General features: G+C 35.3%; 4 protein-coding genes and 1 long non-coding RNA gene across 33 annotated transcripts in view; 1 reads left to right on the top strand and 4 right to left on the bottom strand.

Annotated features, from left to right (window-relative positions):
- dlg5a (discs, large homolog 5a (Drosophila)) overlaps positions 1-10,730 on the bottom strand; it is a 155,188-nt gene extending 144,458 nt beyond the window's left edge. For 8 of the 9 annotated variants that reach the window (XM_087278377.1, XM_087278380.1, XM_087278384.1 and 5 more), the window contains exon 1: positions 10,001-10,730. In XM_087278377.1, the coding sequence (XP_087134503.1) occupies positions 10,001-10,301 (301 nt within the window). In that variant the 5' untranslated portion in view covers positions 10,302-10,730. The remainder of the gene's footprint in view (positions 1-10,000) is intronic. The other variant, NM_001145603.1, reaches the window with a different exon arrangement.
- Positions 10,731-13,856: 3,126 nt separating this feature from the next.
- LOC147834166 (uncharacterized) lies at positions 13,857-15,175 on the bottom strand. Its single transcript, XR_015505850.1, has 2 exons — positions 14,558-15,175; positions 13,857-14,517 (listed from the first exon to the last, which is right to left on the bottom strand). It is a non-coding gene; the product is annotated as an uncharacterized LOC147834166 (long non-coding RNA).
- An 11,542-nt stretch (positions 15,176-26,717) lies between these two features.
- Positions 26,718-73,421, bottom strand: anxa11a (annexin A11a). 6 transcript variants are annotated; one of them, NM_181765.2, is made up of 15 exons: positions 73,351-73,421; positions 64,251-64,478; positions 58,333-58,406; positions 52,441-52,770; positions 51,146-51,233; positions 46,489-46,583; positions 45,177-45,290; positions 42,024-42,114; positions 41,791-41,870; positions 39,981-40,037; positions 39,769-39,862; positions 32,011-32,106; positions 30,094-30,152; positions 27,527-27,649; positions 26,718-27,447 (listed from the first exon to the last, which is right to left on the bottom strand). In NM_181765.2, exons 2-15 carry the CDS (start codon positions 64,468-64,470, stop codon positions 27,388-27,390), a joined length of 1,581 nt encoding a protein of 526 aa, NP_861430.2. In that variant the 5' UTR covers positions 64,471-64,478; positions 73,351-73,421; the 3' UTR covers positions 26,718-27,387. The 6 variants fall into 6 exon arrangements, 4 of the variants coding, with proteins under 4 accessions (NP_861430.2, NP_899670.1, XP_087133766.1 ...); NM_183410.2 differs by having other exon boundaries at positions 52,441-52,641; XM_087277640.1 differs by having other exon boundaries at positions 26,836-27,447; positions 72,665-73,399.
- A 1,098-nt stretch (positions 73,422-74,519) lies between these two features.
- mocos (molybdenum cofactor sulfurase) lies at positions 74,520-92,167 on the bottom strand. Of its 3 annotated transcripts, XM_087277318.1 has the most exons (17): positions 92,123-92,167; positions 91,929-92,001; positions 91,541-91,630; positions 91,374-91,440; positions 90,328-90,378; positions 89,193-89,840; positions 86,360-86,436; positions 85,413-85,612; positions 85,086-85,202; positions 84,575-84,967; positions 84,310-84,472; positions 84,091-84,175; positions 83,756-83,880; positions 77,502-77,601; positions 77,141-77,282; positions 76,287-76,391; positions 74,520-76,181 (listed from the first exon to the last, which is right to left on the bottom strand). In XM_087277318.1, the coding sequence occupies exons 6-17, from the start codon at positions 89,732-89,734 to the stop codon at positions 76,068-76,070; spliced, it is 2,163 nt and encodes a 720-aa protein (XP_087133444.1). In that variant the 5' UTR covers positions 89,735-89,840; positions 90,328-90,378; positions 91,374-91,440; positions 91,541-91,630; positions 91,929-92,001; positions 92,123-92,167; the 3' UTR covers positions 74,520-76,067. The 3 variants fall into 3 exon arrangements, with proteins under 3 accessions (XP_087133444.1, XP_087133443.1, NP_001014388.2); XM_087277317.1 differs by lacking the exon at positions 92,123-92,167 and having other exon boundaries at positions 90,328-90,522; positions 91,929-92,079; NM_001014366.2 differs by lacking the exons at positions 90,328-90,378; positions 92,123-92,167 and having other exon boundaries at positions 75,693-76,181; positions 91,929-92,079.
- Positions 92,168-95,454: 3,287 nt separating this feature from the next.
- Positions 95,455-142,085, top strand: zgc:110045. Of its 14 annotated transcripts, none has more exons than XM_087278493.1 (15): positions 95,461-95,574; positions 97,796-97,883; positions 99,243-99,294; positions 102,418-102,538; positions 104,888-104,911; positions 105,049-105,081; positions 105,476-105,592; positions 114,384-114,515; positions 117,431-117,559; positions 117,895-117,984; positions 122,189-122,230; positions 126,996-127,071; positions 131,054-131,106; positions 131,761-131,930; positions 139,614-142,085. In XM_087278493.1, the coding sequence occupies exons 4-15, from the start codon at positions 102,455-102,457 to the stop codon at positions 139,648-139,650; spliced, it is 987 nt and encodes a 328-aa protein (XP_087134619.1). In that variant the 5' UTR covers positions 95,461-95,574; positions 97,796-97,883; positions 99,243-99,294; positions 102,418-102,454; the 3' UTR covers positions 139,651-142,085. The 14 variants fall into 14 exon arrangements, 9 of the variants coding, with proteins under 9 accessions (NP_001035073.2, XP_087134619.1, XP_087134615.1 ...); XM_087278489.1 differs by lacking the exon at positions 139,614-142,085 and adding an exon at positions 133,888-136,754; XR_015505410.1 differs by lacking the exon at positions 126,996-127,071.
- The last annotated feature ends 2,094 nt before the right edge of the window (positions 142,086-144,179 follow it).

Raw genomic sequence — 144,179 nt, 5'->3', positions numbered from 1 at the left:
CAATTTCTAGAGCTGGGGGAATCAAGAACTCTTTTTGATATACTGTCACATTGTAACTGCACTGATCAACTGGGATTGAAGTGGACGGCCCTCGTGGTCCGTAAACAGCACAAACTGCTGACCATGCAGTTTGGACCAGTTCATTTCAAACAAAAGGTCTGTTGTCTCTGTATTGGCCCTACGTTGGACTGCATGAAGGAGTTGCGGACAAGCCCTAGTCAATGTGAAACAACTGCACTGCTGCTCATTTGAAATGGATGACACCATAAAGCTGCAGTGTCGCATTCAACCACCTCCCATCCAAGGCAGTCCATAGGTCACAGCAATAACTTCAGATGGGGAAACCGTGAAGGCATCAGGCTGCATCTGCATCAGCATCAGCATCAATGCACACGCCACAGAGACTTCAGGCCAAGAGCAGTGAGAGAAACAGCTATTAAATGTAGAGCCCTATTATTTTGAGTTCACTTGAGAACTGAGAGTTCACTTCACCAGCATGTGATAATGTGATTAAGTTTCTATCCTTGAAATGACAAGACAGTGAGTTTTAAAGTCTGCATAAACCAAAAAACATTTTGTTTTTTTGTTTTGTTTTTTCATATTGTTATATGTTGACAAATCCCAAAATTTCAGACAGACATAATATGAGAATTTGACTAAAACAAACAAGTGCTTTCAGATTTAAATTTTAGATGACAGATTTTTGATTTTTTTTCCTTAATAATATGCATGAAATGAAAATTGTTTGCCACAAAATAATATTAATTGTTTGCCACAAAACCAGCAATGTGAGCTAACAAAGTCAATATGGTTATTAAGGGTTTCACAACAACTTGAACACACCTTAAAATAAATGCTGTACTAATGTGTGGTGGTTATATTTATTTCTTAAAGTAATAATACTGATACTGAACAACACATTTATGAAAACAATTTCACAACAATTTCTTTTCTTCCATTTTCACATTAAAACTCTATTGTGCAGCACATTCATTCATTCATTTTCTTGTCGGCTTAGTCCCTTTATTATTAATCCGGGGTCGCCACAGCAGAATGAACCACCAACTTATCCAGCACATTTTTACGCAGCGGATGCCGTTCCAGCCGCAACCTATCTCTGAGGAAACATCCACACACACACACACACACACACACACACACACACACACACACACACACACACACACATACACACATACACACACACACCCATACCCTACGGACAATTTAGCCTACCCAATTCACCTGTACGGTATGACTTTGGACTGTGAGGGAAACCGGAGCACCCAGAGGAAAACCACGCGAACGCAGGGAAAACATGCAAACTCCACACAGAAATGTCAACTGAGCCGAGATTCGAACCAGCGACCTTCTTGCTGTGAGGCGACAGCACTATCTACTGCGCCACTGCTTCGCCCTATTGTGCAGCACAGTGACGGCTAAATGGAAAAACATTACATTTGAAGATATCACAATGTTATATCATTGTTTCCTTTTATTTGATTATCACCCTTATTTAAATTCTGCTAAATTTGAATCCATTCCATACATAGAATATAAAATATTGTTTGAATGGGTTCAACTGATATCACACATGGTCCTAAACCTTTTCAAATATTAATTTTAATATTAAAACAGAATCCATAATAAAAAAAAAAAAAATTAAAAAAGAACTTAAGTGTTTTTAAAGAGCTCCAAAAACTCAAAGCAGAAAAATTATAATTTGGGAGGAAGAATATGAAATAATAAGTGGTAAAAAATAAAAAATAAAAAAAATTTTCAAAAAAAGATAAAAGATTTAAAATCTTTGTTAATTACACATGCTTCATTCATTTCAATTAATAAACTAGCACTGTCGCCTCACAGCAAGAATGTTGCTGGTTAGATTCCCGGTTGAACTATTTGTCACTTCTGTGTGGAGTTTGCATGTTTTCTCTGTGTTCTCGTGGGTTTCCACTGGTTGCACTCAAAAAGATAACTACATTTTATTGAGGGTAGGATTTTTCATTCAATAGATTTGTTTAGCACAAAAAAATATTTACACAATTAAATGCAATTGAGTTGGTCCAACATGATTTTAACAAATAAAAGTTTGAATACATTTGTATTTTTATTTAACAAACTCAAAGGTCTGATAACATATGTCTACTGTGTTGTACATTTCGAAGTCTATTCGTTTTATTTGAAGTTTTTCTAAATGAACTAAAAGAGCCGTTTTGAAGCATATTTCGTGAGTTACATAAACAGTTTTCGAAGAACCATCTCAGAACTAATTTATTGCTCACTGAGCAAAGCAACAAACTGCATTTTTGCTTATTAAGCTGCCAAAACCCAAAGCATGGGTGCTTTTGCAAGGTGGTAATCTCAAAACTAAAGTAAAGATTAAAATCCACTTTAAACACCTAAGATTACTTTTATTGTCAACATTTCCCTATCCTAATTCAATCCAATGCAAAGCATGCTCAGAACAACAATCCCCTAACCGGGTAGTTGGACCAACACAATTACTTCATGTTGTCCCAAAACAAAATGCTTAAGTTAACTTCATGGTTTACCAATTTAGGTGGAGTAAACATAAAACTAAGAAATTAGCAAAAGAAATTGCAATAATAGTGTTGTTTTAGCTCATTTCAAACAGGTAGTTTGAACAAGCAGCAGTAATAATTATTTGTTCCGGTTTCCCAAACAGTCCAAAGACATGCACTATTAATTAAAGAATTTGTACTCAGTTGTTGAAATGATATCTATAAAAATGAACACCAAACTTTATTTATTTCTATGAAAACTGATTTCATAGAGCCCTAAAACTGTTTTTAAAGTAAACAATAAAAAAAAAACCACCAAGTCAACAGAAATGATCATGGATGCGTTTACAGTAATCAATGCGTTTTGGCTCATGGAAATGTGCAAGTTTGCACTACCGCCATCGGAATTTTATGTACCGCACATAAATCTCACTCTTCCTGTCCTGTTAAGAGAGATTGATCTGCAACATTGATCTTTTGTCTACCTATTTTGCTTGATTTATGAGGCTGTGAACAGGAGAGTCTATCCATGCAGAGCCATGCTGTTTGCAGTTCCTTTAGCCAGTGTGCTGAACAGTTGGAGCTGCTGCAAAATGCTCTTTTCTGAACTCATCCAGCCCCTCCTCCACCACTGTGTGAGCGTTTGTGTATTGAGGAAGACCTGGCAATGAAAAGAGCCAACAGTGGCAGCTTGAGAGAATGAGTTCAGAGCAGGTTCATATTAGCGCTAGTAATCATACATGCAAACGGCAGAGTCATTTCAGGCCGTCTGGAGCCTGCAGGGAGAAAAGGCTCATCTTTAGCTCTTAATAACGTGACTAAATGTAATAATCACATCAACTAAAATAAACGATTCTTCTGAAATACCTTTTCAGCTCAAATCAGAATAAAAGGCAGGTTTTTTAGTGAGAGGCCTTGGAAAACATGAAACAACGTAATCTGGAGATATATAGTCATATGTGGATAGAATATATATATATATATATATATATATATATATATATATATATATATATATATATATATATATATATATATATATATATATACACATATATATATATATATATATATATATATATATATATACACATATATATATATATATATATATATATATATATATATATATATATATATACACACACATATATATATATATATATATATATATATATATATATATATATATATATATATATATATATATATATATATATATATATATATATATATATATATATATATATATACACACACATATATACACACACACATATATATATATATATATATATATATATATATATATATATATATATATATATATATATATATATATATATATATATATATATATATATATACATACAATTGCATGTTTATGAATTTGTTATAACTGGGTGTGAATACAAATAAAACCACATCAGACTGTGATGACAAGAACAAGCCCAGGGTGTGTGTTTGAGTGTGTACTTGTTTATGTGGTTTACAAGAAAATTTACATAATGACATTGGTATGGAAATATTAAAGGGGTTTATGAGGACATAACTTATGTGCTTGTAATTCAAAATGCTTTAATCATACTTCAACAGGGTCTTTTGACATTAAACATTTTTTGGTTTATTGATAAGGGTAGGGCAAGGCAAAATAAGAAAGTGTTTTTACAGTCTAAAATACATTATGCTTCGGTTGCATCCTTGTAAACCATGCATTCAAGTAGGTTTGTGTCTGTGTGTGTGTTTGTAAACTAACTAAATACAACAGAGAATCTTGATGGGTGAATCACAGATATGTCCTGATAAGCTTGTTAGCAGCAGGTCAAAAGTAAATCAAAATACAGCATAAAAGACAATACAATTACAAAAAACTCTCTAGCAATAACCAGTAAGAGATAGAAATAAACAACTATATTAAAGTTAAAAAAAAATCATACAATTAATCTTGCATACTGATTTACTGCTCAAAAACCATTTCCAAATACTAACAATGTTGCTTTATATTTTTGTGGAAACCACAAAAAAAAAACTAGAGTACTTTTCTTGCTTTATTGTTTGGGATTTACTGAAAATAAAATTATAATATATAAATATACAGTTTAAGTCAATATCAATATATCCTTACACCTTCATTTTCCAAAACTCCTCACAGTGGAGGTCTCTGAAAATCAGATTAATTACAATCATCTCAAAGCCTTGTCTGAGACTCTAGAGCCATTTTTACAGGTCTACAAACTCAGCACATGTATGTTCAAATCGATTTGCCATGGTATCCTGGCAAGCGTGTTTCCATGGAAACTAGTAAGCCCATAGGCTATTCCATAGACCTGCATCAGGGAAGCTCTTGGTTTGAACAAAATTAAAATGGAAATGACATGACCCGTGTCATGAGCGGTGAAATCTCCATAGGCTAATAATGCAGAAGAAAAAACAAAAAACCTTTATTTCAGTTATCCATGATTCCTCTCTCTGATCACTGGTGATAGCTTGAAGACGTGGAGCATTGAACGAGAAGCCCTAGTGTGATCTTTGCATACAGGGCCAATCGATAGTACTTTTTTAACAGCACGTTTCAACTTGCAGAAGATCCCTGTTCCACCCTGCTGTTCAACTACCTTCACTGGGAAAATCCTAACTATTTAGCATTGATCCATCAGGCAACACGTTCATTATGTCATAAAACAATTACGTCATTCATTGCTTTAAAGCATCCGCAGTAAACTACTGTTAATTTAAGAGACATCTTTCTCTTATGCAATAAAAGAACATATTTATCATGTGTGCAAATACATAGACATGTCATACTCGGGTATCTTGGTTTGTTTTTTCAAAGCAAAAAGAAAATGTTGCAAAATATATACAAAACGTCAGAAACCTATTGGCTCCAATAGTTTGGTGACCATCAGGGTTCAAATGCTAGCCTTAACAACGACTTTGTTTACATGGACATTAGTAATCTAATTATTTGCCTTAATTTGAATAAGACAATAAAATGATTAAGGTGTTTACACGAGTTGCTTTTTGAATGTTCCTTTCATGATTCCGTTTTACATGTTGTAGCACATACTGTAATTTGATTAAGGTAAAATTTTGCAGTTTGATATCTTCACTTTTATTCAAGAACATTTCATGTGTGCCCCCCGTGACAAACGAGACATTGGATGAGAGTTTAAACTGCTGAAAGACTGTTGTTTTAATGGAATTTGATATAGCCCGTCGTATGAGACAAAAAAAAAAAAACTTAGCGTTTCTTAATGTGCGTGTCTGTTGTCCTTCGCCGACTGGGTAGGTGCAGAGAATAGTATCAAACAGCCTTGTGTGTACAGACTATTCTTTCGCAAAATGCAGCAAAAATCCTACACGACGGTATAGTTTGATTAAGATGTTTACATGTCTGTACTAGGCATGGGCCATATAAGATTCTGACGGTATAATAACCTAGGATAAAAATAGCATGGTTTTACAGTATTCAGAATACTGCTCTAAAATAAGTTCTTTTTTTTTTAATATCTGGGTATAAACAACTTTTTCCCCACATTGAACACAATATATTTTATTTTAGGATATATTTACAACCAGTAGCTTTTTTCTTTTCTGCTGAAGATACTGTTGCCGTAAAAAAATAAATAGATAAAATGGTTGTGAAAAACATGTGTGTATATATATATATATATATATATATATATATATATATATATATATATATATATATATATATATATATATATATATATATATATATAAAACTTTACATATACCTTCGGAACAATAAAACACAAAACTTCGAAGGCTTTAAAATCAGATTACTGGTATATGTAAATGTACTTAATGACTGATATAAACACCATACTAAAGCAAAAAATAGGGTTCATACACATTTTTACTACTAAACTTTTCACAACTTTTCCATGATTTTTTCAAGCCTTTCAAGTAAATTTTCATGACCTAATGTTTCATGCAATGTTTACATATGCGTGGTAAAAGAAAAACAATGCATGTTCAATTTTATTACAGCATATCGTAAAACACGCAACAATCTATTTAGTTTCAGTGTAAATTTATTTCTATGTAAAACTGATTTAGATACTGCTTACACCGCACTAATAATGTGAGAGTATATGATTGGGCAAGGACAGAAAAGAAGCAAATAACCTATATTCAAGTATAGAGATATCTGTTTTCCATACCTTTTCCAAAACTTTGTGGGTTTTTCTGTTTTTTCCAAAACTTTTCCAGGCCTGGAAAATGCCATATTAAAATTCCATGACTTTTCCAGGTTTTTCCAACTTATGAACCCTGAAAAAGTTCATTTTAATTAAAAGTGTAAACAGACCCTTAAAACTAAAAGTCCAAATTCAGATAATTTTGGCTTCCACTAAAAAGTGACTTATTTTAAGGGTCATATAGATGCATTCAAGCAACCATTCAATTCAATTCAATTCAGCTTTATTTGTATAGCGCTTTTACAATGTAGATTGTGTCCAAGCAGCTTCACATAAATGGTCATAGTAACTGGAACAGTGTGGTTCAGGTTGTGGTTCAACCATACACACAAAAGTTCACTTCAGTCAAGTTTATCCACCAAAATAAAAGACTCCATCATCTGCTTCATCTTTACATTCATCTAAAAGAAATCAAACACAAGTTTTAAAGGGCGCACTGATCCACATCATGAATCAAGCATAAAGGGCATGTTCACCTCCCAATCCTCTATCCTTCTTGCCAGTGACTTCAGTCAATTCCAGCACTTGTCTATTGATCCAAAGCTAAAAATAACCGAAACCACCATGCAAACAATTTCATCACATAATCCTCTTATCATCCAACTTACAAAAAATGTTTTAATCACATTATCAATGCACATGCAAAAAAAAAAAATAATTATATCTGCATGCATACGTCTAAAAACATCTCGAACAACTGCTTCTACATTAGACATAACTCGCCAAACATCTATTTAAATGAGTACTGGATAATCAGCCCAAAAATGATACTTTAATAATAGGATTTTTTTTTTTTTTTACCATGTATTTCAATGACTGCTTTCAAACCAACATTATTTAGAAAATCTTGCTTTGTGTTTGTGTGAAGAAAATGTATTTTTGGTTTAACTATCCTTTTAACCTGGTTTACACCTGGATTGAATTTTCATCTGTAACTAAAATCACAAGCAGATGCTACAATAGTATAAATGGGGTCAAAATCTTCACCTGCCAAGAGGTTTCATCTGGTCAATGTTGCAATGTAAATACACAATATAAGGCAATCCACTCGCAAACAGTATGTATTAAAAATATGTCAATCTATTTCAGATGTCAAAGCATGTATAATCTGATTCTCATCACGTATCAAGGATGATGACATGTTTACCTCCCAGTCCTTTAACCTTATTCCCAGAGTGATCAATTCCAGTACTCTCCTATTGATCCAAAAGCTAATATAACTGAAACCATTGTGCTACACCATTGCATCACCAATATGACCTCATAAACAATGTAAATATAAAGACATGTTATGCACAAGATCACACACTTGATTCCTAATTTTTTTCCATCTAATGTCTGTGACTTCATGCATCCACTTGGACCTGACTAAAATCGATATATATTTAATATTGAAGTACGAGTGTAGATGAAGTTAATCTATAAAAACATACATTTCAGTAACAGAACTTACACATTTTCATTGTTTAACATTACTTATCAAATGTGATTAAATGCATGTGGAAATTAAATAAGTGGTTTTATATTTAAGCCCTTTGAATTATAAAGCAAAACATAACTTATTTAGTGTTTTGTAAAAAAAAATAAACAAACAAATATATTTTGCTTTTGGTAAACAAAATAATAATATCAATAATAATAATAATAATAATAATAATAATAATAATATTAATAAAATCCACTGAAATAAAACCATTTTAACACATTATTAAATAACGGAGTGTTGAAAGGAAAGTAATTTTACCTTACTGAACCCAGTCTTAATAGGTTTATTTTGTATAATTTAAATTTCTATTTCATGGTAACAAACACATACATCCATTTCTGGTGCTCAGAAAGCAGAAACTTGAATAAAAACATGCTATCGAGAGATTGTATGGTGGTTCGCGTGGAATAAAAAAAAATCAGCAGACAATCACTTTTTAATGGGATTGGATTTCTCAAAAGACCCCAAAGTTTGCCTTAAAAAAAGAGGAAATTTCCTCTGGAATTTTTACAAAGGTTGTCTGAGACATGACACAGAAATGGCTGATTCAGATGGGATTAAAATTTTAAAAGTACATATGTGAAACAGAAATTCCAATACCCTATAAAACTACTCTCGGCTGAACAGGGCTTATGTCTATACTGAACATATTCTAGAATGTTAAGCAAGTTTCAAAATGGGAGACCCCCAATGCAATGGCATGTTAATGCATTTTGCATATTTAATGCATGTTAATGCAAATAAAATGCATTAAACTCATTTAGAAATAATTAGATTTATAAATTAACATAATACTTAATTTTAAATGTTAAACACATTACCAACATAAACAAGACAATAACCACTTTAATTACTAAAATACAGGGCTTATGACAAAGACTTCAATTAACCATTTTGAACAAGACTCAATATCAAATATTGAAGTTATAAATACTTTTTTTACAAATACTATATTCCATATTTTTATATACAAGAGTTTAAATTAACAAAAACAATACACAGGTCTGTAGACTTTTTTATTTATTTTTATTCGTTCTTATTAGCAAACTTTTTCCATTTAAATAATAAAATCAAGAATTTATAATAAGAGTTTACAAATAATTATCAAGTGGACATCTGAACTTGATTTTCTGACTCCCAAACCTAACTAAACATGAATCAAATAAATAATTAAAAACATGACTGAAATACATATATAATATGTAGCCTATGAACTACATATTCCCTCTTTATACAAGAAACTATAGAGTTGCCTATAGTTAAGAATTTTAAGAGGTCCATTGCATGAGGACCACTATGTTTTGATGTGTAAAAAGTTTGAAAAACACAATGGTTTAGTGACTTGTAACTGTGATCTAACACACATCATGAAACAATGTGATCGACACGTTCACCTTTAAATCTAGAATAACCTCTTCCAACACTTTCAAATCGATCCAAAGCTAAAAATGTAACAGAAAGCACCATTAACTGTTGGCGCCATGAAGAAACAGTGTTGCATCTTGGCATTGAAGCATCCTCTGCACAAAAGCATGACCTCATCATCTATGCAAATACCTAATGATGCATGCAAGAGAGAATTCAGATCCCGCACTGTGCATATTACACACACGTAAATTATACTACAACTAATGTTTAGCATCTCCAAGGACTTTCAGATCCATCTCTAGAAGAAACAAGACCACCAAACATCCGTGTTGGTTCAAAACCTCCATCAAGCCTCATGCGTTCATAAGCACGTCTACTCATCCCTGTATCTTACTTACCAGAGTGATGATCGGCTGGTCCTCCACCGTTGGAGAAAAGGGCAGAGTACAGGTGAGGGTATGTCTTCTCCAGGGCCACACAGAGCTCCAGGAAATGGTCGCTCTGCTTGTTCATGAGCATCTTCAGGAGCTGCTCCACTTTCTCTGCGCTGGAGGAGCAGTTCTGGTCCAGCTCGAACGCTTCCTGCTCGCTGAGGCTTCCCGATTTACTCAGCAGCTCAATCAGCCGGTCAGCATCCGTGATGGACTCCAGCAAGTTCTGGTGGCACTGGTGGAGTAACTCTTTGTGCTTGGGCTCCATTGCAGTTCCTACAGTTCCTTAGCTAACTAGCTAGCTCAGTGCTATCGCCAATTCCGCCACACAATCCCGATGAACGCAGCAGGAACTTCACTCTATCCGCTCACTTGTAGGATTTGAGCCACGGCGCCATGAGACTCGATGGCTCAACGAAGCGGGTTTTTATTACAAACAGCAGAAAGGCACAGAAGCCATGTTTGTTGCCCGAGGCTGTTGACTGCACTAAACAGCGAGACATTTCTCCGGTTCACTTACGCGAAGCAACTTCGTCCATTTTCCCCCTGCGCTTCCGAGGAGAGCATGTTCGTCTGCGTTTATAGTTTCTTCTTGGCCATTTATTTTGCGCGGTGAGGACACAAGTGAGAGGGAAAGTAGCACAACTCTTCTTGCGAACCTACTCAAACTGTACGCTCCGCCATGTCTCGGTATCTCAGCAGCTGCTGCCCGCTGTCAATCAACTTCCCGTATTGTGCCCATATACGGTCAAGTGGGCGGGGATTTTTCCTGAGACACACCTGGTTTTCCCAAGTGGGCGTGCTCTGCTGTTTAATATTTCAGGCAAAAAAGGCTGCACAGTTGTGAAGATGATGCATCATGACATAACTAGTGGAAGGGGGATTTTACGCTGGAACATGTGCTCTGCTACACCACAGAATGTTTGCTGTGGATTTTTGGTAAATGTGACTGTGCAAGTCTGTGCTTTAATTATGTGATTTAGTTATACTTACATACATTTAATTTTATTTTCGTTGTAACTGTCACTGTGTTAAAACTAGTGCACGATAAGCGTTTTACAGTCAGAGAAAAAGAAGTCGTTTCTTCCTGTATTCATACATTATCTGTCAACGACGGTTGTTATTGAGCAATTCTAGCATTATGGATGTGACATTTGCAGTAAAAAAACTCAAAACCTAAATTCACAGAGAAATTTTATGGTAACATTATTTTGAAATACCTGTGGTGACGTGGTGGCGCAGTAGGTAGTGCTGTCGCCTCACAGCAAGAAGGACGCTGGTTGAGTGTGTATGGATGTTTCCCAGAGATAGGTTGCAGCTGGAAGGGCATCTGTGTAAAACAGAGTTAAGGGATCAGAAAAATATCAATATGTAAACATGTTTTGTACTTTAAATGAGAGAAATAAATATGTGATATGGATGTGTCCAAAAAAGTATGCAAGTTTACAGTATACAACATGCTTTGTAGAAATTCTGACTTAAACTGCACAATCCCAAAAAAAATAATGCTCATCAAAAGAATGGCTCACTATAGAACAAACATGATTGATTTTATTTTATTTAATATTTTTGCATTTATGAGGAGAAAGTAATGTGGATGTGTCATTACTTCGTTATGGATGTGACAGATGTGAAATTCCCACTTGTGTGACTTTGTTAAATCAAATATAATAGTTAAAACATTGACAGAGACATTTTTGAGTATTTCTAAAGTACTGTAAAATACTTGCTTAAACAAAATGCTTAGAAACAGTTTTTGTTTTTGGTGAAAGCGTGGAATTGCTCTATTGCAGTAAAATAGGCTTAGTTTTATCAAGTGAATACATTTGGTAAATAATTAAAAATTAATTCCTATCTAACAAGAAATAACTGTAAGTAAAATGACTTTCACATCAAGTTTCTAAAAAAGGTATAAAAAATTCATTAATTTTCCTTAGTCTCTATTTCAGAGGTAGCCTGAGCGGAATGAGCTGCCATATTCCAGTATATGTTTTATGCAGCTGATGACCTTCCAGCCGCAACCCAGTACTGAGAAACACCCATAGAAAGTTATTCACAAACACTTTGTTAATTTGTATATCTACAAACAAAAATCTTTACTTAAGCAAAATGACTTGCATATCAATATGTTTTCTGAAAAAGGTATAAGACAAGTTTATATTTAAATAAAGAAAATCTGTCAGTACGATTGGGCTGCATGGTGGTGCAGTGGGTAGCACGATCGCCTCACAGCAAAAAGGTCACTGGTTAGAGCCTCGGCTGGGTCAGTTGGCGTTTCTGTGTGGAGTTTGCATGGGTTTCCTCCGGGTGCTCCAGTTTCCCCCTCAAGTCCAAAGACACGTGGAATGGGTGAATTGGGTAAGCTAAATTGTCCGTAGTGTATGTGTGCGAATGAGTATGTATGAATGTTTTCCAGTGATGAGTTGCAGCTGAAAGGGCATCTGCTGCATAAAACATATGCTGGATAAGTTGGTGGTTCATTCTGCTGTGGCGACCCCAGATTAATAAAGGGCATAAGCCGAAAAGAAGTGAATGAATAATTGTTAGTATGTTAAAAAATATCAATTTAATTCACCAAACAAAAAACCTACCTGACAAAAGTCTTGTCGCCTATCCACGTTTTAGGAACACAAATGTCTTTACCTCAGGCTGTTGATGTTGCCTCCACTCTGCATATTTCTCGTACGCCATATTGAATGTAACCCCAAACCATGATTTTTCCTTCACCAAACTCGACTGATTTCTGTAAGAATCTTGGGTCCATGTGGGTTCCAATAGGTTTTCTGCATTATGGTTGGGATGCAGTTCAACAGATGATTCATCAGAAAAATCTACCTTCTGACACTGTTCCAAATGATCAACTAGAAGTTGAGTTATTATTTGCTGCTCTTACAAAAGGGATTGACAACAAGAGTTCTGTAGTGTATATAGGCAGCCTAAACTTTTAGTATAAATTAGATATTCACTTTTCTTCCATATATTTATAAATTATGGGTCCCATCTATCCTAACATCCTAAGGCCAGTGTCTACAGTGTGTACATACAATTAATTCTGAGTAATAATTACAATAGCTATTTGTAATCAGCCTATTCTTATCTTTAAGAATATCCTGTTATTTTTCTGAAAAAGTCTTTATTTAATAATATTTTAGACATTTTCATGTGCAGCAAGCATTCTCTGAGATTATGAGAGAATTGAGTTTAATTACATAATGATTCGAAGTGATTCTTTTATCTTCACTTCTAAGTTTCTTGTAAAAGCGTCTGCTAAACCCGTAAATGTACATGAACAAACCACAAGACCAACAATTTGAGGTTTTATTTTCCTTGGTTGGATAGCATGTGAAAACTAATTTCTTTGATTTATTCTCGATAGTCGCTGTTTATTTAAAATCAGCCACAAGCAGCATTTCATCTATGATCTATGGCTTTGTAGAACATCCATCCTTGATGCTCATATAGTTCACACGAAGTTGAAAGCCAGTAACAGTGGGAGTTGAAAGAGTGTTTACTTGTCTTCATTAGATGTCTTCCATCATTAGCTCTTGTTGGCTTTATGGATGAAGAACTAAGGTTATGCGGAGTTCAGTTCACAGCCTATCGGAGACCAGTTGAGTTTTTAACATGGTAACTAAAAAAAAGATTAGTCCAGTCAGTTATCAGTTACCTCAAACATACAAAGAGAGATAAACGTGGGATTATAACAGACTGAGTGATTTTATTGGACTACAGGAGTAGATAACATGAGGTGAAAAGGATGTATGTTTGTCAGATGCAAACATGATGAACTAATGATGAATTATCAGTTCTCATGGAAACTCACTTCGTATGCAATTGTATTTATTTCTGTAAAGGTTATGCTAGATTTAACAGTGTAAAACCGTTTTAAGGTGAAAGAAGAAAAAGTTTTCTCCTATTTGTAATACAAAATTAAAACTTGGCCCCTCCTTGTGGGCAGAACAGCAGTAAAAAATGCATGAATTGAACACACCTATATTCTCGCACAAAAATACCTCAGGAAGTCAGTCATGAAATCTTTCACAAATATGACCATAAAACCAGTCATAACTATGCTTTTTTTTTACATTAAGATATGACAGTATTTGATTCAACTATTTGAAAATCTGGTATTTGAAGGTTTAAAAAATGGTTCTTGGCAATAGCTATTATTGTCCAAAAAATTAAGTATTGATATGTTTACAGCACAATTTGCTCCAGGGTCACAAATATTTTGTTTATCATGAATATATTCAAATTTTTTTCTGTACCCACAAGAAGATTGCAGGAATTATGGCAATAACATCTGTTAAACTGCAAACAATAAGTAAAAATTGGTTGTTCTTTAACCTGGTAAAATTAGTCACTATTCTCCTCACTGATAATCTGTCTAGTATGGGGTACTGTACAGTTAGCCAGCCCCAGAACTTCATCCCATACAAAATTGCTGCATTTAAGACCTGACTTCTTTTAAAGAGCGTTCATCACTGCCTGGCTGAAATACGAAATGAAGTGGGTAAACAAAACCAAACAAGAAGCACTGCATTAAACTTTATCTTTAAGTTAAACTTTATCTTTAAGTATTTTCAACGCTAGCCTGATGGCGCCTGCGAAAAAAGTCTTTCATCTCTCGTCTTTCGTCCTTTCACTGGAAGTTTATTATTGGCTGAAAAACATAAAGCATATTAAAAGCCAGTTAACCACAATTAACAAATTACTTTCAACAGACACCAAAAAATTAAAAACAAGTCTTTCTGCTGCAAAACTACAGATATATAGTGAACAACGCTGCTGTAGGGAATACAAAAGTCAAATAATCTGGATGAATAAGTGTACTGATTAGAGCTTTAGCCACAGATATGCTTGTGTTACTTAAAAATGCCAAATGTAACATTATTATTTTATGACAAATAAAAAATAAAGCACAAAACCAAATATACAGTGCATTCAGAAATTCTATGCAGAGCTTCAGTTTTTCCACATTTTGTTGTTACAGCCTTATTCTAAAAATCTATAATGTTCCTCACAATTCGGAATCCTCAGAGCAAACAATACCACATGATGATAAAATGAAAGAAATGTAACATTTAAATACATAAAAATTTATGTAAGGTGGTGCGGTGGAGCAGTGGGTAGCACTGTTGCCTCACAGCAAGAAGGTAACTGGTTTAAGTGGAGTTTGCATGTTTTCCCTGTGTTCGCGTGGGTTTCCTCTGTGTGATATGAGCTATAGGTGAATTGGGTAAGCTAAATTGTCTATACATAAATTTACATACAGTGTATATATAGGGCAATGCACACAACTGTCTATATAAGGTCCCACACTTAACAGTGCATGTCAGAACATAAACCAATTCAAGTGCCAAGGAATTGTCCATAGTAGACCATCAATAAAGGACTGCATCATGGCACAAATTAGGGGAAGGGTACAGAAAAATGTCTGGACTTTGCAGTATTGAAGGTCCCAGTGAGCACAGTGGCCTCAATCATCTGTACATGGAAGAAGTTTGGAACCACCAGAACTCTCCTAGAGCAAGCCACCAGGTTATTTTTGAGGAAATTAATGAATTTAATTCATTTATAGGGCTGTAACATAACAAGTTTGATGGCATGATGGCTCAGTGATTAGCACTGTTACCTCACAGTAAGAAGGTTACTGGTCTGAGTCCCGGCTGGACCAGATGGCATTTCTGTGTGGAGTTTCCATGTTCTCCCTGAGTTTGCGTGGGTTTCCTCAGGGTGCTGGTTTCCCCCACAGTCCAAATACATGTGCTATAAGTAAAGTGGATAAGCTAAAGTGTTCGTAGTGTATAAGTGTGTGTGAATGGGTGAGTATGGGTGTTTTCCTATACTGGATTGCAGCTAGAAGGGCATCTACTGCGTAAAACATATGCTGGAATAGTTAGGAGTTCATTCTGCTGTGATAACTCAAAGTAGAGACTAAGCTGAAAGAAAATGAATAACAAATTGGAAAAAAAGAGGTGTTGTGATTTTGTTTTGCAGATTTCCTGTACAACTGTACACTCTATGGCTGGAAAATCATTATGAGCTGTGAGGGTCATGCTCATTAATTCCAGTGACACACCATGCCAGAAAATGGCACAAACAGCTGTCGTCCATCCATCTATTTTCTAAACTGCAGATCCAATTGTGGGCACAGTTATATCATATATGTAATTTGTTTATATATTTATAAATGTTCAATTTCTTGACAGAGTACATGTTCTGTCAGTTTCAAATGACAGAACACGCCAGTGCCAGTGCACTCAATTTCCGAATTTATTAACATGCTGTCATATACTTATTCAGGTGGAATATTAGCACTAATACAGTGAATAAGGGGTTAAGGGGCCATTTTAAACTAAACTCTATGGTCAGCCCACACATAAAGAACTTATATAAACATTTATGTTATATATGTGACATATATAAAATCGTTTTCTACACATATATTTAGGTTCTTTCCGTGTGGGAGAGTTTGTGAGTTGGAAGAGAGTAATAATAACAAACAGCTAACTTAGATCATATCTGCCTTTCATAACCCATGACAATACAGCCATGACAAACATCACATTTTTATTAGAGATGTGAGGGACTAGGTTAGTCACTGTTTGCTGAGACCATAGAAATGTGCTGTGCAATGTTTCCTACCTGTTGCAAAATTTTCTGTGACTTTAACAGTTTTTCACTCTAAAGAACAATCAGATAAAAATATCTCTTGAGACAGGAAGTGAGGCCAGATTAGGATATGTCGTGATGGCACTGCTTCCTATCTTAAAATGCACTCTTTAAAGGAAGCGCATTCATTATAAAACAACTCCTTAAAATGCACTCTTTAAAGGAAGCGTATTACTAAAAACAGCTCAAATAAGTTGGCAAATAAGACAACAGCAAAGTTAAACAGTAATCAAGTCTTATAAACAAATTTTACTTGCATTGCTATTGGCCTGCATGTGAATCAGGAAAACAGCTTATTCCAAACAATGAAAAAATGATTCAAAGATGATTCCTTGGATTTACAATATTTTTTGGTTTGGTTGTAAACTATTTATTTGGGCTGAATTTAAACAAACAAATTACTAGATTACTATATTTTTGTTTAAATTTAACACAAATAAATTGTTTGCAACAATTTTGCAGTTTTTTTTTTTTTTGCAGTGAATAGGCTGAATTTTATGAGTTATCATCAGTGCATTGATGTACCTGGATTTAGTCAGAGGCAGATTAAACAATAAGCAAGATAAGTGTCACTTAGGGCACCAGAAAATCTGAGGCCCCCAAATAAATATAGATACCTATAAATTATATAAAGCATTTTTTCCATATTTTGTATGATGAGTGTCTAAAAAAGATAAATGTTTAATGTTTATTACATCTGCACAAATGTATCCCCCACCCTCAATAGTTCAGCAGTCAAATTAGGTAAAGATTTCGTTTTTAAAAATGAAAGAGTTTATATATAATTTTTAGTTGTGAAATTAAAAATTTTTACAAGATGCTTTACATGTCGTTATTATTATTATGCATTAAGATAAAATGTAGAAAAGGAGTGATATAAGAGAAGTAAAAAGTAAAAAAAATAAATTAAAGTACAAAAGGTGTATTTTATAACTTTTAGGCCCAACGGCTGGAATTGCTAAGGGCCCTCCACTGAATCCGCCCCTGAATGTACTACTCATGGTAAAGCCCCATTGACATATTGATGTCAACTCTAAATACATAGCTCTGAAATCTGTTGGAAATATATTGAATAGCAGAATCCACATTACAACAATAACAATGGCACAAAATAATATTTTCTGACTTATTAATTCAATTTCCATCTTGCTTTAAAGTAGACCTAAAAATGACTTTTATAAGTTGTTTAAACACAGCTGTGCATCTCGATACATTTTTCCACAAAGATGACGTTAGTCTTGTTTTCAATCTGCTGTTATGCTGATGCATAATTGTTTGTAGGTCCTGTAGATCTCATTTGAATTTAAAGCGATAGTCACCAAAACAGCACATTTTGGATCAAACCCAAAAAGGGAGTTTTAAAGAATCATTAAACATTATTTGTGGGGTATTTTGAGGTGAAACTTCACGTACACACTCTAGAAACATTGGTCCCCTTTAAAACACTTGATCATTTAAATTGTCATCCATTTAAAAAGTCCATCAAATACACAACAATATCATCCACTGGCATATCTGTAAAACAAACATCATTGCACACTTGTGCATCATAAGTAATGACAGAGCTATTACTTTTGTTTGAGTGTATATATTTTGGATAATTCTGTGTTGTGCACCTTTAAAGGCATAGTTTACACAGATATTAAATTTATACCATCATTCACTAACCAATTCACACAAACCTGTTTGGGTTTGTATTTACTGAACAAGAAATACCCCAAAATAATATATTTTGAACAATATGGAAAACTGGTAGCCATTGACTTACATGGTATTTTACTATGGATTTCAGAGGTTACCAAAAACTTTCTTAACTGTAAAAAATGCTGGGTTCCACACAACCGATTTGTCTAGGGATAGCGTGAGGGAATTAAGTTAAGTTATTCCTTTTAACAAATTTAAGTGGATTTATTAATTCATTCATTTTCTTGTCGTCTTAGTTGCTTATTAATCCAGGGTCGCCACAGAGGAATGAACCGCCAACTTATCCAGCAAGTTTTTATGGAGCGGATGCCCTTCCAGCCGCAACCCATCTCTGGGAATAAGTGGATTTAATGTAAAACAATAATAAAAAAAAAAAAACAACCAAAGAATTGTGTTGTTTCAGCTAATTTTCAATAAGAAGTCTGAACAAAAAAAACATAATTTTTGAGTATTCACAACAAACAAACAAACAAAACAATACATCTCTCACTTAACAGTGATTTTCGATTTTGGGTGCACTATCCCTTTAAGGGCAGCTGACAGACATTAACAAGAGTAGAAGCACATGTCAGCAGAGCATAGTTACTCCCATGAGAAACCTTGTGACACTGAAAATTGGTTGTTTTAAAATTGAAGCTTATTTACACTGCACTCCCACATGAAGTTTAAATGAATGTTGTCAAGGCACTGACGCCAGTGCACTTAACTTGATACCCAGATATAATTAACAACCGCCAATTAGGCAACACAAGTGTCTGTATGTACAGTACTTTCCACTATTATGTTCGAATGGGATGGATAATGAACATTGGCTCTTTGTCTGCATTCTGTGAAATGTAGCTATAGAAGAACTCAATTAGTTGTTTATGGTGCCTTTTTCCCCAATAATGTGACTGAAATTATTACTGTGAGTGTGAACTATTTGTGGAGACGGACAAAGATCGTGGCAAGCCAGTTTAACATCTAACATGCATTATGTTTATGCACTTAATGCCGTCACACTTTATTTTGATGGTCTGTTTGTTGAATATAAGTTACATTGCATCTAATTCTCATTAGATTATAAGTAGACTGTTAAGCTGGGGTTAGGGTTGGGGTTAGTGTAAATTGACATATACTTGCTAAGTTTCTTAGAGTCAGTTAAATGTCTGTTGAAGGGGCAGTATCAACAGATATTAAGCAGACAGTCTACTACTCAAATGGACAATCAAAATAAAGTGTTACCCTTAATGCTTATTTTTTGGTACAAGTTAGTTTTTACAAGATTAAAATATATGCCTATAATGGGATAAATAAAAACTCATTCATCATTCACTCACCCCCACTTTTATAAACCTGTTTGAGATGCTTTCTTATGTTGAACACAAAACAATATATGTTAAAGAAAGCTGGGTTTCCTTCGGGTGCTCCGGTTTCCCCCACAGTCCAAAGACATGTGCTATAAGTGAACTGGGTAAGCTAAATTGGCTGTATTGTATGTGTGTGAATGTAAGAGTGTATGGGTGTTTCCTAGTACTGTATTGCAGCTGGAAGGGCATCCGCTCCCAGCTAGCAAAATTCATGTGGCTCAAATCCGGCCCAGACTTAGGCGGTCAGCTCCTGTTTGCCAGATCTGGGCCACAATTAAGCCATAGCAATATCACATATCAGCCTGAATTCAACCAAATGAAACTGAACTGACACTATTCTAGGCCACAGTTTACTTTTATTCTGGCCCACATCCAGCCCGCACCAGACACTTACATCTGGGCCACATAATGAATGGAATGATGGCTCTAGGGCGGTCCGCTCCTGTTTGTCAGATCTGGGCCACAAATAAGCCAAAGCAATGCCACATATTAGCCAAAATTCAACCAAATGAACCAGAACTGACCCTATTCTGGGCCACAGTTTGCTGTTATTCTGACCCAGACCTGGCCTACACCTTACACTTGCTGGGTGTGGAAAAGTACAAAAATCTCAGCATTCATTGTATGAATACATTCTATAGGTTATCGATGCTACAATTTTCATTATTTGCATTTGATTCTGCTGTTTATGTTGACGTTGTTGATTTTGTCACTTTTAGTATCATTTTTGTGATGTTTGTGAGTTTTGTTCATTTTATTAATTGTCACCATTGTTGAGGTTCATACAGTGATTATTGATGTCTCTGTCAGTAGAAGTTGAACCATATAATTTTTTTTTGCTTATAAACCTTCATAATTCTGTGGCACATGCAAGCATGTTATTATGTTACATTTAATAATAGATTAAACATTGGTTAACATCAGTGAATTATATTATTTCATCACAAGTTGTGCCTCACTTAATTTAATTTAATTTTTTACTTGGCTTGTTTGCTGTAATGAATAGACTTTTCAAGCAAAGGTCTTAAAAGTTACAGCAGCCCAAAAGAAAATTTATATTAAGCAGTTCAGGGCTATGAGCCTAACTAAAGCAAACACTTTTCTCCATGATGCTGACTTTAATCTATGTGGTCCACATTTGTGTTAATATAACTGGGCCACATTTTCCATATCTTCTCTGGGCCACTATAGGCTAACGGCTGCAATAGCCAGTGCTCACTGTGCCAAATATTTTCAAAAGTGGCACATCTTGGTCTTAAGATAACTGGGCCACATTTGCACTTACTCCTGTGAGCCAATTTAGGTTTAGACCCAGATTGCCCTTAAATGACTTTGCCACAATTTTTGCCAACTGTGGCCCACATTTGTACTCTATCCTTTGGGACAAATTGCTCATTTTACACATGGGTCACATTAGGCTCACATTCAGATCACATTTTTCCATGCACAAGTGCCAAATCTTTGCCTTAAATAGCCCAAATATGAATTTGAATCTTTGGCCACCCTTTGCTATTGTACGGGTGAGCCACTTCAGGCTCACATTCATTTTGTCTGAGCCGAAGGAATACCACCAATGCCGCATAACTGCCTAAAGTGGCCCACATTCGTATGCTATCTAGGCTGTGTAAAACATATGCTGGATAAGTTGGCAGTTCTTTCTGCTGTGGCTATTAATTTACATATAGTTGCTAGTTTGTACTCCTCGATAGTGAATTATTATTCTTTCAGTAACCAATTTGACATTTTAGCAGTTGTCTACTATTTTTATTCCAGTTGTACTAGACTACTTGTATTAATACACAGATAGAAATATTTTTTTTATCAAACACAATAAAGTGGCCATTTTGACTAGTCACAACAGAAGATCAGTAAAAAGAAAGCAGTTGCGAGCAGCATTATCAGAATTGTTTTCTAGCAATAACTACAAATGATCCTAGCGTCTAATATTGAAGTACTAATAGATAACTACTGTTTATAATGTGATATCAAATAATAAGGGCGAGGCAGTGGCGCAGTAGGTAGAGCTGTCGCCTCACAGCAAGAAGGTCGCTGGGTCGAACCTCGGCTCAGTTGGCGTTTCTGTGTGGAGTTTGCATGTTCTCCCTGCCTTCGCGTGGGTTTCCTCCGGGTGCTCCGGTTTCCCCCACAGTCCCAAGACATGCGGTACAGGTGAATTGGGTAGGCTAAGTGTGTGTGTGGATGTTTCCCAGAGATGGTTTCGGCTGGAAGAGCATCCGTTTCGTAAATACCCCGGACTAAGCCGACAAGAAAATGAATGAATGAATGAATATCAAATAATAAATAATAAGTGCTAATATTTAATGAACAAGCAGCATCAGAAATAATGAGTACAATAATAAGTACTATATGCATTTGTCATAGGTGAAATACAAACTATTCAAAACCAAACAATGGGGTGTTTTTCAGCCAATGATAAACATCCGGTGGAAGCTTAATGTGACTATTTTTATATCATAAAGTTCCTTTTACAGTATTGATGTTGTTAGGTAATTACAATACATTCAGTTCAATAGACTTAAGCATCAATTTGGTTGTTAAAGCGTAAAAAGAGACAAAAGACAGTGAAAACTCTAGCGCCATCATTAGCAGTAGGCTAGCGCAGAAACTCCATTAAAAAAACCGGGGTAAAATTAATGTATATTTAAAGACATGGTGCAGAAAAAAAGAATTTAATGCAGTGCTTTTTGTTTGGTCTAATACCCACTTTATATTATATCTCAGCCACGCAGTGAAGATTGCTGTTTTTTTTAAGAAATCAGATCTTAAACGCAACTATTTTGCATGAGGTGACAATTCACCGGAAGCTCTGGGGCTGGCTGACTGAAATTAAAAGTCTGTGTGCATATTCTCCAGTGATATTTCTGTGACAAATCACCATAGAATCCAATGGCAAAAACTATTGGCCTTAGTGCTTAAAATATGATAAACAGTCCTGCTATGCAAAAAAAATGTTCCTGTGAAGCAAACAGTGGTAAAATAAAATAAAAGATTATAAGGTTTTAAAACAGATTTATCGAACGTCTACACAGATGTTTGTATTTTATTTTTAGTGGTTGCTCTTAGTAGATATTGCTTTATGAATAATATTTTAAGCTCTGCATAATCAGGACTTTGGATTTTAATTTTGAATTGATTCTCATTATATTTATGATCTAAATGCTGAAAGGCTACAGTTTTGTTATTATTTATACGAACAATAATATTTTTTAGAAAAAGAGGCTCAAAGATAATTCACTTTAATATTATTTTAATAATACCTTAATAGAGTCCTGCTTAAAAAAAGGTAAAAAATATATAAATAAATGGAAAAAGCGAACCATTAGAGAAGATTCAAATGGTTTCCATTTGCATTCTGTCATGCAGTCATTTATAATGAACAAACCATAAAATCAACTATTAAAAACCAGCAAATTTGAATATATTCTATTGTGTTTTGGGTCATATTTCATGGGTCATATTGGTTTTAACAAGCCACCAATAGAATTAGTTAAGAGAGCCATAGGTAACCAATACATGGTCCATTAAAAATAATAACAAATAAATAATTCATGTAATGACATTAAATTATCATTATTGTTATTAAAGTAGGGAATGACATTTATTAAATGTCATTTACCGTTGCATTTGCAATCAACAGTGCAGTTCTGCCACCTGCTGGTGCACATAAAAATACAATCCTGGCTCATAATGTATGTATATCCAAATCTATACGCATTCGTCCAATATATTTGCTTTCAAAACTGTGAATCAACCTCTCGATTTATAAGTACTCTTTTATGAAGAAAACCTAACGCAAGTGATGTGCCTACAGAACCAGAGTCCTGGCGTTTCTCCAGTATATTTAAAACGTCTACTTACTCGGTGAACTTTACATGTCGAAGTAAATAACACTCTCGCAATTTGCGCTTCTCAGCAGTTTGTGCGTGATATGAAGAAACGAACAGGCTGTTGGAAGACATTAGATTTGAGCTGATCTGGAGGCAGTGACACTTAAGACTGACTCGCCCTGCGCTGCGGGAACTGTGAAGAGAGACGCGAATGATGGAAGCGTCCAGTGATTCAGTCACAGTAAGCAAACAACCGCATTAGCTAATAAACCTTTTATAAAACACGGCTAATTAGAAAGTATTTAGTTAACTTATATTTAAGTTAAACATAGTCTTATCATTTACTAGAAATGAAACAGACGATAACCTTAACTAAAATAAAATCAAAAAAGCGTCATTGCTAATTTCCATTTAATCTATCTATCTATCTATCTATCTATCTATCTATCTATCTATCTATCTATCTATCTATCTATCTATCTATCTATCTATCTATCTATCTATCTATCTATCTATCTATCTATCTATCTATCTATCTCAAATTATTGACTAGTGTGAAATTGTATTCCTTCATATATAATGCTGTTTAACACAATACAAACAATAATAATAATAATAAAAAGGTACTAGTAAGCCTATTAGATAGCCTACATCTGTCCAACTGCTCATTAACGCAAATTTCTAATTGGCCAATCACATGGCAGCAAATCAATGCATTTGGGCATAGATATCAAGATGATCTGCTGCAGTTCAAACCAAGCTTCAGAATGGGGTAGACAGTTGATTTAGGTGACTTTGAAGTGTCATGGGTATTTTAGAAACTGCTGATCTACTGGGATTTTCACACACAACCATCTCTAGGGTTTACAGAGAATGGTCCGAAAAAAGAAAACATACAGTGAGCGGCAGTTCTGTGGGAGCAAATGCCTTGTTGATGCCAGAGCTCAGAGAATGGTCAGACTGGTTTGAGCTGATAGAAAGGCAACAGCAACTCAAATAATCACTCAATTTGCACATTTGCTCACCAAAATTGGACAATAGGAGATTAGAAAAACGTGACTCTAATGAGTGTCGATTTCTGCTGTGACATTCGGATGGTAGGGTCAGAATTTGGCATCAACATAAAAAGCAAGGGTCCATTCTTGTATCAATGGTTCAGGCTGGTGCAGTTGGTGTAATAGTGTGGGGGATCTTGATTCTTGCCACACTTTGGGCCTAGTAGTACCAACTGAGCATTGTGTCAATGCCACAGCCTACTTAAGTATTGTTGCTGACCCTGTCCATCCCTTTATGACCACAGTCATAAAGGGATGGACATAACGGTAAGCAAACTAGTATTAATGGAGTGGGTGTTGAGAATGTTGATCAGTATAGGCATTTGGGAACTGTTTTAGATAATAAATTGTCATTTTCTGTTAATACTTATATGTTGTGTGAGAAGAGGCAACAACGACTATACCGTTTACAGAAATTAAGATCTATTAATATAGACAAATAACTCATGTGCATGTTTTACTATTCATACATTCAGTCACTGTTATCTTTTTCTTTGCTATGTTGGTTCAGTTCTTTAAGTGTGAAAAATAAGAGTTGTCTGGAGAAAATTGTGAACCTAGGAGGAAAAATAACAGGGAGAAAACAGATGACCATGGCTCAGTTATACCATTGACAAGTTTTGAGTAAAGCTCAGAGTATTCTGTCAGATGATTCCCATCCTATGCACCACAAGTTTTATCTTCTCAATTCTGGTATTCATTACAGAACACCTACTAGTAAAACAAATTGGTTTAAACTTTCATCCATTCCCTCAGCTGTAAAGTTTGTAAATTTAGGGTAGAATTTGTATTTTATAATGTGCTGTTGTGTATTATGTGTGACATGCTTGTATGCTGCAACCAAATTGCCTTCCGGAAATGAATAAAGACTGACTGACTGACTGTACCCATCTTCCAATGACTACTTCCAGCAAGATAACACGCCATGTCATAAACTGTGAATAATCTCAGACTGGTTTCTTAAACACGAGTTCACTGTACTCAAATGCCCTCCACAGTCACCAGATAAAATCTAATAGAGCACCTTTTGGATGTAGTGTAACGGGAGATTTGCATCATGGATGTGTTGTCAATATGGACCAAAATCTCTGAGAAATATTTTCAGTATATTGTTGAAAATATGCCAAGAAGGATTAAGGCAGTTCTGAAGACAAAATGGGGTCCAACCCCATACTAGTAAGGTGTACCAAATAAAGTAGTCAGTGACTGACATATTAAATTAAAATAATAATGGTAAATACAAAAATAAAAACTCGCATTTTCAATGAGATAATTGACAAACGCTAACAGGTTATACAAGATATTTAGTTTTCATTGTCATTAATAGAGGATTTACTTCATGTTAGTATCTCATAATGGCATGGTATTTTGATTTGACGCTGAACATTAAATATTACTGGAATTTATTTATATACATTATATAAACTGTTGGATATGCACTCCAATTCAAATACAATTATAATTTGCTACCCAATTTTTGATTCAGAAATATATTCCATATTTAAATGAATATTCCTAATTTGTGATATTATATTATTTATTTTGAAATACATATAGAAAAAAGTGTATTTGTATTTACTATATTGTACAACTAATGAAGGGTTTTTCATGGATAAAATTAATATATTGTCATTTTTTAGAACATTAAATTAGCACTGAGCATATATATATATATATATATATATATATATATATATATATATATATATATATATATATATATATATATATATATATATATATATATATATATATATATATATATAATTTGTTTTCCCCCCACCATGCTATTTTATTGAGGTTTGTGATTTGCAAATGTAATTACGATTATAATCACATTTTTTATTTTCCCCATGTATTGTTATATTAAATATGAAGCCTCCTATCTTTATTTTGTGGATTGTAATACTGTGAGTCATGCCTGATCTAGCAGGAATAATTATATGCATGTTGATATTAATATTTATCAGGGTGTTTTGAGGTCACAGTTGAATTAGCTTCAGCAGTCAGCGCTGGTAGTACCAAGGGGGCGATTCAAGAAATACCAACTTAATTTGAATTGAACGCTTGAGTTATAATCTCATTCAGCGAGGATTTACTTAACATTTGATATATGTGTGTTTGACTTTGTACAGAGTAAACAAATGAAAAAATACACGCATACAAAGACAGCACCATCATTACCTCTTTTTTTTGCTTCCAAGGGGAGGTGGTTGAAAATCATAATAGAAACGACAACAAACAGTGTGTACTATGCATTAGACGTAGTAAATAATATGTTTCTTTACTAAAAAATCTTCCTATAGCCAAACATAATGACTGAACCTAACATTTATGGCACATTATTCCCTGTTATGCTTATATAACCTAAAACACAATGTGTTAAAACTTTTGGCATTCAAATGTGTGTACAATACTTAATCCACTTTTTTTGTGTGAAGAACTTGCAAAAAGAGCAAACATCCAATACATACATGCACTTTTTCCTAATATGAACAATCACTTGCTAAGCACTGCTTTCAGCATAGAAGGCACATGTATATATTTATAGCTATAGTTTATATATATATATATAAATCAGTATGAAATGTAACGTGCCATATATATGCACACAAGTGCTGTTGCATTTAATATGGTCAACATGCAGGTATGAAATTAAGAGTGCAGGTGAAAGTAAGGCAAAAGAAGTGTGGAAAACGGTGCCCTGTGAACATCTGCAGGCTTTAATCACTTCCTCCGCAGAGTTTCAGCAGCAACTTCTTATAATCCCCTGAAGTGTCTCCCTGCAAATGCAATTAGTTTGATTATTATGATTAGCATTATAATTTCTGAAAAATAATAGGTAATTGTGTGTGTACTCACAGATATGGCTGTGTATAGAGATTTGCCGTAGTTCTTTGCGTACTCCTGACGGATGTCAAGCATGTCGACTTCAGAGCGGGTCACCATTATGCGGATCAACGTGCGGTCCTTGGTTCCTGCTCCCTGTGGAATTAAAACAGCTTCAGTTTTTCCGTAAATTCAGAGTTTTTATTTATTTTTTTTAAAGTATGTTCTAGTCTGAAATGGGTAGCATGGTGGCTCAGTGTTTGGCATCTGCTGCGTAAAACATATTCATTCTGCTGTGGCAACCTTTGAAATAGAGACTATGAAGGATCTGAAATGGCATAGAGACTAGTGCATTAGTGCTCAAACTTCTCAGGCCATATTTAAAACACAAGCCTTTCTCCAAATTAAGCAAGTTCTAGGAGTACAAAAGGGATTAAAGTGACATTCTATGTTAGTATTGCATAATATTGCTGTTCTTTGATAGTCAAGAATAAACAACCGTAGTAGTAATCAAATGCGATTGAACAAGATTTTTAATAATGTCTACGGACATTTGGAATTAAAAGACATAGATGTTTAAATACTTGATTTATTTTTATACATTTATTTTTATTTTATACATTTTATAAATGCTTCCAACCTTTATTTCAATTTACTTAACATTATTTTATTCACTCAAAATGTAGCGCAGTATTTGAGAAATTTGTACAAAACTTCAACATGTATTTCACACTTTCAAAGATTGGCTGTGCAACTGAAACAATTTTGGTAATTAAAAAAGAAATTCAAATAAAATCAGTTTTTTTCTTAATTATTACATAAAAAAATGTAATAATTATAAAATAATTTAAGAAAAAAAATCTAAATTACTTTATAAATTATGAATAATAAAAATATATTAATAGTATTGATAAATATATTATTATTTATTACTAATATATTATATATATATATATATCAGGGTATATTCTAAAGGCAGTTTCAACAGCTTTTTAAGACTTTTTAAAGACCTTTTCAGAATATTTTAAGACATCATCACCACTTTAATTTCTAATCAGTATCAAACCTTTAACTTAAAAACAGGAATGCAATGCAACAAAACTCAGATAAGTTCGGAAGAAAAACTTAATAAATTATAAGAATACATTATGCGGCTGTTTTCAGCGACAGGCTTCAGCCAATGTTTAAACTTGTCTTTCTCCAACCAGGAGTACTAAACTTACATTTTCCCATTTTGCTGTATGTTTTGCTCTATGGTTTTGCTACAAGTGGAGAGCACCACATCACCATCCCACTTTTGTCGCAAATTACGTGACATAACCCGGATGAGGAGCTTGACCGGATGTGCCCCAGCTCGCACCAATCACGTTTATCGTGCACGCCATTGTTAATATAATATATACAGTTGAAGTCAGAATTATTAGCCCCCATTTAATTTTTCCCACAATTTCTGTTTAATGTAGAGAAGATTTTCTAATAACTGATTTCTTATATCTTTGCCATGATGACAGTAAATAATATTTTACAATATATTTTTCAAGACACTTCCATACAGCTGAAAGTTACATTTAAAGGCTTAACTAGGCTAATTAGGTTAACTAGGCAGGTTGGGTTAATTAGGCAAATTATTGTATAACGATGGTTTGTTCTGTAGACTATCGAAAAAAATATAAAGCTTAAAGAGGCAAAAATGTTTGTCCTTAAAATGGCTTAAAAACTTTTTTAAAAACTGCTTTTATTCTTGCCAAAATAAAACAAATGAGACTTTCTCCAGCAGAAATATTATCAGACATACTGTGAAAATTTCCTGAAGCTGTTAAACTTAATTTAATATTTAAAATAAAAAACTAAAAAATTCAAAGGGGGGCTAATAATTCTGACATACACTGTATATAAGTAAAATTTTACTTTAATTAAAATAAATGACAAAACAACTATAATTGTTTATCTAAATATGTAAAAATAACTGAACAGAAATGAAAAAAATATAAACAATTACTACATTTTTCAAAATAAGTATATATATATATATAAGCGGGTGGCATGGTGGTGCAGTGGGTAGCACTGTCGCCTTACAGCAAGAAGGTCGCTGGTTCAAGCCCCGACTGGGTCCGTTGGTAGTTTTGTGTGGAGTTTGCATGTTTCTTACAGGTGCTCCTGTTTCCCCCACAAGTCCAAAGACATGCGGTAGAGGTGAATTTGGTAGGCTAAATTGTCTTTAGTGTATGTGTGTATGTCCTGGTCCTACAGGTTAGGGGTTGAGCATTGTGCTAATCACCCACCTCGTAACAAAACAATTGTTACAAAACGATGACAGCTAAATATCAACTTTGATATAAATGGCCCTGGATATATATATATATATATTACTTTGAATCCATTATTATTACGATTTTTCAGTTTAACTACATAAATGAAACATTCTATTCAAATACCACCTGGGGGCACTCTGATACCTTCAATACAGTTTGAGAACCTGTGCTCTACAATACAATATCTGAACAAAAAAGACTTTTAAAGCCAGGCTTGTTTGTTATGATTAATCATGATTAGTTATTCTGCAGTCAGTACCGCTCATTGCTGAGAAGAATGAGTCTTACCTTCATGGCCTTGTGGAGTCTCTCAGCAAAGTAGGCCGGTGTGTTCTTGATGCATTTCACTGCATGCAGAAAAACAAAAACATGTTTAGACTCACCGTATGCAAATCAGCCTGCTGTGAACAATAGAGCAAGCAAGAGGAATCTTGAAACTTCAATGAAAAAAATCAAACAGAATGAACACAGAGGAGGCATTCGTCTAAAGTGGAAGTCATTTAAAATTGAAAACCTGACTGAAATGAAATAACACATTAAACACACTTTATAAACACGTCAATGACTAAAATGAAGTCATGCAATAGGACACAACAAGCATGTACAGTATGTAAGCTACTTTGTTTATGACACACACACACACACACACACACACACACAGATATGGAAGTCTGGTTCCCGCCATGGTATAAAAACAATACATAAAGCTTTTGCGGTCATATATATTTACAATTCTGACTTTATTCTAGCTGCAATTCTGAAAAAGAAAACAAACAAGAAACAAACTCAGAATTTAGATACAAAACCAGGATTGTGAGATTAATGTAAATTCTAATGCTAAATTGGAAAATAAACTCAGAATAGAACTATAGAAACCTATAATTGTTTGATAGTTAAAAAATTGCAATATACAATTAGAATTATTAGCCCCCCTTAATTTTTTTCCCCAACATCGGTTTAATGGAGAGAAGTTTTTTTTTCAATACATTTCTAAACATAATAGTTTTAATAACTCATTTCTTAGAACGGATTTATTTTATCTTTGCCATGATGACAGTAAATAATATTTGACTAGATATTTTTCAAGACACATCTATACAGCTAAAAGGGACATTTAAAGGCTTAAAAAGGTTAATTAGGTTAACTAGTCAGGTTAGGGTAATTAGGCAAGTTATTGTATAATGATGGTTTGTTCTGTAGACTACCCAAAAACTTAAAATAATTTACTTTTTTTTTTGATTGGTCGGTTTGGTAGTGGTGACGACGGAGGGTGGCAGGAAGAGCAGTGTTTTTAGGCGATGTGTGTTTTAATATCAGTTGTTCAGGGTTGGCGTTCAATAAATAATCATAGCTAGTAGATAGTGTGTGTTTACTTCAATTATTTTAAAATTAAGTAATGAACCCTTCATTAAAAAAATCTCTCACTTGTAATATGTATATGCATATTTACTATTCAAAACTTTTCAGTGAACTATGAGGGCAAAAACATAAAATAAACAAATAAAACAATCGTTCATTAATCATATTAGATTTAAAATATTTAATTAATCGAGATTTTAGGCTAAATCACCCAGCCTTAATTCTGCTTTTTAATTAATTATTTTTTCAAATTCTATGATGAAATCTTGCAGTTCTGCCTTTTTCAGTATCCTCATTTTTTCTTTTTCGAATTTTCTGTTTATATATTGCAAATGTACTTAAAAATATATATAAAAAAAAAAAAAAAAAAAAATTCTAAAAAAAAAAAAAAAAAAAATATATATATATATATATATATATATATATATATATATATATATATATATATATATATATATATATATATATATATATATATTTCCCCAACTGCATTTTTAGAATTCCCCGCTCACATCTTGCAATTCTCCCTTTTATTTACTTTATTTCTCACAATGATGAGTTTATAACTGAAAATAAAACATTGAATTGTGAGAAATAAACTCGCAATTGTCTTTTAATTGCATGCAAATGTCATTATCCATTTTATTCCAGGGCGAAAACAGGCATCCACAGTTATGAACCTCCTTAACTCCACTGAGATAAAAATGTATTCCCATATAGTTACCCTACAACAGCTTTACCATTAAAGTGGCCAGCAGGATGGAGAGCAAGTTAAGAAACACAATTATGAGTGTGCAATGGCAAGATATAATAATACGATTATAAATGGCAGAGGAGAAAACTCACCGACAGCCAGCATGCCGCTCTCCAGATCTCCAGACATCTCCCTCTCAATGCTCTTTTCAATGTCTCTGCCACACATGTGCTGGTACTCATTAAACACTGCCAGAAATACAGACACAATAAGTCTTCATACAACTGGCATTTTAGCAAAAACTCACATCAGCAGCACTAGTGAACTCTAAACACAATCAATAGTTTTAATTACAAAGCAACAACGGTATAATGTTCATTAAACTGCTGCCGATGGCTACATGTTCAGAATAGAAAACTAGCCAACCATTTATTAATAAATACTGTGCTATTACAAAAAGGTTTAGACAGTTGAAGTCCCTTATTGGCCCTCCTGTGATTTTCTTTTCTTTTTCAAATATTTCCCAATTGATGTTTAACAGAGCAAGGAATTTTTCACAGTAATTCCTATTATATTTTTTCCTCCAGTAAAGTTTAGTTTGTTTTATTTTGGCTGGAATTTTTTATTTTTTTTTTATAAAAAACAATTCATTTAATATATTTTCTAAATGTCTTGGTTGTCTAGTTAAATAAAACAAAGGTAAAAACATATTTGTTGCTGAGGTACCAATAATGACAGATGCAGTAAAATACCAATACATAAATTACACATATTATACAACTAAACAATATTTGGCATAGAAGAGAATAAACCCTAACATGCACCTGGCGCAATAAGGTGCAAGACTTAATTGGTGTAATTTATTGCTATTTTCAGATCAGCACAACCCATTTTTTTTTACATTTCACACCACGTTGTTTAAATAGCAAATCCAGTTGCACCACTTTGTGGACTCATGGGTGTTCTAGTCTAAAAAGGAGGTCTGTTAAGGCACATTTGTTGGTGTGTTGCTATTTTGAGAAACTGAAATAGACTGCACCATTGACCAACTGAAAGCTGGTCTAAAGTCCTTACATATTGTCCTTAAAACAATGCTTACATATTGCTTAATACACACATGATGTTCAGCAGTACACACATATCTTTACATAATGAAAAAAATTAAAGGATTACAATGTTACAAAAATTATTATTTTCTTCATAAAAACCATTACCTCCATGTCTTCTTCATGTCAGGGGCTTTTTTTAGTTTATTTATGACAATTTACATTTGTTTAATGTTAATATTATAAGCAGTATTATTTATTATATGCATATTTAAATTTGTTTTAATGAAAACAAGTTTCAAATTGTCTACCTGTCGGGTTTTGGAGACGTATGCATCAACATGTGGAGCATAAGATCAGGACGCGTGTTTGAAAATAACCCAGTTTTGACCACACTTTATTATTCATTTATTCATTAGCTGGAAATTAGAACTGAATTTAGAAATAGTTTTGAAACGAATCTTTGCGCTTCACAAACTAAATTATATGTGTAGGCTAATGAATGTCTTCAATGGAGTGCATACAACACCATTTCCTAATCCATGAAGATAAAGGAGTAAAGTAAACTATAAAAATAAACTAAAGAGAAAGTAAAGAGGCCGAATGGAGGGGGCTCATTCTTTATATTCATGTTGCAGATGGTTTGTTTAACCGTTTTCTCGATAACAAAGCGTTCAGTTTTTCCACATACAAAGTCTGCCATCTAAATAACAATTGCACCATGGCACAACACAACTGACTCTTAAAGGAAATGAGAGATGATTCTGATTGGTTTAATGCACGTTATGCTCAAAACACACTCATACCTTATTAAGAGAATAAGCACAACCCTGTTAGATCAAGCGCGGTGCGCAAAGTGTATTTTTCCATCCTTAAAACAGTAAAAGTGGTTTCAGACATGTCCTTAATGCTTTTGCGTCATGCGCTTCAGCCTTTGCACCTAGATCATTAAAATAGAGCCCAATGACTGAATCTGGTTTTCTTCTTACACACAAGTAAGACTACAGTAGATGTGACTGTACAGTTTGTACTATAACAATGTACAAATTCATACTTTTTTTTTTTTGACAAAGATCATTTCATGCATGGCGTGTTAAGAATAACATGATAATATTACAAACATAGTTTAAAGAATTAAAAATACTATTTCATCAAGCAACTGAACAGCTCAATTGAGGAACTTCTCAACAGATCCGTTTGTTTCATTTTAACCCAACAAATAGCCATTTTCCAGCACATGAATGTCTCAAATGAAAGACCAGAAATTACTTATGTCTTTCCTATGGAAAATGACATAGTGAGTAAGCTGAAGGGAATATTCCAGTGTTTCCACTCAAAACACTGTGCAGTTATGAGTCATAATAAGTCAGTTGACTGCAAGGCAATACAAGGATTTCCCATTATTACGCTCTCTAAAGCTTCATTAACTAACTTGACAGTAAACAGAAGCTGTAGGTGAGCACTTGTAGAGAAACAAACATAGAATTCACTACATACAAGATGATGGATGGAAATTTCAATAATAATTTATCGTTTCCCCCTCCTCATTAGGTGGACCAGATTAAAAAATACACTACTTTAGACTAATTTTAGTCAAGGTGTGAAAATACATTATTATTTCTGATTCAGTATATGCTATAGTACAGTAATCCTGACAAACAGATTAGGAGATTTCAACCTTTAGAATTTACCCAGAAGTAAAAACTGCATTCGATTTCTTCAAAGCAGAACCGATTGTCACAATAACTTCAGTCTGCCGAATCATCTGTGAATGCTGAGGTTATAAATCAACGGCATATGCGTTTGTTAAAAATGGACTCAAATCTCGCAAATAAATATCGCAAATTCAGCACACAAAAAAGCTCAATGATGGTGCTCAACCCCAAAGATCAATCACAAGCAAAAGTTGGCACAGCAGAGATATTATTTAATGCTTGTTTTTATCAACAATGCATCTATTCTCATTACTTTAGCTTTATAATGGTGTCCTTTTCAATCATACCAAGCACCAGAGATTATGGATTTGAGTCTTGCTATGATGTTAGCACACTGCAAGAGACTTAAAATCTAATACTTATATTGATAAAATCTACAACTGGGTGGCACAGTGGCTTAGTGGTTAGCACTGTCACCTCACAGCAAGAAGGTTGCTGGTTTGAAACCCTGCTGGGTCAGTTGGCATTTTTGTGTGGAGTTTGCATGTCCATGTTCATGTGGGTTTCCTCTGGGTGCTCCGGTTCCCCCCGCAGTCCAAAGACATGCACTGGCTGTTTCTCAATATGCGTTCTTTAGCGGTCTTGCATCCTCGTGTTCTCGTGTAACATCATCATCAGCTGCCAAAGTTCAGTTCCAATACTCAAGACCGCAAGAACAGAGGACGCATGAAACTTCCCAGATGTGTTCTTGATATGAAGGATGCACCGATGCAGACTTGAGCACTGATCTCGCTCTAGAAGTCCCAGATGTCAATGCGACAGGAGATGGGAAGCGCTGCATTTTATTTAGATTTATTATTTAAGTTCAGAGATATAACTTATTAATCTCAGGAGTTCCCTAAATGAAACGGATGGTGAATATAAACATTACCATGAACATCTTAATAAAGGAATAAACACATTAAGGGTGTTTGCTGAAATTCGTATTAAAATCTGTTTTACTTATATTGTGCAACCTATATTTATAATATTTTTAAGCATAGTATATATTTTGAAAAGGGGAAAAACAGTAAATCGTTGTATGAATGCTGTAATGTTTAAATCATTTTCCATTTAAAACCCGTGAAGGTCATGCAGGCCCGGATTGGCTAATCGGGAGGACCGGGAGAATTCCCGGTGGGCCGGTCCGTTTTTTGGCCTCGAGGGCCGGTGTCCCTAGCTACAGAATCTGTTGCTCTCAGCAGTTACACTTTTTAAATTTATTTATGTACTTGACCACATCCTTTTTATTCATTATTTTACCGCAACTCTTCCCTTTTCATCTATTTTAATGATTATAAATTATCAGTTGTGTCTCCTTTCTGGACACAGCTATTGTGGTCCAGCGGTTAGCACGTTAGATTGTGACGCCGCGGACCCGGGTTCGATACTCGTTAGAGTAACTTATTGTTTTCATTTTTATTGTTCAGACATATAATACTGTTAGGGTTGTTGAACATTTAAAGTTCTAAAGCAGCTGTTTTCTCAAAAAAAGACGTGATAGTGTAATTAGAAACTGATTTGGAAATGACCTTATTTTAATATAGTCAGTCGTGAACTGAGGTGGGCCGGTCTGAGGCTTGAAACTCCAATGCTGAAAAGGTGTCCCACTCCGGCCCTGAGGTCATGTGACCATCAGGAAGAACGCAGCATCTCATTCCTCAGAGGGCGCATTCTCTGTTCTTGTGGTTTTCAGAGTTCGTCCTTTGAGGACACCTGGCAAGACCGGTCTCTAGAAGAACGCAAGTACGTTCTCTGCTTTCTTGGAATTGAGAAACAGCCACGCACTGTAAGTAAATTGGATGAACTAAATTGCCTGTGGTGTTTGAATGTGAGAGTATATGGTATATGGGTGTTTCTCAGTACTGTGTTGAGGCTGGAAGGGCATCCGCTGCATAAAACATATGCTAGATATGTCTGCGGTTCATTCTGCTGTGGTGACCCCTGACAAATCAGGGACTAAGCCAAATGAAAATGAATGAACTAATAATCTACAAATTAAAATGGGTAGTTGTATATAACTAATTGTTTGTAATTATGTCATTCATCAGAGAGTCCAACAGTTCTGAAGACAAAACTCCTTCCATTTGCTCAATAGGAAAACAGATTTTTAGCAATAGCTGATAAATCATTAAAAGCAAACTCTGTTATAAACTCTGGGGGTTGTTAACAGATTGTATGCTTTTGTTAAACCCATCTAATAATGTTGATTAAACTTATTTTTAACAGCATAATAGTGGACTTTCGGCATATTTTTATATACTTATCACTCCTGTCTCTGTCAGAAAGTGATGCATAAATGACAACACTAGTGTGCAAGGAGGTCATATCACTAACACAAAGCATGTCAGCAGAGAGTTGATTTATTTCTTTGATTTGTTTAACTCAAAACATTAGAAATTATGTTGAAGTCACTAATAAACAAAAACCAATTTTAGAGACCTAACAGCAGAACAAAATATTAACAAAACATTATGACATTTATAGAATATAAAGTCAGTCTTCATACTTTCAATGTAAAAGAAGACATCGCCAGACATTCTATTTAAGCCTTATAAACACTCATCTCACTCTCTTTACTAAAGTAGAGATAATGATAATCCCTCTACTAGGGTTCCCATTGAACCTTTCTGCAAGATGTCATTTAAGTCAAGTTGAGATTCATTGTCATTCTGCTACAAGTGTGGACTTAAAATGAAATGCAATGTCGTTTCTTGCAGAACCATGGTGCTACATAAATAAACATCATAAATATAAATAAACATAAATGTAAACATTGGACATAAGAGAAATTTTTAAACCTACACATAACTAAAATACTGGAGCAGTAACCTAACTATCCATCTACTATAAATAGTTAGCTATACTCATAACCTAAGACACACTATACAAGTACATTATGTAAAATAGAAACAACACCAACACACTAATGCATTTACAGAAAAAGCTCCTCATTTATACTGGCATTTTTATTGCATTTTATTAAAAGCTACACAATTATGCTCACTGGCAATGTATGTATTTTGCCGGGATTTATACATGTTAATGGTTGTCTAATAGTTATACAATCATTGACGAATTGGAAAAATAAGCAGCAGTCTAAGGCCCTGTTTACACTAAAACGTATTAGTTTTAAAACTGCGCTTTAGAATGAAAATGATCTGCGTCCACACTGATGTTTCAGTTAGCAGTTTTGAACAATTCTCCGTCTAAACTACACCGCTGTAAACGTGATATTTAATTCATTTCATTTCCTATATTGTGTAAACATATTGTACGTTGTACTTTTATATCGGCCATTATTTATTTTTAAAACTGTTATTCAGCAAAAGAGAGGGTATGTTTCATATTTTCAATGAAAATGAAAGGAAGCTGTTATTTTATAGGCCCTATTAGGTTATAAATACACATACAAGGAAGATGACACATTTATATAAATATGCAGCTACACAACGCCTTACCATTTTTGGTGTCTGTTAAGTTAATAAACTTAAATTAAGTTAATAAAGTGTAAATTAAAACTTGAGAAGTTCGGAACTTAAAAGGAGAGGATGCAAGACTGAACTGTGCATAGGCTACTTAATATTGAAAAAAAAGCTCCAATCAGGTTTTCAGATATCTCCGTTTTCCCCCATCCACACTGAGACGGAGCAGCAGCATTTTAAATGAAAAAACAGCCTCTCCAGCATTTTCAAAATGCTCCGTTTTGGGTGCTTGAAAACTCTGGCGTAGTGTGGACGAATGGCGTAACCGTAGCAAATCTTGTGCGTTTAAAAACTAAAATATATTAGTGTAAACGGCCTAAAAGACCAAACAGAGAGCTACTGTGAATAGCTAAACCTGCATTTTCAAAAGTTGTTTTTAGTACATCTATACTAAAAAATAACATCAACATTTCTAAGCTAATATGAGTCTATAGCTTTTCTAAACACTGTCGAAGACGCTGCAGCAATAAAAAATGTGCGCTAGGCGTAAATAATGCGTTTATAATTGAAAACGTGTATATGTAATTCCCTCACTTCTTTAGTGATAAAATCAATAATATCAGAAAAAATATCAATCAACTCATCCAATTAGCAAAGTTGTGCTGACATTTTTTTTTGTCTTCGCTTTAAATGTCTTCGCTTTAAATCAATATTGTGTTTCACCTTGTTCTGGCTGGTTGGGTTTATTGCTTATAATAATGCTTTACTGAAGAGTATTTTGGGGAAAAATGAATGGTACCAGCTTAAAAAGTGGACAGGCGGGCATTAATACGTAAATACACTCCACACAATTCCTTCGTATTGTCCCAACACAAATCGATTAAGTTTACTTAGGGCGTACTCACACTTTGCTATCTGAACCGTGCCCAGGCCCGTTTCCCGGATCGTTTGAGAAGTGTGAGTGCTTTGGCGCAGTACGCTTGTAGTGTTAGTGCAAAACGTGCCAAAGCCCGAAACTGAAAGTGAGACGTGACTTTTAAGGGACTGTTTTATATGAATTTATTAATCATTCTTACTGTTCAATGAACGCAAACTACCGTAGTTTATTAAATACGCAAACCCCTCACTGCACGACAGCTGCGCACCTTCAGCAAACCTCCTAACTCCTGCAGCATGAGGGCTTTATGATTGTTTATGTGGCTAAAATGTTCGGCGAAATAATTGACAGCCTGTCACCGAATCCCTAAGGACTGTTTGGCGAAATATTTGACTGCATGTCACTGCATATCAATCGACTGAAACCATATATCTAGAGAAGTCTCCACTGTGTTGAGCGAGAGTGCTTACTGTACAGCGCAGCATCGATGACGTAAGCGTGCCCAGGCCCAACTAAAATGTGAGTGTGGGCCGTCGGGGAGACGGGAGGAGGGACAAGCGTGCTTTGGCCCGGTTCGAGGCAACTGTACATACTGTGAGTACGGCCTTAATCGTTTTCACAAATTTAAGTGGATTGAACATAAAATAATTAAGTTTTACAAACAAAAACTCAAGAATAGTGTTGGTTCAATTCATATTAAACATGTATTTTGAACAAGCAGCTAAAGTAATTGTTTTACGTGTAGGAGTTCTACTTGCAATCTTCCTAGAAACACAAAATCTGTCTGGGTAGCTATTGAGTGAACTAGCCAATCAACAAGGAACTTTGACTTGATAAAAGAATAAGATAATTCCAGCAAATGATGTACCTGCTCTGAGGTGAGCTTTGCTCCGGGCACACAGGATGGCATTGAACTTCGACTCATCTGTGCCAAGTTTATTTTCCCCAGCTTGATACAGAGCCTGCAGAACACAAATACAGCTTAGAAAAGAGTCTTCAAAGAATAAAAATTACTGATTTAAAAAATAAAAAAATGAAATAAATAAATAAATAAATATATTAAATATATTGAATAATTACCTGAGCATCCGTTTTGGCTATTGATATGTCCACATTCTCACTCTCATCACGGTTACCCTTTAAGAAAGAAATACTAATATGACTTTGTCATTTCTCTCACTGATGATTGAAGCTTTCAGTTTTCGTTTATGAAGTTTTTATTTATTTTATTAATATTTAAAGCCCTAACTACAACATTGTCTATATTCATATCAAAAACAGTCATGCAAACAATAGAATTTTAATTAAAATAAAATATTTGGAAAACTTCACCAATTTTGCCTTAAAAATAGTAAGAATATAAAATATGCAGAACATTTACATAAAATAAATAAATAAATAAATAGTAATAATAACAATTACATAACATTTGCTTTGTACATTTTTTGCCCATTAACACACTTTCTGCCAGGTATCATTTTAAAAAAGGATATTCTATTAAAATAAACAAGTGATTTCATATTAATGCCATTACTGATTAATGTTACAATTTAATGGCTCCAGAGAAGGCCACCACTTTAGAGGGTTGGTTAAGAACAGTGAAGAAAATCTATGGGATGGAAAATACAATGCATACATGTAGGCTAAGAATGAGTGTGTTTGATGAGCAATGGGATCCTTTAACAAAATAACTATGTAGGATATGAAAAAGTTTATTAATGTCTCACTTTTGTTTTCTTTTTTTTTTACTTCATTCTCCCTGAAATGGTGGCAGGTTAATTCTGTCACCTTTTGTATTTTTTTATATTTCTTCTAAAGCTATTGTTTTAAGTTTAAGTGGTGTGGTGTTTAATTTCTTTATTTACTTTATTTACCATCTTTTGATTGTATTTACCATCTTAATACTCTTAGTGCCATGTATAATGCAATGGTGCTACTAATTTGAGTACTTGTAAAAAGTCTGTGTATTTGTGCACTGTGTAACATGTACATGTTTAATGACAACGACTACAATGAGAACTACGACAACAAAGACTTCTACTACTACTACTACCTCTACCATGACTACTACGCCGACGACTACTACTACGATGAGGACGATTACCACTACTACCAATACGACAACGACCACTAATGCTATTAGTAATACTACTACTATTACTGTCTCTACCACTATGACTACTACTACAATGACAACTACTACAACGGCTATCATGATAATGATTAACATGACTACGACAACTACTACTACTATGACAAAGACCATTACGAATACGACGGCTACTTTACTACCATAATGACGACCACTACTAGTTCGACTATGACTAAGACTATTACTACAACGACTCGAACGACAACGCCTACTACGACTAGTACTAGTATTACTACTACAACTACTACTAATACGACAACTACGACGACTAATGCTATTACTAATACTACTTTTATAACCTCTACCACTATGACTACTGCTATGATGACGACTACTACATCTATGACAACGACGACTACTACTACAACGACCAATACTAATACGATTACTACTATGACTACGACCATGACAACGACTGCTTTTAGTACTACTATGACTAAGACTACTACTACAACGGCTGTGACGACGACTACTACGACAACAACGGCGACTAAAAATAATACTAATACTACTACTACTGATAATAATAATTATAATAATAAAGCTATGTCAGAAACTGTAAAATAAATTTTAATAAATAATAATAAAAACAATCTAATCAAATACTCAAGAGATTTTTTTCATCCCCCTTCATCAAATAAATGACTACTTCAGATCTTGCATATAAAAGCCGGTCGTGTCTATGAGTTTGTTTTGATTTTTATTAAATCCATAAATTAAGAAATACAGCAACTGTACCTGAGCAAGAGAGACCAAAAGTCTGCGGAAATGTCCAGAGGTGTCTCCACTGATGGCATCTTCCAGTGACTTCTTATTCTCTAAAACAAAACACTGAGTGTTATCAATCACCACATTTTACTGTAGAGCTTCGTATTAAAGCAGGTTTGACATGTAGCAGACGCTTGATTGGGAAGTAATCAAATCTGTAATTGCAGAAGGAAGGAATTAAGCAATATGAGTCAAGTACGCACCAGCTTTGAAAACTTGATTGATTTCTCGGATCTCAGCATTAGAGCGCGAGGCCAAGATTTCAATCAGACAGGCCTCATCTGTCCCTGCTCCCTGTCAAATAATCAGCACATTATTAATGGGATATCAAAACATCTAATCAGAGATTCTATTATCTGTGCACCTTAAAGAAACGGTTCACTCTAAATGTTAATTGTTGCATGGCAAATAGCTGCAGGGACATTCTTCAAACATTCTCATTTTGTGCTTGTGTTTTGGTAAAGCATGTTTTTTATGTTATACAACTAATACTATTTGCTTTAATATGCATTCAACCTATTTACATTTTTTTATGAATTTACACCATTTAACCTCCATAATGCATTCGAAATTTGTCTTGTTTTATTTTGGGTCTATTTGTACAAACCAAATCGTCACACTATAAAGTCATATTTAAAAATATTTTATGATGCCACTTGTTGTTAATAAGTAAATCTGACAATTGTCAAAGTTTTGAAAGTTACTTTATATTCACAAAACAAAATGTAATAACATAATGCTTCAGTTATGCATTTAAGTTCAAGTGAATCACAGCGCATATACATATTCATAAACTAAATTCGATCTAAGAAATGTTTTGAGATAGGAAAATTTAAAAAAAGCACATTTTTAATAACTTCAGGAACTATTTTATAAAGGAATTTCTGACTAAAATGCTTCTTATGTCCCAATCCTGAAATGTTTAAATAGCTTTCAAATAAATTTGTAAAATATCTAAATAAATAAAATGTACTAGTACATTAGATACAGATATAGGTACAGTAGATGATCTGTCAAAATGCTATCCGTTAGCATAATATCTAAGAAAAAACAGCCCCCCCCGTCGTCCAAAGCCACGCCTCCTGAAATCACGAATGCGCACATTAAGTATGACAGTAGACAACCCACTAGATCATGTCATTCGCCAGTTAGAAAACTTTATAATACTTTATAATACTACAATTCGGAACAAAAAACAGTATTATTTCTAGCACGTTTTCATTTGTGAAGCAAGCAAAACTTGTCATAATGTGTAATATTCATGCATGCAAGGATCGCTGGTCTTACGCTCTCATGCGCTCTCTCATTTGTCCTAAAGCCACTACTGTATGCTTAGTGGTTGGGCAGCGAGGTGCAGGAATTACACTTATTACTTAGCCATACATATATTCTATTTCAGACTAAATATTCAAAGTAGCATGGTAAACAATAAAGGGAGTGCATCACAAGTTGTCATTGTTCAAAAATGAAACATTAATTAATTAATTCATTCATTCATTCATTTTCTTGTCGGCTTAGTCCCTTTAATAATCCGGGGTCGCCACAGCGGAATGAACCGCCAACCTATCCAGCACGTTTTTATGCAGCGGATGCCCTTTCACCTGCAACCAATCTCTGGGAAACATTCACACACCCATTCACACACACAGTCATATACTACGGACAATTTAGCCTACCCAATTCTCCTGTACTGCATGTCTTTGGACTGTAGGGGAAAACGGAGCACCCGGAGGAAACCCACGCGAACGCAGAAAGAACGTGCAAACTCCACACAGAAACGCCAACTGAGCCGAGGCTCGAACCAGCAACCTTCTTGCTGTGAGGCGACAGCACTACTTTCTGCACCACCCCAAAAATTAAACAATGTGAATATAAAACCAACTTCACCCTCAGTAAAGCAGGCTAGGTGGAATAACACTATTTGCCTACGTTTTGTGGTTAAACTAAATAAAAAATCTACATTATTAATCTACACTAAACCTAAAGTTTAACAGCCTCAAGGAGAGTATGTATATATTCACAATCACATTTACTTTAACATGTTTAAATCAGCCAGCAGTAAAACTTTACTAATGCACATTTTTTATACAAATCGTAATATATTTACACCACCATCATAACTTGTTAGCAACAATGAGATGTTTGTACAACAAAATGCAGGTGATATAAAACTGATTACAATCAAATGACCCTTGAAAATAAAAATAGAGCTTTAGTGAAAATAGAGCACTTAAGGACATATAGTTCAATGTTTAAATCAGTCCCTAGAAATAATCTGCATGTGCGTTACTCTCGTCTATGCATACTGAGAGAAACTGAAAGTAAAATAGCACAATACTTTAAATGTCCAGAAGGTGGGAGATCAAAACCACAAGTGGTTATATGTGACTGCACAACAATGATCGTGATTTAAAAATATATATTCTGGTGCGCCGAATATCGTTATATATTGAAGTCAGTTGCGGGCCAAAGGGAGGAAGAGCGAGGGCTGCAAATGGCCTTGGGCCGGCAGTTTGAGACCCCTGCTGTAAAAGGAACCTTATGAGATTGAAAATACTCACATTATTCTTTTGCAGAAAGATTTCAGTGGCTGAACACTCGTAAAACAACCAAATCTACATAAGCTTTGCATGATTAATATAATTTTAAAACAGAATATTACCTATCTAAAAGAAATACTTCAGCCATGGTGTGATCCTTCCTCTAGTGTGCAAAAGTAACTCCAAAATGGATTTAGAATTTTTAAAAGTTTTGATTCAGCATTTATTTTTCTCTCATGTGCACATGAATGCAGTGCACGTGCACGCACAAACGGCGGATCTGCATGAACGACTGCGCAGATGTACATATCTACAGTTTGTGCTGCTTATCAGAATTATGGGAATTGTTGGCACGACATATTTTAATTGGTTGAAATTTTTTTTGTCTTATTTCTTAGAATATAAAAATACATATAAATACATTTAAATCGTTTACTTTAATCATTACTATTGGAATGTAAAAAGACTTTTAACCAGCAAAATTAACAACAAAAATAGTTTCTAAAGACAAATCACCTACTGCACCTTTGATTATGTGTATTACTAATTAAAAGTAAAAGTTAAATAACAGTCTGATTTTACAAATGATTTTCATTTAAAACTGTTTTTAGTTCATCAAGAAATTATTTTGTTCAAGAAAGTTGTCACAGTTTAAAAAAACAACAACTCTATTTTGCATTCATAATAAATGTTTCTTGAGCAGCATATCAGCATATTTGAATAACTTATCAATGACTTATCTATGTGAGGGTGCCAAGTTGGACAATTATTAACCGAATACATAATCTTACATAACACATAAGCTCTTTGACAAACCTTGATGGCCTCTTTAAGCTCATATGCATCATACTGAGATGGAGTCTTCAACATGGCCAACACCAATTTCTCAAAGTTCCCTGAAAGCTCAGACTTTAGATCTTTAATCAAGTCCTGCAAAGAAGAGAAGGATTCTGGTCTTTAAAATCATGAACAATGTATTTATGAACATGAAAAACACATCTAATACAGTATTTGTTTACATTTGTTAATGTTATTGAAAATAAAGTCAATCATTGTTAGTTTGTAAGAACTTTTCGCCGTAGCTAGCTCTCTGCAATTCTCACATTGTCTCCCACTGAAGCTAAGCAGGGATGTGTGCGGTTAATACCTGGATGGGAGATCATATGGGAAAGCTAGGTTGCTGCCGGAAGTTGTGTTAGTAAGGCCAACAGGGGGCACCCAACCTGCGCCCCAGTATAGTGAAGGGGACAGGATGTCCTTCGAAAAAGAGTAGGGGTTTAACCGAGAACCCTGGCCAAATTTGCCCACTGGCACCTGTCCTTCATGGCCTCCTAACCATCCTCATATCATAATTGGCTTCATCACTCTGTCTCCTCTCCACCAATCAGCTGGTGTGACGCAATATGGCTGCCGTCGCGTCATCCTATTTAAGTGTCTAGAAAAGCGCTATATAAATGTAAGGAGTTAATAAACTAATTTTAACAAGCACAAGTTTGGATAATAGCGAAGCATTGGTACATGTTATAATTATACTATAATTAATACTCTACATCAGGGGTGTCCAAACTTGGTCCTGGAGGGCCGGTGTCCTGCATATTTTAGTTCCAACCCCAATTAAACACAACTGAACCAGCTAATCAAGCTCATTCTAAGTGTATAGAAACTTTCAGGGAGGTGTGTTGAAGCAAGTTGGAGCTAAACTTTGCAGGACACCGGCCCTCTAGGACCGAGTTTGGAGTCGACACCCCTGCTCTACACGTATTTTTCATTTTCAGTTCATAGTAGTAAATATATTAACTAATGAAGCCTTATTGTAAAGAGTGTGTGGTAAAAAAATAAAAATAAAACCAAGCTTAGCTGCATATTTATTATCTCTTAGTCGTCCTCTTTGGGGAAAATGAATCAAAAACGATGCCTCGTCTTGCACTTGGGTGCAAACATAAAAATGTGTTCAATCAATTGCTTTTATGAAAAGTCTCTTCCACTAAAACCACCTGTCTCTCATTACATAATAGTAAGTAGCATATCATGGTTCACATCTGTCAAAAAAGACTGTCCGCCATCTGAAATAAACCCTGGAGAGGTGTTGCATCTGTTGAATAGCAAATACCTAAAAGCGCTTAATTACCTTTCCATATGCAGTCTTGTATGACACCAAGAGAGGTACACGCTGCTTGTTGGAGCGACTTCCAAGCAAATTAATGATGGCTTGTTCATCAGTGCCTGTTGAAACATGTACATTAGCAGCCTGTTTAGAAGCAGCAGCACATATAGAAAGCCACCATTCGAGTCATTTTCTGGGAAAGCTCATATTGTATTCAATGTCATGATAAAAAAGCACTCAGAATCTAAACATCCATGAACAAAGAATCTAAGATGAATAATAGATAAACATCCAATGAAGATAGAATAGAAAACCTTTTACGCTCAAGGGTAAATGACTGAAACTACTTTCTAAGAAATGCAGTAAAGACTCAGTATAGAACTCGGGAAAAAAAATTATTTGACGCTTTATTTAAACAAATAAGTAGTAATTCTAACTGAAGACAACATTGTTTTTTGCATTTTAAACTGCTTGCTTTTAAGAAATCTGATGTGGCATGAGTCATGACCTAATGACCTAATGTTTTTTGTGACGCAATTTATAATATTTCTTGTTATTGCGCAATTTAAACGCCTTATTGATTCAACTGATTTTTTTTTTTGTCATCGCGCGCCTGTGTGGTGCAGTGCAGGCCTTTTTCAACCTCTGATCATTGGCCGTAAAGCTGGATTTATACTTTTGCCTGGCACCTCAGGAAACTGGGTGGTTTATCTTTTGGCCATTGGGTTTTCATTTTAGAAATGGATATTGCTGTTTTTTGATTTTCTTTTTCAAATTCAAAAACGAATATTGAAATACGAGGCGTTTTTCTTTTTCATGGTGAAAAACGAAAAAGCAAAATTCAAATATGATTTGATTTTCATTTTTTATTTCGAATAAAAAAAATAAAATCATCAGAAAAAAAGAAAAAAGGCTTGTTTTTTTATATTCCAAAACCAGATAGGCCAACTTATTTACGGTGATGCAATGCTGACCTGCTAGCCTACTATGAGCTATTATTTTTTTCCACTTAATATTTGATAAAAGGTATTTTTTTTGTTATAACAGGATTTTGTTAAGGCATATTTTCCTCATTAAGACAACATATTTCTCATATAAGAACCGGTTACAGGCTATATATTTATTTTTTGTAAGCATGTTTTAAATTAAACAACCTTTATTTTGACATAACATGCTAGCATTAGGTTGCTTTACTGAACACTTTTCTGAAAAGAAAGTTTTAATATTGTTAAAACCATAATACTTCCACTTCCCAAAGTTTGACCACAAATCACTTCAAGTGAGGGAGGCATTAATACAGTTGTTCGTTACGCACATTTCAAGTCATAGTATTTTAAAATAAAAATGAACAGTTACTGTTATCTGAAAGGAAGCATGCTGAACAAACACCCTGATAAGCATCCTGTGTCTTTTAAAAACAGACCATCACTAGAGATAGTTGTGTGTGTTGTGTGTGTGCGTCATCACCTCGCTACAGTGGGCTATCCATAATTTCAAAGTCATGTGCAAATATAGCAGCAGATTTTTAATGCATAAATTGAAACTATAAAAAAAATGCATACTGCTATATATATATATATATGATTATAGGTCATATTAGGCAATAGAATAGGTTGCATTTGAGGTGAAGATGCACACAACAGCAGTCTTTAAGCTCATTATCAACCATAGGAAAGTTTTTGTAATGTTATCTGACAGTTCACTTTGCAAGACATTGGGATGCGTATGACCGTTTTTGAAACATGCTAAGGGTCTTTCATATTAAAATAATTATGTTTATTTTGATTTTGAACTATAACATGGAGAGATGGCCGATGATTCCAAATGAATGTAGTGACAGGAGGACAATGTTACTGCCACTCCTGAAGTGGAAGTGATTTTAACAATAAACTTTATTTTCAGAAAACTGTTCAGCAATGCAAATAATGCATACATTTTCAATTATGTTGTTCCATATAACCAGCTTTAATGAGGAAAATATGTACAGCCTACAGTAAGCTAGTAGGCTATAGTAGCCTGTGTGTGGCACCATTGCGTCGCCATAAATAAGTTGCCCTATCTGGTTTCAGAATATATAAAACAAGCCTTTATTCGTTTTTGTTTTCTGGTGATTTATTTTTTGTTAAACGAAATAAAAAATGAAACTCAAATCAATTTAGAATTTTGCTTTTCCGTTTTTCATCATAAAAAAGAAAAGCAAGCTGTTTTTTACATTTTCAATTTAAAATTTAAAAACAAAAATAAAAAAACATTTTTTATTTGATTTTTAGTTTTTTAAATTAAAAAAAACAGCTCGTTTTTCAATAGCCGTTATTAAAATAAAAATCCAATGACCAAAAGATACACTGACCAAACGGACGAGGCTTGTATACTTGCTGCGTTTGCCGTTGTGATATTCTTTAAAACAACAGGGGGCGGTGCCAAAAGAAATTGACCCTAAAGTCAGACGAATAAACAGAGAAGTAGAAAGTTTCCAGAACTACATTATATCATTATTATCATTCAATATTTTTAACTAATTATTTTTAGAAATTACTTTAATGATTATAAAGATTTTTATAACCAATCAAGATTTTTCTTGGGCTAGTTTTTGTCCTCTTCTTATGCTAAAAAGTCAATAATGGTTCAACATTCCTGACCATTTTCACAAATAAATCCTAAAAAAACAGGGCATCGGTATATTGTAAACCGATAGGATCGAATATTTCTTTCCAGTTATCAAAGAAATTATTTGTTCCTTAATTTTAGTATTGTAAATGTTAAATTGTTTTATATTCAAAATTGTAATATATACATCAGTGTAAAACCTATGAACTATGAAAAAACATATTTCTGTAATTGTGTACCTAGGTCTCCACTTTTGACATGGCCTCTTTTGGCTTTAACAAACATATCCCTCAGATTTCATCAAACTTAATAACAAACAATTTCCTCTTTTCCCACGACCGCTGCAATATCTAACCAAGAATATTGATCATCTGGTTATCTCTATGATTACGGATCATAAAGTTCAGACAAAATCTCTTCAAAGTATTTTATAATCAACTCAAATCAAATGCGGTGTTATGCGAACTGTTCGCTCAAGTCTCCAAAAAAATCATGCACTCAGCCAGTCGAAATCATGTTGTGCACACCCAAAGCGAACCTTCGCAATCACAGCGATGCCGTTGCATTCGCCGCACACACTCAAGCAAACTAGCGGACGCATCGAGTATAAACCAGGCTTACGTGTAAGTAGGCTTGTTTAGTTAATCTTACCATGGAAAAAGCTAAGGTGGATGAGACAGAGGGAGTGCAAGATGTAAACATGACTGATGTCCTGTTTAGAGAGTAATAAGATGTGTTTTGGTCGATTGGATCACAGGTAAAACAAGAGACGCATTCCAGTTCAAATCTAGCATTTAAATAGGGTTTAAGTCTTTTGTCCACTTAAGACCATGTACTGTACTTCTCTGATCTTTTAGTTTAATACCGCGAAAAAACCTAACAATTGTGTTTTTGTCAACGTATGTCTTTTAGAACTAAAGCAATTAAATACTTTATGAATACATTAAGAAGTGAGGTTTATTTTCCTTGTTTTCAATGACATTTCCTAGTCATTGGAACATTTCCTTTGGCCATCTCTGTTGTTAACCATGTTTGCAAAGAGTATGGGCCAGGGTGATCTACAATGCTTAGGGTCACAGCAGTGCGTTATCGAGAATTATACCCAACTGTTGACCAATCGACATCAAGTAATGTAACCATTTTAATGCTTTAACTCTAGAACCACTGTGTGGTCGCTGTATACCTAAATCTACAAGTGCAGGTAAATTTTTTCCCATGCAAATTCTGTTTAGAAATGGCTTAAAATCATATTATTCCAATGTATTATACCACTCTGTTAACAAAGCAGCGTCTAGACTCATGAAACGGTTATTTCTAGTTATTAAATATATTTGTGTCGTTTACCTTGAAGCTTTTTTATGCTACAGTTTCACTTTCAGAATTGTAGACTACATAAGCTAAACAAGTCAGCACTTATAATGAGAATTAGATGTACATTTTTTGTTGACCCCGATTCACAACTTATTTCCCCACCAAAGGACTCTCTATCGATGGCATTTAATGCTTCTAATACCTCAACAAATCACTTTCTTTTATTCATTATGAACTTATTTATTTATTATTATACCACTAATGCAGTCAGTGAAAGTGAAAGTCATTGCCTAGCAAGTTTAAACATAAGCAGTGCATAAATACAGGCATTAAATAGTGGGGAAATTTGACCCACTCTGCCACTTCTAGGTATCAATTCTCAGGTTTTTGGAAAAAAATCTTTATCCAAACAATTTTTAACATCTGGGAATTGTAAATGAGCCAATTTTAATAAAAGCCAATGACTGGGAGGTATGGTGTGTACATTTGAGAAACAGTGATGTGTAAATTTTACCTTAAATTTCTGTGTTAAATTTCTGTTTTGTATGGATGTGTATAAATGACTTTGTAAAGCAGAATGTCTAAGCATTGTCAATTTACTGTATGTTTACCACAGACCTTAAACCCATAAACTAAAAATCCTCAAACCAATAAGAAAATCTTGAGGGAAGCAACAATGAATTAGTATTTGGGGTTTTAACATCACAGTCAAGTATTCTACATTAGGGTTTTCAGTAAAAAATAAACTTGCAAAATAACCCACCAAAACCCTTCATGGCCTTCCTGAGGACCTCCGCATCCCTAAGTGGATCAGCTCCAGGGAAGTCTTGAATGGATCCTCTGAATCCACGCTACAATTAAAAGAAATAATCCAACATTGATGTTAAAAAACTAATAAAGTCACACAAATGTTGCTGTTTGAATTAAAGTAAGTCAAGTCTATTATCTGAGTGGGAATATGTGATAATATTTTTGCATAACATGAAATACGTTACTTAGGGCAGTGTTTCTCAACCCCGTTCCTGGAGGACCACCAACACTGCATGTTTTGGATATCTCCTTACAGGCACATTACAGGTCTTTCAGTCTCTGCTAATGAGCTGATGATATTATTCAGGTGTGTTTGGTTAAGGAGACATAGAAAATGTACACAGCTGGTGGTCCTCCAGGAACGTGGTTGAGAAACACTGACTTAGGGTACACTTTGCTGTGTGTTTTAGAACCAGACCACGAGAAGGCAGAGATTGTTGTACAGGTCAAATAGCAAACCACTGACCTAAACCATACCCTAAACCCATCCAATAGTGTTTACAAAAGAAAACAAGAGTGAGTGCATGGTGACCACATAGTTTTCCTTCAATTTTACGTTTCCTTTTTTGTAGAACCACTCTTTAATGGACTCAATCTTGAGTTCTCTGCATTTCAAGTACAGCAACAATAATATATAAAATATAAAACTATATAACATCAACAAACCTCTGCCAGTCTGTTTTTCTGCCCCAAATTCAAACCTTTTACACTAAAAGTATATTTTATATTATAAAAATAATAATTTATTATACTTGTTATATTAAAACAGTTTGAAATTAGTGGAAGTGGTTTGAAGTGGTAACAAAACCCCAAACTAACATAATTTTTATACTGTATCAGGGATTGAGAAACCAATTAATCTGATTTTAACCAGTTTTAATCTGTTGGGTTTTGTTAACCTGAAAATTTTTTTGCATCATAGAGATTGTTTTTTTTTTTTGTGCAACAGGCCTCAGGACATCCCAAAAATGTCTAATTAATCTCTGGTCAGTTGATGGTCAATTTGTGTGCAGAAACTAAGGCGTGTATTTTACACAACTTGATTCTTGGCATTGCCAGTTCATAATATGGCCATTGGATACATCTTCCAACATGACTAAAATAAAATGAAAGCTGCAGAATGAATCGCAATCAGTTGGGGTTAAAAAAAAATGTTGCCAAATATTTGCCTGTTTAAATCCATTAAGATTTTTTAGCTAGCTAGTGTATAATTCAACAAACAAGCAACAAAGAAGAGAGTTTATTTACACTGATAGCTGGAACGGCAGGTGCACCTCCTCCATAACCTCCACCATATCCGGGCATGGACGGGTTGGGTGAGGGTGCTCTAGGATAGCTAGGCCCGGACGGAGTGGGTGCTGGGATGTTTGGGTAGCTCGGCATCTGTTGACCAGGGGGTGGCCCTCCAGGATATCCCATTCCTGGATTCTGAGGCATACCTCCTCCTGGCTGCAGGTACATGCCATAGGGCTGGTTAGGGGAGACAGCTGGTGGGCCCCCAGGTTGAGGACCAGGGTAGCCACCAGAGAACATGGATGGATTTGGTGCAAATCCACCATCGGCAGCAAACTGATTTGCCTGTGATGGAAGAAGTTGAAGGAACCAGAAAAAAACAGAAAAGCAAAGCAAGCAAGACAATTAGGACAGTAAAGCAGACATTGCAGGAAATATAACAGATATAGCCCTAAAATGACAATACTGGTAGACATAGACATGATTAGGTCCAGCACAGGGAGATTAGAAGGACTGTGAACAAGTGTGCATTCATGGAGAGGTCTGTTTAGATTGACTGTTGACTTAAACTTCTTGGATCACATTTCACATGGGCGTCACGGAGACACTGCTTAGTAACACTCAAGTGTGGGAAGAGTTTCCATATATACAGAGTTTCCCTTGCTGACACCAAATGCTGAAATACTGTGGTGGAATAAAGAAACTAGGTCTTGATAATGCTAATTCCATTAAAAGCAGTGGTTGACCAATGCCAATAATAACCAGTTTTAAATTATTGCTGCTGACACCAACACCAAAATCTAGAACGCAGTGTGTTCAGCTGCAGTGTGTTGACATTTCTTAACTTTTAACACGTATGTCCCAGAGGTTGAATTACACCTGTGAGCTTCACAATTTTTCAATTAGGACATTGGAAATGTCTTTCTATTATGTATTTGTAGAGATTTATAAATATTCCCATTTGGAAAAAAGAAGACTGCTCAATGTTTAGCCAATTATACACAAGGGTTGTAACAGTATATGAAAACAACATCTGTGCAAGGCTACTTTCTCTTTCTCGTTCTCAAATCTAAATATAAAATGTGTCTGAATATCAAAAGGGAAAGAGAATTCGATATAAATAATCTGCTCGTTTCAGAACATCTCTGAGTTATGTTGTTGTATAGACCTCAAGTAAGCAAGACGCTGGTGTTTTTAGCATCGAATGCAAACACAGCTGCTCTGACAGAATAATTTAATGAACATTTCTCTGAAAGTCAAAGACCTCTGTACAATGAAGTGTATATTAACAACAGTTTTAATATTTTGTTATGTTATTAGAATTAGGCGACACGGTGGCTCAGTAGTAAGAACAGTGGCATTTCTGTTTGGAGTTTGCATGTTCTTTCCTTGTTGGAAAGGGTTTTCTCTGAGTGCTCAGGTTTCCCCTACAGTCTAAATACATGCGCTATGGGTAAACTGAATAAACTTAATTGGCCATAGTGTATGGGCCCTATTAAACACCCAGCGCAATAAGGTGCAAGATGTGTTTGGTACGATTTGTTGCTATTTTCAGACCAGCACAACCCTATTTTTCACATTGTGCCCGATGTTGTTTAAATCCATTTGTGCCACTTTGTGGACTCATGGGTGTTCCAGTCTAAACAGGAGGTGTGTTAAGGTGCATTGTTGGCGCATTGCTATTTTAAGGAACTAAAATAGACTGCGCAATCGACCAACTGAAAGCTGGTCTAAAGTCCAGTGCAGTGCGTGGTAGTTGTGCACCTATGTGGCTCCAAATGATTACACATTGATTAATACACTCAGGTCAGGATGCACAAAAATACACGAATATCTTCACCAAAAACTTTTAAGGATTAAAATGTTACAAAAATTATTATTTCTACAGAAATATAAAAAACACTGCCTAAAATGCCTTCTTAATGTCAGGTGGATTTTTCAGTTTATTTATGACAATTTGCTTTTGTATAATGTTATTTTTATTATTAACCGTATTATTAATTACATGCATATTTATTATTTTTTTTTTATTAAAACAAGCTTAGACTGTGGGGCATAAAAATAGGGTTGTGTTTGGATATAACCAAGTTTTTGACCACACTTCCTTATTTTTGTTTATTTGTTCATTAGCTGGAAATTAGAACTTAAATTAGAAATAGTTTTGAAACAAATCTTTGCGCTTAGCAAAAAATTCAATATGTAGGCTAGTGGATGTTTTCAGTTAAATGCGCACAACACCGTTTCCTTATCAACGAAAGTAAATGAGTAAAGAGTAAAAGTAATGTAAAAAAAGTAAAGAGGGCGAATGGAAGAGGCTCATACTTTATCCTAACGCTGCAGATGGTCTGTTTAACTGTTTAAACTGAAGCATTCAGTATCTCCACTTATAAAATCCACCATGGCACAATACAACTGACTCTTATATTAAAGACCTATCTTTTTAGTAAAGCACACACTCAGTGCATCTCTTAGCTGTATGATACATGAATGTGCTCCACACAGGTTTCTGCATCTTGTTTATTTACACTATGAACAGCAGCTACGCTAATTATTCTCTTTATTCTCTATTTTCACCTGGGTATACTCTTCCCGAGACCCTCAGATCCCGCATCGCCACTGATTCGATCCAAAACCAGCAACGAGAGGATTTTAAGGTTTCCATATCCTGAACCAGGCCGTATCCTGAGCAGCTACTGTGGTGGTCATGGAGGAGTGGAAAGCATGAGACTGATTCCTGTGACGCTTGAGGGGCTGACACGTCTTTGCTGAGGTCCAGCTTCCTGCCTCCGGCACTTGGACTGCAGCTCTACACAAGACTTTGGCCAGTGGACAAATGACTGTGCCCATCTGAGCCTAGTTCTCTGGGTGGATTTTTTTTTCCTTCAATTTCGCCAGTTGTTGAAGTTTTTTTTTTTCCTCGCTGCTGTTGCCAATAGCTTGCACGGTTCAGGATCTGTGGAGCTGCGCATCGATGGATTTGACCTTCAGTGTTTGGACTCTCATTAGCGATTATTAAACCACACTGAACTGAGCTAAACTGAACTGAACTTAAACTTTGAAAAATGAACTACACTGTTTCAATCTACTATGATCTTTTATATGAAGCTGCTTTGACACAATCATTGTAAAGGTGAATTGAATTGAATCTTAGAAGGAATGTGAGATGATACTCTGATTGGTTTAATGCAAGTTATGCTCAAAACACACCTATAACTTAGGGATGCACCGATGTGGACTTTTTGGCCAATACCGATAACCGATAACCGATAACTCTTTAGACTTGGAGGCATATAGCCGATATGTATAGACCGATAATTATAAATATTTAAAAATTGTATATTTTTATACAGCAAGCTTCATAAAAGATTGAAGTGCTCTCATGAACTGAATAGTCTATACTCAAAGCAAAAAAGCTTTAATTTCAAAATTGCAAGGTGATTATATAGACCGATATTCATGATTTCACATATATCAGCATGCAAAAAAAAATTCATGTTCTTCATTGCAAATTAACATGCAACTGACTGTTGTATAAAATAATAGTTTAAGTAACAAAATGGGATTTAATCAACAAGCAAGTTAAATGTAATTTAAATAAGATGAAAATAAAAGAGCTAAGGACTGAAACCAGCTCAAATGTTCTTGAATAAAATGTGTTACAGTAATGTACATATGTACAAATATGTCATGTCCGAAAAAGCCTTTTTTAGAGGTGTTTTGACAGTTCTGAGCCACCGTACAAGCTAAAAGCTAGATACAGAATGTACTACTTTAGAAAATGCAGCATAAATTCATTCTATTTGGCATTTTAGATTTTTTTGAACACATATAGCTGCAGTGCTTGTCAATCAGAAAATGCTTCTGTGTTCGTTCTTGCTGTCAATTGCGGTGAAATTTTCAATGAAAAGTTTATGATAAACCGCTGTGTTTCACTCAACTGCAGGCCCAGATTTGCCCTCGGAGTCACATTTTGATTCAACACCTGATCATTGAGCTGAGATGACTTTATGACAAACACAGAGCATAATATAAAGACAAAATGTGCAGCGAGATGAGAGCCTGTATGCTGGATTCAGTGACCGGCGCACCTAGGCTCTCCCTTGTTGATCTGTGAAGGCTGTTAGATCAATGTGTGTGTGTGTGCATGCGTGGTGACAGCTCTCGCGCGTGCTCGTTATAATCAATATGAATATTCCAATTAAACTGAATACAATCTTGCATCAACAACACATGGCAAGCAACGCGTTGATAATAACAAATAATCATATTAGATTACAAACAGCCCGACAAGTTGTTGTTTAGCATGTGTGCAGGGGCTGCAGTTTGGTGTGCGCGTGTTTGTGTGTGAAACGGAGAGGGAGAGACCGAAAAAAAGGAACGTTTTTTTTCGCAAAAAGACTGTTTTCAGTGATGTTCCCTCTTTGGTAACTGATTTTGCTGTACCACACGGAGAGCGATAAATGATTGGGCCAAGTCACATGTGTCCTCGTTTATTCACCGGCTGCAAATAAAAGAAAAGGGAGTTAACCCCGAAACTAATATTATTCGGCCCTGGAGTAATAAGTGAATCTCCTCTGCTATCTCTAACACAAAAAAGAGACAGGTTTACACATGTAATATTTTTTCTCCTGAGGCGATTTGAAGCAAAATACACAATGACACTCAATCAAACATATCTACAGTGATAAGGAACATGGTTACTTACTAGGTTATTAATGCACAGCAATACCACGTGAAAAAAGGACGCACTTTGAAGGAATAAACATTGTGAGGAGAACTGCATTTTCTGTCCTTAAAATAGCAAAAGTGGATTCGGACGTGCTTTTAATGCTTTTGTCGCCATGCGCTTTAGACTTTGCACCCTAGATTGTTAAAAGTCTATGTGTCTGAATGAGTGTGTATAGATGATTCCCAGTACTGTGTTGCAGCTGGAAGGGCATTCGCTGTGTAAAACATTGCTGGATAAGTTGGTGGTTCATTCCACTGTGACAACCCCTAATGAATTAAGGTGAAGGAAAATGAACGAATGAATCAATAGAATTGGAATATTTTATGAATATTAGCTTTGATGATTACGTTTTTATTTGCTATTATTAAAATGTTAAAGGGTTACAAATTGATTTAATAACCTTTTGATTTTGATAATACATTTAAGAATTCATGAAAATGCAGAATTTATGAAGAAAATAAATGATTTTAAAATAAAAATGAATGAAAAAGAAAAGAGACAAAACAATTTATAGGGCTCGTTACAACATTTAAATTCTAAAGAAATGCCACTGGTTGCCACATTTAAATTATATTACATCCTTTTTGTCTGCTAAACGGTTATATGCTGTTTTATGTGAAGCATATCTTAATTTATTTATTTATAATTTTTTTATATAAAGGGAGACTTAATAACCTTCATTAAAATGATTTGTAATAACAAAGGACTCTGTAAGCTCAAAAATTTATAATTTTTTGGTTTTATACATACCATAATAGTGTAATATTTTCTGAGATATTTTCTCACATCATTAAAACCCCTACTACACACAATATTGATGTTTTTTGGGTGAATCTTTGCTATAAAAGTTTAGTCCACACTTGTTCACGTTTCCACTGATGTCTAAGTTTGATTACAGATCAAACTGTATATCAACTTATTCATCATTAAATTGAATAGGATTAAAGTTGTTGGGGGTCAAAGCAAATTCTGATGACAGATAAATTGCAAGACATCAATGTCATGGTCACAAGAGCTCAGGTTTGTAAAAGGCTGATAAAGGAAGCATCCGATTTGATTTTAGCCAAGGCTGTGCTTTTCATGCTCACTGGAATCAAATTACCTGCATTTGTTTGGAATGGAGACCAATGTCATTTTTGATTATGCATCATACACAGTCATTTCATTGCCCAACTTACCATTCCTTGGATATTTGATGCATTAAATCCAGGATTTGGCAAATTATCCAGGCCAATGGGGGCACCCCAACCTCCTACAGCCAAACAAAAAACAAAACAAAATAAAGATAAAAGCTCCCACAAATTTTGACATAACAATTTAAGTGCACTTCGCAGTTAACATGGACTCAAAAATGACACAGCTTACTCTATTAAAAGAAGTTCCTGGTAGTACATGATTCAATAGTGGATGTCATTCTAAAGTGAAAAATATAATCACTTGCTCTGCCTGTGAAATTACTTTTCTTTTCAGTCGATATCTCAGATTATTCTTACTTTTCAATGTCTTTTCTCCAACCCATTGCCTACATTGCATCTATAATAGCTCTGCCCTATTTTTCACAATTCACGCAATTACTGCAGAGCGTCTTGCTCATTGACTACCCTTTCTCACGTGTCAAATTACAGAAAAAATATAGACCGTGAGCATCATTTCTTTTTCATTTAGAAAATCAAGATACACTGTGTATCATACGTCAGGTTAATAATAATCTAGACATCAACTTTTGATCTTTTTTTCTGTGCAGTGCCCTGAAGGCCCTGCATTGTCTTGTAACTGTAAAAAAAAATCCTGTCTGTTCTGAGCCTGTTTTTATGTAATTTGACAATACAGAAACACTGCTAAAATTGGAGCAGCAGGTTTTCTTATGGTAATAAAACAAATGCCTGGTTTTCAATACTCTTTATTATTAAGTTTTTACTTTGATTTTATAAATTTTTACTTAGATTTACTTATATTTGATTAGATGACATTGAAATTGCTTGGTTGTGTTACACACTAAATTTTAATTAAAGTATTTTAAACATTATTTTGTTAGTTTATACCATTTTACTTCATGCTTGGTTTAAATTACAAACTTCAGTCACTTTTTGATTAATATTATTTTTTGAGAATGAGAATTTCATGTTGTTTTATGAACAATAATTGCTTGCTGTCTCTAGTGATATTCATGTTATTGAGAAGATGGAACTACCGACTTTACAACCTTAAACAAGATTATAAACAACATTGAATGCAAAGCAGGATTTCTTAAAGAGCCCATATTATGCATTAAAAAGATCATATTTTGGTTTTGGGGGTCTTAACAACAGGCTGATATGCATGCAAGGTAAAAAAACAACAACACTTTTATAGTCTTATAATATGCATTTTTTTTAACTAATTATCCCAACGACTCCCATATGGTTTGTTCAATGATTCATTTGTTCCCAAACTCCTCCTTAACACGGTGCAAATCTGCGCTGATTGGTCCGATGACCTAGACTGTTGCGATAGGTCGACTGCATTCAGCGCGAGACAGAGAGAAACGCCCCCCATGGCTCATTAACATTGACTACGTTTACATGGACATCAGTAATCAAATTATTTAATTAATTATTATTTTTATTAATAAGATTAAGGCATTTACATTAGTTGCTTTTGACATTTACATTAGTTGCTTTTCTGTTATGATTGTGTTTTACATGTTATAGCACATACTTAGATTAACCTCATTGTGTCACCGCGCTATCTGCATTTCCTCCGAAGTTTCATGTAATTTTGGGCGTTTAATTTTTTATTTTGTCAACTTTAACTGCGGCTTTTACTTTCATTCGGGCATGCCCCCCGTGACAAACGAGATATTGGATGCAACTATAAACTGCTGGAAGAGTTGTTTTAATGGAAGTTCATACCGCATGCTAAATGGAAGAAAAAAAAGCTCTGCATTTCACGAGGCAGGCATCTGTGGTCTGCACTGCACTGTGTTCTGCACATAAGAGTGTCAGACAGCCGTGTGTGTGTGTGTGTGTGTGTGTGTGTGTGTGTGTGTGTGTGTGTGTGTGTGTGTGTGGGTGTGTGTGTGTGTGTGTGTGTGGACTATCCTGTCGCAAAATGTGGCGAAAAGCCCTACATGACGGTAATAGTTCGATTAAGGTGTTTATATGTCTGTAATGCACTTTAACAATGCAACAAAAAAAAAAAATCGGCATACTCCAAACGTCTTAATTGGCTTTTTCTTTAGTTCGATTATGACCTTAATCTGATTAATCAAAAAAAATTATAAATAAAAAAAAATATTATTGGAATTATTGGTGTCCAAGTAAACGTAGTCAATGTGCAGAGTATGTGTGTGAACCCAGTGCAGGAGTGCATAAATCAATGCAGTTAAACACTGCATATTGCTCTATTCCTAATCATAAGTAAAAACAAAGACACACATTCAGTATTAATACACACAGTGGCAAAAGATGAACTATTTTGAAACTTGATTGCTGCATGTGTGTAGGAACAGCTAACAGTGTCCATAATAATGACAAACGGCAAGGATAGCAAGCTCACAAACACAGTTAAATCCGTAAAGAAAGCAGCACATGCCGCATTTTCAAAGTGGCTTTAGATGCGATATGTGAATATAAATAGTTGACCAGCGTGGAGCGATTACAAGTAACAAAACACAATTAAATACATAATTTGTGGTAGAGAAAAAGAGGTGGCAACTATTTTAAACTGCACTTACACTTGGGAAAAAGAGAAAGAAACTGATCCATGAACTGTGTACTGATAAAATTCCTGTCAAGCCCTGAAAAGGTCCCATACATTAAAAGTCTTTTCTGATCCTTCCTTTAACAAATGGCTGACAAATCCCCTGTTGCAGGGTAGATTATTGCATTAATCACCAGAACGTTCACTCAATGTTCACTCATCTTCAGTCATGATCAATCCCACACACACCCGCACTTTGCTAGTGTTTGAAGTGAAAGGCGCATTCAAGTTTTACTGGATCCGGCACTTCATATTTGGTATTGTTTGGTATTGTGGTATTGTTTGTTGACGTCAATAAAAACAGGCAAAAGATCCAGATGAATGACAAATCATTTAAATAACTCTTGAGTCTAATCTATATATATATATATATATATATATATATTTTTTTTTAAAACAAGGTGCACTTTCACATTTAAACCTCAGCTGGAGGTTTTCATTTATTTAGAGCTGTGTTGCACACATGATTTTCTAAACCCATAATAAAGGCTCTTTAAGTATGCATAGCATGCACAGATTGTTCTCTTGAGGCAGATTTTTTCCTGGAAAATAATGAAATGAGTGTTTACAAACATGTCAAAACACCATTACTATTTCCTTGGTAAATAAACATAATGTCTGATGTTTAAATAAATTATTCTAAATACCACTGCATCCAATCCAGGCTCATTGGAAATACACTTTTCAGACCATTTTTTAAATACGCTGCTCTGGGTATGTTTGTTAAACATTTCACATGATAAATATACTTGAGGGCACGTCTACATTTTTGCCAATCCCAAATGCATCACTTCGCTTTGTTGTACATTTTAAAAACACCTCCTTCTTGTACCTTCTCCACGAGAAGGTGGCACTTGTTGTACAAATCACCTAGCGAATCACTGATACAACCACTTCCATAATCCCAACAAGTGTTTACAGAAGCAAAAATAAGAGAAAACTACATATTGACCACATTGTTTTACCTTGAATTTACATTGCTTTTATTGTTACATTTTTTTTAATTTAATTCGCTTAAATTGTTAAATTTCCAATGACACTGTTGATTGCATCGCATATGCAAATATAGACTCAAATACGGTCATTTTATCAACCGTTTGGGGTTGTTGATGCTTTGATAGCATCAGAATATGCAAATTAACATGATCCCAAATCATGGGTCTCATGTAAAGGCTTTTAAAACAATTGCCTTGGAACTGATGCTCTGCTCTGGTCAGCGTCACATGATTAAACCTGTCATGAATGACAATAAAGCTTTAATATGCTGGTCATTTTATCATTATGTTCTGAAGTATCCTAGATGACAGACTGGTTGATGACAACTATGACAGGTTACATAAAATATAAATATGTATGGCCTGATTCCCATGGTTGTATGTAAGTCACCACAACACTCTACGTCTAGTTAATCAAGCCTAAAACAGGCTGATATTGTGTTGTCTGAACCTGACATCTGCTGGTGTTATGATCCATTTTATGAACTAATTTGTAATTAAGAAATTCCTTTATCCAAGTTCTGTTACATCTCAGAAGCATAGACTATTCGCAAGCTCTAAAATGATGCCACCAGAGGTAGAATTCCAAGGGAGGAAGTAGGGTTGGGACAATATGGTTGCATTGCAAATCAAGAAATAATTCCTATAAAACCTATAACTCCTATGTCCTATAAATTTCTGTTGTCTAGATGGGTGTCTTCTTCTGATCGAATTTCGAAAGCAGCACAGATGCATAAATGTAAAAACTATGTATTCTTTGACATCCCCAATCCTGTACCATGTCTGACAACAAAAAAATAATATGGCATCTTAAAGATCGGCTTGGGGGTCAATTTGTGTGTAAATTTATGTTTCTGAGCAGGATTTACACTGCTTTGATGGTAATTTTTAGTGAGAAGTTACTATTGTAGTAAGCAGAGGTGCTGCTAGACATAACACTCTACTGGGGTACAGCTCCCCCTCAAAAAAAAAAAAAAAAAATTCAAAATAATATATTTTATTCTTTAAATATTCTTTATTTAAAGGAATATATATATATATATATATATATATATATATATATATATATATATATATATATATATATATATATATATATATATATATATATAAATATATTTTGTGGGAATAACACTTTTAATAAATGAACTTGCAAATAAAGTAAATAGTATCGCAAAGCAATTACTGGGGCACTGCCGGTTTTACACTCCAGTAAATGGGGTCTATCAAGGCCCCTGGTAGTAAGGAAATATCACCTATGTTACCACCAATGCTAAATAGAGCATCAAAGAGCATTTGTTTACAATTATTCATTATTGCAACATTGTCTATTCTGCTTTTGTTTTCAAACACACACACGCATAGACAGACACAGACACACACAGCACACGCGCATGTGCATACGCACACACACCTAACTAAACCAATGTCTTTAGGATTGCTAGGAACTTACAGGAGAGTTATTTGCGGCTAAATTCCAGAAGCAGCATTGGACACCACTGCTTTACAACATGAGCATTTACAACACCTCTAGCGTATATGTTGTCTTGTGCTTCATGAGTTCAGCACTTCAGCGAGATCATGATAATAGACAGAAACTGAGGCAAAATTCTTAAACTGACATCTACTGTCAGATTTTGTATTGATGTAGATCCAACGGATGTTGGTTACCCGGTCAGAACAGATCAGCCTTCATCACTTTCAAACTGACAGTACTAAAGATCAGATCTGAAAACTAAATCAGACATAAAATCATTGTGACCAAATCCTAAGAGCTTTGAACATTTTTATGACTAAAGCAACACTGGTAAACAAAACAAAGCAAGGTCAAAAGTGCTAGCATGTATACACACAACAAACAAAGCATATTTTGGTATGGCAAAATGGATAAAGCAACCAGGTTATGGAAAATGTGTGACACTAGCCAACAAGCTAATGGACTCCTTCCAAAAGAACATTCATATGCGCTCATTCAATAACGTAATCCATGTGACCTCTGGCACAAAAACCCACACAATGACTAGGCCTCTCAAAAGATGAGCCTCCAAAGGAATGTCAGTCAGTGCAAGAAAATGCTAGAAGTTAGTTGGCTTTTCTAACTAACTGCACATTTAGTCACTCCATCACTTTTTGTTCCCACTGGCTCCACCTAAGAATTCCACATTACCATGTCAACATAACTATTCATCACCAGCGGCACTAAGCAAAGTTAGTTTGTCCATTGACTTTATGACTTGAACGTCCATAAAACCTCATTTCAAATACAAACAAGTTTGATATAAGGCAGTGTACACAAATGGAAATCATCTACCCAGCTAACACTCAGATAAGTGCAGTTTCCTTATTTTACAGCGGCTCACCTGAGGGAACAGAAGGATATTGCCCTGGCTGTCCTGGAAAAGCACCTGGCTGTGGTGGATAAGCACCAGGCTGAGGAGGGTATCCGCCTGCCTGTGGAGGGTACATCCCAGGTTGAGGTGGGTAACCTCCTGCTGCAGGAGGGTAAGCACCTGGTTGTGGTGGGTATCCACCACCCTGAGGAGGATAGCCGGACTGAGGAGGATAGCCTGGATAGCTCATTGTTGTGCCTGAAATTGAAAAAATTATTATAAAAAAATTAGATTGATGATGTATGTTCCATCATTCCAAAGCCAATGATTGAGTTTGCATATACATTCTTAAAATGATCTGCCACACAAAAATGTTAAATATAAATATTTAAAAAAATATTTAATAAATTACAATTTCTAAAAAAAAACTACTCAATAACAGTAGTTTGAGTATTTGTAATTTGTTACTTTACAACACTGCTCCAGAGCTGTGTACTGAGATTTTAGTGTGCATTTAAGGCACTGATCTTTGACATTTTTCACACCTGGATCAGTCTAGCTCACTTCCTGTCGAATACATGCATACATGTGTCAAGTGCTTAAAACCACAAGGGTGAGTAGTTGGAAGAGGTCTAAGTCGAACACATAGATGTAACACATTTTAATATTATTTTAAAATCTGGTTATTTCATAGCGATAAAGTCTTGTAACAGATTATTTCAATAAAATAAGTAAAAAGTTTTTAGTTAAATGCCTGAAATAAGGTTTTTAATGTTTTAACCAACAATATAAAATAAATTTCTTGAACAAGCAATTGGCTAATGGTACTAGAGAAAGAAAAAAAAATGTGTCTACTTGTCCACTTTTACACTTACAAACTATTCTAAACACTACCGACTTGAAATTTTGGAAATGAAAATGAAGAGTTGTTGAAAGCTTATGATGGTGACTATGATGGTAGTTTGTTTATAACCTAACCACTGTTGGTTCAGCTATTTTTAAATGTAGCTTAATAAGCTGCAAGCTAATACCAAACTACCTTTTAAAAAAGATAGTTAGCTACATAAATAATAGCAAAAAGTAGCAAGTTATACAAGTAAATTACTAAAACTGAATGTCAACTTGAATGTTAGCATTTAATTACACACTTTTCAAACTTCTCAAACAGACTGTTAAGAGTCAAAGTGCAAAACAGCACTAGTGCAACATTGCAATTGTTATAGCAATTGCATTTTCTTAAAAACAGGGCATGAATAGGTTTTGGTAAGAAATTATATTAAAGCCTCACACAAAGATCTAACTTTATGATGAATGTTAACTGTTAGAATGTATAAATTTAAATTGATGTTACTTGAAAAATATGATTTACAAAATAAAATGTATAATTATAAAATAATAATAAAATAATAATTGAATGTAAAACCATGAGATGTGCATTTTACCAAAAGATGGCTGTAATACTCTACTTTTGTATGTGAACTTAAGACGCTTCACTGCTTCACCATAGCATACTGCTTCAACATATGGCATAATGGCAATATAGAGTATTATTAACAAATGAAATGAGTAGCTCCTTTTGGAAAGAATTCATAATTTTAGATTGATTAGGATGATTTCAGCAGAGCATGAAATCTTTATCTGCATAAAATATAACAAACCAATCACAAACATAGATAAATGCAGTAAAGCAAAGTTACAAATGAAATAAATTCTTTATGGTCTTTTGGGAGTCTGGCAGCATCCATGCACCTAAACAGAATAATTAAATGTAAAATAACATACTGAACATAAATACACTGGACATAAATACTATTGATCTTTCTTAAAGTAAAAAAAACACATGCAAATTATAATTTTTTCCCTAATTTTATGGTTTAACTTTGCAATTACTCCACAATCATGCGTCTTATAACTGTGGCTCCTACTCGACTATAATCCTGATTCGAAATTGCAGATCCTGCGTTGTGACTATTGTAAATGTGCACCTTGTGATATCGATGGGGAAAAGATTGTGCAGCACTAAAATGGTGTAGCAATTGTCAAGGTGCAACACTATTTGCAGAGAAAAGTAGCTAGTAGCTACATTGTTTTACAAGTCGCTGAGCTACTGTTAAGCTACTAAAAAATGCAGTTACGCTAGCGGAGCTATTCGTAGCTAGCTAGTGCCCTTTCTGAGCCCAACTTTAACATTTTACTTTAGATTCCTACAAGTTCTAAAATCTTTCAAAAATCCTAAGATTGTTAATTTGTGATGATTTTTAAACAAACATGTACAAATCATAAACTTTGGTTATTTATAAAACTTAATTTCTGCAATATCATAAAAGATAATGTAAAATTGTGTTTAGTTTCTATCAAGAGAACCAGGGTGTGGATAACTTCTGCATTTGCCTACAAAAAAAAGCCATCCCTGAAGGACTCCCATAGAACTTACATGACCCATCAGGCCCAATTATTATATTCTTTACCACATCTGCTCTGTGTTACTTGAATGATGATCCCTAACCCAGGCTGATGTACAGTACATCTAAAAATGTAATTTAATCACTTGCATTAACAGCTGTTAACTGTGCTGAGCATTACAAAAATACAATTGAAGTCAGAAATATTAGCACTCCATTTAAATTCAAATTCTTTTCAAATATTTTCCAAGGGAGAGACCATTTTTTTAACACATTTTAAACATAACAGTTGTATTTGATATAACTAATTTGTTTTGTCTTTGTCATGGGGAAAATAAATTATATTTTCTAGTTATTTTGCAGTTTAAGGCTTGACTAGATTATTACATTAACTAGGCAAGTTCAGATAATTAGGCAAGTTGTTGGATAGCATTGGTTTGTTCTGGAGCCAATTGAAGTCCATTGGGCAACATTATTTTTAAAACTTTTTTCCAGAGTAACTAAAAGAAGTAAGACTTTCTCCAGAAGAAAAAAAAAATACTGTGAAAATTTTCTTGGTCTGTTAAACAATACTTGAAATTGGCAAGATTTGAAAAAGAATAAAAAACACAGGAGGGCTAATAATTTTGACTTTAACTTTTTTTATAAAAAGCTTTGATAATGTCCCATTTAAATCAAACTAAAGTAACAATGAGTTGCATGTATGTGGTCAGATACTGACTTTCTGAAGCATTTTCTGAGATACATTTAATAATCAAAACTGACACCTTCTGCTGTTTAACACTTGACTTAAGATGTGGACAGGGAGGTGAAAAAACAGCACGTTTAACTTTTCAGACAGGACTTGGACTTCTCACCCTTACATTTGAAATGCATCTATACATAAACACTAATAGTGTCTAAGCTCCTTAAAAATAAGATCCAAGCCCTCAGTTTTGCGCCAAACATTAACTAGCAGTCAGTTTGTCTGCCTAAAGAGTTCCCATGTGGTACAAACCATGGAATCAGATTACATAAACAAAAGTCACGACAGCTGAAGGTCTACTCTAGTGCTATATAAAACCCCTGTCATGACCAGGAAGTGAAACTCCCATCCATTTCTTAACATAATAAAATTTTTGTGATATCTTACTAACCCTCTAAAACTGACATATATATCGTAAGCTCTTCGGTTTACTAAAAAAGGATTCATTGGATTTATAATTTCTTTAAGGTAACTGGTTATAAACAATTTTTATGGAATGAATTTAAACAAACAAAACAAATATAGTATATTATTCAAATTAATTTGTTTAAATTCAGCTTATATAAACTGTTTGCAACAATTTGCGTACATTTTGATAGGTTCGCAGATGCTTAAATAGAAGCCAAAAAGTCTAAATGTCTGAAAAACTGTAGTACACTATCTACAATGCCGAAGAAAGCTTCATTATTCAAACATCATCATTTTATTGTGAAAACAGAAATTAATTCAATGACAGCCCACCATCAACATTGTTTTTATCATTCACTTGGGATTGAATGAATTATCATGTTGAATTAATGTTATAGCCTTGTGATCTAGAAATTAAAGGCTCATATGAAATTGTAGTTTAGTTCAGTCATTTAGTGCGATTTTGTTGTGTTGTGCAAAGAACTGCACAAAAACAATCCTTTATTTCTCAATTACATGCTGCTGTAAACATCATCAGTTACCTAATGCTAACAACTCTAATATAATAAAGTATTTCATGTATACATTCATGTATTTCTGCCACACATGCTCGAGTGTGTGTGTAATAAATAAAAACCACTCCTTCACTGGAGAAGCGGCAATTGACATTTTCAATGGTTTCACTTTCAGTTACTAATTGATTAGATGTAAACTTTTGATTTATTTATCAAAAATATGACACATTCTACAATTTCCACAGTTCAGTTCACAAAGTATAAACAGAACATAAACAGAATTGCAGGATAGAGTCTGGGAAAAAAAGAATTTAGCAATCCTGTCCATGTTTTCATGATCTGAACTGTGAAAATTGTAGAGTACTAATTTAATTAGCTTGTTTTAAAGTTCCCATGAACCGGAAGCTGCGATAGTTATTCTTTTTGTAATTCGACACAATTCATAGAGAAACAGAATTTTAAATGAGCAAACAGAAGGCCTGGCTTACTTTTTCTACTGCGGGCTGAAAGCACATAACAAGGTACACTCTCAGAAATAAAGGTACGCAAACTGTCATTGGGGTGGTACCTTTTCACAAGGTACACATCCTACCGGGTCCATATTGCTACTTCAAAGTATATATTAATATATTAATAACAAAATTAAGAGACACACTTTTGTACTTTTTAGGTATGTACCCTTGAGGTATTAAAATGGACCTTTTATAATTTGTATCTTTTGAAAAGGTACCATCCCAGTGACAGCTCGCACACCTTTATTTCTGAGAGTGTAGGCATTTCATTCAGAAAGATTGGGAAAGGGGTTTTAGAAGATTTATTACAACCTAACAGACTCCTCCTCACCATTTCTGTTTGTTGTCAAAACTGACAGTTAGCCACGCCCATTACCTCAAAATCACGTAATCTGATAAATTAACTGAAAACTAAGTGCAGTTTTAGATTTCAAGTAAAGATTAAAAGGGTAAAAATTTTCTTAATGACAGAAGAATTGTTCACCACAAAACTAGCAATGTGAGCTAACAAAATCATGTGGTTAGTTTTGATTTCTTGGGGACTTTAAACTTAACATTGAACAGTTCTTTTGAAATCTGTATAGGAAAAATGCCTGTAGCAACTGGTATTGTACACTTTTGCCTATATTAAATAACTAATTATTCGGGCAGTGGAGCAATGGTGCTATATGCTGGGGGGAAAAAAAAACAGTACAGGGATGGTACATGGGGCACTTATGAATAACATGATAGAAGCAGATAAGATACAAAATGTAGGCCTTTTATTATACTACTCATTGATATGAAGCATAAGCTTGTCCAAACCTCCAAATAACCAGTCAGGCCTACAGTATGCTCAGCCTATACTGTATATTCAAGCTCCATTTGAGGTTAATATGGAAACTATCTGGTCATATTTGAAAGTAAAATATACTCTGCATACAGTCTTATCACCTTTACTTAGTGGGAGTGGTTTGTCACACCGCCTCACCTGCCATAAAACTCTTTATAAGGGATAACATAGCCTGACTTTTAGCTGACACACCTTAACATACTGTATAATGTAAATCCTGTGCTGAAACTTTTTTATACCTATGTTATGTCTATAATGCATTGCCTATAATTTTTAGTACCATTTAGTTTGTCAACAGGCCTTGTGTTCACATTTAAAATCATAATATTACCAACTATCAATTTTTTTTCTGACTGTAGTATAAAATCTATTATTTTCTCAAATGTACATTCACGATGTTGTCTGATTAACTTAATGACAAAAATTATGTCAATAAATGAGCTTTTTTGCCATAATTTACACAGTTCATCCAATAAAATATGTCAGATTCCAAAAACTATTGTCAGGTATATCTAAATATTAATTTGACAACATGTTCAAATACACTTATGAGATATAAGACATATCAAACCACAAGGTTTTACCAATTTGTAGAGGTGTAACAGATCACCGCTGATCTGAACACATATGACCCATTTTTTTTTTTCCACTTGTAGATTAATCCTAAATTTGCACCGATCAGAGCGAGATCGCCTCTTGCGTGATTCAAATCAGATGCATAAAAGCACTTAGGCTTACCTGTAAAATATGATGAGGGAATTATTTGTGGTTGTTCGGAATGTGGTGTGTTTCTTAGGTTATTAAAGTGTTTTCTGTCCCTACTTTTTTAATCTGCATTAATGCATTCAGTGTAAACTGCACGATTAATCATTAAAAGCTCAGGATCTCAACAACCACGCAACATAAATTATAAATGATGGTGATTTGCATATGTTTATTAACCCTTCGAATCGCTGCATTCAAATATGTGTTTGGTAAACGTAAAAATCAAGAAATAGATTGAGTCTTTAGTCTTTTGAGTTACTTATGAAGTTACAAACAGTCAAGTAACACAGAAAAACTGGGATAAATGTTTATAGTTTAGATAAAACCGCTGATGTTTATGGTAAAGATTAAAATCACTGGCGTATGCAATTACATTATTTAACCAATAGGTGGTGACAACCAGCCATCAAAAATATGCTACTGAATAATTCAATAAATCATTAGTTTTTATGAGTGAATAACTGAATCATTTATTGAAAATGAGACTTAAAAATAAATATGGGCTGTAAAAATTATAATGCTAAATGTATAAATTTAACATAATCATTTATTATATGTTCTGTTAGTTAAAACCAAAAGTTTCTTGCAGTACTGTTTTTGTAATAAATCAAATTAAAAGCAAATTAAATTAATCTCCTCCCCTTTATGGATGATCCGAAAAAGGGTCCGATCCATGACAAAAAAAAATAATAATAGTAATAATGTGATCCATATCGTGAGATTTGTGATGCTTTCCACCACTACCAATTTTTAATCATTCAAATTATTATACAATTTAGTGCGTTCACTTAGCATTTTAGAGATTTTAACATGCATGACTCTAGACTATGTATTTGTTGTTTTTTACCCTAATTACTTCGTTGGGATTTGAGTAAAAGAAGCATTTTGAAAAGTTCACATATACAGTAGAATAGTTTTTTTTTACTTTTTAAAATGGTTAGTTGCAATCGGTTTCCTCAAATTGTTTGAGTTGACTTAACATATTGGGTTTTACAGTACTCAATTGGTTTGAGCTCAAGTTTTATTTTGCTCAAATTGCTTCTTTTACTCAAATGGATTAGGTTCACAGTACTCATTTGGATTAGTTTTTAAACTTAAATGGTTTGTTGCAATTGGTGTCTATACATATCTGACATAAAATATGAAATAAACAAATATATGGACACTCAAAAAGACTTTTGTGCTTGTTCAAACTACATACTTTAAATGAGCTGAAATAACACAATTCTTTAGATTTTTTTGGGACATCTAAAATGTTTTATGTTTAATTCACTTAAATGTCAACTTTATAGATTTGTGCAGGGACAACATGAATGAATTGTGTGGAACCTTGCTTTTTTTTTTTACAGTGCAGGTTGTTTTAAATTCTTGTCCGTTTGGTAAATATATAAGCCAAATAGGTTAAAGTTAATGTGATATGACCACACACAAGCATGTATGTGTTGTTTTAAGACATAAAAAAGGAATTACATTTGGTATCCTACATCTACAATAAAGAGGAAATACCTAACAGCCATTTACCCTTTTTTCTGTGATGGCAGAGTTTGATTACTTCAGTAAGAGCCATATAAAGCCATATTGCCTTCAGAAATCCTTTTTATATGCCGATTTACTTAAGCAACTTTTATTTTTAATACAGTTGAAAAAGATTGTGTTGCTTAATGAAGTGTGGAAAATATTATGCAGTGATCATTTTAAAAAGACTTAAATGAATATAAGTCAAAAAACACAAACACCTATTATTTAAGAAACATAAATGTGACATTTTAAATACATTTAGTGCTATTTATTAAATAAATAACTAAATTCTTCTGAAATAATTTACGAGTGATATTAAGTGGTATTATATTACATTTTAGGTCTTGTATTTTTTTTAACGAACTTGCTATCTTTTATCTTGTCTATATGGTACTTAAACTTCTGGAATATTATATATGACTAACAATATCCTCCATGCACTATATTTTCCTGGATTGTGAGCGCAAATAGCTATAGACCTTACATATTTGTTTTTAGAATTCCAGCTAATATTTTTTTTAACAAAAATAAAAACTAAATTTCACACCAACACATTATTGTACTCCACAAACAAATAGTTATCAAAAGCTAATCAAGGCCATAATCTGAGCTTAATATTTACATTTCCCGGAATCCCATAAATATTCATGTATGCTCTCCCCCATGAAACCAAATGTAACACCGGTCTTACACAACTGAATTTAAAGTATTAGTTCAAAATTTCACCTAACTTCAAAATTTACTCACCCTTTAGTTGTTCCTTTCTGAGTTTTTTTATTCACTGGACAAAATAAGATATTTTGAAGAATGTTAGAAATCAGTTTGATGGCATTCACAGTTCTCTGATTTAAAAAAACTCCATGAAATTCAATTCCAGGAAAGTTCCAACATGCCACAAAATATAATTTTTGTTTTAACAGCAGGTTTTGTAGTTTATTTACAACCCTGCACAACCACAAATATTTCTATTTTTCCCAAATAAGCCAGAATGACTTGACTAGCTTGATAGGGTGTGTTTAATTAGCTTCGAGTATAAGCTTTACTGGGCATTGGCCCACAGAAACTGAGTTTAACACCCCTTACAGGACTAGCAGTAGTTTTTCCTTTTTGGGTGAACTACCCCTTTAAGAAAAAATGTTTATATTAAGGTTTTCCTCCCACATCATAACCACGATTTTCTTTTTAATGGATCGTTAACTTTAAGAAGCCGAAGATCAACGCCGTCAAATGTGCGTTTAATGTATAGCTTATGGGTGGACCTCTGAAAAAGCTAGCTGGAAGAACAGCTTAAAATACCGCCGTCAAATGCTTGCAGAAGTTAACGATTTGAAAGCGCATAAAGGTCTACATAACAGCACTCTCCGAAAACGTGTAACTATTTTAATCGTATAAAACGTTATTAGCGTAAAACGGGAAGGTTTTATGTTACTTACAGTTTAAGCAGCGGGCAGTCACTTCCTAGGTACAGAGTACCCTCTCTGTGATCGTGCGGGAGACACGCAGTGTAATATTTAATGAGGTGGGCTGGACTCATACTTTCCATGACTGTACACAACAGTCTTTAACTAAACACAAAACATGTGACGCTTTCGTGCACCATGATGACTCATATTGTTTGGTTACAAAGGAATGACATTTGTATTCTTTCCATGAATACGTCGAATATGACATGATATATTGCGTAATATAGGTTAATTTACCGTTTAAAACAAGTGTATGAAACGCGTTAAGATTTTTACTTTCAGAATGTACTAGCGTGCCCATGGACCCGTTGCATATGTATTTGATTATGTTTTTAGAGAAGTTTAATTTCAAATGTCTCAGCACCATCTAGAGCAATTCTCACAAGAAAGGTTGGGTGCGTCTAAAATATGGACGTTTGCCAAGCAGAGCACGCCCTAAACTTTAGTCACGCCCAACACCATTTGAGTTCTTATTCAGTACTCAAATGGCTGTGCCTGTCCAATACAGTGGAATACTTGTATGCAACCCATATTAAACAAACTTTTTGTGTATTACTATTAAATTACTACTTATGAATGTAATATTAATGTTACTTTTATGTAATATATTGTTTTACCTTATAAGCAGCTTAGCCCCCTAAAATGAAAATCCTAAAATCGCCCCTGTGCTGAACCTAAACTCCTTTGGCTTTGAGGTCTGTCTTTACCAAGAGGTATAGGGTTGTGGGTTTAAGGCCCTGATGTATTGTCAAAAGCATATGATTTTTTAAATAAGGTTTAAATAATTGTTATCCAAGTTCTTAAAATTGCCACATACTGTGCATCACTAAAGCTGATGAGATAACATTACAACTGTGAAACTGAATAGTTCTTACTACTGAAGCTTAATATGTGTTTTTTCAGTATAAAATGTGTAGTTTTGGTGAAATAAATTAACTTTAATCAATAAAATGTGTAACATATTAATGTAAAGACATGCAAACAATTCAGAAAATGTAAATTGTACTAGCTTACTAGATATGAAATATAATTTATTTATTTATTTTTTATTTATTTATGGTTGGCTAAGGCCCTTATCCCTTTCGACCCTTGCAACCCCCCTGGTACTAAACAAGAGTTTTTTACCCTGAGCCTGAGTATATTGTAGCCAAGAATTTATTGTCTTTACAGCCAACAGCTAAAACACTGTTACTAACAACATGCAATAAAAACATAAACATCGACACACAAATGACATCATTCAACTTTGATGAGTTTAACTACAAATCAGGCATTGCTATCCCAAAAATAATTTAACTAAAAAGTATGACTTTGTTAGCTTAGATGTAGTTTCCATCTAACATCTGCTGTGTCAGTCACAGGATTTGGAATGTGGACTGATGTGTGAAGTCAATTAACTGATTAACTCATTTGTAACTAGATCCTGTTTGTAGGAATTGGAAGTCTTCAAACTGATGCCTTACAATCTCCAGTCTGCTCTACTGTAGGAAAATATATTTTATGATTTTAAAAATATGTTAAAATCAAAATACATTATGTAATTTCTGTAACTCTGTTTCTTTTTTTAATATATAGTATAATGTAACTACATGCTGTTCTACATGTGCATATTGTACATGCGTAGTATAAAATGATAATGCAGGAAACAAGAAAGACATGAGTATAAGAAAGAAACATTAAACATAAGTACAGGTATCTGGTGCACTTGTCTGTCTCAACAGAGGCAGTAGGGACTAAGTATACTTTTATATACATTTACTGGCCACTTTATTAGGAACAACTGCTTGTTAGCGCAAATTTCCTATCAGCTAATCACATGGCAGCAACTCATGGCATTTAGGCATGTAGACATGTCCAAAACGATCTGCTGCAGTTCAAACCAATCATCGGAATGGGGAAGAAAGGTGATTAAGTGACTTTGAACATGGCATGGTTGTTGGTGCCAGATGGGTTGGTATTTCAGAAACTGCTGATCTAATGGAATTTTAACACACAACCATATTCTAGAGTTTACAGAGAATGGTCAGAAAAAGAGAAAGTATCCAGTGAGTGGCCGTTCAGTAGGTGCAAATGTATGCCAGAGATCAGAGGAGAATGGCCAGACTGGTTCAAGCTGATAGAAAGGCAACAGTAACTTAAATAACCGCTAATAATAACCTAATAAAGTGACTGGTGAGTGTATAGTTTTCTTTAAAGTGTAAGTTAAAACTTCTATGAGCCACTGACAGCAGACTATCAATGCAATTCTTTGTGCCTGGATCTTTGAGACAAGAACTTTTATGTCTCTGCTTCATGTCATGCTTTTTTTTTTTTAAACTAGACAAAACCCACATGCATTTGTTCTAAATATGTAATCATCCTCTGCAAGGAGACTGCATGATAATCACTGAGGAAATGTTCTGCGCAGGAAACTTTCCGCATTTCCTCAAGCTAATAATCACAGCAGTTATGGAACTTTAATGATCAAAGTTTTAAACTGTTATAATGGGAATTTGTTTATTTATATTACACCTTTTTAAAATTCACAACTATTATATGCAAGTCATTATTCATGTTAAATGTTTAAAGTTTTTTTTTTAAATAGCAAATGATATGCAAACATATAACAAAATACTCTTATTAAAAATATATAAAATGAGGCTGTAAGCACCGATTAGATATGAAACTAACAAAACAAAAAAAAAACTCTAAAATTTATCTGTCGAATCAGATATCTTTGGAATAACATGACTGCCTATAGATAAAACAGGGTGAGTGGAGTTCCTTGCTGATTGGTGAGCCAAGTAAACTCCAAAAGTCACCTAAAAACAAGAAGAGAGGAGAATGAGAAGTACTGTTTAACAATAAAAACGAGAAGAACCAGATGAGGTAGTTTTATTTTACAGAATACATTTTCTTTGGCAAACCTTTCCACTTCTGCATTCAGAAAGAGACCTAAGGGGTTCTTGGGTCCTAGTGGCTGTTTTTTGATCAACTCCAATCATCTGACAGCGGCCACATTTCCCAATCACCTTAAAGTCACAATGAATTCACAAATTAATCCAACGTGTCACTTACATGAGATCCTCACCATTAATGATCCACAACCATTCAACAATGACCAATTCCTGAAGGCCAAAATTAGGTCCCATACATATTTTTCTCAATCGAGAACATGCATTTATTTAAATATACAGTATGCCATATAGGAAAAAAAGACAAGCAGGGCCAACAAAAGTGTTCAAATGAGTAATTGTTTTTGCCTGTATTACATACTGCATAATTGCAATACAGTAAAATTCAGTTCATATTACAGTTAAATAACCTACTGTGTAATTTATAAAAATCAGTGTAGTTACAATAGTAGCTTGGCTAGTTGTAAATAGCTAATCAACTCAACCACTGATGCCAATAACAAAAATTATTAAAATAATGTTTTTTTTTTTCAAGTAATTCGGGAGAAATTTATGATGTTTTCTTATATCACACTTTAAAAACCAGAAAAACACAATATACCTTAACTAGCTACCTTTGGATGCCAAAATTGGTCAGCAATTTTCATCAAACAAAATATAAAGGAAAAAACCTAAACTGATTTTAATTATTGCCTATTATGTCTGCTACCAGAGATGGGTTGCAGCTGGAAGGGCATTTGGTACATAAAAATATATGATGGAAACCACATGTGGCGACCCCAGATTAATAAAGGGACTAAGCCTGAATGAATTATGTCTGCATTATGAAATTAATGATTATTACTGCATGAAATATTTCCACTAACCTGAAACTGTGTGTTTCCTATTGTAAGGTGAGACCAGTTATCCTCTGCAAATGGTTCCTGTGCAGAGATGACAAGATTGGCCCTGAAACGCTGAACAAGCTGCTCTGTGTCTCTCCAAGTCTCTTCATTATCACTGTCATGTCTTTAATATGCCAATAAAACAAAAAAATCAAATAATAATGAAAGGAATGTACTTCTCATTGACAACATATTAACATTTAAGAAAACACAGTGGCAAATGAAAGGTTATTTAATAGCTATTTGGGCAGCCTCAAATGATACACTGCTAATTAACATTTAGCATTTGTATGATTGTATTGGCCATTTGTAGTTGTTGTAAGGGAATTAGATTTTACTATACCTGTTGGCAATGGCTTCTTGTAGAAAACACACACTGGCTCTGTTAATAAGCAGAAACTGAGCCTCATTCACCAGAGACAGAGGAGTAGGACAACAGTCACCTGGTGAGCAGGAAAACATTATTCAGCTGAAATTCCTTAGTACAGTGTGATTTTTCCTATGTAAATTGCTGCAAATACTCTGCATATGAGGTCTGTAACTACAAAAAGACAATGAAACTACAAAAAGATAAACAAGTGATTTATAATGTTTACTTTCTATAAAGTAAATTCTGAGAGGCAGAAGGCTTAAAGGTCACAAAACACCAAAACCGATTTTTTGAGATGCTGACAGTCATAGATGTTCCACATTGCTCAAAACATTAGCAGGACACATATATTTTTCACAAAAAAGTAAAACTTGGTTGTTTTTGTGTTATTTCGAGCAAATTTGTATTTCCAATTTTTTGTGACATTTTGAAGCAACATCACAACATTTAGATCCTTGTGTGAATTCCAGCGTGTAGACTGGCTGTCTGTTCCAGCCGGTACCACGTGACGTTTTTGAGCTTTCATCATTAATTCAAGAGATAGAGCGTGCTCTATTGTGAATGAGGTGCAACTTCACAACTTTCAATATGCATGATGTAGTTTCGAAGACCTGTTTTCACCTGTTACAATGTTCTGACGGTACAGAGACGCCATGCTGTTTTGCCAACCTTAATTAAAACAAGTGGAAAAAGAAAAAATCTTTTGGAGACATGGGTCATCAGTGTTGCTTTTATAAATGTGCTGCAACAAAGTTTTTAATTCCATTTCCATTTAAAATCAACATGATTTGTTTTTATGTTTTTAATATATTTGATATATACTGTATAGTTGTCAACATTCGATGTGAATCAAAAATGTTTTTCAAAATGGATGCTGTTCCATTGGTTTAGGACGACTTTAAGAAAAGGTGATGACCCACGTCAAATGTGGATTGAAATAAAAAAATAAATAAATAACAATATACTAAAATCTAAAGAAATATTGATACTAATTTGATACTATAAAATATGATGATAACGTCTGAAGAAAAAAGTGTATTGTATTAACATCCTGCTACTTGGCACTGCCTTTAGAATACAATGTTTGAACCACTGGGTTCACGTGGTCCTTCAGAATGCACAAGTATTGGGCCAAGGCAATGCAATAGTCTGGGTGGTACTCTTCTTTGGGGCTTTTCCACACTGTAACTCTCCCAGATACGAAAAAGACAGTTAAAGGTGGACTCATCAGAAAACAAAACATGTTTCAGATTGTCCACAGCCCAAGATTTTTCCTGCTGGCACTATTAAAATTGACGAGTGACCAACAAACTCCCAGCAAACAATTTTGGTGGAAACAAAAGAGTTGAGGTGCACATTTAATTCTGCTTGGTTTGGGGCGTGTGGAGGTGCGCATGGAGGGATTTGCTCTTCAGTGATTAGACATTCAGCAGTGAAAATTAAATCACACTGAACTTCAACTCTGAAAACTGGACTGACACAGTTTCAATTTACTAGAACTAAGCTGCTTTGACACAATTTACATTGAAAAAATTGCTGTATAAATAAACATGAACTGAATTGTATTGAATTATGTGTTTTGATACAGTTCATTTTAGCACCTGAACATCCCTTTCTGACAGCTACCTCTTGCATCCGCAGTTACTCCTGTTGGATGTGATTCATGCCTATTGGTGGTATGCTGACATTATCCTGGATACCTGGATACATCGTAACGACATTTGATATGCACAACAACAATTTGTCATTTTTTAAACTCCCATATTGTTCATTGCAATATTTTAAGCAAAACAGAGCTATAACTCTGCTAATTAAACCTTCACACTCTGCTCTTACTGATGGAATATGCAATCTATGAAGACTGGCCACCAAATTTAGTCGCGAAAAACTCCAACACTAAATTGGCCAGTGTTTCAGATTCATTGTCCAACCCCTGTATATACACTGTAAAAATATCTGTTAATTAAAGGTTCTGTATTTTGTGTTTCGCATTTATTTACGGTTGTGAATTGCATTATAGCATGATGATCTTTGCTCTGTTCACTTTGGATGCTGAAAATTCAACTCTGCAGTTTAACAAATTGACTTTTATTCACATTTTAGTAGTTTGAGACAAGATATTGTTTTGAAACAACTCTGTAAAGACACTTGAAGAATGTATCAGCAGCTTATTACCAGTTATTTTGCAGCATAATACACAACACCAGCCCAGACAATACTTCAAACTGTTAAAAATGTTAATAAAAGTTACATTTTTAAACTTTTTAAGGTTAAAAGTTGTTAAAGGAAAGACCAAGCTCTCATAATGCAATTCAAAAGCCAAAATAAGTGGGAAAAAAACATGAATCACAATCTATGGAAAAACTGTCAATTTACAGGTATTTTTTCAGTGTATAATGATGATGAGTCATTCAATATGACTGAAACCCTTCAGCAGCATGCAGGTCCAGATGAAGAAAACTCTTTTAGCGATTGCAAGACAAACTGGTCATTCTAAATCTGTAATTTCTAGAATATTGCGCTTTTACAATCTTACTAACTCATTCTAGCATCACAAAAAGGCTGGCCAACCCTAAATTTAGGCCATAAAACAAAAATGCACGAAAAAAAAAATGCATAATGCATTAATTCTCAATAGGCAATCGTTTCAACAATGCAGCTGAAATGTCTCGCCAGTTTGACTCAAAACAACCTAACAGATTTGTCTCATATAAAGTGTCCTGACATTTAAGATGATAGTGAACTGGTCCTAAGTTCACTTTAGTGATGAAACCTTCTTTGAAGTCTTTGAGAATTTGGCTGTGATAATACTTTGAGTTTTCTGAATGCTCCAGAGGCTTCCTTGATCCACTTGAGTTTAGTTTGTTTTCCCTAAGAAGTAATGCAAGGGAAGAAGCAACCAGCATGTAATTCTGGATGAATCTTCTAAGCGGGCAAAAAACACATAAACTGTTGCAAAACCTTTATTGCAGTTGGCTGGAACGACTTTGTGACAGCTTGGACCTTGAAGTCTTTGATGGCTGATGATCCCAGGAATGTGGTTTGTTTCATATAAAACTGACATTTTTCTGATTTTACATTGAGTTGTTTTAACAGGCAGAACAAAACTTGACATGGTTGATGTGTTCTTCCTCTAAGCTGGAGTATATCAGTATGTCAGCAATGCCAAGTGATGATGTGAAAAGAAGATCTCATTACTGAAAGAGGGATCTGAAAGACGCTGATTTGCAAGGGTTTTTGGACAATAAAGAATTAGATTGGAAATGCTGTTGGTGAGACTTGATGGTTAATGTGAGGAAAACAACTGGGTCTCTTTTTAAGTGTTTTTCTCAATAGGCTGTCAGTTTGAATAGACAGGTCACAAACGTGGAAAAAAGCAGATCCTTACTCTTGCATGCCATTTTATGCTTGGAGCGTGGTTAGACTCCATTAGTACTGTAAATAGCCTCGAGAGCAACATCATTTCATACACTTTGTGCAGAGAGAGTGTTAAACTCTGGCAAAATCAGCTGTGAGGTCGTTCTGCGAAAGACTTAACAGTTATGATAAAATATCATTGCCAGTTATTGCATGAAATAATCAAAGAATAAATGAAGCAAATAATTATTTTTCTCTAAACTGCTGCAGCTCAATCAATCAATCAATCAATCAATCAATCAATCAATCAATCAACCAACCAATCAATCAATCAATCAATCAATCAATCAATCAATCAATCAATCAATCAATCAATCAATCAATCAATCAATCAATCAATCAATCAATCAATCAATCAATCAATCAATAAATCAATCAATCAATCAATCAATCAAACAATCAATCAATCATAAGATACACAATTCTGGTATCAATGTATATGCTGACTTGAAAAAAGCTGACAATGATCTGCAGACCTATCAATTCTATCATGCAGTGATGCAGAAAGAAGCAATCAAATGTAGTGGGTAAGATGTTCGTTTGCCAACTTAATTTTGTTGAGCTGTTCTTGGTGACTCTTCAGTATTTTCTTTGATAAAGGAAAATGAAGTTTAGAAACTGGGTTCATCTGTGGCAAAGTATTCTGTAATAAGGATGCGGCAACAGCCAGAATCCATGTGCAGGTGTTTAATAAAACAGTTCAACAGTGCCAAAGCATAATCCAAAATCAGAGTCCATAAAACCGGCAGTAACAAAATAAATCTAACAAAAAACAAATCTTTTCAAAGCTTCAAAACAATTGAACCAATTACTTTGTAAAATGACTCACTGCTGCAAAGCATTTGAAAAACCACATGCCAGAGAAACCTGCATTAAAATTGGCTTTTTCCAACATATTGTGAACTTTAAATGTAAAGAATAACCTAAAATGCACTTTTCCTAGCATCTAATACCTAATATCATTAAATATTAAGTGTCTGCATAATATATGCTCTTTCATAATTTTTTTTATTAGGTACACTTTTCCAAATGCTCTTTAACGCCAATTTATAATCAGCCAATCACATGGCAGCAACCCCATGCATTTAGGCATGTAGAAATGGAGGCTACAATTCGCACAGGCTCACCAAAATTGGACAATAAAATAGTGAAAAAAAAGTTGCCTGGTCTGATGAGTGTTGATTTCTGATGCGACATTTGGATGGTAGGGTCTTGTATCAACGGTTCAGACTGGTGGTGGCGGCACACTTTTAGCTCATTAGTATCAACTGAGCATTGTGTCACAGCTACAGCCTACATGAGTATTGTTGCCGACCATGTCCATCCCTTTATGACCACAGTGTGCCCATCTTCTGATGGCTACTTCCAGCAGAATAACACTCCATGTTATAAAGTGCGAATCATCTCAAACTGGTTTCTTGAACATGACAATGAGTCCACTGTACTCAATGGCCTCCACAGTCACCAGAGCTAAATCCAATAGAGCACCTTTGGGATGTGGTGGAATGGGAGATTCGGATCATGGATGTGCAGCTGACAAATCTGTAGCAACTGGATGATGCTATCATGTCAATATGGACAAAAATCTCTGAGGAATATTACCAGTACCTTTTTGAATCTACGCCACGAAGGATTATGGCAGTTCTGAAATCTAAAGTGGGTCCAAACCCTTACTAGTAAGGAGTAATAACATGAGACAGTTACCTAGCATTAGCATTATTCCTTTTCAATTTACAAATGTCTCACTAAAATGTCTACAAACTTGTAAAACTGATCTAAGAACAGGTAAAAACTATGATACCATTTCAGCAATGTGCAAAAACGGTAATCCAAAAGGAAGAAGTTAAGAGAAACAGGTCATATGTACACATGACAGATATTATCAATGAAGAGAAAGTAAGGCAGCTAAATTGGCAATAGTTTGCAATGAGCATTTGGCATGGTCAGGTTAATATGACAGCAAATGACCACAGAAGCAGAGGGTGTGCTGACAGTGAGGGTGCTCTCTGTTGGTGCCCTTGCCAAATCTAAAGAGAGGAGTATAAACAGAGGTTGAAGCCAGCTTCAATTGGGTGGGACTTGAGCTTTAAGATCGCTGTACAAACCTCCTGGAGTTTTTATTTATTTAATGTCTTGTACATGACACAGAGTCAAACCTATTGTGTTTTATTAACATGTACACCAACCCGAAGCCTTATACCAAACTCACAGTAACTTGGTGTGTTTTATTAATGTCTACTACACCAGGGTGTCCAAACTCCAACTTGCCTCAATAGCCCTGTCAGGATGTTTCTAGAAACCTCGTAAGAACTTGATTAGCAAGCCTAGGTGCATGTGTGTGATTGGGGTTGGATCAAAACTATGCAGGACATCTGCCTTTCAAGACTGAGTTTGGACACCCATGCCCTACACCAACCCTAAACCCAGCCTATTTATCCCCTAAGACCCTCTCACTTGGAGATCACCTAACCTACTTAAAATGTGATACCTCCCACTTGGAGGTCTTTAAGCTTCAGCAATACATACCTGAATCTAAAAGCAACAAAGCTATTAGATCTGAAATTGAACATATTTATAAAAGCAGTAAACCTTTTTTAAACCTACATCTATAGACTATATTATTAACTGTTTATTATTCCATAGATACTGTATAAGACTAACAACCACTGCTAGTAGTATAGAACTACAACTACTACTGTGTATACTATGCTACTATAAGCATTATAGGAGATACTTCAACATATTAGGATATATTTCAGGATTTCATGACATTTAAAAATTAATAATTTAATACAAAGACATTCTTTTACCTTTTCCTTGTCCAAATTTCATATCACGCAAAAATTCTGGTCTTTGCCTTATAAGACGACAAGGTTTTCCAAGAAACTCAGAAAGCCAGGCTGAAACTTCCTCCCCACAGTCCACTGTCTGTACCCTACACCAAAGATTATTCAGGTTAATGTTTATTATTCAACTACAACAAAGTTTATATTGATTACAAACCATTGAATATGAGTTTTAAACATGCTTAACTGTTTATGAATGCAAATACTTTATATGTCTAAATGCATAATGTAATGGTATAATAATATAAGAGGACTGTTTTTGGTTGGCATTTTTGGTGGCACTGTGTTTCTCATCATACCTGTCACCACAAACTTTGCTTTGGGATGTTCTCAGATCTGACTTTTCTAGACTGGGATCCAAGGGAACAGTGATTGCTTCAGAGCCTTAGACAAGAGAGAACTTTTCATTTTAACTTATTATTCCATATATTACATGATAAATCTGCAGTTATTTAATTATTTTCAAAGAATCATTGATTCGCTTTGCATCTCACTAATGGAAACACCAAATCTCTGACCTGAGATCTGCAGCTTCAGTGTGTTAGCTGCCAGACAGACGACAGGTTGGATAAGACACAGTTTTGGCTCCCTTTTCTGGCTGAGACACACTCCATTCTCATTCACAACCATCCACAAACGATCATATAACAAACCCTGTGGTCCCAGTGGCCACTCTGTCACCTGTAGATCAATCACAACAACTTTGAATACCTACCATGATATCATTATATCAGCCTGCTTTTCACTGTCAGCCTAGAAAGATTACAAAACAGCTTTGTGTACCTCAAATGATGCGCATGATTTGACAGGAAAGATAAAAAGATTGGTTAGCGTACAGCTGCTGCCATCCTTCTTTCCATCTTTTGACATGGTGACTTCAGATACGGCCATCCTGTCAGGTGAAGGGGAGTTAATTTGGCCATTCGCATGTCTTTGTTGGTCACTGGGTATTGATGTCAGATGAAAAGACGATGACGGTTCTATTGGTGCAGCTGAATTCAGCTTGGCTAGCTTTGTTTGGTCCAGGATTAGGGGTTTGTCTACAAAACAGTTCACAACAAATCGAAGAAAGTTCTGACAGTCCTCAAAACTGGACATATACCCGAAAGACACACGGAGGGATCCTGTGGGACGTCCGTCAACCAGATCAATGTTGTCTCCACAGATGTGTCCGGCCTGGGAGAAAATAAATACTTTTTAAAGGTTAATTCCAACATTTTAATCTTATCTTATTCTGTCTGTCTGTCTTTCTGTCAACGAACATTAAAGTTTGCATTGGCTGCCATCGACTTACATGCAAATTACTCTTCACGTTTTGGTTGCTGATAGCCAGATAATGTTGGCAGGCTCCAGTGTTGCAGAAACAGCCTGTGCGGATATGAATGTTAAAGAGACTAGCCATTTTGTCCACCTGGCAACAATAGGCAAACAAACAAACGATAAGTAAAAACATATTCAACATTTCCTAAATCTCACATTTTAGATTTTCTTTATTATTGGAAAGAAAAAAAGAATCTGCTTTATTCTTACATATTACAGTATAAATGTACATGCAATATATGTAGATCATTTAAAAACACAGTAGATAAAATAAAGTAACATTTGGCAAGTTTTGTCTGACCTGAGAATATCCTACTGTTCGTCCATGACAGTCTAGCAGGCTAAAGTTGATGATTGCACCCTGTTCGGCAATACTCTGAAAGTCATTATCACAGTAAATCTGTGCCACATGTTTTCCATTGCTGTGACACAGGCACGAAAGGACAGTATATGTGTAGCGAGCTAAACCAAATGTGTGTAGCTGAATGTTCGTCATACTTCCTGCAAACAAAATACAGAATCTTTTTAATGAAATGCATTAGAATTTGAATCACATAAACATTTCCATTTATTCAATTAGCACCATTTAAATGAGGGCAATAGAAGCAGGCCAAATCTCCGGAAAATAAATAATATATGATAATGTGAGTGTCAGTTTGTCTAGCTATTTTAAACAAACAAAGAACAAACCAGCACACACACAACATCATAAGACGTTAATATCAGATTAGATTTAGGTCGTGAAAAAATTCAATGTCTAGCCAGCATCTAAGAACAACGTTTTTTTGACATCCAATAACGACATCAAATGACCTTGATATTTGGTTGAATTTTAGGTTGTGTTGAAAAGTTACCAAAATCCAACGTCAAGCCAACATCTTAAACCAATATCATATTGATGTCAAATATTAATATTTATTTGTCAGGTATATGGCAACCAAAACCCAATGTCTGATAGACGTAATAGTGGTTATGTTCACACAATGTCAAGCTGTAACATTATCATCATTAGTCATTGATATTGGGTTGATTTTAGCTTGGACGTTGGACATTGAAGTTGGCCTGACGTTGGGCTCTGATGTCAACCAGATTTTTGTTTCCAAGCAAAAGGCAACATCCCCACGACACTAGGGTACAACATACCTGCTGGCACAATTAGAGATATATTTAAGATAGAATATAATTGGACATGCTAGTATTAGAGGAACAAGTGTTGATGAAAACATTCATAATCAAAAACTTTTAAACCTGTTAGTTTTTGAAGAGTTTCAAAACCATGATGAAGAGAAATGATGTCCAAGAACGAGATTGTGCCATCTTCAAACCTTCAAATCATTAAAAAAAATATCATCAAATTATGAAAGCTATAATCATCAATGCCTGATAACAAATAAACGGATAGTGCACTTTAAAATGAAATGTATAAAAATTTAAAAAAATTGCAACACAAAAGACGATATTTTGAAGAATAATGGAACCAATAGCCATCAGCTTTCCATCCACCTATTTATAGTGTATTTTATTGTATAAAAAATGTTTAATCACAAAAATGTGAGTACATTAAAACATCTGAATGCATAAACAACTTATGGAAACTTAGGATAAACTTTTTATAAGAATAAATGCACATAAATTACAATGAAAATGTCACGATCGCCAGCTCTCAAAATTTTGCAGATCGTTGGAGAACTACACTTCTGTCAATGAACTGGACTACAAATACTATCATGCACCTCACACACACCAGTTCCTGATTCATCTGATTATTCACACACAGCTGGAAGCTCATGATTAACTGTTTACCAGGACTATATATGCCTCTGACTCACACTTACATCTTGCTTAGTCTTGTTCACTTTTAGCTAGTTGTGAGCAAAGCGAGGCTTCATGAAAAACTGAATTTGTGGTAGTGATGGTGAAATAAAGCTTTCTGAACCAGTGAAGCGCTCGACTCAATTGTATTGGAAAAAGGTTCGATACTCAAAGCTTTCTAAATAAGAGCTCGATGAGGACCTCTTCTGGTTAAAGTGTGGGAAAGCACTGTGTTGCCATAATCTCAAATGTTCACAACTGACCAACTCATTCATGTAGTAATACAACAACAACAATATAAACAAATTATTCAATTACTGTAGTTTTTACACATAAGATATATTACATTACACCACTGATGACTGTAGTAACATCCAAGATATTCAAAAGTTTATCATATTACAACTAGTCCTGTTCCAAACGTTGATCGAACCAGCAATTCGTGCATGGGAGGCGAATGCTCTAGAAGGAGGCTATGTGAGTGATGTGTTTGGGTGGTGCTCGCCAGCTGGTCTCTGTTAAACACTATACTACGATATGCAGTGGTTTTCTTTAAAGATAGTTGTAAAAAATACGCTTATACACTTTAGTATGGTTCAAAACCTTTTTAGTATAAATTACTATTGTATTTTAGTTTAATTACTGGTGTGTGAGACAGGTGCATTGCTTTGAAACAGTAGAAATGTATGTAATCGACGCTTAATTTCTCGCTATACACTTTACTAACCCATGAGGGTGTTTAAACCATTGAGTCAAAATTCGAAGCAGTCATGTGGGTATAGGCGAAAACGATGCTTCGGACGTCACTGATCACGTGATGATGGCATAACGAATCAAGCTCCGGTACACTGCTTCACTGCGAGATGTAGACGTTTTTCTTGATACATGCTTTGAAGCCTCGGCGCACAACGTCACATCACTAATTTGTGTTGAAACTTTGGAATGTTTCAAAACCAAAAAATGTTTCTACAGTGACCACCTAGTGGGCATTTTTATGTATTACTTTGGAACAGCTTCAGCAAAGAAACAATTAAGCAAATTGAGGTATTTAACCTCAAGTTGTAGAGGTTTCAAATGATTTAGTGAAGCGGTGAGAGTTCCAGACTATCATACAGAGACAATGGGTTTGAATCCAGGGTGATACAGCTATAGATGTTAGTTTTTAAATGCTTTGTTCTTGTAACGTTTTTTTTTTTTTAACATTAGTTTGACATCCGAATGAACACTTTTTGAATATATGTTTTGTTTTGGTCATAAAAAAGTAACATTATTAAAATACATCAAGTCATAATTACAGTGTATTTAAATAGGTCGGGATTCGAACTCAGGCCACACATGGTCCAATAGGCTACAGAAGTTTTTCTCCAACCATGTCAGTCAAATGCCGATTAGCCATATCTCGAAAGGCTTATGAAATGACAGATGCTTTGAACTTTAGTCAACTGACTTAGTGTTTCGAAACAATTTAGTCATGTGACCTGTGTGTTTCAAATCACTTTCTAGTGATCTAGTGTTTTGAAACACTTGCTCTGGGATCTCGACACTGTGTCGAAACGTCTGTTTCACATCAGCCATTCCTACTGCATTATAAAGTGTTTTCCTTCTCTTGCATTCCCGTGGTTTCTGACCTTTGTTTTATTGTTTATGCTGTTATGTTGCCTGCCTTGACCATTTGCCTGTTGTTTTGACCACGTTCTTTTGATTACCCTCATGCTCCAGTTTGTACCTGTTTGGCTATTGCCTGGCAGACTATTCTTGATTATTAAACTGCACGTAGATCCTCATCTTTATTTTCCAGACCAGTATGTAACAGAAAGCACATTTACTTTATAAATTCTAGCATGCACATCAAAAAAGTCATGTGGCCTCCAAAAGTCCGTTATGACTGTGTTCATTGCGTTTCACTTTTATTTTTATAATAAAAAAGCCCACAGTGGCTTCTCCTATTATCATGAATTGCATTTTTCTTTTCAAGATTTGCCACCAGTTTTCATTAAATGATGATTTTGTTTTGGATAAAATTTGTCATTGGATAAAATTTGTCATTGGATAAAAATTGCAAATGGTTTATGCAATGTTCCAGTTTTACACATAAGTTGCATTCACATCTTTGGATGGAGAGATAACTATTCACATCCGTAACATATTTGTACATTCTTCAAAATACCTTCTTTTGTGTTAGATAGAAGAAATAAACTCCGGTTTGCAATTAGAATTTTTTTTCATGTTTTGGTGAACAACCCTTTAAATTCTTTCTGTCACATCCTACCTGCTGGCCAAATTGGGCTTTGGTATGAAATAGTTCTCTTCCACAAGATACGCTGCTGCGGTTCCTCCTCCAAAATACGTTTTTCTCAATACCTCAGCAGCCTCATTCCTCACCAGCAAGGCTCCGAGTCCAGTCGGGAAACCAAACATTTTGTAGAAAGATATTGGCACAAAATCAGCAGGATACTGGCTTAAATCCAGAGGTGAGCAGCTTACAAAACAGGCAGCATCGAGGAGGACAAACCATTGACCGTGGTGTTCACATGCTGGATAGAGCTGTTGAGACTGAATTCCCTTCACATAACTCAGTGAATACTTCCTGCCAGAGAAGTTACTCTGGGCAGGATAACAGAAAAGATGAGGTGTAGAGCACTCCTCTTCTCCATTTGTTTGTGTCTTTTTTCTTGCTCTTGTTTCCACTTCGCGAGGTGAAACAGAAATTGTGCCAACTCCCTGAAGTGCGGTCGCACCACGGATGCCCACCACAGACGTGTGGTTGTCAGTGAGGTAGCAGAACTGGCTTCCTGGCTCTTTGTTTGACATGGGCTTCCAGGGAAAGGTGTCAGCCACTAATTTCAGTGCTGCAGTACATCCTGATGTGAAAATCACTGAGTAATCTTCAGGACTTGTATTAAAATGTGCCAGGATCCTGTAGGTATTTCAAATATTGGAGTATTATATCTTTATAACACACATTTCTAATGTGTCTTATCACATCATTTAAATATTATAAAATTATTGTTATATGAATCCTCAATTGAGTCAACCCAGCAAGCATTTTTTGTGTTTAAAAGAAGAGTAACAGACATCTAAACATAAATAACATCGCTAAATCAATGCTAAATTTGGACTGTCATCTATAGATGTCTAAGAATAGCGCAAAACTAGAATATTCATCAAATTTACAGGAATCAGTGACTTCAAGCCTATAGATATGTATAGATAAATAGGTAGATATATATTCATTCATTTTCTTTTCGGCTTAGTCCCTTTATTAATCTGGGGTCGCCACAACGGAATGAACTGCCAATTTGTCCAGCGTGTGTTTTACGCAGCCCTTCCAGCTGCAACCTATCACTGTGAAACACCCATACCCACTGATTCATACGTATACACTAAGGATAGTTTTAGCTTACCCAATTCACCTGTACCACATGTCTTCGGACTTGTGGGGGAAACAGGAGCACCTGGAGGAAATCCACATGAGGTGACCCAGATAGCAAATTACATCTGGCCCAGGTATGGCCCATATCCCAAATGTGGCCCAGAACTGTATGCTATCTGGGGAGTATATACACTCACCGGCCACTTTATTAGGTACACTTGGCCAACTGTTGAACACAAATGTCTTATCCACCAATCAGCATTTTTATAGAGTATATAGAGTATATAGTATAGCATATAACGCTTTATTTGCAGCATAGGACTTCCTTTATTTATTGACTTTATATATTGTTCGATTCATTTATATTTTTAAAATGCTCAGATAAATGCAAACGTGTCAAAACGCGGTGCTTATTGTAATTATGTGAAAGTGAAACAATAAATCGAAACTGTGCGGCTCTTAAAGCGACAGCGTGCTATATTCTGTTTTTTTAGCATTATAATAAAACAAAAAAGACAAGATCAAAATCATTCACTGCTCTTGACTAAAGGTCTTTTGTAGCTTTGATAATAAACCAATTATGTTTAATTCTCAGAGTGAAGATGCTACAGTTTGTTTCATTTTAATATGTTACACATTGTATTTTTCTTTTCCATTATTGAAGGAACTTTTTGTTAGTCTGTTCTTTTTCTTTGTCCTCTTCTGCTTCAAGAATTGCTATTAATAATTGGGAAATGTCATGATCTTTGAAATTTATAGATGTATTAGCAACCTTATTTGCAGGAAAAATATATATATATTCAAAAACCTTTTGGTCAAGGCCCACTGAAAATCATTTTAAATAATGATAACAATTATGACCAAAAAAAATGATTATTGATTATATAAATATGGCCTGTCTGTGCCATTTTAAAATTTAGAATTCAGATAATAAGATGATGTACAAGAGGTAATAATAATAATAATTATAAAAAACACTAATAATAATAATAACAATAATAATAATAATGGGAAAAATCTAGTTGCATAACAATCTTTGTGGCTGATCGGCTGATTAAAAAGTACAAAAGTACTCACTTGTATCTGACACTTTCCACAGTGTCGTGTGTTAGTCTACTGCTGGAATTATGACTGTGAGGATTTCCTGAAAAAGAAAAGTATTAAATTGTGTGATCACACTAATATTTTGAAGTTGAATTCAATAATGCTCATGGCATGATATCATCAACGAAACGGAAACTCACCATAAACATTCCTGGATATATCATCATGAAATCCTTTAATAAGGGATTCAGGAAATAACGTTGTCCCTGCATGATCGAGATATGTAACCCCTTAAAAACAAAACGAAGAACATTTTCTCAACCTACTGCAATTCACTATAAGATCAACAGAGGGAGCCGCCGAGCTGCTTTCATGCACTGATAACTGAACAGAAAGTAAACACTGTAGCACTTCAGGCCGACGCTTTCAACTGTCAAATAAGTTAGCAAGCTGTTCATTTTACGTCCAATTCAAAAGGTATTTAAGTACATTTGATGGCTTACAAAAAGACAGTCATACACGAGATTAAGCAGCAACGAATGCAGGTTTTTAACGTTACCACATGAAGAAATTCAAGGCACCTTTTACCTTTAATCCGTTTAAATTCCTGATCTATCAGAGCCTGCTGATCAACGCCGTACCCGTAGTAGTGTCCAAAACTCTTAAAAACATCAAAAGTGCATAAGTCCTGAAAGTCTTGCAAAGACCGAGTATCCATTTTTGCTCAGTCTGAAAGTCCAGAGAGAGCCCTCCTTCCCGAATTTATGTAAGTTACCGCGTACCATGTCAAATTCGATAGATCCGAGACCAAAGTCCAGCTGCTGTGTGACTGTTTTTTTTACTTTCTACTGCAGGACGAATAAAGGGGAGTTTCACTGAAGTCCTGTGACGTTTCTGGAGCACGTCTGGTGAATACAGAGGGAAGTTATCAAAAATTGAATAGAGAATAACTGATCACACGTTATCTTGAGACATAATTTTCACTGCAAATATTTGACACTATTGATCAAAATAGTAGGGAGAGTAGGTTGGTGTTGAAAGAAATGAATGCTTTTATCAGATTCTCGCGCTTCAGTTAATCCTTCATCAAATAAAAAAAAACCTGTACAGCTTCTACAAAATATTAAGCAGCACAACTGTTTAACTTCAGACATTAGGAAGATTGATTTCAAAAAGATTATGTGACACTGAAGACTAGAGAATGGTTTACATTGAAGACTAGTGTAATGATATTAATCTTTGTCATCACAGGAATAAAGTGCATTCTAAAACATTTAAAATAGAAATCAATCAATCAATCAATCAATCAATAAATCAATCAATACAACAACCAATAGGTAAATAAAAAATAAATCACCAATGTTTAAAAAATCCTCATAGTGTACTACTTCTATTTTCTCAAAACATTTTTATTCCATAATGCTAGTATCGTAAAATATCTACATTTCCATAACAAAATATGGTAAATCTAGTGTACACTATAGAATACTATTAGTGACTATGTTGCTTGGGATTAAACGCACATTAATGTTTTAAAACGCAACAAAGATTTACTTTGTTTTTCTTCCGGTTTATCAAATAATTCTTTAACTGTTATAACATATTATTAATGCTATTTTTGTATGCTCTTTAAGGAAATATCTTGTTAATTCATGACACGTTAGTTTTGATAAGGCACAGTGAGTCCTGTGATATTGGTGAATGTCAGAAGCTGAACCGATCCACAGAATATATATTACGGGGCTTCATAGCATGAAAATAGACAGTTCCACTCAGTTCACTTTATGTTGCATTGTAACATCTTCTATTAGCAATTTATAATTAAACAGAGTGCAGAGTCATAGAGATACTGTGAGCGATAGTTGTCATGAATACCAGATGGCTTTAATGTTCTATCTGACACTCACAGAATCAGCAGTTCCATTAACATCCATAGAACAATTCCACTCCTCAAAAGGTTTTTAATAGAGAAAAAAGTTCTTAAGATCATTAAAATGTCTTTCCTGAATGGTTCTCTGAGAAAATATTATTGCATTAGTAATTTTAGTATTATTTACTGTTCACACTATTATTCACATTCTGTATTAACTTTAAATGGCACCTAAAAAGGGGCGCATCACACAGCGCCTGCAGTTAAACTCACGACGGTCCATCATAAAATTTATCATTTTGTTCTGCAATTGACAGCAAGAACAAACAAAGAAGCATTGTCTGCTTGACAAGCAGCACCCAATTATGTTCAAAAGAATTTGAAACGCCACATAGGATGAATTTACACCCCATTTCGCAAGTAAAACATACTCTATGAGGTTGTGTAATCTACACAACATTAAGTGCGGTGTGTGGGTAAAAAGGAGGCGGTGTTTCAGTGTGATCTGGTTATAGTTATGGTTTTGTGACTGCTGATGTTGACTTGCTGTATGGTTAAAATTATGACAGTTTAAGTAACTAGGTCAATTTTGATTTAAATCAATTAAAATTAAATAAAATGTTACTATTTTATTTATTTTATGTATCTACTATTTTGGGCGTTTTGGACGACTTTTGGGTTGAAAAAAGTCATATCTGGCAACACTAGGGTCTGCTTTTCATCATGCTTTGCGCCAGATAAACAGCACAGTGACAGAAACAGACCCGGGTGAAGCTAAAATAGCGCTCATTAGTCAAAAACATCAAGTATTTTATTTCATGTGTCTGTGGAGGAGCACACATGTGCGCGTTTACTGATACTGACACCATGCGGCCGTGGTGGTTATAGCGGTTAAGAATTACACAGCGGTTTTACTGACTTTATTACAAACATGCTGTAAACATGTTTTAAAAATGTTTAAACTTATTAAACTTATTTGAATTCCAGTTTATTATCAAAAAAATTCTGTGGATTCTGTGTTATCATAGAAACATGGCGTCCGGAAAACCGCACCACAGCACATTGCTAAAAATCAGTGGGATCCTATTTTAACATTTGGAAATTAAAAAAAAAAGAGACTTGTTGGGTTTATATCAGTCCAGCATGAAAGTGGACACACTATACATACAGACAGTTCTGTCTAAACAGCTTAAGTTGATTTTCATCATAGGTGCCATTTAAATTTTATTTTCAGTTATTTTTACAGTCGTGTTTACTTATTTCGAAATGCATTTTTGTCATTCTTTTTAAAAAATCGAAATAATTTAGTTTTTGCTGTACTAAAAATTCAATCTAATATTTAAATTTAATGTGATCTCAACTTTATTTTTATAAATAAATGTTTTACTAAAAGTGTTGTGAAAAGGTTTGGTGTCAGTTTTACTTTTGGTTTAACGAGAAGTGCACCGATCTTTTCTTGCGCAATGGAGTCTTAGATCTTCATTTTATACTATTTATCAACACATACGCAGTGAGAGAACGGAGATCCATAGAGACCATTGTTCATTTCCATCCCAGACAGCAGGCAGTGATTAAATATGCCACTTCTGCTCCACTAATTCATTCACTTTGAAATTCTGCTGCTGAGCAGAGTGCATCTTTTTCTGTTAAAGGCCTACATTGTTTTCACAGGACTTTGGCCTCATTAGCAGGAGGTGTGGGGGAAGGGACATCGGCCACAGAGACATTGTGTCTTTCTGTCCATAATGATGTGACACAGTCAATTTGGAGATGCTTATGGTGATTGGGGGAGTCGGCACAAAACATTTGGCGGATTCTTCCTTTTCTGTGTCCTTTAAAATGTCATTTTGCATATGCACATCCAAACCAGATCTTCCCTGCCAAAACGGAAAACGTGTTTCAAATTGAGCCATGCTATTAGAAAACTCTGGTCTTACTTTTTTTTATATTTATTGTATTCCAGCCAGATTATAGCATGGCAAAACCTGTTGCCTTCTATTCTTCTTGGGATTCCAGAATGCTACAGGAACCATCCCGGGATAAAGGAGTTGTTGCCTCAATTACGTGAGTATTAAGAACTGGGAGAGACTCATGTAGCTTGGTCTAAAGGCTTATCAGAGGCTAAGCCAGAGGGTGGAAAAAAAACAGTAAAGCTAGCCTCAGTCGACCAGAGGTACGGGCACAAGGCCATCTGTCCATTCTCTGAATACAACTGACAACAAAAGAGGGCAACACCACACTCAAGGAATCATACACACTCTGGAGCCGCAAACGTTAACTCATCCTGGATTGACAAGGAAAAGAAGCCTCAGTGAAGAAAGTAACAGGCATCTCTGCTCTATCTCAACCTCCATCACATCTCAGGTCAGTTTGTTAACTTCGATCCAAAGCTGCTCGTCACGCACAGAGACTTCTGAAGGACAAGAGCAAATAGGCGTATTAATGCTTTTCTGGCATGTCAACAGTGCTCTTGTTTTATCTTTGACAAAAGGAAAGAGGGGGTCAACATTTTTAATATGATGTGTGACTAATATGTACTATATGTATTAGTCACACATTATATATATAATTGAGCATAATTGAGTACACCCTATTTTGAAAATTTATATTTTTATCCATGTCTTAGTGAATATAGATATTTCATATTTATATATAGATATATATATTTATAAATAGAATATAGATATTTTTGTGCATTTAAACAAAACAGATTTATTAAACAGATATATTTATTAAAATAATATGTTAGTCACCAAACATGTTTAGAAATTGAAAGATAATGCAAACAAATTCAACAAAATATTTCAAAAAATTTCAACAAATTCTCTTGATTTTTCCTCTTTATTAAATTTGTATTTAGTATTTTTCTATAACATATAAATTTGAGTGTACTAGTTTTTGGACCGTTATTGTAACTTATTTTGTGGGATAAGGTCCAGAATTGGTTTCAGTACTGACTAATCTAATGTATGTGAACAAATATAGTATTGTATAGCTTCCTTTAAAAATTTGTGAGGGGTGTACTTATATATGTTGCGCACTGTATACAACTGGAACTTGTCATTGATTGTTTGTTTTGTTTGTTTGTTTGTGAGAATTTATTAATCCCAAAGTGAAATTCACATCACAACAGTGATCTTCATACTAAAAATAGATCAAATAAGCTACATATGTATAAAAACAATAATAAAGTTACATAAAATTATAAGCATATAAGCATAATTCATAGTATGATTTTGGTTATACAATCTGATCACTGTTGGTAAAAAGGATTTCCTGCATCTTTTTCTGTAACACCGGGGTTAAATTAATCTTGCACTAAAAGAGCTTGTACACGCTTGGACTGTATCAAAAAAGGGATGATTATTGTGGTCCATCATACTGACAAATTTGTCCATCATTCAATAATGTGCAATCTCTTCTATAGTGGGTAGTACACGCCCCACAACAGAACCTGCCCTTATTTACATGTCATTTTGTTGTTGCTTTGATTGCTTGTCATGGTTATGTTTGTAAGTCACTTTAGATAAAAGCATTAGTCAAATGATTTAGAGTGAATGTGAATATAAATAAACACAACATTTTGCAATAATATAATATAATATAATATAATATAATATAATATAATATAATATAATATAATATAATATAATATAATATAATATAATATAATATAATATGATTCCCAGTACTGGGTTCCAGCTGGAATTGCACCCACTGCGTGAAACATATGTTGGAATGTTTGGCGGTTCATTCCACTGTGGCGACCCCTGATAAATAAGAGACAAAACAAAGGAAAATTAATGTACAATGTAATGTAATGTAATATAATACAACAAATATAATTCATATAATTTTTAAAAAACATTGTTCTACGTTTGAAGTTACTAGTATATTCAAATGAATACAATGATTATTTTTCTTTGACATGTTGATTTCACTAAATTGTCCAAAGTAACATAAAAGTCTGTTCAGTAACAATAGGCTTGACCACTTAGATTATGGATTTAAAGCTGACTGATCATTTCTGAACACTAATCTGACCTATAGTTTGCTTTGTACGTCATTTCAGTGTCAGCTGCAAATATTATTTTAATTCCTGCTTCATAAACACATCTGACATGTGAAAAACAGAATGTGCGATATCTATGTTCGGACTTATTAGCGCAATGGTATATGAAGGCAGAATGTTTTCAGATGCCTGTTGACAAGCTTTGCAAAGACAGAAATAGGTCAAATGGGTTTTAGCATTAGCCAAACAAATCCCGGCCTATAGGATTAGACAGGATGGTGGCAGTGCCTTTGATGCATTTACCTGATGAAACAGCACAAACTAACAGCCGCACAAAGGAAAAAGCTTTTTACACCACTTGTTATTAAATTCAGCCATCGCGATTCATATTAAGAATGCTGAATCTATAACTCATTTCATAACGTCCACATTAGCGCTCTAGTTCTCAAATTGAGTTGTCTGTCTTTGAGACTACTTACATAACTGTAATTCAACAAATGAGCCTTTTATTGGCTTAGATATCAACACATGAGCAAAAACTAATTATATATATAACATTTGTTTCTCTTTTAGCCATTTCTACTGTTCTCCGCTCTTAAACAAGCTCCTCTTCTGCTGGAGTGTCATGGAAAAAGGGACCACATTTCATCTAACAGCTTATGTAAGTCTGAGAATGTTTCAAAAGCAGCATTTTCCTAACAAATGAAGGCATCGGGACTCAATTGGAATAGATCTCACTTAAAGCAAATGCATTCACTTATTTCTCGTAGCTGCAGGGTCTCATTAGAGGAATATGAGGAATGCATGAGACATTATTAAAGAGAAATTTCAGACAACCTACTAATACTTCCTCTGATGTAACGCTGACTCATTTTTTTTTTAGTTTTCACCCATGAATGTGTTCTGTGATCTCGGATGTGGATGGTGATAAATGCGTGGAATGTGTGAACAGACAACATTGTGTTCACTCGCTGATAATTTAATAGGCCTTTTAGACATGGTCACACAAACATCACTTGATCCACAGGCCTAGAAATTCAGAGCTGGCTCCTTATGAGTCTTATTAAACTTGGTCACGCCACTTTTATTAAACCAGAACCATTAAAGAGACCCTATTATCCTTTTTTTGAATATTACCTTCCATGCATAGGCATTTTAGCTGTTCGTGAATGTATAAGGTCTGCAAAGATTTAAAAATTAAAGCACATGATAGTGTTTTTAAAATAAGGACTTTTTAAAATAAGGAAATTCTAGTTAAATTTAGATGAACTGATTTATATAGATCTGTAGCATATTTGCATAATGCCAATCTATCCTCTTTTCTGGCTGCCTATAAACAATGTCTGTAAAGCTGTTTTTTGTCAACATAAAATCTAGAAGAAGCATTAACTGTCAAGTCAACATTCAATTCTACTTGACCTATAAATGTCACCATTATAATCACTGAAGCTGTTAAATAGCTTGAATAAATCCTGATTTATTCTTCTGCACTGAATGATCAGCGCACACCTTGCATGTTGCCAATGTCATTGTCATTCATTTACCTTCGACTTAGTCCCTTTGTATATCAAGGGTCGCTAAAGCGGAGTGTACTGTACCGCCAACTTATCCAGCATAAGATACACTGCGGATGTCCTTCCCACTGCGTCCCAGTACTGGGAAATACCCACAGACTCTCACATTCACACACATACACTACAGCCAATTTAGTTTATTTAATTCACCTATACTGCATGTCTTTGGATTGTGGAAAAACGAGAGCACCCTTAAAACTCACACAGAAATGCCAACGCAATCTCACAGCAGTTCATAGCTTTTTTGATTTAGTGGTCGTATGAATACAGTCTAATTTGTACAATTTGCTCATCACCCAATGACGGTTGGCAATAGTGGTGGGGTTAGGTTCCACGCCTCCTTTTTAAAATCTTACATTTTTGTATGACTGAACTTATGCAAATTCGTACGAATTAGCCACTAAACTGACAAAACGTAAAATACTTATGTTTCCTTGTGAAATCAGGCTGGAAATGCTTACTGACCCAGCCGGGACTCGAGCCAGTGAACTTCTTGCTGTGAGTCGAGCCACCATGCCACCCAATGCCATTGTGAAAATTTACATTTATGTGTTCTGTCTTAGGCACTCACACTTTTAAAACACAAGGTTTTCAAATAGTGTAGAGTGCCTTTGCAAGAGTTTTGAGCGTATGCTGGAAATCCGTGTGATAATACTGTAGAAGTAGCTCAAACTAATAAAAAAAGGATAAAAAGGATAAAGGATAAAAAAAGGGGAACCAGAAACATTCACCAACTTTAATCATGAAGTAAACAAATCAAAAGTATCCATCTGTATCTCTTTCACAGTAATAAACACTTGTTGAACACTCACACCATCACCTTCCATGACTCTCAGGCTCGCCCACACTTGTCAATGCTACCAAGCCGACCAACATGTAGTTAGATTTTTTGAGAGGTGCGTGTCAGGATTTGGTGAAGAGAATTTGACTGTGCAAAGGCTATGCCGGACCAACTGCATGGACTCAAAACAGAAATATAAATTGGCCCTAATAAGGTACTACTTCAGCTAATCTGCACTTTCTTGTTTATGATGAAAGAATTTGCAAGTATGAGGTGCCATGTAGAGCTTTTCACACAAAACTTTGGAAGTGAATCTTTTCATAGTTTGGAAAATAAATAAATAAATAAATAAATAAAATAAATAAATGAAGATACGTGTAATTTTTATCCCATATAGAGGTAAAGGAAAAATTGTTAGCCCACCTGCGACATTTTGTCTCTCTCTCTTTCTCTCTCTCTCTCTCTCTCTCTCTCTCTCTCTCTCTCTCTCTCTCTCTCTCTCTCTCTATATATATATATATATATATATATATATATATATATTTTTTTTTTTTTTTTTTTTTTTTTCAATGTTTGGAATTAAATAGTTTTTTATTAAATTGTATTATTTTCAAATTCTGAATATGTTTGGTGACTAAAATATTATTTTAATAAATATATCTGTTTATTAAATCTATTTTCTGTAAATGCACCAAAATACATTGCCTATATTCACTGATTAATGGATAAAAATATTCATTTTCAGAATGGGGTGTACTACATTATGCTAAGCACTGTATATACATCGCAAGTGTACATAAGAACTCGTACATCTATGAAATAATCACAATCATCACAATAAACTCCTGCATCTATAAAATGATCAAGATGTTGCATAAATAAACTTGTGTCTATTCAAAACTCATGTGTACATACAAACCCTTGCAAACTCAATCTGTGAAAAAATCTCATCTTGCATACAGTACAAACTTTCACTTACACATGTAATTGAAACACATGAATATATACCTACAAACTCTTACCTACATTAGCGAAATGCAAGACTGCAGACATAATATTTCATAATGAGCCACAAACTTATAAAAAATGTATCAGCAAACTACTTATGTTTTGCTTTTGATGAATGTGAGTTGATCAAATAGTTATTTTAAAGTTTTATTATTGGACATTAGATCAACTAGACATTAGATCTGTATAACAAACTATACAGACTGTGGCGTCTGACCAATCAGAGCAAAGCAGACTGTCTTAGGTGTTGATGTTAGAAAAAACAAATAATCACTGGAACCATATGAATTGTAAAATTTGTTGAGCTGGTTTTAAAATTCATATATATTTAAAAATATAAGTACAGTGGGGGAAATAACTATTCAACACGTCACCATTTTTTTCAGAAAACATATTTGTAAAGGTGCTGTTGACTTGAAATTTTCACCAGATGTTTATAACAATCAAAGAAAACCTCTAAGTGCCATCTTAACATTTTTCTCAACCTTCTTTGTTTACGGTGAGACATTTCACTTTAAAGAACAAGAAAAGAACTTATTTTTTGCCATACATACAGGAGCCTGATAAAATTGCTCATTGTAGAGGAAAATTTCAGATGGCATTTAGAGGTTTTTGCATCTAAACTCTTCATATATGAAAAGAAAACAAATCTAAATAGTTAACAATTTAAGTATTGTGTAATAAAATTAAATGACACAGAAAACAAGTATTAAACACATGAAGAAAGGGAGGTGTAAAAAGGCAGTGAAAGCCCAGACAGCAACTGAAATTGTTTTAAGACGTTATTCACCCCTTTGTTTGTGTAAATTAATATAAAGGGTTTTTACAGTAACTTACTGTATTTTTGATTTACAGTATACAACCATAAATCAGTTTACAGCATGATACCAAAATTATATTATCTAAAATTACTGTTAATTACTGTAAAAATAACTAAGCTAACAGTTTACTAGTGTAAACCTTTTTTGTCCTAAATATTTTATAATATTATTTTATTGATATTATCTTAATACTACTGACATAGAAAATGACATAATTACAAAATAAACACTGCAGATGCTTAAAGCATTTAAGAAAAAAATTGTGAAATTATTACATTTTAAACATTTAGATCATCTTACATTAAGAAAAACATTTAAAATAACAAAGCTTGTGAATGTACATGTGCAAAAGCATGTTCAGCAAGATAACGATCTAAAACACAGTCAAGGAAACTCTCAAGTGGTTTATATCATAGGTCTCAAACTCAATTCCTGGAGGGCCGCAGCTCTGCACAGTTATGCTCCAGCCCTCTCAAACACAGCTGATGCAACTAATAAGGTGTCAAGTCCTATAGCTTAAATAAAATAAAGTCTAAAACCACCTCAAAATAGTATACAATTTCTTTTGTAAACTAAGACATTTTTATTCAAAATTCAATGTTTTCATCACTCATTTCTAATGCAATACAAAATGTGCATTGCCACTGTGTGGTGGAAACTCAAAATTGATGAGCTGATTTTTCAACAATTTTATAAGAAAATGAAAGTGTTGACCTTGCATGCTTGTAACCTATTATTAGAGGCATCCAAGACAAGACAAAGATTCTTTTAAATAGCAAAATAAGGGAACTTAAAGGCAAGACCGGCTCGCCCGCCTCCAGGGAAATAACACCCGACTTAATGTCAGAGTGAAACAACAGGTACCTACAGCTAAACAAAATGAACGCACCAGTGAATAGACATTTACAGCTGAGAGCAGGAATTATTGTCAAGGCTGAAATGTTTGCACACTGAAATTCATCTCATATCTGCTCTGAGCGAACTGGTAAATTTGTCTGTTTGTGTGTGCAGAGACAGTCTGTTTGAAGCATTGAGACCCAAGAGAAGAATGAATATGAATGAGAGGGAGGGAGGAGTATCTGAGGGGGGGCTAAATGTCACCCTCACCATCCGCCTACTAATGCATGGCAAGGTAAGACATATCTCGGATTCTTGCCGAGCTGGGTTTCATTTGTTTTCAGCCTTGTGTTTTGCAAGCATGTCCAGTCAAGCATTAAGACCAGAACAAGAGAAAGATTTCTGATTGTATAAGCCATTCCTTTAATTTGCGAGTTGTCGATATAATTGATTATGAAATGTTTTCTTTCTGATGACTACGGTAGTATTGACTGCATGAAGTGGCTTTTGCAGCATTATTGTTTTTTATAATGAACCCACAATTTTCATGGACATCTCTATTTAGCTGCATCAGTCAGAATAATTTTAGAAATGTTATTACCTTTTAAGTGTAACTGTTATACAATTGAGTGCATTTTAAAACTGTTATTTCTTCATGTTATTAAAAGCTAATTATTGCCCCATGATAATCCAGAATAATTTTTTTATGATGTTATGATTTATAGAAAGAACATTTTATTTAAAACAGAAATCTTTTGTAAGATTACAACTGTATTTACTGTCTTGTTTGATCAATTTCATAGTATCTTTTGTTAGTAATTATACAGTTGAAGTCAGAAATATAAGCCCCCTGAATTATTAGCCCACCTGTTCATTTTTCTCCAAATTTATGATTAACGGAGAGAATTTTTTTTCAACACATTTCTAGTCATAATAATCTTAGTAACTCATTTCTAATAACTGTTTTAATTGATCTTTTTTCATGATGACAGTAAATAATATTTTACTAGATATTTTACTAGATATTTTTAAAGTGACATTTAAAGGCTTAACTAGGTTAATTAGGTTAACTAGGCAGGTTAGGGTAATTAGGCAAGTTATTGTATAACAATGGTTTGTTCTGTAGACTACTGGAAAAAAAAATATATATAGCTTAAAGTGGCTAATAATTTTGACCTTAAAATGGCTTTTAAAAATAAAAAAATAGCTTTTATTCTAGAATAAAAAAACAAATAAGACTTTCTCCAGAAGAAAAAATATTATCAGACACACTGTGAAAATGTCCTTGCTCTGTTAAACATAATTTGGGAAATATTTAAAATAGAAAACAAAATTCAAAGGGGGGCTAATAATTCTGACTTCAACTGTGTATTGTAAAACCCAACAGTCAACTTTATCTAATAAATTGAGTGTAGTTAACTCAAAAATTACTGAAAGTTGATTCTACTCATTTGAAAAGAGTTTTTTGTGTTGAAGGTAATGAAATGGAGTAAGTTTACAGTACTCATATAGATTAGTTTATTTAACTCAAATGGTTTGTAGCAATCGGTTTCCTTAAACGGTTCGAGTTGCCTTAACTCATTGGGCATTACAGTACTCAGTTGGTTTGAGTTCTCTTCATTTATTGGGTTTTACTGTGCTCAAATTGCTTTATTTACTCAAATGGATTAAGTTCGTAGTACTCATCAGGATTAGTATTGAACTTGAATGGTTTGAATGGTTTGTTGCAATCAGTTTCCTCAATTGGTTTGAGTTATCTTAACTAATTGGGTTTTACAGTGTACAATTGTATTTAAAATGTTTGTTTATTTCTAATTATAATAAGGAATTATTTGTGGATATATTTAAGTTTTTTTCAATTAATGGAATAGAACATGTTATTTTAAAAGAAATCTTCTGTTACATTAAATATTTTCTCTCACTTTTGATCAGTTTAATGTGCTTTTTATGCATTTTATTATATGATTAATTGTTGTTATAATTCTATTATGGAAATACTTATATTTCTCATTATATTGCTGTTTGATACTTTTGTGGACACATTTTTTATTACTATAAAAGAACATCTTATCTAAACAGATCTTTTCTCTCGTTTTTGATCAATTGAATGCGTCTTTTGTGTATATATGTATATTTATTATAACTATAATAAGGAATTATTCATAAGTTGTATTTATATTGCTGCTTAATATTTTGTAGATTGACAAAAATTGAAAAGAACGTTTTAGTCATTCAAAACATTTGAATGGCAGTATATAAGATTTTTGCAATATTTAGCTAATTACTTTTTACTGTATTTTTGATCACACATTCAGCCATGGTGAACATAAAACATAAAATTACCAATACTATTAATAATAAATGATTAACATCTTGCAAATTTAAAAATGCAATGAAAATGAAAATGCAAATTTATAACACATTTTATACGCAATAGTAATTCAAAGAGCTTTACATAAACCAGAATTAAACAAGTATAAGAAAATAAAAACAATAGAATACAAACAGATAAACAGCATAGATAGTTATAGATAGTTCAATACAGTACACACTATTAAACTCCATTAGGGACACACTATAATTCACTATAATAATATTTTATATATGTTTTATTTATTTATTTTGTGCGTCTGTGTGTTTCTAGGAGGTTGGAAGTATCATTGGGAAGGTAAACATTTCAGGAATATTCTGAGTAATAATTATACTTCTGAATTTAGCATAAAAAGCAATGTACACATTTGATATAAATAATTTGTTTTGCTTTAGATATTATTTTAAATCATTTCCTCTTGTTTGGCTTTTCAGAAAGGAGAGACTGTCAAAAAAATGAGAGAGGAGGTAAGTGCCACACTGATCTACACAGTCAAACAAGACTAATCACTTTTCATTTATGAATATCAAAACCTACTTTAAGATGTCACATATTGAGCACATAATGAACAACATTTCCCATTAACCATTGACTGTTGCTTTAATATGAAATGTAATGGATCAACGCTGACTAGCAGTATAAAGATTCATATGAGCTCATTTTTGGAAACCACATGTTTTAGACAGCAAAAACTGGGATCTTTTTCAGTTTAATCAGGCTTGTCTTATTCAAATTATTTTATTTGAATGATCAGTTACATGGTATTTAACTGGGAGAGGGTGCTAATGTCAGCCCACAGGCGAGATTGATCAATTAAATGTGATGCGGCGCAAAAACCTCTGCTTTTCTCTGTGGATTCAGAGTGGAGCCCGAATTAATATATCTGACGGTTCCAGTCCAGAGCGCATTGTCACCATCACTGGGGCGTCTGAGGTCATTTTCAAAGCCTTCGCCATGATTGCAGAGAAGTTTGAGGAGGTGGGTGGAATTTTTCTAGTAACGAGTGGTTAAAGTTATGGGTGATTTGATTCATTTAGATTGTAGTGCACTGTTCAAATATTTATGTGGATTTGCAGAATATTCCAGCCATATATATAAACCAATTCTGCTGTGCAGTTGTTTGATTTAATTTATTATAGTTACTGTATAGTAAGAGTAGATTTTTATTACCACAATTTGTTGGTTAATTATTCTGTTGCTGCTTTTTTATTGTGATTCATGCCTTTTTCTTATGTTAATTTTTAAAAATATACTTATGAATTGGTATCATTTAGTCATTTTAGATAAAAAAAAATAAATACATTTTAAATGAAGATGTATGGGAATGGAACAAAACTGCGCACCTTGTTATGAACACACACAAACTTATATCTCTATATCTGAAGACATTGTATGATGAGACATATCCTAATGCTTCTCAAAGCTGAACTGGTGAGCAAAGTCAGCTGCAGTGTTGAATAAATTGCCCATTGAGATTCTCCACATTATCCTGTCCTGCTGTCAGAGGGTTTCGGTTACTTTAGAATGGCTCACCATCTTGCAAAGTCAGTGAAAGCTGGAAAATCAATCAAATATATATATTTCAGAATATATTACAGAAAAACGTAAGGTTTTCTATGTTTAGAGGTCACTGCTTAGTCTTATTTAAAGTTGAAAAAGAACAGTTTTATTAAGCCTATATTCTAAAGAACAGTAAAAAACTAAGAAGTTTCAAATTCCTCTGAGCTATTGGTTTAAGTTTGTAATTTCTCTAATTTCAAACCCTTTTTTAACTGACAGCTTAATGTTGTTTATCACTTTGGATTGGATCCTTGGACTGGAGATTATTCATTTCTAAAGTAACGTTCAGCCTAATAGACCTGTGTTAAATGCAAGCTTCATGACATTCAGTTATGTTTTTATTACTTTAGTATGAAGACATCTACATTGTCAAGTCAATAACACATTTTTTTTTAAAAGTAAAGTGCTGAGTGAAAAGAAGGCACTGCACTTGATGTCTACAAAAAGTTAGTCCAATCAAAGATGAATACAGTTTTTCTTTTATTTTGCAACATCAGAGGTCACAAAAATTGCAAAGTGCAAGAAAGTGCAATTCCTTTGTTCAATGCACATACAAAGTTGTATGTGCATTCCAAATACTAAAAAAAAAATAGACATTTGAGTATGGAACCACTGGAAGCATAAATTTTTACCTGGTTCTATGTTATTGTGGTACAGGACACAAAGTCTAAAATCAACCTCCCAGTTTGCAAGTTGTAATATCAAGTTCTACAAGGTCATGCAGACTTTTTACAAGCTGTAATCTTGTAGTTATGGTAATTTCAATATAGTGTTACACATACTTAACTTTCCAGTTTTTACTCACTTGGTGAAAGCACTTCATTACATAAAAATAACCATCTGTACTTATAGTCAGTAAAATGTCTGTTGAAGGAGCAGTTTCAGCAGATATTAAGCAGACAGTCTACTAATATTCAAATGAGAAGCAATTGGCATGTAGTTGCAACTTTTCAACTTTTAGTCAACAAAGTGTGCTATAGGGTGTCAGGAAGAAACCACAGATTCAATATGCAGGTGAAGATTTATTTTAACTTCAAAAATCAAAAATGCCTCAGACAGAGGATCAAAAATATAAAAGAAAAAGCACTGAATAAAAAGGGTAATTCAGGCAGCAGTAACTAGTACTGGACTGGTGTTCAATTGAATGTCCACAAGGTGGCGGACTCGTGGAGGTGGTGAGTATCCAGGCTTAGTGGGCGGAGCAGCCGGAAGACGAGCAGCTGCAGGTGGCCGGATGTCGGCAGGCGATGGAGTCCGAGCGCCCCAAGCAATGACACCGAAGATAGCCTGACAGGGCAGAAGAGAGATGAGCAGAGAGGGCGAACGAAAACCGAAACTAATCTCTATGGAGCCAGATAGATAACGTTACACAAGACAAGACAGGATAAACGCGGGTCTAGAGCGAGTGAACTCGCGAAACACACAAGACGGTCTGACAAAGACAAGGAGGCAAGCGGGAATTAAATAGAGGAGAAGATCAAGGAGCTACAGGTGACAATAATTGTTTAATAAGTGAATAACAAGGAGGTGGGGAAAAGGAAACGCTGACGGAAGAGCACATGGCGAACTGTCAAAACAAAGAGCATGTGCTCCGTGACGAAACATGAAGGCGACACGCAAGAAAACAAAATCACAAACAGGTAGGTCTAACACACTCCTCACATTACCCCCCCCCCCAGAAGCGCCTCACGGCGCCTCTAGAGGGGGCTCACCTCGTCGCCGACGAAATTCCCCGATCAGCGACTGGTCCAGAATATCCCGAGCCGGAATCCAAGACCTCTCCTCCGCACCATAGCCCTCCCAGTCCACCAGATACTGAAAGCCCCGGCCCCGGCGTCTCACATCAAGAAGCCTCCTCACCGTATAGACCGGAACGCCATCTACTAGACGAGGAGGAGGAGGGGCCGGGGAATGACCAATAGGATTAAGTTGGGACCGGAACACAGGCTTGACCCTGGATACATGAAAAACAGGGTGAACCCGACCAAGAGTGCACGGAAGCTTGAGCTGTACTGTCACCGGACTCAAGACCTTAGTGATCTGATATGGCCCTATGAACCTGGGTGCCAGCTTGCGAGAAGGCACCCGGAGAGGTAGGTCCTTAGTAGATAGCCAAACCTTTTGACCACAAACAAAAGGCGGAGCAGGGGTCCGGTGACGGTCAGCCGCCGCTTTGGTCCGTCTGGAAGCCTGGGCCAAGGCCTCCTTAGCCCTCTTCCAGGTGCGGCGACACCGACGAACGAAGGCAAAGGCAGACGGGACCGCGGCATCGGGCTCCTGAGCAGGGAATAAAGGGGGTTGATAACCAACAGAGCAATGGAAAGGGGACATACCTGTTGAAGCAACTGGCAAGGAATTGTGGGCGTATTCGACCCAAGATAGTTGCTGACTCCAGGTACCCGGATTCTGTGACACCAAGCAGCGGAGAGTTCTTTCAAGATCCTGGTTGGCTCGCTCAGTCTGCCCATTGGTCTGGGGGTGAAAACCTGAAGACAGACTCGTAGAGGCCCCGATCTGTCTGCAGAACTCTTTCCAAAACCGAGAGACAAATTGAGGCCCTCTGTCAGAGACCACATCCATAGGAAGGCCATGTATCCGAAAGACCTGGTCAATCACAACCTGAGCAGTCTCTTTGGCGGATGGAAGTTTGGGTAAGGGGATAAAATGGGCAGCCTTAGAGAAGCGGTCCACCACTGTCAACACAACGGTGTTACCTCTCGATGGGGGTAAGCCAGAGACAAAATCAAGGGCAATGTGTGACCAGGGGCGAGAGGGAATGGGGAGGGGTTGTAACAGACCAATGGGCGGCTGATTAGAAGTCTTATTCTGGGCACATACTGCACAAGCCAACACAAACTGCTTGGTATCTTGGGCCATAGACGGCCACCAAAATCGCTGTTGAATGGTAGCCAGCGACCTCCGGATTCCTGGGTGACAGGCTACTCTGGATTCATGACCCCACTGGAGGACTTCCGGTCTTAGCCGAATTGGCACAAACAGGCGACCCCCCGGACACCCTTCCGGTGTTTCCCCTCCTTGACCGGCCTCTCTCACCCGCCGCTCGACGTCCCAAGAGAGAGACCCCACCACCACTCCTCTCGGGAGGATGGCTACTGGGGTAGCATTCTCTCCAGGGACGTCGAATAGCCGGGAGAGAGCATCAGGTTTGATGTTCTTGGATCCCGGCCGGTACGAGAGGGAAAAGGTAAATCGACCAAAGAAGAGTGCCCAGCGAGCCTGACGGGAATTCAATCTTTTGGCTGAACGGATATATTCTAAATTTTTATGATCCGTCCAGACCAAGAATGGGTGTGCTGCTCCTTCCAACCAGTGGCGCCACTCCCCCAGGGCCAGCCTGACAGCCAGCAACTCTCTGTTACCTATGTCATAGTTTCGTTCGGCTGGGCTCAGGCGGTGGGAGAAGAAGGCACAAGGATGCACCTTCCCATCCCTAAGGGACCGCTGAGAAAGGACCGCGCCTACCCCCACTTCAGAAGCATCCACCTCAACAATAAACTGCCGTTCAGGATCTGGAAGAGAAAGAACAGGAGCAGTGATGAAACGGGACTTTATAACATCAAAGGCCTCCTGAGCTCGACTGTTCCATATGAACGGTACCTTAGGAGAGGTGAGAGCTGTTAAGGGTGCAGCGACCGAGCTGAAGTTCCGGATGAATCGCCTATAGAAGTTGGCGAACCCCAAGAACCGCTGCAGAGCCTTTCTAGAGTTGGGGATTGGCCACTCGGCCACGGCCCTTACCTTAGCAGGATCAGCCTTGATTCCCTCCGTCGAGACAATATGCCCCAGGAACGAAACAGACTTAGTGTGGAACACGCACTTCTCCGCCTTGACATAAAGCTGGTTCTCCAGCAGCCGCTGCAGCACCTGTCGAACATGCTGAGTGTGTACCTGCTTGGAAGGGGAAAAGATGAGGATATCATCAAGGTACACAAAGACAAATCTATTCACCATGTCTCTCAGCACGTCATTGACCAGGGCCTGGAAGACAGCCGGGGCATTAGTGAGCCCGAATGGTAGGACCCGGTATTCAAAGTGTCCCGTGGGTGTGTTAAATGCGGTCTTCCACTCATCCCCCTCACGTATCCGGACCAAGTGATAGGCGTTGCGGAGGTCTAGCTTAGTAAAGACCTTGGCTCCCTGCAATAACTCAAAGGCAGAAGACATCAAAGGCAGAGGGTACCTGTTCTTAACAGTGATGTCATTAAGACCTCTGTAGTCAATGCAAGGACGCAGAGAGCCATCCTTCTTTTTAACAAAGAAGAACCCAGCCCCAGCCGGGGAGGAAGAGGGACGGATGAGGTCGGCTTTTAAAGACTCTTGAATGTACCTGTCCATGGCCTCTCTTTCCGGACGTGAAAGGGAATACAACCGACCCCTGGGCGGAGAAGAGCCTGGGAGGAGCTCGATGGCACAATCATATGGTCGGTGGGGAGGTAAGGAAGTAGCACGGGACTTGCTGAAGACCTGACGCAGATCGTGATATTCCGACGGGACTCCGGAGAGATCTACAGCTTCGACCTGCAACACATGAGAAACAGAACCAGAACACGGGGCAGGACCAAGACACAAAGCAAGACAAGACGGACTCCAAGATAACACAGAACTAGTTGACCAATCAACATGAGGATTGTGTTTGGTTAGCCACGGGTGCCCCAATACTACAGGAGCACTCGGGGAGTCAAATAAATATAAACTAATATCCTCACGGTGATTGCCAGAAATAATTAAACTTACAGAAGGAGTGGAATGGGTGATGGAGGTGATGGTAAGACCATTGAGGAAGCGGACAGTGATAGGAGAGGAAAGAGGGATAGCCGGAATGCCCCAGGACTCAGCGGTGGTGCTGTCTAAAAAATTGCCCTCGGCTCCGGAGTCGATCAGGGCAGAGCACGAATGGACGACATCTCCGAATTGTAGAGAGGCTGGCAGTGAGGTACGGTATGTGGGGGTGTCAGAGCAAGGGATAGTGCCCACCAGAATCCCCCGTACTACTGGTGAGCGGGGGCTTTTAACGGACACCGGACAGCCTGATGACCCGGTTTCCCACAGTACAGGCACAAGCCCCTAGCCAACCGATGTCGTTTCTCCTGTGTGGTTAGCCGCAGATGCCCCAACTGCATCGGCTCCTGATCCGGAATGGGAGGAGGGGTGTGGAGCAAGTTTGAAAAGCCCTCCTCAGCCCTCCAGGAGGAACAGGTCGCTCGCCGATGTTGGCGGCGGCGGAGGCGGCCCTCAACACGGAGAGCAAGGTCAACCAGGGCGTCGAAGTCATGAGGGAGGTCATGAGTGGCGATTTCGTCCTGAATCTCATCATCCAGACCGTCCCGGAACCTCGCTCGGAGAGCTGCTTCGTTCCAAGCGCAGACCGCTGCTAGGGTCCTGAATTGAACAGAGTAGTCAGTCACTGAACGCCCGTTCTGGCTTAGCTGGGCCAAAAGAGAAGCTGCCTCATCCCCGTGAGCTGACCGATCGAACAGCTTGGTCATCTCATTACGAAAGTCATCAAAAGTGGCACAAAAGGCAGCACGTGCATCCCACACAGCGGTGGCCCAGTCTCGGGCCCTGCCCTTAAGAAGTGTAATCACAAATGCCACTCTGGACTCCTCAGTGGCGTAACGGCGTGGCTGGAGAGCGAAGACCAGTGAACACTGAGACAAGAAAGATCGGCAGGAGTTGGGGTCCCCGTCATATTGTGGTGGACAATTAGCGTGCGGCTCATGATCAGGGTGGAGAGGGAAGGCTGCCTGCCTACCGGCTCTGAGGTTTAGCTGTAGATCCTGGACTAGATCATTGAGTTCCGCAACACGAGCCGTCAGAAACTCAACCTCTTGTGAAGTGGCAGTTAATTGAGTAGCCTGTTGTCCTAGGAGAATGCCCTGCTGGGTCACTGCATTTCTCACTTGATCTGCACCTGCTGAATCCATAACTGGTCAGACCGTTCTGTCAGGAAGAAACCACAGATTCAATATGCAGGTGAAGATTTATTTTAACTTCAAAAATCAAAAATGCCTCAGACAGAGGATCAAAAATATAAAAGAAAAAGCACTGAATAAAAAGGGTAATTCAGGCAGCAGTAACTAGTACTGGACTGTAGTTCAATTGAATGTCCACAAGGTGGCGGACTCGTGGAGGTGGTGAGTATCCAGGCTTAGTGGGCGGAGCAGCCGGAAGACGAGCAGCTGCAGGTGGCCGGATGTCGGCAGGCGATGGAGTCCGAGCGCCCCAAGCAATGACACCGAAGATAGCCTGACAGGGCAGAAGAGAGATGAGCAGAGAGGGCGAACGAAAACCGAAACTAATCTCTATGGAGCCAGATAGATAACGTTACACAAGACAAGACAGGATAAACGCGGGTCTAGAGCGAGTGAACTCGCGAAACACACAAGACGGTCTGACAAAGACAAGGAGGCAAGCGGGAATTAAATAGAGGAGAAGATCAAGGAGCTACAGGTGACAATAATTGTTTAATAAGTGAATAACAAGGAGGTGGGGAAAAGGAAACGCTGACGGAAGAGCACATGGCGAACTGTCAAAACAAAGAGCATGTGCTCCGTGACGAAACATGAAGGCGACACGCAAGAAAACAAAATCACAAACAGGTAGGTCTAACACACTCCTCACATAGGGACCATTGAAATAAAGTGTTGCCAATGATTTATGAAGATATAGACTACAAACAAGTTGAATTATGCGCCAGTGCAGTTAAATAGATATACTTGGTCAAATTCCTTGAAATATTACCTAAGTTTAGTAAATAAAATGTCTTAAAATAAATATAACACTTATTCCAAAAACAAAATGTGCTTTGTCACTAAAAATCAAATATAAGTATGATTGAGTGTTGTTTTAATGGGCGAACATGTAACAAGTTACTACAGCTAAACTAAGAATAAGTGTGATTATTAAGCCTTTTATAACAGGCAAATCTAAAACAAGTTCATTCATTTTCTTTTCAGCTTATTTCCTTTATTAACCCAGGGTTCCCACAGTGGAATGAACCGCCAATTTATCCAGCATTTGTTTACGCAGCGGATGCCCTTCCAGCTGCAACCCATCACTTGCAAACACTCATGCACTGGCATTCAAACACATACAGTACGGACAATTTAGCTTACATAATTCACCTACAGCACGTTTTTGGACTGTGGGGGAAACCGAATTACTCGAAGGAAAACCACACAAACACAGGGAGAACAAGGAAACTCCATGCAGAAATGCCAACTGACCCAGGAAAGGCTCGAACCAGCGACCTCCTTGCTGTGAGGCGACAGTCCTACCCACTGCGCTATTAAACCAAGTTATTAGAGCTAAAATTGTCCTAAAAATACAAGGCTGGTCTTAAATTATGCCTTTAAATGCATTTAAGCTAAATTTACAGTTTTAATGCATGATCAAGCTCATACAATCTGATTTTACATAGTAATTTTTTCTTAAAAGATCAATAGGTTTTTACAGTGAGGTTGTCCAGATGAAGGTCAAGAGGACCTTTTCAGTCATAGCGAGAGAAGCTGATCAATCCAGTTATGCGATTACTATATTTCTAAATGTGAAATGTTTGCTGATTTAGTTTAACGATCTTTCTTTGTGCTTTGTGCACAAAATAAAACACTTTTTTTTAGATTATTTTAAAACATAGTTGTTGGTTTTTTAGCAGAAAAAGGAGCTTCACTATTTATAAGTGACAACCCAGTCTTAAATGTTAAGAAAATTGTATTAGATCTATAGCATGAGCCAGTTTCTATATTATAAGCCAGTTATATTATGAGTTGCATTATATTTCAGCTGCACAGTTCAAACCCAGTGTATTCTGTAACACTATTACTCTGGCTTTTAATGAAATGAATAGAAAGCAAATTAGGTCCCAGCCAGGGCGAACACTGATTACCATAATGATGACTTACAACTATTTACACTTTTATCCCACAATGCGGCCTGATACAGCTATTTTTAACAATGCTACAGCAAGTGAACTAGTCTGCATCTCACAGTAAACATTAAAAAGCAGCATTGAACTGTAAGGAATGACTTAAACCTTGTACATCTTGTCAACATCTTAAAGTATTGAGGTTTCATTTCAAAAAGCGTCAACATCCTGCAATAGTCTCTTCCCCGGTATACACTTGACTTTTATTTAAAAAGACACAATTGAATTGAGCTGCTTTTTGATTTGTTTATGCATCTCTTTTAGGATATCTTGGCATCCATGATAAACAGCACGGTGACAAGCAGGCCTCCTGTGACATTGCGCCTCGTCTTCCCTGCCAGTCAGTGCGGTTCGCTCATTGGTAAAGGAGGCTCGAAGATCAAAGAGATCAGAGAGGTAGATATTCTAGGTGGAGGTTTAATTGTCAGCAAACGCACAGGGTTTGTGATGCAGGTCACAGCGGCTCCCAGATGATGCACCGAATGATCCGTTAAACAATTAGTTTCCGTTGTCTCAGCGGCAGGCAGAAACACTTAACATCAGCATGATTGATTGTCCTCATCAAGACAGAACTTTTTATTCCTGAGCACAGGGGGCCGCTCGCCTCACACTTCCGCTAAATCCACACGTTATGAGATGCAGCACCCCTGAGCTGTAATTTGCTAAACTCTTGAACCCGCTCACTTTTCCTCCAACTTATCTATTCACGGTTTGCGCTGATGGAAAACAAAGCGATCCATCTCGCAAGCGGAACAATTTGTTGTCATTTAGCTGCTGAAATTGACGTGAGGAGGACACTGGCTTTAGCTTGAAGGCTTTGTTTTTTTTATTCGGCTGGTGGATCACATTGAATAAATATAGCTGTCCTCACTGCTGAGGGCTGTGAGGGGTGAACTGGCTGCTTTCATTCCCAGTTGCTATGAATGTCTAGGACAGGACGGCCCACCAAAGGCCTAAATAGACTCACATTTATATACAGTATCCAAATAGCGTGACCTAAATAACTGGCCAGACGATAACAATGTCAGTTCTAGACATGAGAATAGCTGTAATCCCAAAAGGGACTGTATGGCACACTTTTTTTGCCACTTTCTTTGAAAATAAGTCTAAATTTGTACACTCCACTTCCTCGGTGCTAAGATTAGAAATGGTGTGATTGCTTTTGCTTGTCCTGTTGTAATTATGCAAATAAGTTAGAACTTTGTGGATGCTAGATGTTATTTAGATAAAAAAGTGCTTGAGAAATATCCATATAACATACATTTTTGCATTTCCCAACTGTAAATTATAATAATATAGGTATAAAGACATTTCAGATGAAAATATATACTCATTAAAGGACTTAGAATGTCATTTAGCAGTCTGATATATTACATGTTATATTATAACACTCCCAAATGTAACACATTACATATCAGACCATTCACCCATGTGTCAAATAAAGTTCAGTTCATGTTCTGTGCTAATGGTGTGAACCTAGTGTGTGGGGTTACCAAACTTTTCAGCCCATAACCCACAAAATGTCAATGCCACTGACCTGTGACCCTCACTATCCCCGAAGGTGGTTAACAAACATTACGTGCAATGGTGCACATACATAAATAGACCTAAATTCAAAATGTTTTTTTATTTTTTTATTTGCACATTGGTGTTTTTAGGCTAGTGTATTGTTTTTTTTGTAGGTTATACTGTAGTTATTCATTCATTCATTCATTCATTTTCTTTTCGGCTTAGTCCCTTTATTATTCAGGGGTCGCCACAGCATGGGGAGAACATACTGACTCCACTTAAAAATGCAAACTGTCCCAACCAGGGCTCGAACTTGCGACCCTCTTGCTGTGTTGGGGTTTTGCTACCCACTGCGCCACAGTGACTTCAAGGTTATAGTTAAAATATGGTAATTCTAATAGGTTAGTAATCAGGGGTTGCCATAGCGGAATGAACTGCCACCTTATACAGCATTTGTTTTACGCAGCAGACGCCCGGCCAGTTTAGCTTAATTAATTCACCTACAGCACATGTCTTTGGACTGTGGGGGAACCAGAGCACCCAGAGGAAACTCACACGAACATGGGGAAAACATGCAGACTCCACACAGAAATGCAAACTGACCCAACAAAGGCTCGAACTAGTGACCTTCTTGGTGTGAGGCGATCGTGCTACCCACTGCGCCACCGTGACTCCAAGGTTATAGTTAAAATATGGTAATTCTAATAGTTTAATATAATTTGTTTGATTTTTGGAAATCACCAAGCAACCCCTCCTGATTGTTTTCACTTTTGAAACCACTGTGTAAGACTAAGGAGAAATGCTCCGGTTTTCCCCACAGTCCAAAGACATGCGGTACAGGTGGATTGGGTAGGCTAAATTGTCCGTAGTGCATGAGTGTGTGTGTGAATGTGTGTGTGGATGTTTCCCAGAGATCGAAAAACCACTGGGCATTCGCTGTGTAAAAACTTGCTGGATAAGTTGGCGGTTCATTCCGCTGTGGCGACCCCGGATTAATAAAGGGACTAAGCCGACAACAAAATGAATGAATGAATGAATGAATGTGAAGCGACAGGTCAGATGCAGCATGTCCAAATTTCTGTCATACTTACACGGCCAGGTCTAGGGGATGGCTAAGGTAAATTCTTCTTGTGCCAATCCATCATCCTGAGAGTACTACATTTTTGTGATAGTGTACAATATTTAAAAAACATATAAACAACAAATTAGTTACAAATGTGAAATACTAAAAATATAGTGTAGTTTAGTGCACTTAGCAGCACACACACTTATACCTCACAAAGACTCTCCTAGGTGACAAGACACATTATTGAAGTTCTAATCTAATAACTCTAATGAAAAAGGCATTACTAATTAAGCATAATAATTCTTAATGTGTGCAAAACTGCTTTGCAATCCAATCAAAAGTCTGACCAACAGTACATAATTACACTGCTCCACCATATGCATACTATCTATAATTATACCATTCAAAGCATAACCTTTTAATGCTTGTAAAATAAATTAGAATTCAAATATAGCACCCAGATCGTTGCAAATCTTGTCTTGTGGCTTTGATATAGAAATGAGGTAAGTTTATAAAGTAATTATAACTCAGATCAATATTTAATGTTTGTGAATTTATTTAATTGCTCATTATCATTAAATATACTCACTCAGACAGGCCAAGCTGGACTGCAAATGTGAAGCATGACTTACTTCTTGTAACAGTCAATACTAAAATAAGTATGAATGCTGTTACTTGTGGCTTTTCTAATCATCCCGTCCAGCATGTGTTGACTGAGAGCGTTGTTATGTGTCAGAGCACAGGTGCCCAGGTCCAGGTCGCAGGAGACCTACTGCCAGACTCGACTGAGAGAGCTGTGACCATCTCTGGCACCCCACACGCCATCACCCAATGCGTGAAACACATCTGCACCGTCATGCTGGAGGTTTGTCACTATGCTCTTTTTTAATTGAAAATCAGAGCGACTATGCATGATTTCCCTCGTGCTTAAATGTTTTTTCAGGTGGGGAATATTTTTCAGCTCTTTCTAACCTTCACGCTTCATTTGCATTCACTTTCAGTGCATGCACTACATGTTAAATGTTCCTACTTGCTTCATTAGTTCTCAGCATCCAACCTTGGATGCCTTTGTTTTGCAGAATTTTTCCCTCGCTCACATTAACTTTAGGTTTTGAATAATAAAATCCAGTGAGGCTTAATAGAGCTCTGGACACATACTGACTAGCGCCTCTGCATTTTTGTCCTGTCTTCCTTATTTAGTCACCACCTAAAGGAGCCACCATTCCATACCGACCCAAACCCTCTGCAGGTGGCGGCCACACAGTGTTGACGCAACCGCATGCTGCGACGGTGAGTTTTCCATCCATCTCTTAATGCAAAAGCCGTATGATCGAAACGGCCCTTCACAAGCATTAATGATTCCATAGCTCCCTGCAGTCCCAGTGGGGTGCTGTTAGTGTGGATGTTTACACTAATGATTACACCAAGATCAGCTGGCGAAATAAATCTAACCCCTAGACGCAATCAGTAATTCAGTCACCAATGGGGCCCTTGGACCATGCCAAGTGCTCTGAAACATGCAGATCAGCATCACTTTGAATCACTAATTCAGATCTGTAGGTGTTTGAATTGGATCCCTTCTTACTAATTGTTGTAAACACAGCTGTATATAGCAGGAGGAAACAATTCATTCATCAGTATTCCATTCTATTTTAATGTTCAAACATTGTAAATTATATGGCAAGCCTTTTTATCATTTAATTGATTAATATCTACTCTTATGCTTCTTGTACATTGGTAAAAGTATAAAGTATAAAGGTCTACTTTATCAGCAACAGTTCATCCATTCATTTTTTTTCTGCTTAGTCTCTTTATTCATCAAAAGTCACCACAGCAAAATGAACCACCATCTTATCCAGCATATGTTTTACACAGAGGATGCCCTTCCAGCTGTAACTTAGTACAAGGAAACACCCATACAGTCTCACATGTACACACTTATTCACTACGGCCAATTTAGTTTATTCAATTCACATATACTGCATGTCTTTGGACTCTGGGGGAAACCGGAGCACTCCAAGTCTACGTAAAACAACTAGCAGGAGTGGAAACCTTTTTTAAAGGTACTCTTACTTTTTTATGAGACACTAGAACAGGGGTGCCCAAACTTTTGCTTATGAAGGGCCAAAAACCAAACTTGATTGAGGGTGGTGGGCCGAGGGTAAATATATAATTAAAGCTGCTATGGTGATTTGCTAATGTATTATTATTCAAAAATAAATGGAAAAAGTACTTTAATTGAATGAATAATTATACTTTTTTGTTTACATTTTATAATAAACTTCTTATTAAAAAATATTGCTCTGCATTGTCCTCTATCTTCGAATGATAGAGCATTTACATTTTTAAAAATCTAATTTATGCACAACCTTTAATTGAAACATTTAATTTCAGTTGGGTTTTTTTGTAGCTCAACAATTAAACAAACAAACAAAAGCTTACGTTTAACTGGAAATGACGAACTCTGTTGAAGGCGTTCGCCTCAACCTTCCTATCATTCTAAATCTCTTCTCAGATGGCATAGAGGGCCAAATCAATGCGCCATTGTTTGCCCGCGGGCCCTAGTTTGGGCATCTCTGCACTAAAACTTATTTACAGGATTGGGAGTTTATCCCTTAAAAAAGCTAAAAAACTAAAAATAAGTCCTGTGAGGCTTTGAGGACCAATTTATAATTCAGAATTGATTCCATAAGTGGAATCGAATCCTCTTTTCAGTTTGAAAGAGCTAATTAACAGTTTATGATTAGAAATTGCTTGATAATAATAGACTCTTTCATTCATTCATTCATTCATTTTACTCATTATTTATTTTACTTTACGACTTAGCCTTTTTATTCATCAGGGCTCACCACAGTGGAATGAACGGCCAAGTTATCCACAACGGCCAGTTTAGTTTATTCAATTCACCTGTATCACATGTCTTTAGACTGTGGGGAGAACATGCAAACTCCACACAGAGATGCCAACTAACCCAGCTGGGATTCGAACCAGCAACCTTGTTGTGGTGAGGCGACAGTGCTAACCACTGAGCCACCATGTCGCTCCAAAAAATAGACTATGTAAATATTCATTCGTTAATTTTTTTTTTCGGCTTAGACCCTTTATTAATCAGGGGTGGCCACAGCAAAATAAACTGCCAACTTATGCAGCATATGTTTTACGCAGCGGATGCCCTTCCAGTCGCAACCCAACACTGTGAAACACCCATACACTCTTGCATTTACACTCATACAGTACGGCCAATTTAGCTTGATGAATTCACCTATAGCGCATGTCTTTTTTCTGGGGTGGAAACCAGAGCACCCGGAGGTAACCCACGTGAACACGGGGAGAACATGCAAACTCCACAAAGAAATGCCAACTAACCCAGCTAGGACTCTAACCAGCGACCTTCTTGCTATGAGGCGACAATGCTAACCACTGAGCTACCGTGCCATCCTAAATAATAGACTATGAAAACATAATATGGATTAACACGTTTTATTTGTTAAAGTTAATGCTGCTTGCTTTAGTTTTTAACTTAATTTCTAAAACTAATGCTGACATACTGTATTTGTACATGTGTTTTTTTTATGTACGTGCCTTATTTAAATATTACAAGTAGCTATTACAAGTAGCTTTACAAGTAGCTATCTTACTAGTCACAACTGCTTACTTGTCTTATGTTAAGAATATAAATAGTCTAAATTTAAGAGAAGAAAGTTTTTGGTCATCCAGTCTTTAACAACGTTAATACACTCACTTAACTTAGACAGTTCAGACGTCTCATCGGGTTTTGTTGAAATATAAAATTGAGTATCATCTGCATAGCAGTGAAAGCTGATCCCGTGTCTTCTAATAATGTCTCCCAGAGGTAGCTTGTATATTGTAAACAGCAAAGGGCCTAAAACTGATCCATGAGGCACCCCATACTTTACTGGCCTGAAAGTTGTCCATTTATGTTTATAAACTGGTAACGGTCAGTTAAGTATGACTTGAACTATAAAAAAGCCTGTCCCAGGACACTTGTAGAAGTTAAGCGATCTATGAGCCTATTTTGGCCTATGGTGTAAATGCAGAACTTACATCAATTAAAACAAAAACATTTTAACAAGTGTTATCACCCAAAAAATTTGTATTAATACCTGTTTAATAAGTGTTAGTAGCTACTCAATAAGTACCTTTATCTAATAAATATGTAATAAGTATTGGTATCTAAAAAATAAGCGCTAGTGCCTAAAGCTAAAATATAATATTCTAGTCAGAATGGTTTATATAATAAATGTTAAAACAGTTTGGCATAAAAATACAAACCAAATTCTGACCCTTTATTTTTGACATCTCCTCTTGGTATATTGTCCAAAGGGCTCCTGCCATTCATTTGAGTGGTCATGACATTTAGTTTGACTGAGGTGAGGACTGCAAAGGCTAGATGTCTGTATAATGAAAAATCATGTCAGCTTCAAGCTTCATTTGACTCTGCAAGATTAAAAATTGAGTTCTGTGTTTATGTTTTAGCTGTGACTGGTGGCAACATGGGGTGTACATGTGATGCCCCCTTGTGGTTACATTAATATGAACTTAATCATAATTGCACCTGACATATTTAAGTATGTTCAGAATAAATGTGTAAAGTCTGGTCCACTTTGACATTTATTCTGACCAATCATCATCACATTACCACAGACAGACTGTTTCACTGGTAGAGTGTTATTTCTATTTTATTTTAGGTTGTACCTAGGTTTTATTTTTGATTATACTTTTTGCTTAATATATTTTTTTATGATCATAAACAAACAATTACTGCACTTTACACTCTTAGAAAAATACCAAAAAAGTACATTCATGGCAACACGGTGGCTCAGTGGTTTGCAATGTCGCCACACAGCAAGAAGGTCCCGGGTTTAAGTCCCGGCTGGATCAGTTGGCTTTCTGTGTAAAGTTTGCATGTTCTCTTCAGGTTTGCGTGGGTTTCCTCCAGGTGCTCCAGTTTACCCCACAGTCCAAAGACATGCGGTATAGGTGAATTGAATAAAAAACTTAATTGGTTGTAGTGAATTTAGAACATTTGTCAGATTTTTGTGAATCTAAAATAACAAATAATTTGTATAAACAGTGCATCCGTCTTCCTAAACTGCTGGTATAAGAACTCAATAAGCAAAATCAACTTATTTCAAAAAGGACTGATTATTTAAAACTGCAAAATAATTGTTTTCTTGTAGATGTCAACCTTAAAAACTGACCTGGCCACTCTAGTTGTGCCTTACACGAGCCCATTGCATCAATGTGGTACCTGTTAAACAATTATTTCTTTTTTTATCCAGTACTTTATTCCTTTAAGTGATCTCATCTGAGCTTTTGATTTTTATAAAAGATTTCTAGGTTTTATGAAATGTGTATCATATAAACTGCAGATGGTTTTGGGCATAGCATGTCGTCTGAGCCTGACTAATGACCGAGCAGCAAATAGACGGATGTTATTTGAACTAACTTAAATGCTTTATCTGTTTCACAGGCATTTGCTATTCCAGGACAGTTTGCCATTCCACCCCAAGACGTGAGTGTTCGTCCTGCTGGCTGATCAGTATCATTCACGGCACAGCACACTTCACAACACCACTGCAGTGTCTCCCAGCCCTTGCACAACCACAAATATCCCACTGTGTTCCTCACACACACCTGAGAGCCAATCTCCCTTTCCCTCCAAACACACTCAATCCTTCACTAACTTAGGGCTTCCTTCAAACGAGAATACCAGATTATGATGGTCTCTGCCCACCGTTTCTTTAATATGTGCTGTAGTGTCACTAACATTGGTTATTTCGCATCACGGTTAGGACACAAATAAAGAACGTGTGTTAAATCAATCCATTACACAAATGCTATAATTACAGCAGTTGCAATGCAGCACTGTATTGATTAAACCCTACACATTATGGATAGGGATTGATTTAAACCTCTAAATTTAACTAGAACAGTTCAGTAACGTAATCACGCCTAACTGTTTCCAATACAGAATCTATTATGTGGTGCAGTGGTGTAAAGTAACAAATTACAAATAATCAAATTACTGTAATTGAGTAGTTTTTTCTCAGGAATTGTAATTTACTAAGTAGTTTTAAAAATGTGTACTTTTACTTCTCCTTGAGTACATCTTAGTGCAGTATTGGTACTTTTATTTCACTATTTTCCTTCTACTGCAGTCACTACTTTCTTTCTTTCTTGACTTTGGTGATTTGCTAAAGTAGAAAAATCAGTCCTTTAAGTCCTGTCTAATCAAATCACACACAGAACGTTAATTGCATCATACTGAACAACCTCAAGACATGGGCGCTTTATAAGTAACTGTTTGGAAGCAGTAAAAATGTCCAAGAAGATGTCCAAAATCTTTACACGCAATGACCCAGAGACTGTGTATAGACTGCATGTTACTAATGAGAAAATGAAGGATGTCGTCTGTATGATGACTGAAATCACCAAACAAATCACTAAATGGAACGAAAGAAGAATGGAAGAAAGGGCTGAATGAAGGAAGGAACGAAAAAGGAATGGAACGAAGGACTGAACAAAGTAAGGAAAGACCAAATGAATGAGGGTAGGATTCAAGGAAGGACTGAACAAACGAAGGAAGGAAAAACATAACGAAGGAAGGAAAAAAGTAACAAAGGAAGGAAGCAATGAAAGAAGGAAGCAATGAAGGAAGAAAGCAAGAAAGGAAGGAAAGAAGGAAGGAGGGAAGGAACAAAGTAACAAACGAAGCAACGAATGAACAAAGTAACGAACGAACAAAGTAACAATCAAACCAAGTAACGAACAAACAAAGTAATGTGCGAACAAAGAAACAAGTGAATGAAGCATTGAACAAACGAACAAATGAAGTAATGAACGAAGGAAGTAACGAATCAATGAACAAAGTAAAAAATTAACAAACAAAGTAACGAACAAACAAAGTAACAAACAAATGCAGTGACAAATGAAAGGAGTAACAAACAAATGAACGAACGAAGTAATGAATGAATGAAGTAACAAACAAAGGAACGAAGTAACAAACAAACGAAATAAAGAACAAACAAAGAACGAATGAATGAAGTAACAATCGAACAAAGTAACAGTTGAAAAAAGTAATGAACAAATAAAGTAATGAACGAAGTAGCAAACGAAATAACTAACAAATGAACAAAGTAACCAACAAATGAACAAAGTAACGAACAAACCAATGTGGTAACGAACAAAGTAACAAACAAATGAAGGAAGTATAGAACGAACAAACAAAGTAACGTACGAACCTAATTAAATGAGGAACAGGAGAACGAATGAATGCGTGAACGAATGAAGGAACAAATGAATGATGAAAAAATGAACAAACAAATAAATGAATGATGAAAGGCTAAACAGAACGAGCAAACAAAGAAAGGAATAAAGGAAGATAACTGAATGCACTAAAAAAATGCTACGTTTACACATACCTGCAAAAACCGCATATAAACGGATGAACTTTTCACTATGCAATACTCACTAATCATTACTCATTACTCTAGGTTACTTTTTACTCATACTTTGAGTTATATTTACAAAAGATACTTATACTCTACTTGCACTACATTTTTGGGCAAGTAATGGTACTTTTACTTTAGTATAATTTTTAAGTACTCTTTCCACCACTGATGTAGAAGATGAGAGGTAGAAAATGACAATTATATAATAATAATAATAATAATAATAATAATAATATATATATATATATATATATATATATATATATATATATATATATATATATATATATATATATATATATATATATAAATGAAATGAAATGAAATGAAATGAAATAGTGGCCTTAAGTGATAATTTGCTCTGAAACATATTAATGCTATATTGATGTAGTATGTTAATACTTGGAGAGTGTACATTTATTTAATTTGATAGACAAATGTGTTTAAGAATGACTGCTACTCTAATACAAGTAAGAATAACAAAAACAAAATATTAATAATCTATTATAATGTAATTAGTGTTTATACATATAATTTAAAAGCTTTTGTTGACTTCAATAAAAAGCTAATATTACATGAAGCATTTATTCAGACATCAACTTTGACCAATACTGCAGTTTCATTGCAACAGAGTAGCGATTTTAAGTCGATACAATATATAAAGCCACAGGTACGAAAAACTAGTATTACTAGTATTAAAAAACGAACAAAGAAACAGCAAGATACACAGTGGGGAAAATAAGTATTCAACACGTCACCATTTTTCTGAGAAAATATATTTCTAAAGTTGCTGTTGACTTAAAATGTCTACCAGATGTTGATAACAACAAGCAAGTCTATATAAGAAAAGCAACCAAATCTAGATTGTTCATGAATTAAGTTATGTGTAATAAAAGCAAATGACACGAGAAAAAAGTATTGAACACATAAAGGAAGGGTGTATAAAAAGGCAGTGAATGCCCAGACAGCAGCTGAAATTTCTTACACGGAAATGTAGTTATTCAGCAACCCTCCGCTTTTCCTCAGTGTAAATTAAGGGCAGTGGGTTGCTGAATAACCTATGAGAGCTTTCAGCTGTTGTCTGGGCTTTTACCGGCTTTTTACACCTCCCTTTCTTCATGTGTTCAATACTTTTTCCACCGTATCATTTAATTTTATTACACGTTACTTTATTTGTAAACTAATTAGATTTGTTTTCTTTTATGTGTATTTCTCAGGTTGTTGTCAACATCTGGTGAAATTTTTAAGTGAACAGCACCTTTAAAAAATATTTGTAAGAAATTTAACAAATTTTCTAAGAAAAATGCTGACATATTGAATACTTATTTCCCCCCACTGTAAATTCACACTGTGCAATATAGGCAAATTTATTTCAAGTCAGTGAACAATATTCAATAAAGTAAACAAACAGGTGTGAAAATGTATTTGTATTTGTGAGAAATCAATTATACTACAATACCTAAGAATACAAAATACTTTTAACAGGAGATAACTGCAGGGTGATTTGAACACTCTTTTTTCTTCACTTATAGTTATACAGTAGCACCCAGTAAATATGAATGAACATCAACAAGACTATGCTACAACTACAATGTACATTTCAACCACACATATTGTCATCAGTGTCATGTTATGTTACATTTATTTTTTTATATTAATTCACCCGCTTTCTTTACAGCTTTCTTTACACCCGCTTTTTTTTTATCTGATTACTTTTTTTTTTATCTGATTACCTGATATATAGAAATAAATCAATGCTAAAATTGAATTAATCTATATTAAAACTGAATCGCAAGCTCATGAAAGAAAGCAGATTGTCCAATTTGTGTCAATGCTCTACTCTAATAAAACCCATTAGCAAGATGGTCTGCTGATAACAAACAAGCGGGACAGGAAACCTGAACAAGATTATATTGAGTCAATTAAAAAGTACATTTTTAATGTTTAAATTAAAAAAATACATATTTTTTGTATAATTTTGCTGTTAGAAATGCAAAAGCCGAATAATCATTTAAAGCCCACTAATTAATCTGTGATTTAATTTAAAACTATTTTATTCAACTAAACTAATGTAATTGAACAATTATTTGATAAATGATTCTAATAATAATTAGATTAATAAAAATATACATTTTTCCTAATGTAACCTCAGTTACAGACTGAGAAATAAAGCTGCAAATATATGCTTTAATGTGAGACATGCATTAGATATGAAAGTTTTGCTTAAATTTGGAATATAAACCAGGCTACTGTGACAAGATTTAAAGGTAATGCAATGAAGCTCTGAGATATCCAGACTGTATAAAATAATTTAAATTATCATATATTTTTAGTTTCATAAACATGATTTTTAAGAAATTTGAGATTAACTCACTGTAAAAATTTAACCAGCAATTATAATATGTTCACAATTCATCCGAAATTCATTCTGAGTTGTGATTGGTCTTGCATGTAACATCTTTAACACTACCTCTGCAAAGACATCATCAAGTCATCTGTTAATTCTCAGTGACAGCTGGCTGAAACCCAGATATATGTCATAAACCCTGCAGAGCGACTTAGATGAATCATTTCACTCAAAACCTAAACACACCTCAAACTTTAACTCAATTCTGTACCTGCCCCACAAGCACTTTAATCCCCCTGAGGAAAAGCAAATCTAGTTTTTCGATCATCTTATTTGGGAGAAGTGGACGGTAAGTCCAGAGGGGGAACCTGATAGCTAATCAGATGTTGAAATTTTAATATGGGTGCAGTTCTGTCTGTGTGTTCCGAAATAATTCCATTTTGATTGGCTAGTTCTAACCTCCCTTCCTGCCCCCGCAGTTGACCAAGCTTCACCAGTTGGCTATGCAGCATATCCCCCTTACCTCCCTTGGGCAGAGCAACCCCACCTTCCCTGGTACGTACCCAAAACTCCCCAGGGAAGTCTGTCTCTCCCTCTGTCTGTCTCTCTCTCTCTCTCTCTTGATCTGTCTTTTTCCTTCGTCTGTCATGTCTCACCACCTCAACCGCATGTTCTACTTTTCTGAAGAAATTGAGGGCGAAGCTGTTTTTGTGGTAAGGCAACAAATATCATAACACTGCCAACATAATGCTGCACATGCCGTGCTATAGGATACCATCACTAACCAGCTCCAAAGCTTTATTCAGGGGCAGACTGGCCATCTGAAATTTCTCTGGACAATTTGGGCCCTTTGCTATTTGTGTATACTGTGTATATAAAATGAAAATATGTATTCAATAAGTAAATATTCAATAAGTAAATATATACAAGTTCATTAACAGGTTCTCTCTTTTTATTTATTTATTTATTATTTTTAGATATGGACTGCATTATAGGACCTTGATCTCTGCTCGGTTAAATTTTGATGATGAAAATTCAAAGTGACATTTATTTACCTTTTTTTTTTAAGTAATATTTTAGTAATATGAACTATTATATTTTATAATATAAGTAAGTCTATAGAGTAACTTTACCAGGCTTTAGTACTCTAATTAACAATACTAATACAGACGATGACACATCAAACTGTTATAAATGTCAGTTAAAGAGCACCTATGATGAAAATGAACTTTTGTAAGCTATTTGGGAACTGTGTGTAGGTATAGTGTTTCCACAGTCATATTGGAGTAATATAAACCTAACAATTATTTTTTAATTGCTTGATGTTAAAATAGGACCCAAATCCCAGTGATTTTAAGGAGATGTAGGAGTGCAACTATCTTTTCCAACTCTGTAAAGTTTTATAAACGTTTTTAAAACAGAGCATGTTTGTAATAAAAACAGTAAAATCGCTATGTAATTCTTAACCGCTATAATTACCACAACCACATGGTGTCAGTAAACGCTAATATGTGTGTGTACTGCAAAGGCATTTTTTGTGTGACTCATCGTTTCAGAAAGGCTTGAATAAACTCCACCACAAAGTTTCAATAGTGTCTGTTTCTATCACTGACTGCCGTTTATCTGACGTAACGCATGAGAAGCAGACATGCCATTGGGAACGGTGAGCGGGGAGAAGCAACTGCTTAAAGCCCCTGCAACACTGAACTTAGACACCAAAATGGGCAGATTCTGAAGGCTATAATAAATAATTGGTATTTTGGGTATTTTGAGCTGAAGCTTTACAGACACATTCTGGAGACACCAAAGGCTGATCTTACATATTGTAAAAGGATTAAAATAGGTGCCCTTTAAAGTCACTTTAAGGTCCCATAATGCAATCCAGAAGCATAAATACATGGAAACGAATGGAAAAATACAGAAAACTGATAATGAATGGATATTTTTTTTTATATACTATTTTATTTATAATAATTATGCTCTAGCATTTTAACAATGGACAGTACAAGGTAAATTGTAAAAGGGCTGAACATGAAGAGACTGAATGCAGCAATATTGTCAAGTTATTTAAAATGAAAATGTTAAATAAGGCAGCCTGTCCAGATTTAAATAGATTGGACAGTTCAGTACAGCCTTGGTCAGACAGTGATTTTTTAAAATGATGTTAGACTATTGTATAATTTATCTATTATTACAAATTTAGTAAAGTAGGGCTTTTGTTGTTAAAGTAAATTTTGCCAACTGACAACCGCCGTTCGATAATTGAATTTTAACTGTTCACTGGTCAGATCAATATTAAATTATTATTTAATAATAATTAAAACAAATGTATGTGTCTATTCTGTGTTTGACACATTTCGGCCCAATCCCAATTCTACCCCTTAGCCCTTCCCTTCACCCCTACCCCTCGTTTTGCACGTGCATGCCAAGAGGTAGGGGTGTCCCAATTTTCTTTAGCTTGAAGGTGTAGGGCTAAGGGGAAGGGGTGAATAGCCCTTCGAATGAAGATTTTTCAGGACCACACTCGACACCAAGGGGTAAGAAAATTTGACAAAATTCACCAGCCAAAGCAGCAGGATTGCTGAAACCGGAAGTAAGGAGATTTACAATTTAGTATTTTTTGTCATTATTACAAAATTTTACGACAAACAAACACATTTTAATAAATTCATAACCGCATGATCTTTTACCATCATGCTTAAAAAAAAAAAAAAAAAACGCTAAATTTCGTGATCTATAATCCATAATATTGACTCCTGTACAGCAGTCTCACAACATTTTGACACTTGATGACCCTCAGATACCCTGTCAGTAATGTTTAGTGGCTAAGAATGAACTTTTTACAGTGTCTGCTATAATGTTAATGTTGTTTTTGTGTGTTTACATAGATGAATATGGCCACTGTGTAAATACACAGTACAGTACAGTACAGAGTGATCTCATTGCCACATTAGATCGTTACGATAACATAATATATGCCTTCAGTGATTTCCTGAAGATAAATACCAAAAAATAGCACAACTGGAATAACTACAGCATTCACGACCGCGGTCTCATATGAAGCAAAAGATTGCGATGACATGTAATGTCGTGTACAGGTGCTGGTACAAAAATAGAATTGGGTTTGGGCCTGAATTTTGCATTTCAAATTACTGATTTATTTTAAAATACGAACAACAACATGCAGAAGATATTGACAACAGAACATCTTCATGCAGTGTTTCCAACAGCATAGAAAAAAGAATAAAAGATTAAAATAAATAGGCCTTCCATAGAGTTTTTTTTTCACTTAAATGACAAATTTAGATTACAAAACAAAAACACTGACTGTATCCTTTTTAAGGACCGGCATAGGCTGTTTTTCCCCATCATATGTTTTTTTTTTTTCGTCAAATAAAAATATCAGGCTACCTCAAATCGATCACCTCACAAAAAATGCCTTTGATTAATGCCCTAATCTAATTCTTGTATAACAAACCTCTGTCAAAAATTTTAATAAAAGGGATTAGTTTAAAGATTTTGTCAAACTATTAAATTCCATACATTTAAAGCACAGGTTAAGCTTAAGCTATCATTTCATGTTGTAGCCTGAACACATTTGTAAATGATATATAGAGTTGAAGTCAAAATTATTATCCCTATTTGAGATTTTAGTTCTTTAAAAAAAGTTTTCAACAGAGAAATTTTTTTAAAATAATAGTTTTTATAACTTATTTTATGTAAGATTTTATTCAAATAGATAAAAAAAATTCTCTAAAAGAAATAATACAGGAAATTATATGAAAATTCCATTGCTCTATTAACCAACACTTTAGATGCATCACTTTCATTTCTTTATGATGGTCTACAGTATCTTTAAGTTTGAATATGGGGTTATAAATTGCAAATCTAGCTGGTGTTTCATATGTTGTGTTGCCAAGTCCAGGGCCACGGTTTAGTCCCAGTCTGCCTCTGGCTTTATTAGCCAATGTTGTCATAAGATTCTTCAAATGTGTCATGTCACCATAATGACGGCTATGTGATGCATATGTGTCACCCCTTTCTCTCCCTACATGTGAACTCATCACAAATGTTTAACATTCTTTCTCCCTTATGTCACTCCACACCTCCACAATACCCTTGACCCATTCAAACCGCCAGCATTTGTTCCTGAGCAAACCTGAAGCCCACTTTTACAGCAGCCCACATTTGTCATGACAAACAGAGTCCACGTATTGCAATTGCCAGCCCATAATTATGACTGTGGAAACAGGGAGTTGAAGAGATGCAGCCTCTTCAGCGACGTTTCCGATAATGTGCTCTATTTGGAAATGCTTTTATGGGTGTTTTTGAATCTCAGGCAGATGTGAATTAAGCAGAAATTCATTCATGACTCAGCCTCGGTGGCAGCCTTAGTGCTTTCGTATTTTGTGTAATTTTGATGTGATGTTTATTGGATGTCGTTTGAGCAGTCTCATTGACAGTGTAGTTATGTTTAAAGTTTCATTTTGTCAGACACTGAGTCGTGTGTGGCTTACCTTATCATTTCCCTGCATAGGTCTGGAGGCCTCCATTGCAACCAGTTCTCAAGAGTTGAGCATACCTAATGATGTAAGTGATATGTGTTTAGAATGGGATGCAATTAGCTTGTGGCAAAGTGTTGCATTGTTTAATGTTATTTTTTTTATGTACAAAAGCTAAAAAAAGAATTTAGTCTTGATCTTATAAATAAGCAGAATTTCTTTGTTATTTGTGTTGAAAAAAAGTGAATTAAAAAAAATAAAATCATAGTATATAATATATAAAATAGTTTATATTCTATATTTATTAGATAGTAGGGGTTTGATTAAAATGTTAATATTTGTTTTATTCTATAAAGATCTGATAATATTTCTTCCTAACTTCATACTGATTTTAACCAATTCATTTTATTCAGCACATTAAAATATTTCAATTAAGACCTTATTTTTGTGTTTCGATTAGAAGCCTGCCTTACTTTACTTTAAAATGCATGTCATATTTTGGATTTCTTGAAATGAGTTGCATGTACCTTTTCTATTCTCACAATGACATATTGTTTCTCTGATCATGGATTAAATCAATCTATTATTCAGCACCCGCTTGCAGAATCTATTTGGTAAAATCCAAGGCATGCCATACAGTACAGAACAACTTCCATGTCCTCGAGGTTCACTCTCAAGCTTGGTAGACTATTAATGTCCAGATGTTATTTACCCCTCACCCGTCTGTCTCGGTGTCTCTCAGCTCATCGGCTGCATCATTGGCAGACAGGGCAGTAAGATCAATGAGATTCGCCAGATGTCTGGTGCCCAGATCAAAATTGCCGGGGCCACAGACGGTTCGGCAGTTCGCCACGTCACCATCACGGGCTCCCCGGCCAACATCAGCGTGGCTCAGTACCTAATCAGTGCCAGGTAAGACCTTTAACTCTCACATTCGACATGATAGTTCTAAAGTGAAATTCTGTCTTCATTTATTTACTCACCCTCATGTCATTCCAAACATCTATGCTGTTTTCCCCATGGAACATAAAAGAAAAAAATTAAACATTAATAAATTTTTTTATTTTTGTATAATGACAGTTCAAACTACAAAAAGGACATCATAAAAACAGTATAAAACCAGTCCATGGGGTGCTGATCTGCAATTTACTATTATTTTCTGAAAGAATTGTAAGCTTTTATTCAGCAGGGCTGCATTTATTGATCAAAATTAAACGTAAATATGTTCATAATGCTTCATATATAAAATAAATGATTTGTGTTAATTTTTATTAATTAAAGAGTCATTGATCCATGAATTTGTCATGGTTTACACAAATATATTAAGCAGCACAGTTGTTTTCAGCACTGATTAAAGTATTTTGAGCACTAAATCAGGATAATTTCAAAAGCATCACTAAGGACAATAGAGAAATTATACTAAATTAAATGCAGCTTTAAAATAAAATAGATCAATTACATTTAAAATGTATTAAAACAGAAAAGTTATTTTTTAAATATGATACATATATATATATATATATATATATATATATATATATATATATATATATATATCAACGTCTAATAATGCTACACCTTGACATTTTATGAACTTTACTACTAAGACGTTGGATTTGGTCACTTTCCAACACAATCTAAAATCAACCAAATATCAACATTATTTGACGTTGTTATTGGACGTCAAAATAACATTGTCCTTAGATGCTGGTTAGACATTGAATTTTGGTCACCTGATGCCATGACCTAAATCTAACCTAAGAGTAATGTCTTAGGATGTTGTGTGCCTGTTGGGTGCCATCATGCCTGATATGAAATCTACACCTTCAAAATATTCAATAAATAACAAACTTCATTTTTAGCACATGAAACTATATTATTGAGAAGACTTGGAATGTAGTGTAACTTAGTGTAATATTTAATTTTTTTTCATTAAAACGCAAAATGGAAAGCTTGTGCATTTTATTATTTGCACTTTGCTACATTTGATGAACTCTAACCTGCAAATTCATATTACAAAAGCCTGTGTAGATGCTAGAATACTGATTTGGAGTAAACTGTATGCAAAGTCTAGGTAGTGCTGTTGCCTCACAGCAAGGAGGTCGCTGGTTCGAGCCTCAGCTGGGTCAGTTGGCGTTTCTGTGTATAGTTTGCATGTTCTCCCTGCGTTTGCATGGGTTTCCACCGGGTACTCCGGCTTCCCTCACAGTCCAAAGACATGCGGTATAAGTGAATTGGGTAGTCTAAATTGTCCATTGTGTATGTGTGTGAATGAGTGTGTGTGGCTGTTTCCCAGAGATGGGTTGTGGCTGAAAGGGTATCCGCGTAAAAACGGGCTGGATAAGTTGGCGGTTCATACTGCTGTGGCAACCCCAGATTAAAAAAGGGACTAAGCCGAAAAGAAAATGAATGGATGAATAAAAGTCTAGATTGAGTGAGGTTTAAACCCACATCAATTTTCATTATACAGTCAAAACAAGAGCACCATTCTACAGAATGTCTCCTTTTGTGCTTTACAGAACAAACAAAAGCCATGAGAGTGAGTAAACAAAACCTGACAAAACTAGATGAGCTATTCAATTTACCCAATCAGTTTTACAGTACAAAATGTGTAATAGACAGCACTCAAATGATCTGTTTCATCTCACCCTTTTGCCACGCCTTTATTAATTTTCATCCAGGCATGTTATACCCTATTATTATTCCTTCTTGTAACACGTAACATTCCCTGAATTGATGATTCTTTTTTCTATTTCTCTCACCCCCTCCTCCATGTCACTCTCTCTCTCCTCTTGTGTGGCCCATAACCCCTCTATTAACCTCACGCTTGTCCCTCTCCATTTGCATGCATCTCAATGTGTGTCTTCAGTTTAGAGATGGCTAAACTGAGCATCCAGGCTGCGTCGTCCGCCAGCGCCGGTGCACCAATCGACCTCGGCCTGGGCTTCTCCCAATCCACACCTTCCGCCTCCACACCCTCCTCCATGGCCGTCCTGACTGCTTCCCCCTCCGCTATTAACGTCCACTCGCCTCAGTCCGTCCCCTCCATCCCCAGCGCCCATTACGCCTTGCCTGTTTCCAGTCTGCTTGGCATGAAAACCGTTCCCCTGCTGGCAGTGCACGCAGCCTCATCCGCAGGCCTTCCGGCAGGCCTCACTCCCTACACCACAAAGATCCCTACCTCATCCGGCATCAAAAAATCTGATCGGCAGAAGTTTGCCCCGTACTGAGCGGCTGTGGTCTTGTCTCATCCGTAATGTTGTACTTGTTTGTTATTTAGTCATGAATATTAAACGATTAGTTCACTTCAAGAATGAAGATTTCCTGATAAAACTTCGCCTTCGGCAAGATATTACTTTATTCAGATTCAAGAAATTTAGATTTTTGGGGAAAAACATGGAGGATTTTACTATATATATATGTATAGTAGCCTTTTTTGGTTGTTACTTTTTAAACTACACTTTTATTGTTCAAGTGAAGTAATTTCCCTTAAAATAAATAAATAATTTTATATATTTTGTGACCACAAAAGCTTGCCTATAACTATTGCCAGACAATATTTTCAGTAGGTGAGATCATTATTGAATGTTCAAACCACTGAACACCATAGAAGTCTACTATATATAACAACTATATATAACAACAACAGCAACAACAAAAATCCAACACGTTTTCCTCAAAATCCTTCATTTATTCTTGACAAAAGAATTTCATTCTGGAAGGGAACTAATCCTTTAACTAGACTAAATTTTGTTTTACATGTCTCTTTGAAACATTTCACCAAGAAATAGTGAGAGCATGACAAGATTAATCTCTTCTTATTCTGTATTGTCTTCCATTTTGTTTGACATTTCATTTGGAAGTGTTTGAAATATCCATCTTGCACTATATAATTTATCTGACAGTCCCTGTTTTTTAAAGCCAAAGCCTACAGGAACTTGATATATTGGTACTATGCAGATCATGGTGTAGAATGTGTATTTCTCTCTCTCTCTCTCTCTCTCTCTCTCTCTCTCTCTCTCTCTCTCTCTCTCTCTCTCTCTCTCTCTCTCTCTCTCTCTCTCTCTCTCTCTCTCTCTCTCTCTCTCTCTCTCTCTCTCTCTTTCTCTCTCAGGCAACATTAATAGGCAACATTATTAGCCCTCCAGTTTTTTCCTAATTTTTCCCAAGTGACATTTAACAGAGCAAGCAAATTTAATTTTATTTACTATAACTTACAATAACTGCCCACTTTATTTGGTACACTGGTCCAACTGCTTGTTAACGCAAATTTCTAATCAGCCAATCACATGGGAGGAATGCATTTAGGCATGTAGACATGGTCAAGACAATGTGCTGCATTTAAAACTGAGCATCAGAATGGGCAAGAAAGGTGATTTAAGCGACTTTGAACATGGCACCGTTGTTAGTACTAGACAGGTTGGTCTGAGTATTTTAGAAACTGCTGATCTACTGGCATTTTTAAACCATCTCTGGCGTTTACAAATAATGGTCTGAAAAAGAGGAAATATCCAGTGAGCGTCAGTTCTGTGGGCACAAATGCCTTGTTGTGGTCTCCACATATGGCCTCCACAGGCACCAGATCTCAACCCAATAAAGTATCTTTGGGATGTGGTGGAACGGGAGATTTCATGTCCATATTGACATGATAGCAGCAACTGTGTGATGCTATCATGTCAATATGGACCAAAATCTATGAGAAATATTTCCAGTACCTTGTTAGAATCTATGCCACTAAGGATTAAGGCAGTTCTGAGGGCAAAAGCTGGTCCAACCCGGTACTAACAAGGTGTACCTAATAAAGTGTCCGGTGAGGGTATATACAGTATGTTTAAGTTTGGCTGCAATAAAAACATTTTTTCTAACTTTTACAATGTTTTTAAGGCAGCCCCAGAACACTGTTGTCCAGTCTTTTGTCTAATTAACCTAAGATCCCTAATTATCCTAGTTAAGCTTTTTGGGAAATATTTGAAAAAGAATTTACGTTCCACAGGAGGGCTAAACGTTTTTACTTTTAACTATTTCCTGTATCTTAAATGTGTTAAAATAGCTGTTATCATTATTCCTGTATATTGATATAATATGCAAAGTAATTTAAAAACAGGGTGTACAGGATTTAAAAAGCGTTTCACAACAATTTAGTATGACTTACATTAGTCTACTTCATTAGCATAACATTAGATCAAATATCTAATTAGTGTTATTATTACTATTATTTAGTAATATCCTTTTCATTTATTGCTGCAGAGAAAATGAAAACATATAGTACCAGTGCTTAAGATGAGGGACAATCAATAATAAAAAAACACTTAATGATATATGTTCATCTGATAAAGGATTTAGATGATCTAAAAACTACTTCATGGAACCCACTTCTTGATCATCTTAGGTCATGTTCATCACAAAGTTACTTACACAATGAATCATGGGAATGAAAAGTGTCCCTTTTGAAATCTGTCATCTGTCATGATATTGAAGGGCTCTTTGAAGTATGCACTTTGGTTTGGAATGATCCTTGAGTAATGGCTGCCATGATTGTTCTCAATCCGAGGCACTCTTTGCAGACACATTTGTCCCATTTATCCTATTTGGGCAGCCTCTTCCTAAAATATATTCAGCAGCTTTGTATTTTGATGTATTAAATACAACTGTAATGTTATAATGTTTCCAAAATGTGCAAACTGGTTTTAATAATCTCAGTGTACTGATGACTAATAAAATATTATCTGGAAAATATTTATTGGAATATATTTATGTACTTTGTAATAAGTTCATAGTAAATCTTTTTTTGAACAATAGTACTGTAGATATGAGTAGCATTGAACCTGAGTAGCATTTTAATTTAAAGGGATGTGCTTGGACTTTCATAATTTTTAAGCAGTTTTTTAATGTATGTATATATTATTGCAAGGTGGTTTTATTCATAAAATGGTGTCTTACAATGCACATCAATACATGTATTTAAAATCTTAAGTTAACGTTATCATTTTGACAGTCTTTACTGTTCAAAGTCTTGGGATTTGCATTCTTTTAAAATACATTTTTTAAATAAAGCTCACCAAGGACATGCTCAACACAAGATGCATTAAAGGCTATTATTATGTAACAAAACATTCAGTTTCAGATACTTATTTGCACTAGAAACCTAGTTATTATTAATTGTTTAGTTCCACAAAGTAGCATTTTTAAACCAATTATAATACGTATTTCTGAATAACAATTACACATATTTAAATGATTTCTGAAGGATTGTGTGACTGGAGTAATGACGGTTAAAAGGTATTTTCATTTTTAAATAATTTACAAACGGAAAAAAAGATATTTAAATGGCATATATTTTTACCCTTTAACTGCCTGCTCTACCAAATGGTTGACCATGTATTGACTGTTTTATATAATGACTGTCAAAGTCATTTAAAGAATGGCTGTTTTAAATTCAATTCAACTTTATTTCTAAAGCGCTTTTACATAAGCGTTTTTTTAAAACTGTGTCAGTCCAGTTTTCAGAGTTTAAGTTCAGTTTTAGTTCAGTTCAGTATGGTTTAATTTTCACTGCTAAAAGTTCAAACATCGAAGAGCAAATTCATCATTGCGCAGCTCCACAAGTCCCAAATCATGCAAGCCATTGGCAACAGCGGCAAGGAACAAAATTCACCAATTGATGAAAGTGAAGGAAAAAAACCTTGAGAGAAACCAGGCTCAGTTGGGTACGACCATTTCCCAAATGCTGGAGAACGCTGGACGTCACATTGTGGAGAAACTGCGGGAGGAGAGGTTACTGGCAGGTGTACAGATACCTTCAGGATCAATGCGAAGACTCATGTCACTGGGGTCTTACAGGAATCAGTCTCATGCTTTCCACTCCTCCATGACCACCACAGCAGCTGCTCAGGATACGGCCTGGTCTAAAATTATGGAAACCTCAGGAATAATAAAATAAAAGTTTAACAGTAGTGCAGATGCCGTTCAAATTATAATGTCTTTTGGGAAGTGTTTCTGGCTCCGGCTGCCCTAAATAATACAGACTAACAATCTTTTAGAGGATTTGGATTTCAAAAGCATTTGTGTTTTATGTGTATGCTAATGCAATGAGATGTGTCATTAATCTAGTTTTAAATGGACAGAGTGTGTCTGCTTCATGAACTGTGCAAGAAGGGCTGTTCCAGAGTTTAGGTGCCAGATATGAGAAAGATCTACCACCTTGTGTTGATAATCTGGGAATAATCAATTGTCCAGAATTAATTTAACGTAGTGGACGTGAGGGCTATAATACACTAGTAGCTCCCTCAAATACGGGTGAGCTAAGCCATTCAGGGCTTTGTAGGTAGTCAATGAGATGTTAAAATTTACATGATATTTAAAAGGGAGCCAATGCAATGATGAAAGAACTGGAGTAATAGGATCATATTTGTTTGTTCTAGAAAGCACTCTAGCAGCTGAATTTTGAACTAGCTGAAGTTTGTTTGTTAGGGCCAACAGGGCAACCATATAGTAATGCAATACAACCAAGAGGTCATGAAAGCATGAATAAGCTTTTCTGCATCAGACAATGATACCATATGTCAAAGTTTGGCAGCATTTTTGAGATGAAAAATGCAGTTTTACAGATGTTTGAAATCTGACCTTCAAACGAAAGGTTGCTATCAAAAATCACCTAAATGTAAACTAGATGTAGTGTAAATAATGGTTTACACTACACCGCATTATTGGTTTACAAAAATTTTTAACAAACATAATTCTGTTGCACTAATACACTTGATTTTGGTTGCTCCGGTTTGCGGTACAGGTGAATTGGGAAGGCTAAATTGTCCGTAGTGTATGAATGAGTGTGTGGATGTTTCTCAGAAATGGGTTGCGGCTGAAATGGCATCCGCTGCGTACAAAAAAAACTTGCTGGATAGGTTGGTGGTTCATTCTGCTGTGGTGACCCCGGATTAATAAAGGGACTAAGCCGACAAGAAAATAAATGAATGAATGAATGGTCTTACACTTCATATTTTCTGAAATTTTCATAGCACATGTAATAATTCTGGTAGTTATACCATAAACCGACATGTCAACCATTTGGTAGAGGTTAATACTTTAAAAGCTATGAGATGTGTTAAAAATGCATTGAGTGTGTTTACATTAGTGCAATGCAATCCACATTTTTTTTCTTGGTGGGGCAGTTAAAGGGTTAAACAAAATAATAATAAATGCAGCCTTGGTGAGACTTGGTGTTGAAAAAAAAATCTCTAAACTTTTGAACAGTAGGGCATTTATTATATATCTTTCAGTTTTATTCTCTTTCATTTTCTGCGAACCTCCAAGCACTATTTTGCAAGGCCTGTGGGTCTCGAGACACCACTTTGTAAAACCCTAATACAACCAATACTTTGTAGTAAAACAATATTAACCAAAATGTACTATTTTTCCTCCAAGCCAAGATAAATGATGACAATATGAAACTGTGACACAGAAGACTCATGCTCCTCATGCCCAACAGGGCTAATTATGAGAAGTACAAGTGTTTTTCTTTCTTTCTTTTTTTTTTTTTTTTTTTTTACCAAGAATTTGATCTCTTCTTCTGTATCTGATTGTGTGTTTTCCTCCTAGGCTGTCCTCAGTGATAGCAAGTCTGAGGCCACTGTAGTGCAACATTTACAGCTTATCATTATTCTCTGATTGGATTACCCTAAAGACATAGTGGACTCTTTTGGACTCAAGAAATCCAATATTACATGATGAAAACTGTTTTCTAACTTAAACAAGAAGAAAAAATGTACAGAATTAAACTGCTGCGCTGTAATTGTAGTTTTTACTATTGAAGTGTCAACAATGCAATGCAAGATGTATTAGTGTTTCTCTGTAGATTACTTTTTGAACTTCTGTACACATTTTTTGATGACAAATCATTGTGCTTTTGACATTAAATGTAGATTTAAAAGAAAGCTTTTGTAGCATACACCCTTGAAGTTTCATTTTTATATTACAAATATGACTTGAAGTCTGTCTTTAAAATGAAATTAAAAGTGTTAATCCTCTATCCCAGTGCATTTTCATGCCTGACCTGTGATGATTGAAGCTAAAAGGGGAAAAAAAGTGTTTTCATGGAGCTCCAGATGCATATCTGCAGCCGCGAGCCTTTCAATAATACATGCCATACTTAAAACAGGGTTATTTTGGTTGAAGTAAGATGGTCTCTAAGAACCACATGTTCCAAAGAGGAAAAGAGTTTTTATGAACTATACGTGATTTATTTTTGTCTTAGGTGGTCCACTATGATAACATATTTTAAACTTTATTTGATGTGTAATATAGCTGTGTAAACACAACATCTCTGAATGTAAGACGCTCAAGGTTCAATGTAAAGGGAGACATTTAACAGAGTTAGCTTAGCAAAGCCTACAGCGAATCAAGTTTGGGAACTACAAAAAAATACATCAGGGTTAGTGAGATCACAAACGCTTCAGGTTACGTGCATTCACCAGCGCATACACCCCGCGCAGCCAAGGGGCGTGGCCTGATCGGTGCTGTAATGTTATAGCAGAGAAAGCTAAAATGCCCAATAGTATTTGGATGCAGCCATTATGATGCAAGCTAATATTGCATCACTTAGCGATGCAATGTCAGACACACTGCACTCAAATGGAGCTAGTGACATCACTGTGAGGGGTAGGGTTAGCGGTGGGGTTAGGTGAGCCCATTAAAAAGTATTGGATGCAGCCCAGATTCCAGGTCTGCATCCAGACCCCTTTTAAAATGCCGTCCAAACGCTGCTATTTTCACAGAGCTTGTTCTGTTTTTGTATTTGGGCCTCCAAAGGACATGACACAAATAGAGAAGTGCTTGCACTTTAATTTTAATTATGTTCCAGAGAATTATAAAAAATATATATTTCTAACATTTGACAAAGGACAACTTTCAAAATTTCTTCTCAGTGCTGGATTCGGCTAAAAACTCCTTAAAGAAGGAACAGCTCAAGCTATAATAGATGAAGCTGTGGATTATGATCCACAACCTGTAAGTATTTCTATTTGTTAAAATTTACTACATGCACAGTTTCTAGCACTAATGGTATGTTGTAGCAATGACATAAACATGGATGTAAACAATGGGAAATGCTGTTTGGCATTGTTAACAATTTAGCTACAAGTTAATTTTATCTGTCAAACACCTGTAAACATCCAGATTCTTCACCGGTGCTGAAGTGTGTCACTATGCGGCCACTTTCCGTGCATTCAGCATCTCAAATAACCAACTCACAAATATGTGAACGTTTCATATTACTTAGACACGCTTATATTATTTTGTTAGCCGACCAATCAGAGCCTCTTGAGGACAGGCCTTTTGGAGGAACTAGAAAATATGACAGTTGTTTTGCTGAGTAGCTGTATATATTCAAAGTAAGTTTTTATTAAAAAAAAGTAAAAAAAAAAAAGTGATTTTCTACAAATAAAGCACGAGCACACATTGCTTTGAATCTTATAAACACAACCAAGCCTTAAAAATACACTCTGGACCACCCCTTTAAGCTGTACAGCTTATATTATCCTGCTTATCAACCATTTGTTTCTGGTGGATGTTTGCTGCTTTTGTAAATGTCATCAATACGTCACATGGTTTACTAGGGGACAGACTCAGTGACAGGCTGAATGCTACTCATTTCACTCTGACACAGAACATAACATTCCCATTGGATCCGAGGAACAAACAATGCATCAAAGACACAGATTTTTATGCATTTAGTAAACATATTCACATAATATTAAACATTTCCTGATCTTTTGTGGTGTGTTAATAGTTTTGTAAGACATACTGTATGAATGTATTTATGACTAGAGCCTAAAACATTTTGCTGTAATCTAAATAACCCTCAGAGTGATGCCCAAGAAATGTTGTCTAATGCATAAGGCATGTGATCAGTTGAATTTTACATGACTTCTTTGAGTCATGTGTGTCTTCTTATTTACTGTAGCAGTTTTTCTGGAAACAATGTTGAGAATTGTTTAATCTGTTATAGTAGGAGCGTTGACTTGATGTTTTACACCTTTAAACTTTATACTGAATAAACAAACGGTCACTTGACTCCTTGCGTTGTCTTTTGGCATTGTTCATGTACAGTTTTCTACATTTTAAGGTCACTGCGACTTCGAACGGGAATCGAATCACTAAAATTGGGTTACAAGTACAACTCACTGAATACTAACTCACATTAGGCTGCAGCTGACCCTTATTACAGTTTTTTTTCCTATCGCCAACAAGCGCTTACCCATACTTCAGACACTTTTTCTAAACTCTTAACACAGACGCACACCTACAAAACACAATAAGCATAGGATTTTATTCTCAAAAATATTTTTTTTAATATATACTAACTTTATATTTTAAAATAGAACACTTCTTTCTCTGCACATACTAACTTTACTAAAACACTGGAAATCTGACTCAAAATGAAATTATTCTGTCAAAGACTAACACTTTACACTTCACAAGGTAAATGCAGTCAATCAAAGTACACCAGGTTTCAAAATATTGGCTATAGTATTGCATAGACTTTTATGTTTTACTGGTATTTGCATGCAAAACATGCATTCCATCATTTTGACACTAAATTTCTTGGTTGGGAACTGTATGTCCAGATGTACATTAATAATCACATTCAAAAGCATTTCATTAAAAAGCAAATACGTTGTTTTTTTCCTTTACTGTTGTCTACAGGAGGTACAGTTGAAACAGATAGAACAGATAATGTTTTACAGTATTGCTTACAGTGAACAAAATATCCATGAAACACACAAGAGCATTCTGAACAAATGACAACAGCAAAAAGGCCAGATAAAAAAGGGGCAAAGCACAGCATTACAAGTTCTAATCTTTGCGATCTTCATGGTTAGGCCACGTTTTCATTAACATCACTCCTCAAAGTCCTACAGTTGTAGCAAAATAAGCTAGGTTTATGAATATTAATGATCAATAATAACAAGATAATCTTAATTATTAACATTCTGAATTAACTTGGTTAATTTGACCAAATAAATATAACAATGACCTCGCCCGCTCGTCTGAGCAGACTCTGTAATTACCTATTTATTTAGAAAGGGAATCATAACTAGCCTACTTCTTGTGAAGTAGATTATTGTAATATTATTATGATATTATCATTATAATAGTTTAGAAATTTTTAGTAACTCAATCAGCTTGTAGCAAAATCAATCATTTAAGTAACTTTTTCTGTGAGGCAGACAAAGACAATCCAACGTGGTTATAGCTTGGTTTATTTACTAGTCTAACATATAACAAACAAACGTACAAAACATAACAACAAAGACATAGAAAAGAAAGCAAGCGGGGAAATAAGAGTTTAGAAAAAAGAATGGCAAATCTAGGTCAGTTCCAAACAACTATTAAGGACTACCAAGATTATAAAAACACCTTTTTGATAAGGGGCGCACATCTTTAACGCATACCAAAATACTTGGATTGAGAGGGTCGTTCTCGGTCTCTCTTTGTGCAAGTTTCTCTGATGCATGGAGCGATGGATTCCTTTAAGATGTCCTTTCTTGATGTGTTGAGCTTGCGATGCAGATCGGAGGATACGTGAGACGCAAACTTTAAATTGAGTTTTATTTGCTGGAAAATAAGAAAACGTGGACTAAGGCAAGTCACGTGGGTACAGAACTCCTGTGGAGACCTTGCTCCAACACCTTTCTGCCCAGAATCAGGGGAGAAAATGGGTTTTAACTATGGGTCAAGTCACACCCATTTTCTACTGTCTGACCAATGTTTTCATGGCAAAGTTGTAAGCGGTATATATATATATATATATATATATATATATATATATATATATATATATACATATATATATATATATATATATATATATATATATATATATATATATATATATATATACGTATATATATATATATATATATATATATATATATATATATATATATATACGTATATATATATATATATATATATATATATATATATATATATATATATATATATATATATATATATACATATATATATATATATATATATATATATATACATATATATATATATATATATATATATATATATTTGCATAATGAGGGTCCTCCAGAAAACATATGAAGAGACATTAACTCAGAGCAAAGAATATAAGCTTTTCAAAGTTCTTAT

Source organism: Danio rerio, chromosome 13, assembly GCF_052040795.2.
Source record: "Danio rerio strain M-AB ecotype USA chromosome 13, GRCz13ab, whole genome shotgun sequence".
In the NCBI taxonomy this organism is placed as follows: Eukaryota; Metazoa; Chordata; class Actinopteri; order Cypriniformes; family Danionidae; genus Danio; species Danio rerio.
Note: the sequence above shows the minus strand (reverse complement) of the source record. Positions and strands in the feature narration are given on the sequence as shown.

Bases quoted from the DNA above. Each gene is read 5' to 3' on its own strand.
- mocos (NM_001014366.2), bottom strand. From the start codon at position 92,058: ATGGATACTCGGTCTTTGCAAGACTTTCAGGACTTATGCACTTTTGAT. The intron at 84,176-84,309 runs GTCAGAGATTTG...CTCTTGTCTAAG, and splicing joins ACTGAAGCTGCAGATCTCAG to GCTCTGAAGCAATCACTGTT. The intron at 76,392-77,140 runs GTTAGTGGAAAT...TGTGACTTTAAG, and splicing joins TAGGAAACACACAGTTTCAG to GTGATTGGGAAATGTGGCCG.
- anxa11a (NM_181765.2), bottom strand. From the start codon at position 64,470: ATGAGCTATCCAGGCTATCCTCCTCAGTCCGGCTATCCTCCTCAGGGT. The intron at 30,153-32,010 runs GTGAGTTTTCTC...TTCTGCATGCAG, and splicing joins GAGCGGCATGCTGGCTGTCG to TGAAATGCATCAAGAACACA. The intron at 27,448-27,526 runs GTGAGTACACAC...TTGCATTTGCAG, and splicing joins CTCTATACACAGCCATATCT to GGAGACACTTCAGGGGATTA.
- zgc:110045 (XM_087278490.1), top strand. From the start codon at position 102,455: ATGAATATGAATGAGAGGGAGGGAGGAGTATCTGAGGGGGGGCTAAAT. The intron at 104,912-105,048 runs GTAAACATTTCA...TTGGCTTTTCAG, and splicing joins TTGGAAGTATCATTGGGAAG to AAAGGAGAGACTGTCAAAAA. The intron at 122,231-126,995 runs GTGAGTGTTCGT...CTGCCCCCGCAG, and splicing joins TTGCCATTCCACCCCAAGAC to TTGACCAAGCTTCACCAGTT.